Source organism: Canis lupus, chromosome 18 (genome assembly GCF_003254725.2).
Source record: "Canis lupus dingo isolate Sandy chromosome 18, ASM325472v2, whole genome shotgun sequence".
Lineage (NCBI taxonomy): Eukaryota > Metazoa > Chordata > Mammalia > Carnivora > Canidae > Canis > Canis lupus.
The window spans coordinates 37,728,163-37,872,341 of record NC_064260.1 but is presented as its reverse complement, the minus strand read 5'-3'; the positions used below and the strand labels follow the sequence as shown (position 1 = coordinate 37,872,341).

Genomic DNA, 144,179 nt, shown 5'->3' with positions numbered 1-144,179 from the left:
CTTTTGTAGGAGTTGAGGGCTTAGATGACAATCCTCAGCTTTGTGATGGATGACACTAAATAATAGTAATGAGATTAGTCCTATGGGTCTTGAAGTAAGGGAGGGATTGGGAAGGCAATTTAGGCAGGCCAGAGTCATGACAGGCAGAGTTCACTGCTGCTACTACTAGAGGTAGGAGGGCTGCTTATACAGAACAGGGTGATGAGGAAACCCTCTTGGTTCCTTAAAAAAACTGCTCACTTGAATTGATAGCATAAATACAAACTTCCCGAATTGTGGGAAAACAACAGGGTTCTAGGAATCACTGCAAAACTTCTTACCAACTTTCTTGTCCACATCAGAAATCTTAGGTTTTAATCCAACATCTTCCTGGAGGAAAAAGAAAGTTAAAACTCGTTTTAGTCTACTGGAAAGAAATTAGGAATTACAATGGTTCTATGAGGCATGTGTTGACCTGTTACCATTCTTTGCTCCACAGATGGAAACTTCTGATGGAATGGACTGCCAGATAGTTGGTGCTCCATACAAATTAAAAACTACAATCTTCTTGACAAAATGTTCTCTGCCCTTGATATAAAATCTCATGTATTCTTCAAAGAATCACACACGTTCCAAAGCTTCCCTGAAGTCTTCCCCAGAACCTTCCTCTTCAGACACAACTATGTCATTATAATCAGTCAAATCCATCACTTTGTTACTCAAAATTACTTAATCATAATTTATCATTTTGTATAAGTGGAAGTCATGATTTATAATGACTTAAGCTGTTAGAGAGATGATTTATTGAGCATTTGTTATGTTCCCATCACTAAGTTAGAGCTGTGCTACTTAACCTCACTTAATCCTCATACATCATGTGAGATATTATCCCCACTTACAGGTATGGAAGCTGAAGATTTCTGACATTTAGTTACTTGCTTGTGGCTGAAGAAAGTAGCAGAGCTGGTATTTGAAGCTCAGTTATTCTGAATCGAATTTAGTTCCTTATCATGATGAAATATTCTTTTAATTTTTTTATCATTTAACCTAACTGGGCAAACAAAGTAATGGATTTGGTTGACTGGATGATGACTGATTAAGGATTAAATCTATTGTCTTAAATCAATGGGGAGAATTCAAAAGCACAAACTTGGGAATCAAATATATTTAACAGTTTGTGTATTGTGTGCAAATAACCTACCTTTCTGGATCGTAGCTGAATAACAAGAAATGGATCTACAAATGTTTCCAACCTACTTCAACTCCTCAAAAACCCCTCACAGAGTTAAAAAGAAACATGACTCATTATTAACACCAACCAATGAGCCATATAAAGTGCTGGATGTTGTTCACGCTTTCATTCCCTGTATAAGCACAAATAAGTCTATGTGGTACACCAGGGTGTGTGCTAATTTTCAGGCTTACAATGATGAACAAGAATCATTCCCTGACCTCAGGATACCTAGTGCTCTGAGACACATATATTAACTGATGAGTACTGTTCTCATTCTCCACCCAAGAGAAAGCATTGTTTTCTCATTTGCTTGGAACTGTGTGATGGTAGCTGATCTCATTTACACTATAGTCATCAGGCAGTTCATGTAACAGTTAATAAATTGAGGGCCCAACTAATAAATAAGTCTCTAGTGGCAGAATTAGAATTTGAGTTTAGATCTATTCATTTCTATAATATGTCTTGTGTGTCTTTTCACATTTCCTTTTTGGTGGATTTTATAGCCAATTACCAACCCTGATTTTTCTCTCATTATTACTCTCCATTCATTCTTTCTCTCTTCTTAGATATTATATGAGCTCCCAGAATACAGTAACATTTTATATTGATAACCATTTGATCCTCTTAACAGCACTGAAATTAGTCAAAACAACTAACATTGTCATATTCCCTGAAAGGGAAAACAGATTGAAATACTTAAATAATTTGCTTAAAGTTGAAAAAGCCTGTAATTATAGAGACTCAAGGTCTTCTTGTGCTTTTCATCTATCTTATATGATTTACATGTTCTAAAAGGATCTCTAAAGTGTTGAACATATAATCCCCGATTGTGCAAAACAGATGCAAAAAATTCAAAATGTTCAAGCCCAAGCTTTGAATAAATCAAAGGAGAAATCACTTCCTTGATGCATTTTTCTGATTACCTCTATCCAGGCAAATTTATGCAGACAGTAGGTTTGATCAAGTAGATTTATAGGTTTACCTTATTCCCTGGACAATACAACACGGAAGTCCTGCACCTTCATATGTAAGTGGATCTCAAATTAGAAACTCAGGCTGTGAAAGAAACTAAACACCTTATTGCAATGTTCTTTTTTAATGTTTGGCCAAACTGTTTGAAGTTGTCTAGAGGTAGGAAGAAACTGAAGAAAACAACAATGCTTTTGACCTTGGAATCAGCTTCTAAGAATTCTAGTCCTGGATCTGCTTCTCATGCTTCTTAGATACATCACTTAACCTCTTTGAGCTTTGATATTTTTCATTTATAAAATGAGAATGATAAGAAGTTAGCTCTGAAGTTAGCTTCCCTGATGACTTCTGCTGTGATGAGAAAATAAGAACATCTTTAAAATGCCTTACACTTGTAAGGGGTGATGGTCATAATCATAGTCAACATCGTTATTACTTGGAATTGTTTTCCCTGGACCTTGTTGCATGCTGTTAGTAAGATCAATTTGGGAGAAGGTAGCAACAAGTTGCTACTAGACAACTATTAACAAATCACATGAATAATAAATGGCCAAAGTGAGTCTGGTTCTTGGGCTGCTCCCTCTAAAATGAAGCCAAATGGAGTCATGTGGGAACTTGAAAAGTTAAGTAATGAGAACCAGAAAGGAGTTATATAATCATGGAATTCTCAGGGAACAAATACCCTATGAGGGCTACAAAAGTCTTTACCTCACCTAATTAGGGATAAGTAATGAAAGTGTCTATGGGGATCCAGCTCTGTTTGTTGAGAGAGACCATCATATATTCACATTATTTGTAGTAATTCTCTGTGCTCGCTTCGGCAGCACATATACTAAAATTGTAGTAATTCTCTTTGATAATCTGGGAATCAAGCCATACCACGAACTCCAGGGCTGCAATTTGTGTAAATATTGAAGGATGGTGATAATGGGCTCTGTCATTAGACAAGAAAAGCAGACCCCAGAAATTCACTCACTCACCTTAAATGTTTGACCATTGAGAAGAAATGTCAATTTATTCAACTGTTTATTGATCCCAAATCTGTTTGTCATAATAAGGAGACATGGGAATAGAAACTCATGCAAAATAAGCACCATTCTTGCATTCATGGTGCTTAAGTCTAATGAAGAAGACAGACACTAAATGAGTGAACACTATAAGAAGTATAGAACCACATGTAGAACGCAATACCACATATATGTAATTATGTGTAGAATAAGCATGTAGTTATAAATAGCGTTTATTTAATTGGAAGAAGAATGATGGAATCAAGGAGAATTTTGATATCAATGCACTATTTTGTTCCTATTTCTGGGAGTTCACTATATATAATGTATATTCATGCAGAGTATATATATATATATATATATATATACACACACACAGACACACATATATATAGACTATATATACACATATAGAGAGACTATATATACTTGTGAATTTATAAATAAGTGGTTTTGTATATATACAAATATATACATATATACACAGAGAGATAATATATGTACACTTATAAATTTATGTATATATTATTTATATATAACCTTATGTGATATATAAAGTTCATAAAATGTGTATGTTGCATGAACATCTTTTGTATCTCTGACTTAAAGTTTTAATAGATTTTATTTTTTTAGAGCAGTTTAGGTTCACAGCAATATTGAGAAGAAGGTACAGAGATTTCCCATATATCCCCTGCCTCACACCTGCACAGCCTCCCCCATCATCAATGCCCCTCACCAGAATAGTACATTTGTTACAAATGATGAACCTACACTGTCACAGCATAATCACCCAAATCCCATAGTTTACATTAGGATTCACTAATGGTGTTGCAAATTCTGTGGGTTTGGATGTATGTATAATGTATAATGTATAATGTATAATGTATAATGTTATGTATCCGTCATTATAAATCATATAATGTATTTTCATTGCCTTAAAATTCCTTTGTGCTCCATTTACTCATCCCTCCCTCCATCCAACTCCCAGAAAATACAGTCACCTCCATAGTTTGTCTCTTCTGGAAGATCATACAGCTGGACTCAGACAGTCTGTAGCTTTTTCCAATTGGCTTCTTTCACTTAGTGATATGCATTCCTCCATGTGTTTTCATGGCTTGCTAGGTTTGAGGCTGGAAACCAAGAAGGAGTTCCTCATGGAACCCCAGGGGACAACACCTCAGAGAGAGCAACAATGACTTACCCCACACAACCAGCAATTAAATTCCTTAAATTTACAGAATGTAACATGTCAAACTTATCAAATAAAAAACACTTAAAAATAAAATGTCTATGGGGACACAGATCTGCCAGTTGAGAGAGATTATGAGTATATTTACATTACTTGTACTAATTCTCTTTGATAATGCAAAAGTCAACTTAGGTCATTACCCCTCAGCCACCAGTTGGATATAAATATGGAAGGATGAGGACACAGGCTGTGCCATTAAACAAGCCAAGTGGATTCAGGAAATTATTGCATCATCTCATTCGCCTTAAATATTTGCAGCATTGGTAAGAATTATCTATTCATTCAACTGCGTATGGAGCCCAAATGAGAGTCGGCCCCCATTGTGGCCCCTGGGTATATATATCCATGCAAAACGAACATGGTTCTTAGTCTCATATTCTTCAACCAAATAGAGAAGACAAACATGAAACAAACCCACAAATAAGCATATAGTTATAAACAGATCAAAATGCCAATATGAGAGAGAACAGTAAAAATCTAGATTGAGTAGGTCAGAATGTTTTCTCAAGAGAATCTACATTTCGACTAATACCTCTAATACCTAAAGGATGGCAAGAGGCAGCTTGAAAAAGATTGCCCCCAAGTGAAACTAGTGGTAAAGGCCTTGGTTATCAAAGAAGTTGGCAGACTACAAAGATGCTGGAGTGACTCCAGCATGGTTAGCAAGACCTCTTCCTTGGCACTTTGTTTTCCGTGTCCTTTCAGAGATAAAATCTGTAAACAAACCAAAACAAAACAAAAATGCTCATCCCAAACACCAAAACTCTCTGCAGGGAAACTGGTATGGACCATAGAACCAGAAAGAACAGATTGAAAGATTAACTCATCTATAAAGAAAACGAAAAAAAGAAACATTCTTCTCTATATAACACCATTAATTGGAATAGGTCAGATTTCTTTTATGTCAAAAGGAAATTAACTTCTGTCTTATTTAAATCATCATTTTTTGGTTTCTGTTACCAAAACCCAATAGTAGCTGACAAATTATAAAACAGGATTACTGAGTTAATGAAAACAATGTGGGAAGTGAAGCCAGAAAAATCTCGTTTTAAGACAGCTCCACTGCTATCTGAATAATTAAAAAACTTGTAACCTCAAATTTCCTTGTTTTATGTATTTTTTAACGATAACACATTTTTCCAAATGAGTTAAAATGCCAGCAATTATACCCATTGTGAAAAAATGTTTACATTTAAGTATAGTTGGCACACAATGCTACATTAGTTTCAGGAGTACAGCAGACTGATTCAACTTCTCTGAACATTATGCTATGCTCACCACAAGTGTAGCTAATTGCCCCGTTTTAAAACATTAATAACATCTGAAATAATGTTTTGGGAAAAGATTTTAAAAATCAAAGTTCTGGGGCACCTGGATGGCTCAGTAGGTTAACTATCTACCTTCAACTCAGGTCATGATCCCAGGGTCCTGGGATGGAGCCCAGACAGCTCCCTGCTCAGTAGGGCATCTGCTTGAGATCCTCTCCCTCTACCACTCCCCCCACTAGCATGCTCTCTCCCTCACTTTCTCAATTTCTCTGATGATAGATAATAGATGATAGATGATAGATAGATAGGTAGATTGATAGATAGATAGATGATAGATAGATAGATAGATAGATAGATAGATAGATAGATAGATGATAGATAGATAGATAAGCAACTAAATATCAAAGTTCTGAAAGTCCAGTGGTAAAGAGAAGAACTTTACCCTCTGTGCCATGAAGTGTCAGACTACATGTGAGTAAAGGAATGAGACATATCACCCTGGTTCTAAAGAAGTGAAGGCACTAGAAACCGGCTTCCTGATCATACCTCAGAACTTTAAATTGCTACTCATTTTTGTGCCCTAGAAAAACTATGCCAAATATCTATTTAAGCAAAATCCATGTTTACAATTTGAGGACAGAAGAAAATGTCCCCAGGATTTTGCACGCAGACTAGGGTAGCGTGGAGAAAGTGCATTCACTACTCCATATACAAACTTTTTAGAAATGGCCTTTTTGAACCCCAGATCTAACTTCACACAGTTTTTACAAATCCGGAGGCTCTAATGATCACGGCTCTTTATTCCTCTGCCTTGTCCATGATATCACTGTTAATGTTCTAGTTCTTCAGGTTGATTCATGAGTGTTATTTTGTTATTCTTCAAAACTTAATATACATTACATATATTCCTTTTAGGTATCAACTATTTGATCATATAAAACACTTGTGTTCTAATTTTTAAAAAAAGATTCCATGGCTTCTGCTCTATCTTAAGCTATGCTAATTAAGCTTCAACTTTCCCTAGTGCTACCTTAAGAAGATGCAATACCAATTCCTTTCTACCAGTTTTTCTTCCTCCAGTCAGAGCACCAAAACCATCAACATCCTTATAAGGTGAGGTTGCATGACTTAGCAGGAGATGCAGGCTATGGCTCCCTCTTTGTGCTGCGTCCAGAATTATCTTTTTATTATTATTATTATTTAGGTATAACTGACATATAACGTTATATTAATTTCAGGTGAGCACCATAATGACTCAATATTTGTATATATTGCAAAATTATCACCACAAAGAGTCTAGTAAACATCTATCCCCAGTTACAAAATTTTTTTCTTGTGATGAAGACTCTTAGGATCTACTTTCTTTTTTTTTAAGATTATGTTTATTTACTTATTCATGAGAGACACACACAGAGAGAGAGAGAGAGAGAGAGAGAGAGAGGCAGAGACACAGGCAGAAGGAGAAACAGGCTCCATGCAGGGAGCCTGATGTGGGACCTGATCCCGGGTCTCCAGGATCACACCCTGGGCTGAAGGCAGCACTAAACCACTGAGCCACCAGGGCTGCCCAGGATCTACTTTCTTAGTGACTTCCAAATGTGCAATACAGTGTTAACTATAGTCACCATGCTGGACATTACATCTCCAGGACTTACATGCTGTATAACTGGAAGTTTGTACTTTCTGAATTATGTTAACTTTTTGAATATATCTTTCTGGCTGTAAGTGGATTATTTGGCACTATGTATCAAGCCACAAAAGTCCTAAATTGCAGATTTCATGTTCTAGATAGGAAAAAATGAAGTCCTTTCTTCATCTCACTCCACCTCACTTTCTATATCTTTTAATGGAATTAGTAATACCCACCCTTGATGTTCTACAGAATGGTTTGGGGATGAAATAAGACAGAGGGTGTGAAATGTTTAGTAAATCACTCAACCTGTATAAAAGCTGACTCGTTATCAAAGAGTCCTATCCCAGGTTGTTCTATTACCTCACAACAGTATCACCGGGACAGGTTCCAGGAGTGAGACTCAGAAGACCTTCTTTAAAATAAATAAAATAAAATAAAATAATTAAAAATAATTAAAAATAAAGTAAAATAAAAGAAGTTGCTCAGAGTACCAGGTTGTCCCTGCTATAGTAAACTTGAATAAAGCCAGATTGGGACTTAAGGGTCTACTGACTGATGTCTTGAAGGGAATTACACTGTCGTGGAGCTCTTAGGTAACAAGTTTCCCTGTGAGTACATCCACAGCTCCATGCCTCGTGGACTGAATATTTTAATTAAAATCTTGCATGTAGGGACCAAGATCTGAGGGAACCTGCTAAGGAAAGTCATGGGTATGTGAGCTGTTACTTCTTCTCTAGTATACTGTCTGTTCTCAAAAATAAAGAAAACGAGGCTACCAACATTCTTGGCAGCAGCTGATATGGACATCAGAGCAGGAACAGAAACACAGGCAGGGGGCATTCAACTAGTCACAGAGACTTCTGAAATACTACTCTCATTAAGTCATGCAGAGATTTTTTTTTTCTGTCTTTCCCTTTGGCAGTAAATGTCCTTGTGTCTATTGTGCTCCTTGACTTCTGAAGCCCCTCACCTGACTGGGCCTGAGATCTGGCAAGGGGCTAGTACTCCAACTTTATTCTCTTCAAACACTAATCTTGTTTTTCCTTTAATGCATATGGCACAACTTTAAATGAAATTTTATTTCTTGGTCTTCTCACAATTACATGTAGGCATGTGGTTTTTCAAGTGGCTCATTTCTAAATAGTAAAAAGAGACCTGGCCTTCTTACACCTGGTGACTCCAAAGGTTTCTGTGGGTGAGAAGACAGAGTGTGGATAAAAATGCATGGGCTACATATGCCATTAGCTGGGACCAATCCATACATCCTAGCATACTTGCAAGGGAATTTCTCTATGCCTAGAAAGAAAAATTATATAGCAAGCATGCACTTGTCTCCAGTATGTCTCTGTCACAATCCAAAAGTAAGCATCAATTAGAACCTTATCAGTCTGGTTGTAAGGGAGGCTGAAATATCACAAAGGTGACCAAACAGGTGGTGAGAAGTACAATAATCCAATCCCAGTCAATTGCAAAGTCATCTTCTCCTTCTTTCTCCTCCTTCTCCTTCTCCATCTTCTTCTGATACTGTATTATAAACATCAAAGTTGCCAAGAGACTAAATCTAACTTGTTTTCATCACAAAAAGGAAGTGATAATTATGTGATGTGATAGATTATGTCATGTAATAGCTAACATGACAGCTGTGATCATATTGCAATAAATAAATATATCAAATCAGCACTTTGCATACCTTGAGCATACACAATGCTGTATGTCAAATGATCTCAATTTTTAAAACTATGAAAAAATGGGATCTATAGCATATATTTAAAGCATACAGATGCAATAACACCAAGTTATTTTCAAGAAAAGGCATATATCTAAATATATTAAAATTAGTGTCTTTGCAGTAAAGATAATAAGGGAGGGAGTGGTTGGAATTAAGGAGGAAAGTGATGAAATAGTAGGATAGAGGGGCTTGCAAAGACCAATTAAAACCAATTGCGATGAACTGAGGAGGATGATTAATTCAAATTTATGAACCTACATTCCCCATCCCCACAAAAGAGGATTCCTTTGTTGAACAGTGCTTCAAATCCACAATTTCCTAGATTAGTTTCATCTCTGAATTGTCATTACATTGCCCTGCACATAAGATAAGCAATTGATGGTGATATTTACCATCATGAGTCATACAATGCATACTTTTACACAACCATGTTTGACACTCAATACATGAGCACCCACACAATATAATTCTTCAAGTAAAAAGTATTGCTCTCTTAGGAAAAAAAAAGATGGAATGAACTGCAGCGTGTAGATCAGATGACAGAAAAGGGAAAGGAAGCAACATTTTCCCCCTAATATAGAACTAAGTCAGCCCAACAAAAATCAGAGAGTAGACCCTAAAGAATATCTTAACACAAGATGTAGTCAGGCTGACAGCCATGATATTCCCATGAAGTTTATCCACGATGTCCAGAAGAAGAAAAAGCCAACAGCAAATTCTGGTGGAGTTTCTTTATCTCTCAAGAATTTCCTAAATTGAGGGTTTATTTCTACTATAAAAATATGTCAGCAGAAGCAGCCACAAATACATGTCTTGGAAGACATTTATAGATCAAGACGGTGGGTAGAGGAGATGCTCCACAGCATTTCATCTGAGAACCAATATTGTGCAGCTGTCCAGACTGGCATGTGACTGCACGTGTTCATTCTAGCACTTCCTGACCATCTCCTTCATCCAGGCAAGATGCTAGAATTGGATACATGGATTTAACTGCTCCCTGATGTCAAGAAACATACACCTTCATCTGGCCATGATCATTCAGAAGAGATAAAGAATATGCTTTTTAAAGAACACAAGTAAAAAAAATAAAAAAATAAAGAACACAAGTTTTGAAGTCAGATAGTGAGTTTGAATATTGGCTCTCTCTCTACCAGCAAGCCATTGGTCACCTTTAAATTTTATTTTACACATTCAAATAATAGGAATTATAGCATGGATTTTACAAAGATTTTATGAAAATTGAATAAACGTAAAGCACTAAGAGGGGTGTCTAGTGGAAGGCAATACTTGACAAATGTGAGATTCCTTCTCTGATCTTTTTTGAAAGCTTTATTGAGGTATAGTTCAGATACAAACGTTGTACATGTTTAATGTATACATCCCGATGAGTTTGGACATGGCATACACCCATGATAACACCACCACAACTAAAGGACTAAATATATTCATCACATCCAAAAATGTCCTTGTGGTCTTTTGTGGGGTTTTTTGCTTTGTTTCATTTTAAGAATACATGAGATTTTTTTTTCCTCTTAGATTTTATTTTTTAGTTGGGGGGAAGGGCAGAGGGAAAGGGAGAGAATCTCAAGCAGACTCCACACTGACCCTGACTTCAGCTCGAGCTCACGACCCTGAGCCCAAACTAAGACCTGAGCCCAAACTAAGAATCAGATGCTTCACTGACTGAGCCACACAGGTGCCTCCTCCTCTTACATTTTAAAGCGTACAATACTACACAGCTAACTATAGGTACCATGTTGCATAGCAGATCTCTAGAACTTACTCATCTTGCATAAAAGAAACTTTGCACCTATTGAAAAGCAACTTGTCCAGGTGCCAATTGTTAAAGAGTCTGGTTTAGGCTTAGGTCATGATCCCAGCATCTTGGAATTGAGCCCCACATGGGTCTCCCTACTCAGCAAGGAGTCTGCTTCTCTCCTCTGCCTCTGCATCCCCCTCCCCGCGCTTGTGCTCGTTCTCTCTCTCTCTCAAATAAATACATAAAATCTTTTTTTAAAAAAAGCAACTTGTCATTTCCCCTTCCCCCAATCACTGGCAATCACTATTCTATTCTCTGCTTCTAAATTCCTCAGAGAAAACATAAAGGGAAAACTTCTTGATAGTAGTCTTAGAAACAATCTCTTGGATTTACCAACAAAAGCATAGGCAACTCTGGGCATCTCTAAAATGTAGAGACATGCTCAAGGCGCATCTGATTCAAGGAGAGAATGCACGTAAGTCCAGATAGAATTCATATAGATAAATATGTGATTTGCAAAGATATAAATATGATTCACATAGGTAAGTGGTGATTAGGAAAAAAATAATTTAGAAGAAGCCCAGGTACCTTATTTTGTTTTATTTAAATACTTCTTCTGAGGGGAAAAAAAACATGAGGCCCTGCTTAAAATATGTTTTTAAAAATAGGACCCTGCTTTTCAGTTCCTCCTCGCTAATAAACCACGGTTATCTCAGAGGTGAGTGTGGCTGATGGGATTAATCGCTCTTGTCCTCAGTTGCTTCTTCTGTGAAATAAAGATAATTAATAATAGTATCCGCCTAATAATATTGATAATAATACCTAATGTTTCACTATGAGTAGGAAAAGGCTGCAAGAATTATGTCATGTGACATCCACAGCATCATGTAAAAGATACTGTCATGATTGCCACTTTATAGGTGGAAATTCCAGGGCTAAGAAAGATTCTAAGAATTTCCCCAGGGTTGCATCACTAGCAAATGACAAAAACAACATTCGAAATTGGGAGTCTGATCTCAGAAGCCACAGCCTAAACTACTGTGAGAAATTACCTCCTGATTAAAGTAATGCACATAATTGCAAGCACTCAATATATCAAAGGGATCACGATTATTTTGTGCAACCACTGCTTTTGTGCATCCCCATGATACTTTACGCTACTCTACACCTGAGTATTTCTTTCTTGTGTCAGAATTCATTTCAGTCTTGGTGGATTATGTTCCCCACCCCTGCTGATATGACAGCTCAAAATTCTCTTAGAAAACAATATTTTTCAATTCCTAAGGAGACATAGCATCTCTCTGGTTCTTGCAAAATTTGAGCCTCCAGACTGAGGCCTTTTATCCTCTGTTCATTTATGTGTTCATCAAATTGGTGGCTCATGTACTAAAAAAGAAGGTTAAGAACCACAGCTCAGGGGACACCCTGGGTGGCTCAGTGGTTGAGCGTCTACCTTTAGCTCAGGGCATGATGCAGGGGTCTTGGGATCCAGTCCCACATGGGGCTCCCCGCAAGGAGTCTGCTTCTCCCTGCCTATGTCTCTGCCTCTCTCTCTCTCTCTCTCTCATGAATAAATAATAAAATCCTAAAAAAAAAAAAAAAAAAGAACCACAGCTCAGGCTATCAGGACTAAATATGGCTGCACCATTTATGAGGAGCTGGGGTTTAGGGCGTTTCTCTCTACTCTGACATTTCTATATTCGATGCCAAATGCCATCTAGATTTTCTGTCAAAGCTCTGTGCAACAGTGGTATCATTCCATAAGTCCTAAAAAATATTCTGTGCTGTCACAATTTTTAAAGTTGGAAACAATACTAAAAATACTCCCATCCTAGACAGTCCAATGCTCATTAGCCTATTAAAGACGCTGAGAAGCACTGCAATAGAGAAAGCTGTTTAACTTACTCCTCATAGAAATGTATTTTCCTATGTAAATCTATTAATTCGCAACTATCCATGGTGTTAGAGTTTGGGGGCAAAATCCCTATTAGATAGATATGTGTAACCCATGAAAGTCTTACAAACTGTCCCCCAGGAGCAAGGCATTTCAGAGTCATACTCTGAACATTTCATGTCAGCTTTCAACCATATATAAGATGCCTACTTCCAGGATTCTGTCTCATTTATGTGAGCATCCATCCTGCGAGGACTTATTTTGTCATGTTTCCCTTTCAGATACCATCAAAACATCTGGATGTATTAGCTATCAATACATACTTGATAAGTAAAGGAATAGTTCAGAGACTTTTGTTTGTTTCCTTGATGGGGAACAGAGTAACCGACCCTCCCAATCTGCCCAGGATTGATGGGTTCCCTGGCACTTGGGACTTTCAGTGCTAAATCTAGAAAATCTCAGGCACATTGGAACAAACTGGTCATGCTAGGCAGTGGTGATTTTTTGTGTTGTTGATTTTTGGTTTTAGTTATCTTATTCATGCACTCTCTCCATGTGTTGGAAATTGAGTTAAACACTGGCTGAGAATTAATTTGTTTAATCCTCAAAACAATTCTAGGAAATAGGCATTGTTTTGTCTTCATTTCACTGATGAGGAAACCAAAACAAAGGTTGCATGCCATGCCCAAGATTAGACAGCCTTAACCCCCATCAAGCTCTAGAGCCTGTGCCCTAAACCACTTCTCCCCTCCGTCTTCAGAAGAGAATTCTGCAGGTACAGCAAAGAGAATAAGGTCATGAAATTCATCTTTGAAAATAAGCGCTTAGTAATTCATGTGGAAAATAACATGGACAAGCATAATCCACTCCCTGCTGGATGAGATAGGGGCAGGGAGAGAAAGAAACCTGGAAAGCCATAATCTTGACATTAATCCAGGAGGCGAGTGAATTTGAATATGAGCTTTTAGTATAAACAGGCCAAGCAAGCCGAGAGCTATTTTTAGCTCTGAGTTATGAGATACAATCACATGGGCAGGTGGCCTACATTTTCAGTTTTATATTTGGTGAGGAGCTTTGCGATCTAAGCGACAATGGCATCCGACCGACCATGTTTGGAAAAGGTAGCCACAGTCCTACAGATTCCGAGCATGCTGAGCAGAAGAACTAGTTGGTGTGGTGGAAGGGGAAACAGAAAATCTGAGTTGAGCCTTGACACGGCCACTCTTCCAACATGACTTCGGTAGAGCTACTTAAGGCTTTTGTACCTGATTCCTTATCTGAGAAACAGGAGACAGTGCAGAAGTCCAGGTAGAGTAGAAGGCATGTAGAGGCTTCCAAAATAGAGTGAATTAAATCCTGGTTCTACCACTCAGCACCTGTGTATCTGAGCCTCAGTTTTGCCATCCGTAAAATGGGAAATTTAACTCACCGCTCACGCATTAGTTGTGCATTTTAAGGAGATAATTGTACACTGGGTTATAGAAAACAAAACTGGCATGGTAACAGTGCTTGATAAAATTATAATTCCCTTTCCTTGAGGGTCAAATCATCCGTCCATTCAGTAGGAATCATTGAACAACCGCTATATATCAGGTACTAAGCTCAGTGCTAGGGACACAAAGGTGAAGATGACAGAGTGCCTGTCCTCAAAACACTTAGCATTAAGCGGAATACACTCCTCTAGCTGGATGACCTTTAGTAAGTCACCTCATATCCCCGAGGCTTGGTTTTATCGACCATAAAATTAGGATAATGAATTCAATGCTAACAGAGTCAGCATGAGAAACAAAGGTGACAATGCCCAGCAGAGCTCCTAGCACACAGGAGACCCTCAAAAATACTTGGTGAAGTATTTTTAGCTCCTAGGGCTCTTTAAATCTCTAGGAAATGTGGATGTTATGTGCACCCAATTCAGGGCTATTATCCTCTGCTTATTCAGGAAAAAAAAATCTGGAGATTAGGATTTAGACAGCTCTTAGATTGTGAGCAGCACAAAGCACCATTCCAAAGAAGGTAAAACTATATTATTTGGCCATCAGAAGTTTGCAGAATTAAGAGCTGACATAGATCATATTCTCTGGGAAGCAGGTTCTGAGACTGAGATTTGGGTGCAGGTGGCTCACCAGGGATTGCTCTTGGAAACGGCACCTGTGAGGGAGAGATGGTGACTGGACCAGACACGAGGGCATTAGCCTATTCTTTGGGAAACTGGAGCTGGGATAGCTCTCAGGAACCATCTTGAAAAGACAAGACAATGGGACCAGGCCTTTATGTCCTTCACTGACCAGTCTTGGTTGTAGGTTACCTTGGGAGAGGGGGATCCCTGAAGATAATTCTGGGGAGTTCAGCTATGAGGTCCAGGTGGCATCCATTATGGGAGACACTATGACCAACCTAAGACATACTTGGAATTGAAGAGGGGAAATGTGAAGGGTAACTAATTAAGGACCCAAAGAGAAGGTCTTCTATAATTAATGAGAAAGGAAACATGTTTGCTCTTAGATAGGACATTCCCTCCAGCTGTAGCCAAGTCCACGTGTCACTCAGGTATAAAGGGACCATTATCAGAGGAGAGAACCAGTAAGGTATTCATAAGGACAAAGAGTGATTATGTCAACATCCAGGAAGAAGCAAAAGTGGATGTTCACATGCATAATATGGCTACTGGCCACCGGCCAGGGCAGCTGCGGTGTGTGAGGGTCTGCAGTGGTGGATCATGGCATGAGATCTGGCTCAGCCACTTCTTGGACATAAGACCACTTCCCCTCCTGGGGCCTCAACTTCCTCCCCTGAAGCATGTGATGGTGGTACAAAAATAGCCCTGAGGGCTCTTTCATCTCTATACCAATAATTCTAGATCTTAATCAGCATTGTTAGCCAGAAAACATGATTACAGAATGGATGACTTGGTAATTACTTTCTTTCTGCTAGTAAGATAAATTTTATGGCGATGCCTTCTCTGCATTATTCATTTTCCTACTGACTTGCTAGTTAAAATGCTTACAGACTTCTCTTGTACTATTGAGGGTTTTATTTCTTGTTCTTTTAACATTTTACATTTCTACTCAATTTCTCAATGTTTTGAGGTTGGGATCTTGTCTCGTTCACTATCCAATCCCTGGTGGAGTGTTTCCCACATGCTAGATATATTAGATATGTCTTAGTATGGACCAACTCAGGCTAACATAAAGGGGAAAAGGAGGTAATTAAAAGGCTATCACAAGGGGATTCCCAGGTGGCTCGGTGGTTTAGTGCCTGCCTTCAGCCCAGAGTGTGATCCTGAAGCCCTGGGATCTAGTCCCACATCGGGCTCCCTTCATGGAGCCTGCTTCTCTCTCTCTCTCTCTCTCTCTCTCCTAAATAAATAAGATCTTTAAAAAAAAAAAAAAAGGATATCACGAGGTTCACAGAATTCATGGGCTACTGGCTAAAAAACAGGAACCAGGGGCATTTGCAGGGGACTGTGGAACAGAAGTCAGAGTAAAGAAACTGTCCTGTCTGGACAATGACCTGACCCAAATCCCATCACTGGGGCAAATGAACTTCATGAAAGCAAGCCTTCATGTGGTATATGTACTACTTGCTTCAGGTTCAAAGTTGGGAGAGTGAGAACTTTGTACTGACTGAGCTTAGGACTCACACCTGCCTTCGGTGCACCTCTATGCATTTCCCTGTAGGAATCTCTTTACAGGGGCAGAGAAGGAAAGGTTCCCCTTGCTTTAGCTCCCATAGCCTTGGGAGGACACGGTATTCTCCCATCAACCCAGTGATTATGAGATCATTCTCCAAAAAAGAAAGTCAAAATGTTTTTAAGAAGGAACATGGGGACACCTGGGTGGCTCAGTCAGTTAAGCATCAGACTTTGGCTCAGGTGGTGATCTCAGGGCAGGGAGTCCGCTAAGGATTCTCTCTCCCTCTCCCTCTGCTCCTCTCCCTATTCATTCTCTCTCTCTCTCTCTCTCTCTCTCTCTCTCTCTCTCTCTCGTCTCTCTCTCCTGAAATGAATAAATAAATCTCAGAACAAGAAGGAAAATGGATTCTGGGCATTTCAAAAATGACCAATGTCTGCTACCAGAAGAGCTAAAATAATTTTTTAGGTGGATACGTGCTCACATACAAAGTGCTGAACAATTTTTGCCTGAAGTAAACAAATGCTTTGCCTTAACATAGGTGCGTGAGCAAGACTGTTCTAAATGGTCTACAGTGGTTGGGATTCCACCTCTACTTCTGACCTTTGCAAGATATCTAGACTTTCCATAGTTGAGTTTGAAAAAAGTTTAAATTGGAAAATCTTAACTTTTGAAAGAGAATATTCCTTCAAGTTTTGGGCACCAGCCTACAGCATTCCAAACTTATTTTCCATTACTTCTCTTCATGAATATTACATTCCAGACAAACAGAACACTTTGCTGAATACATCTGCATAGCTTCATTCTCATTTCACTGCATGCGTCTTGTCCAGAACAAACGTTTCATTTTGGTGCCCACCTGCCCCTCCACCAGGAATCTATTCTTTCTGCCTTCTACCACAACAGTTTATATGTATCTCTAATTGTTTTTTATCATTTGCTACATAGAATTAAAGTTATTTATAGGTAAGTGCTGTCTCCACTTTAGTGTATGCTATGAAGTTCTTATATATAGGAACTTGGTTGGATGTATCTTTTTTAACATTTGTATTATGAAATACATCTTATACAGAAAAGTACACAACATGATACATAACCAAAAAGTACATAAAGTTCTGTGATGAAATATAGGAATGAATATAGTAACTATGTTTCATTTTCCTTTTTTAACATTTTCACTGTGATTACATACATATATATGTGTGTGTCTATACATACACACACACGTATATATATACTCCAAAAAGTGCATAAAACATTTAGGTTGAGTTTAATAATAGTTACAAAGCAAACATCAATATAGACCGCATCCAAGTCAGGAATAAAGCAGAAATATTCATTCCATAATTGCATTTGGATCTGTTTGTGATTTGCTTTATTTTTACATAGCAATGGGAAAATGGCCGAAAGGATTGGAGAAAAAAGAACCCACAAAAGTGTGTGTGACTTCATCAGTAATCAAAAAATACAATTAAACCAACAATTAAAAACACCAACCTCTCTTCAAATTGGTGTAATTTAAAAGCCCAGTAACATCAAGTGTTGGCAGTGGGAACTCACACACTTGTTGATACAAATATAAATTGGTACAACTACTTCCAAGACCAGCACCAAATTATTTACCTATGGATCAGCAATTCTTCATCCAAATGCACATACCCTAGAGAACTGACTGCCTATGTGCTTTGGGACACGTGGTGAAAAGTTCACATCAGCATTGCTCATCACTATCCCAAACTAGAGATAAGTAAAATTAACATGAACAATAGAGTGAATAACTCGATTTTATGTTTTTCTATTAGGCTTTTTCTCACTGAATTGTAAGAAGTTTTAATATATATACACATACATATACATACATATATAGACACTAACTTTTTGCTGGTTAAATATACTGCAAAAACTAACCCCCCCTCACCTCACCACATATACACATACCTTATGAAATAATCACAGACCAACAACAGAGAAATCTTTTGTCATGAATAGGAGATGAGGTTCTTGGGCTTGGATCTGAGTAGCTAAGTGGGGAGATCCTATGGAAGTTTTGCAATGAAAGTGATTTTTCTACAGGGACACAATCATTCTCATAGGCCCAGACCCTTCATCCAGCTGGATGGGAACAAGTCCTAGCTGCCTCCAGAAGTAATAGATTGAGGGTTTGGTGGTCCATCTACTTGCTGTCTGAGTGGTCTGCTTTTCCTACAGCCTCTGACAACAGAAAGAAGCTCCTGCCATGTGCAATCCCATCTGCCTTCCCTGGGTTCAGGTGGGTCCCTGTTGGTCAGAAACTCTCCATTCAGCTCTGCTAATGATTTGTCAGTGGCAATACTGACATTAGCGAGAGGATAGCAACTTTAAAAACACTTTCCTGTCCATGATCTCCTTTGACTTTACCACGTCCTTGAGGATGGTGTGGCCTGCTACAATCTCCTCTTTGATGAGGAGGAAGTTGGCTCCATGATTGACTCCTGCCAGTCTCACAGTTAGTAAGTGGTAAGGTTTCAACGAGAAGCTGTCTCCTACGTTGGATGTCTGGGCTCTTTCTACATTATCCCTTCAGAGCTTGGCTCACATTGTACTTCCTCCAAAAAGCTTTCCCTACCCACAGAATTCTGTCTAATTTCTGAAGAGTTCTAATTATTATTTCCTATTCTGCCCAATTGACAATGACCACCAATGACTCGAATTGCCATCTATCTAGAAGCACGTGCCTTGTTTTACTGCACATTTGCAAGCTACTCCCGAAGCAAGAATGGCATTGAACATGGCCTGAGCAGACCTCACGCCATGCCTTTCTTGCAGCTTATGCTCAATGCCCAGTAAACATTGGCTGAGGCTTGCTCTCTCTGTGGGCTGCAGCATTCAAAGAGCCAACTCCAATTCTCAAGGCTGAAAACACATGTGCTCTGATCCATTCATGTTGCATAGAGTATAGGAAGAATTCTTGCCAACAAAGTTATCCAATACTGAGTCATTAATCTCAAAAGTGCATTGCATCGGTCACCATATGTGCAGGAGGATTTGCTTTGTTGGAGCAGGAATTATATCTTATAGTCTTATATTTGTTTGTATTCTCCACAGCGCCTTTCCACACCACAGGGACTTATCATGAAAGACTGTAAATGATTTATACATGAAATAAGTCCTCTGTTGAAACATACTAAAGTATAAGGCTATTTGTTCTTTCTTAGAGAATTGGGCAGGGAAGGAAAAACTAATGTTCAAATCTTGGTTCCTTTTGTTAGTAGTAGGCAGGTAAGCTAACTTTTCAAAGCTCTGGTTTCCTCGATTGCAAAACCGAAGCACAAAAAATCTACCTGGTGGCAAACAATGGAAGTAAAAATGTCTCTTGACACATCAGGAACTTTATAGAATGTAAAGGATGAATAAGAGTCTAATAAGACTTGGTTCTCTGTGAGCTGAAGCAAGCTAAACTGTGGGAATCAGGATTGTCAGCTGTAAAATGAGAGGGTCGGTCGAGATTATTTTTAAAGGCTCTTTGAAGGCTAAAGAAGTCATGGCTCTGTCATGTTAGCTTCAATTGTCAAAGACTCCTAATATTTTAATTTTCCTTTCCCCATACATAAAGCTGAACAAATCATCTAATGCACAAAAGGGAGCCCCGTATTTAGAGTAATTCAATCATGAATCCTTTTTCAAAGGGGCAATTTATCCCGATATAAATAATTGGCCTGATTGATGTGTTTTCACTCTCTTTTTTGGCCATTTCAGGAAGGAAGTCTCCCTGTGCCTTTACTCCTTTACTCCCTTGAGCTACAAGCCTTACTCACTGCCTCCCATTCATCAGACCAGCCCCACAGGGGGAGGGTGGGTGTTGTTAATAACCAAATGGGCATTTAGTCTCCATTTGACAGATTTCCCATGTGGAAGTGCAAAGCTCCCCACAGGAACGTGGATTCCGAAAATTAATGTCTTGCTGGCGACAAGCCGTCTCCTTCTGAGTAGCTTCTGTAAATGAATGCTCGCGTAAAACCAGCTTGAAATGTGTCTGATGTAGAACCGGCAGCTCGGAAGAAAGGAAGTTAAGCAATGGCTAGAAATAAAAAACTTGGACTTGGATGGGGTGGAGAGAGGGCGGGAGCTCAGAAGCTCAAAGTGGAGCGCACAAGGACAGCCAAGTGAGTCTCCGCTGTATTGAATATGCATTCATTATGCTGGGCACATTCAAGTACTTTATTTTGTCATCTTCACAGTTTACCATATGTTGGGGCCAAAGAGATTAAGTGACTCTTGAGGTCACACACTTGATTAAGAAGAGTAAGGATTTTCATCCAGCTCTTGACGCTAGAACTAGTTCTTTTACCCATTTGCAGTCAATTGTTAGACTAGTTGGGGAGGACTTCAGCAGGAAAGAGAGATATATAGGCATCGGGTCTTTAACTCTTAAGAGAGCCACACACTTTTCTGCTTAAACTGAGGTGCTGGATCCAGGAGAAGCTCCCGGTCTTGTTAGGTGGCAATGGCCATGTGCCAGAGGAAGTTTCTCCTATAGATCAGCCTCAGTTCCAAAACTCTCTCTTTGCTCTTCTCTCCACAAGACCCACCATCCATTCTCCTCACACAGAGGCTGCTCTGTGCATAATGAGTTTGATAATCTCAAAACTAATTTGACTTTCTAAGCTCCCTGAGTTTGCCCACCCATATTTCTGGTTTTCACATTTAAAATAATTCTTTTTGTTGTTGTTGTCTTTGAGATCTGGATATCATGAAATATCCTGTGACTTGGACCAATTGTGGCTGCAAACACCATCAAGCCATTGATATGTGAGAAATAAAATTAATCACCACTCCCCTACGCACACACACACACACACACGTTCGCAGATACCATCCAGGACCCAAAATAAGACCTGAAGGTGGACTTGACCTATGTGTCATTGTACTGTTCCTATTTATGAAGTAAATTTCTATGGGCTTTTTTATTCTTGTAGCATCTAATTACAGAACATCGCAATTCAACAGGGATCCAGAGGTGAACTGAATTATTGAAAAAACAGAAGCCAAGAGGGCACAGAAAGCTATTATGTGTACTCATAATAGATTCACCAAACTTAAGGGTGCTGAGAAATGCAGCATTTAATTCAGAAGACAAATCTCCTCTTTCATAGCCCTTGGAAAAAAATGCTTTTTCCTCCAAACCTTCTGTAAGCTTTGGTAATTATGTTAGACAAAGGCCAAAAGCATGGAACAGAGTGCAAGCTTTCTAAAGAAAGATATGTTTATTCAGGTTAAAGTTTAAACAATTTATCTACTGACACTGTTACATACAAAGGTGGCTTATTGTTTTCTACCAAAGTTATCCCAACACATTAACAGAAGGAGTTACGAAAATACAAAAGTGCTCAACCAATGAATAAGCAGGAATGTGGGCGAGAGTTTGGAAGGATTAAAGGCTGGGTCATCCAACTCTGGGTATAGTGTGTCCTGTTCTTTGAGTTAAAACCTTCTAGAGGTGTTATTAAAAATATTTAAATATCTTTTGTCTGCATTAGAAACTTTAACTTTCAAACTCATGGACCAAATATGAAAGCACAATGTTGTACATTTCAACTGATAAGTATTATACAATGATGATGTGATCCTTACACCAAATCTTAATAGTGAGTGAAAATTTCTTCCAATTAAGTGCATTCAATTCACGCTCTGATCTTCTGCTTTGAATCACATCAAGAAACTAGTGCAAGAAGAGTTTAAATGTCCCAAGTTGTTATTCACTAAATACAAGATTATCTTCCTGAGTGAGACATTTCCAAGTGCTGCTTTCATGATTTCTCCAAGTAGCAGAAGTAAGCACTGTTCTTCGAGGAGAAAAGTCTGCAATCTGCCGAAGCTCAGAAGTCACGATGGCATCTAGGTCTGGGGGAAGGTTTATCACTCAGCTACCTGTCTACTTCCCACCTACACTTACAGACTGGGGGTGAAGTTTGTTGAGTACTTTCCGGAGAGCATTTTTTACGTCTTTGTTCCTAAGGCTGTAGATCAAGGGGTTCAACATGGGAATCACCACTGAGTAAAACACAGAATCAATTTTGTCTGTGTCCATGGACTGGCTGGAGCTGGGCTGGAAGTACATGAAGATGATAGTTCCGTAGAAGATGGTTACGGCAGTGAGGTGGGAGGCACAGGTGGAGAAGGCTTTCTTTCGTCCTTCCACAGAACGTATCCTTTGAATGGCGATGTATATGAAGAGGTAAGAGATGAGGATGACCAGGAGGGTGAAAAAGACGTTGAAGCCCACGACACAGAAGACAACCAAGTTGTTGATGCGTGTGTTGGAACATGAGAGAGCCAAGAGTGGAGGAAGATCGCAGAAAAAATGATTAATCTCATGAGAAGCACAGAACGAGAGTCTAAAGGTGTTTCCTGTGTGAATAGAAGCATTGAGGAAGCCACAGACATAGGAGCCAACAGTCAGGAGGGCACATACACCTGCTCTCATGGTGGTGGTGTAATGAAGAGGCCTGCATATGGCTGCATGGCGGTCATAGGCCATGCAGGCCAGGAGGTAGCACTCAGCAGTGGCAAAACCCACAAAGAAAAAGAACTGGGCAGCACATCCACTGTAGGAGATGACTTTGTTCCCTGACTGCAGGGCAGCCACTGCCTTTGGGGCTACAGCTGAGGAGTAACCCAGGTCTACGAAGGAGAGGTTACTGAGAAAGAAATACATGGGAGTGTGGAAGTGGGGGTCTAAGTGGATGATCACCATCATGCCCCCATTCCCAACCAGAGTGATGAGGTAGATGAACAAAAATACCAGGAGGAGGGGGACCTGAAGATTGGGGTCATCTGTTAATCCCAAGAGGATGAACTCTGTGGCTTCTGTGCTATTCTCCATTGATGTCAACTTGAATTTTCACTGGGTGATGAAAAAAGAGGCAATGAAAATGAAAAGAAAGTACAGAAGGGATGATGGGATGGTATAAAAATAGTAAACCAGTACATGTTGACAATATGTAAGGTATAAGCAAGACTCTTCCATTATAGTATAGCATTTAATCTTATGAGGTAGGTGATACTGTACCCACTTTAAAGCTGAGAAAGTTAAGGCTCAGGGAGCTTAATATTGACCAAAATAACCTAATCAGCAGGGTCAGAATCAAAGGCCACATCTTTATATTCCCAAATCCAAAGTCCCATGCACTCAGAGCTTGAATTATCCTACATGTTTATATTATATAATTATGAAAAGTCCAGTAGCATAGTTTTAAATATTTTATTTATTTCATTTTTAAAAGGTAAAAAGAGAAGGGTGCCTGGGTGACTCAGTCGGTTAAGTGTCTGACTCAGTTTTGGCTCAGGTCATGATCTCAGGGTCCTGAGACTGAGCAGAGCCCTGAGTCATTGGGCTCCTGGCTCAGAAAGGAGTCTGCTTCTCCCTCTCCCTCTGCCCCTAGCCCCACTCACGTTTTCTCTAAATAAATAAGCAAGTAAGTAAATAAATAAATAAATAAATAAATATCTTTTAAAAAATCAAAAAAGAATAGTATGAAGTTAAAAGTACAAACCCCTCACTTCTTGTCTTCCTACTCCATTCCTAAGAATATAGCCTCCAAGGAGATCTCCTGATATTTTCTGTGCACCTAAACTAAATGGTAGTAATCACGAAATCATAACAATGGCTCACAACATACTAGGCTTTATTCACAGTTAACTCATTTAACTTTTTGGGTTGGATCCTGTTATTTTCCTTCTTTTACACACGGAGAAACTGCATAGTGATAACACCCCACTCTCTTTGATTCCAGTTTTTCAGCTTTATAAACAGTGTTCCATGATAGAGCATTTTGCTCTCTTCTTAGATTATTTCCAGTTGGCAGTATATTTTATGCGTGGTCTCCCTTTTCTGGCTACCATTTGCTCTTGATATCTAGTGGCTGGGACTGGAAATGAAGAAGACAACAATGACTATTATCCAAAGTCACATAACTAGTAAGTGTTGGAAGTGGAAAAAAACTTGGTCTGCCTGATGTTGAGTCCAGAGGTGTTAATCACAACCCTTAATGTCTGTATGAGTTTATTCTTTAACAGTAATTCCGTTGACAGTATGTATTTATGTGGAGATATAGATGTCCTCACCTCCTATCAGAAATCAGAAATCTTTGTTATTAACTTAGGAAACAACAGATGCTGGCAAGGATGCAGAGAAAGGGGAATCTTCTTACACTGTTGGTGGGAATGTAAACTGGTACAGCCACTCTGGAAAACAGTGTGGAGCTTCCTCAAAAAGTTAAAAATAGATCTGCCCTATGACCCAGCAATTACACTAGTAGCTATTTATCCAAAGGATACAAAAATCGTGATTCAAAAGGGGACATGCACCCCACTGTTTACAGCAGCAATGTCCACAACAGCCAAACTGTGGAAGGAGCCCAAATGTCCATTGACAGATGAATGGATAAAGAAGATGTGAGATATATATATGATGGAATATTGCTTAGCCATCAAAAAGAATGAAAATGTAAATTGCCATTTACAATCACATTGATGGAACTAGAGGGTATTATGCTCAGTGAAATAAGCCAGTCAGAGAAAGACAAATAACATATGATTTCACTCATATGTGGAATTTAAGAAACAAAACAGATGAACATAGGGAAAGGGAAGGAAAAATAAAAAATAAAATAAAATAAAATAAAATAAAATAAAATAAAATAAAATAAAATAAAAAAATAAAATCAGAGAGAGAAAGACAAACCATAAGAGACTCAACTCTAGGGAAAAAACTGAGGGTCGCTGGAGGGGAGGGGAGGAGGTGGTGATGGGCACTAAGGAGGGCACTTTTGATGAGCCCTGGGTGTTTTATGTAAGCAATGAATCACTAAATTCTACTCCTGAAACTAATACTACACTATATTTGAACTAAATTGAATTTAAATAAATAAAAAAAGAAATCTTTGTGATAGATGTTGGTTACTGTTAAGTCCTCTCTTCTCTGCTCTCTCAAAGCAATGGAGTCTGGCTTGATTATAGCACAATTAGTTGGGGAACCTCCCAGCTCCACAACTAGCTCTAAGCCCCTCGGGACCTCTGTTTTCACCGGCTCTGGCCCACCCAGGCTCCTGTGGCCCCTTAGCACACATAAATAAATACTTGATGAATAGATCAGAACATCAACAGCAAAGTGTTTAAACATTTTTCATGCTACCTAACTCCACAACAAACAGTTCATTGTTCTCTCGTCTAGCTGGACCCATGCTTCCTGCCAAAATATTAGCTTAGACTTGTGCTATGAGAATTATTCAGAAACAACAGGGTGAATGGAGCCAGCAGACCTGGTGAAAGGCTTGTGTCCTGATTGGAGCCCATGGTCTCCCTCCCTGTTGGTTTAGAGGCTTTTCCTGTCCTTGGAAGCAGAGCAGGGGAAGGGCTCAGAGCAAGAGAAGGGAGAGAAAAAGTGTGGAGGAAGGACAGGGAAGAGAAGCAGGAAATGCCTCAACTCTGCTTGACCTTGGCTTACCTTGGAAAATACCTGAGGTCATCAGATTGAGGAGGCTTCTTTTTTTTTTTTTTTTTTTTATCTTGAGTCTAGTTAATACACCATGTTATGTTAGTTTCAGGTGTACACCATAGTGATTCAACACTATGCTATGCTCACCTCCAGGAGCCTTGCTTATACTACCAAACAAGGAGACAGCCGAGACCATCTTCTCTGGATGAGGGTTACACACACCAGTGCTGTGCTGGCGTCATAAGAATTGGCTCAGTCAGCCAGTGAAATGCTACTGGATAGGAACCAGCATAATTGCTCCACTCCTTGCTTTCCAGTGTTTCCGCTTTACAATGTTCCAGTGAATACCCGTGCATGTGGCTCCTCCTTCCTTAGGATAAATCCTATAATTGTATATTTCTCCCTCGCTTTTGCTTATTGATGGATTCCCATCCAGTCATGTACCAACTAACTTTCCAAACTGTATAATTTTCCATTACATTGATCCAGTCCTTTGACTTTTTTCCTTTTGACTTTTGGCATCTGCTTGTTCTCTGTAGTTTAGTGGTCACTATGTATATATATATAATACCTATATTCATGTACAGATATATACATGAAGAAACTAAGATGTAGTGAGATAAAGTGGCTAGTTCGGGTTTTGGAGTTCCCGCCAAATATTGCTGCTCATTGGTGGGGGGAAAACCACTCATTAAGTACTGTGAGGGGGGCACTTGACGGGATGAGCACTGGGTGTTATTCTCTACGTTGGCAAATTGAACACCAATAAAAAATAAATTTATTATTAAAAAAAATAAGTACTGTGATCCTTTGACTAATAAGATATTCACCCTCCTATCTCACAAACCAACCTCTTCTCCAACCCAGGACAGGATAAACAACCCGGAAAAACCTCAAAAGTGAAAAGCAGCTGACTTACCGTGGATTCTGAATTCTATTCCAAAGCACCTTCTCAAAACATTTGCTTGATCAATTTTCTTGGTTAGAACTGATCACTCAATTTATTCACCTAGGCTCTAGGTCTGACTTCTACCAGTTATCACACAGTCCCTATACTGAACTGCCCCAGACTGCCATCTTCATATGTTAGCAATTAATATTCAAGGCATTTTCTGTGTTCTCATGATGGACAACCCTTTCCATTATGCATTGCAGTCACTGCTGATAAATGTGTCTGGATCCAGAGCAGCAAGGAGAAATCTGGAGGCTTCTTTTGCCCAGTGCCATCCCTGAAGGGTTGCAAGGCCTGAACCCAAACCCTGCTGCTACTCCTGCCACTGTATTTCTCTAACCCAAGTCCTGAAAAGGCCTAAAATAAATATCAGAAGGAGTCTTGAAAGAATAAAGACAGCTTTAAATATTTGAAGGTGACAGGGATAAACTATTTTATTTAAGAAATAAGAAAGTGTGCTGAAAACTGAAAAACATTAAAACTTAAGGAATTTTAGAAACTTAAACCACTAAGATAGCCTGGAAATAAAAGTTTCATCACAGTGGTTTCTAAAGGGGTTTGAAGACTCACCCCAAGTCATCACATCTCATTTGCAGAGTTCCAAAGAAGGTTCTTTTTTTTAATATTTTATTTATTTATTTGATAGAGAGAGAGAGAGAGAGCATAAACAGGGGGAGGAGCTGGCAGAGGGAGAGGGAGAAACAGGCTGGATGCAAGATTCGATCCTAGGACCCTGGGATCATGAGCTGAAGGCAGACACTTAACCAACTGAGCCACCCAGGTGCCCCCAAAGAAGGTTCTGAACAGAAAATTACTAGACTGAGTTCCATGAAGAAAGAGCCAAGGTCTGTCACTGTTTTGTGCGTCATTCATTATTCACTGTCTAGACTGGCACCAGGCACATGGTACACTCTTACATACTTCTTGAATGAATAAATGGACTAGCATCTCAACAATGGGGTTAGAATAATAGTTTTAATGTTTACTAGCTATGCAACTGTAGACAAATCAATTTCCCTCTCTCAATAGTAGATTAAGAAAGATAAAATATGGAAAAATCCAGCCACTATGTGGTCTGCGGTGAGTGCTCAATACAAACTAATTTATTTTTTTTTCTATTAAACCGTTGGTCAATCATACAAACATGGCTTCTGGGTTTTACTAACACCAATTGGTGTCAGTAGTCTATCTGGCAATGACTATGTCAGTTTCTGTTTAAGAGAAAGTGAGCCAAAATTACCTATGGGAGGCTCACTCTGTCTCCATTTTTTATGAGCTGTGGCAGAGGAGAATAAAGAAAATAGAATCCAGAGTCATTTTTCATACCTACTTCTGAGCCCCTTTCTCCTAGACAAACTCATTATTTTCACCCACAGTGTGAAGAAAGCTGCTTCAGAAAAGGTCAGGGAAAACATACCTGGTTCCTGGGGAATTATGAGATCTCAATTCAGAACTAACTGCCTTCACGTATAGACTTTTTGAATCTGAAAAAGAAAAGCAAAGCTGGTTGGTCTCTGAGAACCTCAGATTTCAAATAGTAAAAAATTTCCTCAGGCTATGTAGTAAAAATGTAAAGGCAATTCAGCTGCTTTTACCATTTATTTCAGAGCCCAAGTGAGTCATATCAAACTGTGAGGGGGCTGGGGCCAACTAGGATCCTCTGGAGGGATGTTCCCCAAGGTCTCAACCCCAACCCCATCCCAGGGCTCAGTGTCAAGCAAACAAGCAATCAAAACACCACTTTCCTAAGGGGACAAAACATTGACGTGATATAGAAGAGGCTTCAGGCCCAGGGGGACCCCTAGTTCTTTGAGCACAGGCAAAAAACATTGATCTCAAGTTCCATCAAAAATGACTTCAAAGGACCTGGATGGTCCAATTGTCCACTCCCTGCCCTCCTCCACCTACAGATTTCTTCTGGGTACTGGGAGTTGGCTCTTTCTCCAAGACTAAATGAGGAGAGCTTTTCAAATGCCAAATACAGATGATAAATATCAGAATCTCCACATTAGGGCAGCCTGGATGGTTCAGCAGTTTAGCACCACCTTCAGCCCTTGGCCTGATCCTGGAGACCCGGGATGGAGTCTCATGTCAGGCTCCTGCATGGAGCCTGCTTCTCCCTCTGCCTGTCTGCCTCTGTGTGTGTGTGCGTGTGTGTGTGTGTGTGTGTGTGTGTGTGATGAATACATAAATAAAATCTTTAAAAAAAAAAAATCTCCACTTTACCTAAACTCAGCTCAAACTGAAGAACTCCAAGTTCCAAGGAGCTTTGTGGTTCAAAACACTTTCAGAATTTTTTTTTCCCACAATCAGTCTGGTTTTCAATGAGATTTAACATGGGGTTCTACTTCAGTCCCTACGGAATTATCAGATAACAGGTGCTTCCTGTGGTTCAGGCCCTTGTTAAGTATGTAATTTCATTTAAAGTTCACAAATCGAAAGGGAATAGAAGGGAAGGGAGAAGAAGTGGGTAGGAAATATCAGAAAGGGAGACAGAACATAAAGACTCCTAACTCTGGGAAACAAATTAGGGGTGGTGGAAGGGGAGGAGGGCGGGGGTGGGGGTGAATGGGTGACGTGCACTGAGGGGGGCACTTGATGGGATGAGCACTGGGTGTTATTCTGTATGTTGGCAAATTGAACACCAATAAAAAATAAATTTATTATTAATAAAATAAAGTTCACACAATCCTACAAGAAATGTATTTCCTTTCCAATTTTACAGATATGAAAACTTTGATATATACCTGGTGCCCAGGTCTTGTTTTCTAATGATATTTTCCAATAGAAGGAACCAGGGCTCCTTGAAGAAATGACTGGTGTTAGAACTGGAATATACCAGACAAACTAGAAAACTGTAGTTCCATGTAGGACATGCTCAAGCCAGTGTGACTCAAAGTCTTTGTACTTTTACACCATGTTGTACTGCTCCTTTGGGAGTCAATGTGGAAGAGCCAAGATGCTCTCAGAATCGTAGAGAAGGGGCCTAGTTCTCATAGGGTTTCTCAAATGCATGTTCCAGTAAATTCAGCTACACAAGTGAAGCTTATTTACTTATTTTTTTTTTCGTGAAAATATTTTCATGGAAAATGTCCTGTTAGAGCAAATTAAAGAAAAAAATTCTTGATAAAAAAAAAGAAATAACAAGTGGCCAAGTAGGTGTCAAGTTAGGTCAAACAAGACCAAGGAGTTTTTCCACCATGCTTGGCATTTTGTAGCAAGTAACCTCCTGACCCACACATCCAACTCTGAAGAGGAGATGTCTTCCTTATTATTTTATTGGATCAATAGGGCAACCGAGGGGGAAAATAGAGGAAGAGAGATGAAAGAAGAGAGAAGAGCAAGAAGGAGGATGGGGAGAAGGAGGACAAGAGGGGGGAGAAGGAGAAGAAAGGGAGGAAGAGGAGGAGGAGGGGGAAGAGCTGGAAGGAGGGGAAGGAGAGGAAGAAGGAGGAGGAGGAGGGAAGGAGGGGGAGAGGGAGGAGGGGAAGAAGAGGAGGGAGGAAGAGGAAGAAGAGGAGGAAGAGAAAGAGGAGGAAGAGGAGGAGGAAGAAGAGAAGGAAGAGAAGAGGAAGGAGAAAAAGATGAAAAGGAAGAGAAGGGAAGAGAAGACAGAGCGGGTGGGGGGGGGGGGCAGGAAAGCAGAGAAAAACTTCTCTACGACCAACCCTAACAATCTAGCCCGGACACCGGCTCTCCTTTATCAGTGTTTACTATCTTTTTTGCAGAAAAGCACACGGCCGGCCCGAAATGAAGACTCTGATCCCGGTGGAGTGGCGTGGCCCTGGGGGGTGAGTGACAGCCAGCGGGGGCCGCCCAGGGGCAGCCCAGGTCAAGGGTTCCCCTCCGCGAGCCTCAGCAGCTTTGGGGGGCGCGCAAGGTGGGGCCCTGGCTGTCGCCCCGGGAGGCCCGGAGGCCCCGGGACACTCCGCTTCGCCCCCCCCCCCCCACCGCCCCCCGAGATCACACGGCGGCTCCGGGGAAACCAGGGGCAGGAAGGGGGGCGGTCAGGCCCGGCGGCGTCCCGCATCCATCCCTGGGGTCGGGCTGCCACCTGGCGGCCGCGAGAGGGCGGAGCGGGCCGTGGTCCCCGGGCGGGCGGCGCGGTCGGGAGCTGCCAGCCTGTCCACAAGCTTCATTTGGCGGCGCAGCGGGGTCCTCCCGGGTGACATCGGCCCCCTCTTTGCTGAGAGCAAGGTCTGCACCTTCACGACCTAAGCGACCTGCGGGGAGCAACGACGCCCGGAGGAGCCCAGCGCGGGCCCCAGAGCCGCTGCGTGGGTTCAAAGCCCGGCTCGCGCTCTCTCTCTCTCTTTTTTCTTAATATATATTTTTATTGGAGTTCGATTTGCCAACATATAGCATAACACCCAGTGCTCATCCCATCAAGTGCCCCCCTCCGTGCCCATCACCCAGTCACCCCCACCCCCCGCCCATCTCCCCTTCCACCACCCCTTGTTGGTTCCCAGAGTTAGGAGTCTCTCATGTCCTGTCTCCCTCTCTGGGTTTTCCCACTCATTTTCTCTCCTTTCCCCTTATTCCCTTTCACTATTTTTTATATTCCCCGTATAAGTGAAACTAAACTTAAATTCCATATAACTTGGGCAGATTACTTCACCAATTATAGGCCTCAGTTTCTTGGCCTGTAAATTGGCATACTACTGGCTAACGTCCAAGCACTCGCGAAGTCCGGCAGCCTCTCCAGGCCTCGCTTTCTTTTTTATATTTATTTATTTATTTATTTATTTATTTATTTATTTATTTATTTATTAATAAATTGATTTTTTATTGGTGTTCAATTTACCAACATACAGAATAACACCCAGTGCTCATCCCGTCAAGTGCCCCCCTCAGTGCCCGTCACCCATTCACCCCCACCCCCCGCCCTCCTCCCCTTCCACCTCCCCTAGTTCGTTTCCCAGAGTTAGGAGTCTTTATGTTCTGTCTCCCTTTCTGAAGAAATGTGTGGGAAATATCAGGCCTCGCTTTCTCACAACAGGGCTGTTGGTAGACTTCATGAAGGTGATGGATGCAAAGTCCTTAGAAATTGAACACAAATAAAAAATAAATTTATAATAAATAAACAAATAAATAAATAAATTTAGAAAAAGGAGTACACAAAAGCAAAAAAAAAAAAAAAAAAGAATAGGAAGCACCGTGTAAATGTGAGGTATTATGTAAATATCTCATTTTCTCAAGGATTAAGCAGACTCCTAGAGGTGAAGTGAGCTGCCCCAAGCCGGGCAGCTCATTAGCCGCATTATGGAAACCCAGGCTCTAAGACTCCCAGCTTGTGTCTCTCCATGGATGTCCCCAGAATTTCATGAGCTTCTGTTGACTTCTTTTTTTAAATGTTTTATTTTTTATTTTTTATATGTATATATTTTTTATTGGAGTTCGATTTGCCAACCAACAGTATAACACCCAGTGTTCTGTTGACTCCTGAGCCCCGAGCAGACACCTGCTTCCTCCCAGGGTGACATCTCCCTCCCCTTTGCTGAGAGCAAGGCCAGCTGATGTGAGCTGCGCCTCCCCCACACCCTAAATCCATCCTGTTTCCTTCTGCCTTCCTATCTTAGAGCTTCTCTCCTCTCTTCTCAGGTGTTCCCCTCCATTCACCTAGTGGTGATCCTGCCTCAACTTACTTTTGTGAGATCTTACCATGGCAATTACTGCCCATTCTCTACACCCTCCCTTACTCGCTCCTGCCCCATCTGTCCCTGAACTTGCACGTGTGTAAGTCATCCACCCTTCCCTCCCAAAATTCTCAAAAGGTTTTATCCTACCCTAACACAGCCTAGTGCTATCCCAGGGCCTCCACCATCAAAATTATCAAAGGCCGTCTACCTGACCTTCCGTTCTATCCTCCTTCCACTGTAGCCTCAACTATTCCCCCGACCGCCCTTCCACTGAAACTATATTCTTTTTTTTTTTTTAAGATTTTATTCATTTATTCATGAGAGACACACAGAGATAGAGGCAGAGACACAGGCAGAGGGAGAAGCAGGCTCCCCACAGGTAACTGGATGTGGGACTCGATCCGAGGTCCCCGGATCACAACCTGAGCCAAAGGCAGACGTTCAACCGCTGAGCCATCCAGGTACCCTTGAAACTATATTCTTAAAAGCCACCCCAGAGCTGGCTTTACAGACATGCATCCAGTGTAGCCACGCAGGGCCCTGTTCTTGGGGTTTAATGCTCTGCAGTTCACATCTTCAAATTATTTATAATTTCATCCTCAAATCTGTGCTTCGTAACTAAAATCCAGTGGGACAATGGAGCGAGCATGGGTTTCTTGGAACCTCAGGTCAAGCGTGGCCACCCCTCACTGCCCCACCACTGCCTCCCATTCTCTCTTCAATCCACCATGTTCAAAACCATGATAGCTCACTTGCTGCCTGCAGGGTAATGTGCAGCCTCTGCTACCTGACATTCAAAGCAAACGAGACCCAACCAACCTTTCTGGCTTTATTTCTTTTCATAACCACTGTGTATACTACCTTTTATCTCACAAACCCCAAAACAGCTACCACAGTGTGTGGCCCAACAGAGATCTTCAATAGACCAGTTCCTTTCTCCACCTCCCACACACCATGCACATTTCCTTCTTTGCCTTACTTCATGCTTCTCCCTCTGGTTGGAACACTCAGTTTTATCTCTTTCACTTGTAGGTTCAAATTAAAGCCATCTCCACCATGAAGTTTTTCTCTGGGGTTATGTAAAACCTTTGTGTCCTCCTATTTATAACACTTTCCCAAAGTGCCTTATAATATTCAGTTCTGTACATATTCGCTCTCCTTCTGTTTCCTTTCTCAGAAGTTAAAGCAGACAGTTCCCAGCTTATGATGGCTCCATTTATGACTTTTTGACTTTATGATGGTGCAAAAGAGATATGCGTTCAGTAGAAAACATACTTTGAATTTTATTTTATTTTTTTATTTTTGTTAAACATTTTATTTATTTATTCATGAGAGACATAGAGAGAGGCAGAGACATAGGCAGAGGGAGAAACAGGCTCCCTGCAGGGAGACTGATGTGGGACTGGATCCCAGGATCTTGACCTGAGCTGAAGGCAGATGCTCAACTGCTGAGCTACCCAGGTGTCCCATGTACTCAAATTTTAAATGTTAATCTTTTCCTGGGGGCAGTGATATGCAGGACAATCCTCTCTCATGATGCAGGGCTGGGGCAGTGAGCCAGCTCCCAGTCAGCCCTACCATCACACAGGTCAATCACCGATACACCCACCACCATTCCCTACGCAACCATTCTCTCAGTACAGAATTCCATAAATTACATGAGACAGACAACACTTTATTATAAGGTAGGCATTGTGTGAGATGATTGTGCCCGACTGGGAGCTAATGTCAGTGTCTGAGCACATCTAAGTTAGGTGAGGCTAAGTGGTGATCTTTGGTAGGTTAGGTGTACTAAATTTACAATATTTTTCAAGTCAAGAAGGGTTTATCCAGAAGTAACCCCATTGTAGGTTAAGGAAGATCTCTACTTTCACTTCCCCCACCCCATGTCCCCATGTTTTTCACTACCTTATTGTCAGGGAAGAAATCATCCTGTGTGGACAAACTCATATTACAATTGAATGTGTGACTCTTCCCAGACTATAAACTGCTTGAGGAGAGACACTGTGTCTTACTCCCCTTAGGCTACCTCCTGGAGCCCAGAACATGGCCTGTAGACAGTGTGGACCTACTGAATTATGTAAATTCCATCTGATTCTCTACTAAATTGGATGAGCACAGAGATCTAGGCACAGAAATGTCACTCGAGGAGCTCAGTTATGAAAAATGTATTTGTCCTTAATTTATCAGACGTAGTAGTATTAAAAAAGCACTGCATGCTTCTCATTAGGTATAAGAATGGAAAGGGGCACCTGGCTGGCTCAGTCAGTAGTGTGCGACTCCTGATCTCAGGGTCAAGAGTTCAAGCCCCATGTTGGGCATGGAACCTTCTTTAAAAAAGGAATAAAAATGGAAAATTATCTATTTGTAAGTTTGTAAATGTTGAGGTCTTATTTGTTATGAAAAATTAAAAGGTACAATTTAAATCAGTGCCTTGAAATATATCTCCCACTTTGAAAAGAAAGCCAACATCCATCCTCTCTGCATCACAGCACATTTTATAAACACAGAGATGATGAACCCTCCTCATTCCTAAGGATAACACTCTCATATGGGCTCTTACCTCCACCTCATCTGTCTCCTTCAGAACCTGGTTTAATCAAACTTTCATTTTAAATCTTCATAATCATCTTAATCTTCACCTTAAGCTCCAGCATCGCCATCGCTGTGACCTTCACCCTCCCAGCACACACACATCCAGAAAATACTTCTTCACTCAGGTTACCCTTAGAGCCACCTTTTTTTTTTTTTTAAGATTTTTAAAATTTATTTGTTCATGAGAGACAGAGAGAGAGAGAGAGAGAGAGAGAGAGGCAGAGACACAGGCAGAGGGAGAAGCAGGCTCCATGCAGGGAGACCAATGTGGGACTTGATCCCAGGTCTCCAGGATCATGCCCTGGCTGAAGGCAGGCTCTAAACTGCCGAGCCACCCAGGCATGCCTAGAGAAACCTCTCTAATTCAGCTTTCCTTTCCATTAAACATCTCAAAAGAGACATCCATATTTATGGAATGAATGAACAAAGATCAAACCTCAAGTGATGCTGCACGAGGTAACAGAACAAGCGAGCACTAGAGCTATAGATGGAGACACACACCCGAAGTCAAGAGCTGTATCATAAAGTCTTCCCCTCCTCTTGGCTACAAGTCAAAATTGTCAGTCCCAAGCGAACCATGACTTCATGTGTTAATTCAAAGAAAATGGAATTACCACACAAGAAGCAGAAATCATTATATACTATATATACAGGAATACGATTTCAAAGATTGGTCACCAAGATGCAGCCGAGATCACTCTTCAGCAAATAACATCTCAGGTCGCTAATGTGGAAAAAGGAATAGTTGTTTTGGAGAAGAAATGAATTTTTGTCCCTCAGAGCAGAAAGTGAGAAAATAAAACTGGAACTGCTTCTGTTAAAAGAATAAGTAGTGCATGAAGCAATGAAAATCTGAACAGATAGCAAGTTTGACTTCAATCTAGAAAGAAGCAGAGTAAAAGAATTGTGTTCATTGAATGAAAGGAAGCTTCTGGAAGTGAAAACAGAAATGGTGGCTTTTCCTGCCAAGCAAGATCCCACCTTCGTCCAGACAGTCAGGAAGATAGACCCTGTGGTCGCTGGCCTCAGAATCATGCTCCAGTCACACAAGCTTGATAATATTAAATGCTTAGCAGATCTGTATTTACCCTGGCATTGATTTTATCACCTGTGGATATAATAAGGTGTCTATTAAAAAAAAAGACCAAAATTTGCCCATTGGTGAGTTTGGGATTAGGTAACAGAGTGACACCACCTATCTGTCATCAGATAGCATGTAGAGTTGTATCTTTGCCACTGTATTTTTTTAAGTAATATTTTGGACTGAGTTATGTCTCTATAAATGTGTATGTTAAAGCCCTAATTCCCAATGTGTCTGTGTTTGGAGGAGTCTTTAAAGAGGTAATTAAGGTTAAATGAGGCCAGGAGGTAGGGGCCCAATCCAATAGGACTGGTGTCCTTACAAGAAGAAGAGATACAGAGGCGTGCAGAAAAAAGGCCATGCGAGGACACTGAGAAAGTGGCCATCTGAAAGCCAAAGAGATAGGGGCCCGGGAGAAACCAAACCTACTGACCCCTTGATCTTGGACTTCCAGCATCCAGAACTGTGATAAAATACATTTCTATTGTTTAAGTCACCTAGTCTGCTATTTTGTTATGGTGGCCCCAGCAGACTGATACGAGTAATGATGATGATAAGGATTTTCCTGGTTATTTCCCTTGAACGATGATTAGGCCACTGACAGGCAATGAAAATCATAACATTGGAAGGTTCCCAAACTTCCTCCCTGTGGCTCTGCTTCCTTAACCCAGGTTAGCTGTTTTCTATCTGTAGCAAGCAGCTAACTGGATGGATTTCCTGTGCCAGGGAAATTACTCACTCGTGAGCCTTGCTTTGTCAATATGTTGCTGCAAAGGAAGATTATGGGCTCAAATTCAAGCTCTCCTAATCTCCTAGCATTTTCAATTCCATCAGCTTTCATCCTGAGCCTTAAAAAAGATTTCTAAAATCATACAAAACAACTAAAAGCCTGCTATGGTTTCACAGTCTCCATGGCAATGCCAGAGATGGAAGCAATATTGACTTCATGTAGTTCTTGGACTATTTTGTCAATGCCTTTTCTGTATGGTTTTGGGTGGTTTACAAAGCCCTTTTTTCACTTATTATCTTGGTTAATCCTCATGGCAAACCCATGTGGGAGGTATTATCACCAACATTTAGCCTATTATGAAACTGGTTTGGAGAAGATAAGTGGCTTAACCAGGGTTTACACAGTTTGTAAGTGGAAGAATCAACATTTGAATTTTGATTTGTCTGGTGCCAAAGCTACTGTTCTTGATAGCATAACCAGAAACAGCCCAAGCTATGGCAGTGGATCACTTTCCTGCTCCAGTGCTCTCACTTGGCTCTTGAAAATTTACTGCTTAGGCCATATTTCTGAGATGGGCTTTACATTGTGGATGTAGAGCCTAAGCCTAAGAGGCAGTGTCTCAGGCAAAGGCTAGGCAAGCTTTGGTCTGGTTCTAGTGTTATCACTAAAATTGAGTAATCTTGACCTATTCATGTAATTGATCATTTTTTTCCATAGGTAATTTGGAAATAATCATCCTTGTCCCCTCTTGTCTTCAATCCTCTCTACCATTTACTACGGTAGATAAGGTTCATTAAGTTTACCAGAGCTGGGACTATTTTAAAGCTTTGCAAACAAATGTATTTTTCCAAGTATTACAATTATCAGTGATTGGAAGAACTTTCTAAGGAATATTTGCTTATGTGCTTACCCCTTCATAACTTCCCCAACAGATGCCGTGAGTTCCCCACACTTATCTGTTGGCATTGGCTGCTAGTTGCACACTGATGCTCTTTGAATGCTTTCAAGCACCTGTGATTTAGATGAAAGGCTTTCTTTGGTCACAGAAACATGTCCAACTTGCAAAGTGGGACAGGCTAGAAAAGGCAGAGATGGGGTAGGGGCATTGGTTGACATCTCATGTGTCCTACAATAGATTCTAGAAATCAAGAACACTGAGCTCCATCTTCCTGCATGCACCAGTAATCTGTTCATCAGGGCTCACCTAATTGGCCTGCTTCCCTTTGCTGTCTCACTTTTCCCTCTCTCCTACTTATATACCCAGAGATCTCCTCCTAAATAGACTATTACCCACAAATCCCTAGTCTTAGTGTCCACGTAGGAAAACCCAAACCTAGAGACACTCCAGAATAAGCAATAGCTTCCCCTGGCAGTTGTATAAGAGGATTAAGTGAGTGAGAGACAACACTCACCTCCCATCCCTATGGCCTTTCTTCTCCTCATGGAGAGTGTGTTGTAGGTCACCTTCTCCTTATCCAAATTCCTACCTTCTCTGGAAGCTCTGGAAATTTCATCTTGCAACTCACAAGTTCTCTTACATATCCTATCATGTTCTTCCCTCCCACTTCCCCTGCCTTTCAAATTTTTCAGATTATTTTAGGAAAATGTCTCTCCTTCCAAGCCCCTAACTTTATTTTTGAGCCTCTAATATTTCTTAAGTCATGTCTGAAGATGCAAGAGCACCTGGAGAGGGAAAGTCATATTTTCCAAGTGTCATTGGACATAATGAAAATCATCACCCTCAATCTCCAAAGCACTGCAAGGTGTCCCTAAGCTCTCCTCTCAGAATCACTATACATGACTTCTTTCTCTTCCTCACCCTCTTGTAAACCCAATTTTTGTCAAGTGCCAACTTTTGGGATAAAGGTAAATCCAATTCTCTTAAAACTTTCTACATCTTCTTTTGTTTGTTTGCAAGTAAAATTTCAAGATTTTTCTAAAACTATTTTCCTTACAAATACACAGCATTATGGTAACATTAAAGCTATAAGAGTTTTCTATGGATGAGCACTAGATAAAGCAGCACATTTAACATGATTTCCAACACGTTTTTGCATAGAGAATGACAGCACCCTCTCCCCCCTCCTCCTCCATAGAGATATTGATGCACATGACTCAGCTCTACTAACAACTTGGACAGGAATAAGAAGTTTGTATTTTAAGTATACAGCTATCCACCGGATGCCTCTGACTTAAAATACAGTATTTCCTTGGGCTCTAATGTAAAAAGCATTGGGAGGATCAGATGTTTGTCTAGTAGTTTTGTATGGTGACACCCAATGTACATACAGTACCACTGGTGGGTTTGTTCATTCATCTACCCGTTCGTTCATGAGACTTTAAGCTTATAAAGGAGAGAATATGTCTTTTCTGCTCATGCAATTCTTTGGTGACAGTACTCCAACTCAAATGAGTTTGAGCAAAAAAGAGGATTTATTTGCTCACAAGATTTATTTATTTAGCAGAGAAAAAGAGAGAATGGGGGAGGGGCAGGAGGATAGAGGGAGAGGGAGAGAATCCCACGCACACTCCACATCGAGCATGGAGCATGATGCGGGGCTTGATCTTACAACCCTGAGATCATGACCTGAGCCCAGGTTAAGAGTCCAATGTTCAACCGACTGAGCTACCCAGGCGCCCCAAGACATGGTCTCTTCATGAGATTCTTTCCTCTGTGTTGGCTTCTTTCTCTCAGGCAGGCTCCCCAAAGTGACCATAAAGATATTTCTCAGCAGCAATGGGTTTTTATTATGGTCACAGCTAGAATCTCAACAAAATGAGAATATCTTTTTCCCAATAAACCTAGCAAAGGTCCTGGGAAGAAATCTAGTTGGTTTTGTTTGGGGTCACATGACTATTCTTGATCCAATCGCTTTGGTCCAGAAGAACAAAGCACACTTACTCGTCAGGCCTGAGATGTGTGTCCATTCCGGGAGCTAAGGGATGGACAGCCCCACCTATCCACCTGAGCCAAAGATGGCAGCAGGGTGGTACTTCCATTCTATTTCACATCTCTGATTATGACCAATCGTAGCACATAACTTGGGGTTAACTAAGTTGACATACTCTAAGTCAAGTTCAGAGGAAGTATAGTCCTCTTTGATTTCTTGGTCTGCTCATACTGAACTCCAGGAGTTCTTCCGTCAACACCTGTGACTTGAGATATCTTCTCAGTGCAATTGGAGTTGTCATCCCAGGCCAAAATGTTACTGCTGGAATGCAGTATTTGTTGAGATGCGGTGACATTCAAAACAAGAGGGGGAAGAAGGATCACTTAGGGGATGCCAGCAAATCTGTGCAATTGTCCAGAATCCATGATCTGTGAACCTAAATGCAGTTAGGACATATCTTCCCACAGGAAATTAATTTGGGTACCATGCGTTTACCACATCTAGGAAGGAGAAAGCTCTTACATAAACTGTCTCATTTCCTACAGAATAAATTTGAGATGTTGCTGCCTCCTGGCAAAGCTATAAATTTGCAACAAGCACAACTCAAGCCCCAGTTTTTATCTGAGATTTCTGTCTTTCTCACCCAGCGGGTCCCAGTACATTTCCATTTCTCCTTTGAGTTCTGGGTTCTCAGCACTTATATGCTGCCCTGATGGCAAATTCTACCTAGTAACAGACTCCACAGTATTTAGAGGGTAGGTGGTCACTTTCTCAGCCACCACTGCCTTTAGTGGGGACCTGCTCATGCCCAAGACATTGCCTCTAAATAAAGGCATCACTCCTTTCCATCTTTATTTCAGCCGGAAGAGCTTCCTCTTCATATTCCCAGACTGGAGCTGCTTTTTATGCTTCTTAATGCTGTGTCTCTAGGGGCCCAGCAAAGACCAGTACCTCTGCCCCCTGTTCCTCATGACACCATTGCTCCTGACTCTCCTCTGCTTTGGATTTCTGTTAAGTGCTGTTACATGCTCTCTTGGGGCACTAGAAATATCTGCTTGCTTACCTTCTGTATTACCTTGAAACTCAGAAACGCTTTAATATTTTTGCTTTTGAATATACAGTCAAACAAATTTGAGGTTCGTTACCCCCTTCTTACCATTACCCAGATTTTTAAAGTATTCACATCTCCTCCACACAGCTCTTGTGTTTTCAGGAACTTGGCCCTGAGCCTAACTCTAGAAATGGTCTGGTTTGTCTTAAGCTGGATAATCCATTCTCCCAGTAAAATGACCTAAGCTACTCCAAGTGAGGATGAATCTCAGGACTTTCACTTGCAAAGCTGGAGAAAAGAGCTCTTACTCCCTCTACTGGTTGTGAAAGAGACAGCATGAGGCTGGTAGCCATCCTACTGCCATAGAAGTACTTGCTAGAACTTGTATGGAAAAATAATTGGAGGACGCTCTATGTATTCCAAAGAATAACTGGCCAAATGAATTGAGAAATTTCTCTTTGAGAAATATATGTATGTATATGTATATGTGTATGTGTATGTATATGTGTGTATGCGTATAGTGCTCACAGGTGTGTGTGTGTGTGTGTGTGTGTGTGTGTATTGCTCACTGGTGGAAAAGCCTCATTCCTTCAAGGTAGATTTTATTTTTTCAAATAAAAATAGAAGTTACTCAGAGTAAATAGGTAGATGATCGGTTTGAGTAATAGTATTTCTCTGTGTTTCATTTCATTTTGTTTTGTTTTAAAGAAAACTCGTGAATGGCTTCCTTGCCTCTAAAACAGTGGTCCTGAATGCAGCATCTCTTCTTGAATAAATATTACCACTTACATTCACTGTAAGGAGAAAAAGTCTTCATCTCTTAATTGCATCTGATGAACACTGGCTTTTCTCTGACTTTTTAAATATATAGATTCTACTGATATCTCAAAATAGCCAATCTAAACGAGAGCATATTATAGCACTTGAACATTCTTTCTTAAGGGCTAATGCCTCAAGTATACTTTGTCAAATCACCAAGGCAGCCAGGAACAGTATTATATTGGCACCTGCATATGACATCATAGAGTGCAGCTAATGTTAAGGAGGATGTTTTAACAGAAGAACGAATACTTTGCTTAGTCTGGTCTCAACCAAACAGGGCAAGAAGCCTGATGGCTCCCTGTGTGGAACTCCCACGTAGCTTGGATATGCTGAAGATCTTGTCAACTGTTACCACTTCCTTGTAATTCTCAAAACCCCCTTATAATCCATTCCCGTGAAGGAGACATATGTGATCAAGTTTAACAAGAATCATTCTTTAAGAAGTCTAAAGATATTAAGTTGATCCTATTTTTAAAAATACCTCCAGTAAAGTAATTTTCCTCAGTAACTTAAACTCTAATTTTTTAAAATAAATAATCATGCACTTATTTTAAGACTATGGTAAGAAAGACATAGTGTAGATCTTGCCAATATTTCTTTTGAGAAAGCAGGACTCTTTCTGAAGCTTACTTGAGGTAGGACATGGGAAAGTCTGATTCATTAATAACTGAAAAACTTTTCTACAAATATACTTATGATGCTTTGAAGAGGAACAGATAATTAAATGGAGATTTTCTTTGGGGCTTGGCTTTCCTAATAGAAGCTAGAAATGATCAAATTATCCCTTATAGCAGCTTTCTTGAGAGATAAAATGGCCATCTTGTTTGCCTTTTTGAGATAATTGTGAATTTGAGAAAAGTGTGTGTTTCATTTAAAAAAAACAGCTTTATTGAGATATAATTGATATACAAAAGACCTGGACTTACTTAATATACACAATTTTATGAGTTTGTAGAAATGCATACATATGCAAAAGGAATTTTCAAGCGTCTAGAGGAGATCTGGTTTTTCACTTTGGGTAAACAGAGTGATGAAAACAATTTGAAGACATTTTGCCACCTTTTAAGATGATTCAATTATCTCAGTGCAAAAAAATAACATAAAATGAATGTTATGGGTGCAAATTAAGAGAAAAGTTAGTGAACAGGAGTCCCTCCTTTCAATTTCTTTTGATTAAAAAAAAGTGCCTACTGTATGGAAGTAAACAGGAGACTGGTTATGGATTTAATTGCAAACAGTGCCTAGTACATACCACAGGAAACAAAAGTTTGTCTCCAAACATGTCAGTAAGACATTAAAACTGAAAGCCATTTTATTTATCAATGATGTCAGTACTCAAAGTAGTGCACTTAACATCTACTTCCTCTTGAAAAAGAAGCACATGAAGAGAGATGCAGAGAGTTTAGGAGGGGCATTGGGATTCCTGACAGCGAGGATAATGCATTGGTATGGGAAAGTGAGTCACGGGGAAATGAGGAAGGCATGGAAAGGCCAAGTTATGAGGTGATGGGAGAGAAGACATGTGCAGGGCCATCACAAGAGTGAAAATGGGAGAAATTTGAGAAAACTGGCAATGAACTGAATGTGTGCATGTAGAAGATGCATCTGCAGAGGCACAAGTGGCCGGACACAACTCTAAATTTAAGTACCTGATTTTTAAAAAATAAGTACCTGATTTTTTAAAAATAAATCTACAAACTAAGAAATCTACAACCTAAGACTCCAAGCCTAGCCATGTAACGTCTAGAGGTTCATTCTCTTTACCTTCTCTATGTGCCTACTGAGCAGCAAAGCAGTAACAACACAGCACTCCTTCCTCTCCTGGTTTAAATTTTGCAGGGGATCTGCGGAGACTGCAGGCTCAGCTGGGATTACAGAGGGAAGAGTTTAGTGAAGCAGGGCTGACAATAGGTCTTGTCATCCTGCTCCCTGAAGATGCCCTTTGACAACTGTGTCAGGCAGAAAGCACAGACGAAGTGCTCAGGATGGAACTTGTGGCCCATGGCACTGATGCAGCGGCCGGTGATGGGCTGCCCACAGCCGTGGCAGAGTGTTCCTCGGCGCTGGTGGTAATGGAGCTCGCAGTACGGACGTCCATCCAGTTCAAAGAAGGAGCCAGAAGAAAAACTGCTGAAGCAGTCCTGGGGGAATGAGGCAAAGAAAAAGAAAAGGAATGCAGATGTCAAGTAGTAGAACGTCAGCAAAGTAAAACTTTCAGCCTTGAAATTCCCACCAGTTATGTGACAAACTAAGGTGAGAATATTACCTGCTTGCCAAAGAGAAGAGCAAATGCCCACAGTAGGTGCTGTTTTGTGCCTCCTCTAGCGAGCCCATGTTAATCCCTCACCCCAAGCTGTGAACCCTCTTCCCAGTTGCTGTTCTGCCCCTCAGAAAGGAAGACCCTTGACTCTTCCTAAATCCAAGAGATAAGCGAGTATACAGACCCCACACACAAAGCATTCTGGGTGCCAGACGGTGTCCATGGCCGAGAGGTAGTTTTCCAACACTGGGCGGTTGCAGCCACCACACTTGGGTGAGAACATGGCTAAGAAATCCTTCCGGCAGTATGGCTTTTTGTCCTTCTCATGAAAGCCTGGAGAGGTACAATCAACAGTTCATTGTGGGGTGACACCTTCCACCAAGTTGGAGGCTGAGAAGAGGCCAATGATTTCAACTCTCCCAAACTCAGCATCCTCATATTCAATACCAACCTCAACAGCTCATCATAAGAAACACAAGGAAGGAAGGAAGGAAGGAAGGAACGAACGAACGAACGAACGAACGAATGGACAGGAGGCAATGGGAGACAGGTGCATTAGTGCTGGGCCTGGTGTCTATTCCTGCTTGACGCCTTTGCCCTGCACAGCTCTGGCCCAGGCCTTGGCGTGGCCAGTCTCACCTTATGATTCAGAAATCAGCTCAGAGGTGCCTCTTACCAGCCCATATCTATCAGTTCATCTTTTTAAAGAATCATCTTTCTAGCATTTACCATGATCTAAAACCATCTCTGTGGTCTGTATTCCCACACTGGAGGAGCATTAGCTCTGAAGCTAGATACTGTTGGTCTTGCCATATTATAACTCTAGAACCTAAAACAGCACCTGGAGAAAAGGGCTTAATCTTTAAAAAGAAAGGGCTACAAAATAATAATTTACAAATGGATGTAAGATTCTAAATGTAACGACTGAAACCATGCAAAGACTTGAGTCAAAACTGAATGGGTTCCTCTTTAACCTGGCAATGAGAACACTGTGGCTCAAAATTTAAAAGCAAGTTAAAAGTCAATAAATTTAGCTCCATTAAAAATATATATGAATGACTTTGTACATGACCAAAAAGCAGCATAAGCAAAGCCAAGACAAGGCACACACTGAAGAAAAAATTTGCCAATTATATCTCAGAAAAGGGGGTGGGTTAATAAAGTAAATAAGTTAAAATACATCATGAGGAAATCGAAACAGCCAGCCAAATCAAGGATATGGAACATCTTACAGGACACAGGTTCCGGTTTCTTGGCAAATTATTGGTATCAAAAAATAGGAAAGAGAGGATCATTACAGGACTTTTAAATTTTGAGAGGTAAAATGGTCAAATGCAAGGCATATGCTTTGCTTGGATGAAACTGATTCAAACAGACTGATTCAAATGACATGATTTACAAATTTGAGAAGTTTTTTTATATGGGTTTTATATGATAATGAGGAATTAATAATTTCATTAGGTGTGAAGGGAGTTATGTTAAAAAAAAAAAAAAGTCCTGACTAATCAGTTAAAGATGGTGCATGTTGAAGTATTCAATGGTGGCATAAGATTTCTATGACTTGCTTTTAAATATTCCAGCAAGAAAAAGGGATAGAAAGGGAGGTGGAGGTTAGAGGAAATTAGTTTGGCAAAATTAGTTTGGATAATTGGCAAAGCCAGGCAGGAAGCAATTTCCATAAATAAAATAGTAGTCAATTTGTTAATGTGTGAAGGCTTTCTCTTTAATACTGGACATCTTTACAGTTGGGCTCATGTTAGAAAACCCCTGACTGGAGCCTTACACATCCTATGTCCAGATAAAAGAGGATGAGAAACCCAAGGTGACTATTTTTTAAACTCTTTAAAATAAGTCATCCTCACAACAGAGACAAATAGCATAAGACAAAATACTTTTGGTAGTCATATGTTCAACATGAGTAAATCATGAAACTCAAAAGAAAAAAGTAAAGTTCTAATTTTTGTTAACTTGTAGTTTAATTTCTAATTTTAGCTAACTAGTAAAAACAGTGTTAAATAAGTCTACCCAATACTGGAAAATCCATGGAATGATTCACATATTTATATATTCCCAGGGGATAAAGTTAAATGTTAGTATTGTTTTGGAAAATCATCTGGTAATATGTATCAAAATTTTTTTAAAAGATACAGATATCTTTCTCCTGGGAATGAATCAAAATAATCAAAAGAAAATGTTGCATTTACAGATATTCACTGGGGGGATTCCTGGTTGGCTCAGTGGTTGAGTGTCTGTCTTTGGCTCAGGGCATGATCCCGGGGTCCTGGGATCGAGTCCCACATCAGGCTCCCCAGAGGGACCCTGTTTCTCCTTCTTCCTATGTCTCTGCCTCTATCTCTGTGTCTCTTATGAATAAATAAAAATCTTTTAAAAAACGAAAAACAAAAGGATATTCACTGCAGTGCTATTAACATACAAGAAGTAATCTAAATATACTGTTATGAACACAGTTTTACAATATTTGGAACTGTAAATAAAGCCTCAATGAATATACTTAAACACATAATTTTTAATAATTTGTCTAGATAAAGGAATAATGGAATGATTGATATTAATGGAATAATAATGGAATAATTGATATTATTAAAATTATTATTATAAAATTATGAAGCCACATGAGGAAATGCTTAAGTGATAAAAAGGAATTTTAGGTACACCTAAGTTATGTATGCATAAATATTAACAAATGGAGAAAAATATGAACAGGGAATTTTTTAATTTTTATTTTTTTTAAAGATTTTATTTATTTCTTCATGAGAGACACAGAGAGTAGTGAGAGACACACACAGGCAGAGGGAGAAGCAGGCTCTATGCAGGGAGCCTGATGTGGGACTCGATCCCGGGTCTCCAAGATCACACCCTGGGCTGAAGGCGGCACTAAACTGCTGAGCCACCCGGGCTGCCCAGGGAAATTTTTTTATGTTGCATTAGGTTAACAAGTTAATAAGTTAAAAGTGAAGATTTCTGCAAGATTTTTTAAATTGTCTTTACATTTAAAAAAGAAAAATATAATAAACCAATTCATCTTCAAACATTTAAGTAATGTATGCCCTTAGCTTTGAAAATCACTTCTCCCAGATTCCCAGATGGTTTGGTCCTACATGTACCTGAAAGTCCCGCAAGAACAACTGACCCAATCACCCTATCTCAAACAGCACCCTGTCTACCACCCCCTCTCCTGCATATAGAGTAAATTATGAGTGGCTTATAAGTATAGAGTAAGTTGGTTAATTAATTGACTAGTTTTGATCATTATCTGTCCTCTCACTAGAATATATGCACCATGAGGGTGGGAAGTTTGGGTTTTTTCACTACATCCCTAGTACCTAGAGCAGGTACCTGACACATAGGTGGTAGTTGCTCAATAAATATTTACTGAATGAGGAGACATATGAACAATGATACAACAGCACAATCGAGACCATCAGCTCCACAAGTAATGTAATTTAGAGTCTCTCTAGGCCTAACAACAATATGTGTAAATAGGTGAACTTTTCTGTAAGGGACTCTCCTTAGCACTTATCAGGAGAGCCTGCCTAACATGAAGATGGCTATTAGAAATCTCATTTATGCAGCATTTGCTTTGTACTGGTTCCAACTGACGGCTCTACCTGCAGTATAAATTGAAATTAAATCCTCTACCGCAATGCTCCCATCTTACAAATGAGAAAAGGGAGGCTTAGAGAAATTACATATAACAAACTAGTCAGCAAGGGATCTGATGTTCATACCTGGGCCTAACTGCAAAGCCTAACTTCAATGTCATGCCCCTAATTTAAGTGCATCCTGGTGTTGACCTCTCTGTGGGGACTGAGCATCAGTTGAGCCCAAGTATCATAACCCAGAAGCTTTGTCAATATGAGAGCTCCACCTGCACCCCCCACTTAAAGAGAATGTAAATAAAGCATGCACAGTGGATTGAAAAGCGACCCACCCCAGAAACATTATTTCTAGGAACCCATCTTGATAGTAGCAGCCAGATCTAAAAAGGCAATAGGAGCAGCCAGAGATTGGGACCCAAGTCATGTAACTACAGTTTTTCTGTTATCTGATCACTTTTTGATATCCCTTGCTTTGTTCAACTATGCTGTCTTTGAAGAGCAGACAATTGAATCAGCTTCTGAGGCCTATAGATCTAAGAATCTAAACTAATAATTCTATAAGCTTTCCTATGTTCTTCTAAAGCCCTGAGACACAGAAGAACTCACTTTACTTTTTCTACCTTATCAAAGAATGTCTAGAGTCCAATCAAGTACAACTGAATGCAGGAAGGCCTGCCACTTCAGAAAAACAAGCCAGCACCCACAACCATACTCCTTGCTTTTGTGTAGCACGGTATTTCTCAAACTTTAGCATGCATCCAGCATCTGGAGAGCTTGTCAATATGCAGATTGTTTGGCCCCAGCCCCAGCGTTTCTGATTCAGTAGATCTGGGGTGGGGCTCAAGAATTTGCATTTATGCTCTATAAAGCAAGTGACATCAAACTGAACTTGCCTTTAAGTAGGTGTTACTTGAGAAAATTGTAAGACATGGCAACTGACCTAGGAATGACCCTCATCTAGGCATTTGCAGGGTAGCTGGTCTCCAGAATGACACAGCAGGGAAGGAACAGCCTCTGCCGCCACTAGGGTGAGTCTCAGGAGAGGAATCAAAAGCAATCAGCCAAACTTGCTGTGATGCCCTTGCATTTAGTGATCCAATAAACTGAGAAAGTTTCAGCAGTTACTTTCCTGGAGGCTCTCTTTGGGGCCAATTACCCCTGGAGGACGGATGAGAAACACTAACAATTAAAAGTGCCACAGGGAGAGAGAGAGGTATTTATACTCTGGTGAGGCTCTTAGCCACAGGGGAAATTAGGGAGCACCTGCACGTCCTGGATAATGAACAATTTAAAAAGAAAGACGCAAGCACTGAGGACCTGGTCCCTAGGGGAGGATGCGAAGGCCTGAAATGCTTAGAAACTTGAGCCTTAAAGAGGAATTTTCTTATCTGAAACAAAAATGCAGATGAATTTAATTTCCCAGAAGGCTCAGTGGTTAAGCTCTCATTATAGAAACTCTGTGTATGACTATGTGATTTGGGGTGAGGCCAGGTGCCACCTAATTAAAGGACCAACCATATGGCAGGAGACCCATTTACAGAAAGCAAAGGATAAAAAACAAAAATATAATCTAGGAAGAGCTTTTGCTTAATAAACGGCATTCTTTTGTCAGGTGTCTCAATAAATGTTTTAAGCATGGCCTGATGAGGACATGAAGTCATAAATGACCTAATCTGCCCTATTTCAAGGGGGGCTGAAGTCATCAATAATGAGTATTAGCTACCTTCATGGGGCTTTCTGGTCATCCTATGGATAGGATAACTTCTTTTGTATCTAACTTACATGCCTTCTGGAAATATGTCTGTATTCTATTGCTCTGGTCTCAGGCAACTTCCACATCATAATCATCTGTGGGCAGTATTCACTAGCTGACTGTTCTACTCAACTAACTCTCATGCTTCTTTGGCTACCAGTACTATATACATTTACTGTGACACACTTTAATATGATTTAGATTAAATCTCAATAAAAAATCCTGCTTAACTAAAGTACAATCTAGAAATGAAATACCTAATGATTTGTGAAAAGCACTGACCAAGCTTCACTGAACAAGCAAATCACTACAAAGTACTTTGCTGGTGGATTATGTCAGTGCTACTATATCTGGGTCTATTGTCAATAAAGTGTACCCTGTGGGTGCCAAGAAAGTAAAGCAGAAGAACTGAGTCTCTGTCAGGGGGCAGTGGTGATGATGTAGAAACAACCTACAGAACTTGCAGAAATGGGACCTGAATTTCAGTTCCAACTCTGACTTTCTAGCCATGTAACTTTAAGAAAATTATGTTACCTCCCTGAGGCTCAGTGTTTCCATCTATAACCAAGAAAATGTGGGATAAAAATACCCTCACAAGACTGTGGTGGGGATTAAGGGAATAATAGCTAGGAATATGCATAATAACATGCCTGACATTTAGATGAGTCTCTGTGCTGGTGAAGGGCAGGATACATGGGATTATTTCCACTCCCTCTTGAAATACCGCCAACACGACAGTTAAAGAATTATTTAAAATAGAAGCACCCATAAGGAATAAAAGAAAAGGAGAGGAGATGCCATAGATGAGATATCAATAAAATCTTCCAAAATTGTAAGTAGGTCTAAGAGTGGTGACTAGCTTGGCAAACAAGAAAACCAAAGCCTGCATTTCTCCAGAAGGGAGGTGCAAGACAACTCAAGCAGGGGAGAACCATAGCATCAGAGGGGCTCAGAAAGTGAATGTACAAGATGGTCTTCAAGGTTGGAAACAAGATTGGCTGAAAGTCTGGAGAGCCGTTAAGATGATCAGACCCCCTCCTGCCATAAGATGCAGTGATTAATTCTAGAAATATCAAACCAGAGAGTCTCAGGCACTAAAAGACCTAAAATATTAATAGTCGGGGGTCTCCCAGCAAAATGGCTAGAGCATGCTACTTGAGTACCATACAGTTGAGTCCACCAGTCGACAAGTTCTGCTTATACCTGCAACACTTTTAGCGTTTCATTCTTAAATAGGAAAACAGGCAAACAAAGATTGGCAGCAGCTGGCAAAGACTAACGTAACAAGGTGTAAGGAACAGGATGTAACATGTCAAATTTCAAACTGAGCTTTAGGACACCCCTCAAAGTAGATAGCCACGAACTGTTTACATGATTAATGAACTCCTCACTCAGTCTAAGGAAATAAAACAGGAAGAGAGAAAGGAATATTGAGAGAGAGATTTCTTTGGAGAAAGCTCTGGGTGCTTCACTCCCAAGAGGGATGAGGTATGGTATGGTTCCAGCTAATCTCAAGTCAAGAGAGGGATTCACTGGGGCCACTCAGAGTGCTGGATATGTGTCCCTAGCCATCAGTGGGATATAGTTGATGGTATTTGACTCACCCCTGGAGAAAGTCCCTGTGTGAGTCTGGCTGAACAGAGAGACACAGCTGTTAAGTGACTACAATCCCACTGAGTACAAGAAAAAAGTGCCACTTTCCCATGGTCTGTAAATGAAGCCGTGAGCGAGAGAGATACCCCAAAACACTGTAATCACTTCTGAGAGATCACCGGAGGGAACAACGAAAACTCCGCAAAACTGATCTGTGTGGAATGTATCCTTAAACGTGCCCAGCAGAAAATAGCTATAGCTAAGACAAGTGAAGGGTAATTGAGACTTTGAAGTTGGACCTGTACTGAATCCACAAAAGCATCCAAGAAGAAAAAAAAAAAGTTAAACATCTGCCAGGTCCAGAGAGCAAGACACAAATTTATGACGGTACTAGGCAGGTCAGGACCTTCGTGCCCTCCAGGCTCACCTCCCCCCCCCCCCGTCTCAAGGGGTCAAATATCAAGATGAGCAACAAGGTGAGGGTGGTGGATGCTAAAGGCAGGAAAGGACATATAGATGGTCTCCAGCTACATAAAAGGCCCAACCAGCGGAGCATGGTAGTCACTTCATCTTTTATTTATTTATCTATTTGTTAAGTGGTGGTCACTTTAAATAAGTTGGATACTTTAGCTATTACACAGACGGAATTACCCAAGGACTTAGTTTTGTGTTTTGTGTCTGAAACTGATTTAGGATTGTTTATTGAGAGTCATCGGAAAAGACATGGGACTGCCCAAGTTTTTATTTAGGAGAGAGGTAAATAGTTTCCCAACTGGGTTAATTCAAAAAGGACAGGAAAAAAACAAACAAAATGAAGAAGCTTTCTGATTCCAGGCGTGAGTCATACTTGTTCTGAACAAACATAAAAAGAAGTCAGAAAAAAAAAAAATCAAGGTAATTAAGAAGAAAGAAGGGGGGAAAAAAAACTTCCAAAGAGAGAAAAACAGATTGCACAGAAAGGATCAGGAATAAGAACAAAATCCTAAAACCTTCTCAAGCATAGAAGCTGAAAGACAGTGAAGCAATGTCTTCAGAATTACAGGAGAAAATAGTTTCTTTTGCCTAGCATTCTATGGCCAGGCAACTTAAGGTAGACAACAGAATAACAATATTTTCAGATATTCAAGGTCTCAAAAGTATTACCTCCTATTCATTCTTTCCTAGGAGCTGTTCCATCCAAATAAAGGTAGTACCATGTATTAAAAAACTCGGGCATCCAGGAAACAAGGGTCCAAAGGAAAAAGGCAATCAAGCAGTAAAAGGAATTCCCATGAGAATGGCCCAGAATAAATGCTTCACAGCAGTCCTGAGGAGAAACCATTTCGGGCCGGGGCAGGAGGATGGAAGTCTCCTGGACGGATGTCTCCAAGACAAAACAAGTGGGACTGACCTACTACCAGATGTGGCTGACCTTTTGAGAATGATTTCACAGTTCTGTCAAATAAATTATAGCTAGGTACGATGAAAATTAAGCTAGTGAAAAAAGAAATCTAAATACTAACTTCAGGACAAAATTTATATGAAAAGAATACCATGAGAGGAATACTAATTTTTACTGGTCTCCATGTGCCAGGCACTGTTCTAGATACTGTACTGCTGCTGTACCCTAAAATCCTCATAATTACCCTGTAAGGTAACATTACAGGGTAGGAATTATTACTGCACCCATTTCACCCATGAGGAAAGCAATGTACGGAGGGGTTAAATGATTTGAATGATATCAGATAGCTAATAAATACCTCAGCCCAGACTTGAACCATGTAGCCTAAACTCTAAAATCTGTGCTCTGTTGTAACCAGTAGTTTGCCACAAGGCTCAACAATGAACAATATTTTCATGGTTGTCAATCTTTACACATTGAACACTAGTCTGACCTATAATTATGAGCTGATTATATATATATATTGAGAGAATAGGGGGGAGGAAGTATGTTGGGGTAAGGTGGGGTAGTAAATCCTCATCTTTTCTGATAGAAAGTTAATACATGAATGAAAAAAAAAAGAAAGTTAATACATAATGGTTAAAATTAGAAGAAAAAAAAGGTCAATCTATAGTAATATAAGTATATTCCTTAAAATACACAATAGCAGAAGGAAAAGCTGAAAACATTTGGAGAGGATAACTGGATTTGGGGGTAGAGAAAGGAAAAGCAAAGGACTGACCCTTTTCAGTATTACCCTTAACATAATATTTGACCTTTTAAACTATGCAATTATATTTCCTTAAGAAACCAATTTAAACAAAATTTATAAATATTAGGGAAAGGTAAGGAGAGATGGCATCTAGTACTGAAATGGGCACTTGGCTGCTAGTGGCAGGAGCCAGGGGGATCCCTAGGTGGCTCAATGGTTTAGTGCCTGCCTTCGGCCCAGGGCATGGTCCTAGAGTCTTGGGATCCAGTCCCACATCAGGGATCCCTGCATGGAGCCTGCTTCTCTCTCTGCCTCTCTCTCCCTCTGTGTCTCTCATGAATAAATACATTAAAAGAAAAGAAAGAAGAAAAAAAAAAAAAAAAGGAGCCAGGAACACCACAGCAGACTGAGGAAAAGTGCTGCTGGTCCTCTTCTAATGACCCGGGACATACCTTCTGCACCAAACACCTCTCCGCAGTGAGAGCAGAAGAAGTGCTCTGGGTGCCAGGTTTGGTTCATTGCCTGTCAGCACTCTCTGGAAAAGGAACACACATGAAGATATTAGGAAACCGCCGAACTATCCACCAGGACCACCATGCTAAAGCAGGGAGGGGGGTACTTACATCCAGGATGGGGGCAGCGCAGTAAGCACAGCGTGGGGAAAAGAGATGGTGGTAGTCCTTGGAGCAGTAGGCCAAGCCACTCCGCTCAAAGAAGGGACTGGAGCCAATCTCCTCTTTGCAGTGAGTGCACACAAAGTGCTCTGGATGCCAGGCTTGCCCTAGAGCATGGATCACCTGCGGAGGAAACAAAGTATGGCCTGCCACTGCGGTTGGCTGCTGGAGGGCCTATAGGTTGCACAGTTCCGGGCAGCATTTTGCACACTACATTCCATGTGAGCGGTTCCCCCTGGAGTTACACAACTCAGAGGCCTGGCCCCAGGTCCCACCTAGGTGGTCTGTCGTATGCGCTCTGCGGATAGTGAAAGGGTGCCCCGTTTCCTGACGAATCGTACTGATGAAGTCTGTAAATGTTCATCAGCAAGATACTGCTCTGGAGAGTGGAGAACCAAAATGGAACCCAGTCGTGACAGACAGGGATAACTAGAGTCTGGCCTGGAAGGGATCCCTGGAAGATGAAAAGGCATAAATGACAGTTTGTATTCCTCTGGTCTCAACACCTCATCTCATGCCCCATGCAGGGCCAGAGCTAGGGGCCTTTTCTTGTGGTTTTGGTGAAGGATGATGCAGAGCAGGAGTTGTGGCCATGATTTGGAGCCAAGTCAGCGGACCGGGAATATTGGGATAGAGGGGGCAATGGCAAAGCACCCACTCCCAGGTCCGGCAGTCCAGAAAAGTGGTTAAGAGTCATATTCGGGTGTCAGGCTCTCCCAGGCTCAAATCTTCCCTCTACCTCTTTCTAGACCTGGGACATGGCAGTTAACAACCCAGAGCCCTTGGTTCCCTGGTCTTTACCAAGGAACAATAACAGAGTCTCCCTTGAAAAGATCATGAGACCATTAAATGAGGGAATACTTGCAAGCCCTCAGCTTGGTACTAGGGCCTAGAGCATGGTAAGGGATGAGTGATCATTAACTATTACTAAAACATCTTAGGAGAGAAGGCCATAGAGTAATCCTTGGTGGGACAGAGACAGACATACACACAGACAGTTGGCTACAGGACCAACATCTCGGCCCTTCCCACCTTTCCAGCAATTGGTTTCTGACAGGAAGCACAGTGGCCCTTGGGCACTGCAGCAACTCCGAGGTCCTGCAGATCCTGCTCCAAACCCCCCAGCATTGAGTCCAGGGAGGTCTTGGGATCCTGCTTGTTTGCTATGTGTTTCTTGCTGGCATCTTCTTTCATTGCAACCTGGCACCAGGGAAAGAACCATGAAAAAAATCAGTCTTGTGTATATTTCCCCTCACTGTCATCTTCTACACAACCTCACAAGCTCACCTTGACTGACCAGTGCTTTCTTCTGTACCTGACCTCTCTCCAAGGCACTGGAAGAGTCCAACGTTGGAACACCAATAAAAATGCTTTCATCTCCCTTTTATCCTAAATTCCTCAGGCCAGATATGAGTAATCTTCCTCCATTTGTAAATCTTTTCTGACCATGAGAAATTGAGTGTATGAGGATAATACCTTTCTCACTTCTACAATGACCACAAGTCAACAATGAACCCTATCTTCTTTTTACCCATTTATTTTGCAATGTTTATTGAGCACCTAATTTGTGCCAGTCACAGCTCCAGGGTCTTGGTACAGAGCAATGTACGTGATGACCAAGAGTCTGCTGTCTTGGAGTTTACTTTCTCTGGATGACAGACAATGAAGGATTAAATAAATATATGATGTAATGTCAGGTAGAGATAAGACATAAGTTACATATCAAGATAGAAGTGACAGAGGGTGGGGCAGTGAGAGAGAACTGATTTGGATGAGGGTGATCAGAGAAGGCCCTCTAAGGAAGGGGCATTTGCACAGATATTTCATGATGGGTCCAGGAATACTGGGAAAAGCATTCCCAGTGGGAATGAAGGCCCAGAGGAAGGGAACAGTTTGTTATGGTAGGAGAAAAGTCAGAAAGGTTGGGAGTGAGGGGGGTATTGCAGGAGCAGAGGGAGTGAGAGTAAACGTGGTAGGAGAACACTATGGAGAGAGAGGCAATGATCCCAGGGGGCCCTCATGGTAAAGTCAGATTTTATTCCAAGGGTTATGGAGATTCTGGAGGAGTTTAAGGATGGGAGCGAAAGAATCTGATCCATTAGACGCCTGTGGTAGCTGAGTGAGGAACTGAGTGTAGGCAAGCAAGAGTGGCATCAAAGGCACTAGTTAGGAGGGAGGTCATTGTTAACAGTTCAAACCAGAAATAATAACTTGGTCCAGTGTTAGGGGAGAAGGCGGTGAGAAGCTGTCAGATAATACTTGCTGATGGATTGGATTTATTTAAGTAAACCCCCAAAACAGTTATCATAATCCATTCAAAGGAAAAGCCTCAAATTACAAAAAAAGATGCCCTGCTTGTCCTTCATCACGTCATGTCCTGATTCTGTCTCTCTCAACTCCTTTCTGACTGGGCTACTACTATCGACCTAATACTTCCTGATCAGGAAACAGGTGCTCACGATGTCCTCCACGGCATCATATTTGCACGCACTAGACAGACATTCAAAGTCTCCCCTCCGCTGCCCTCACTTTACCTTTCCAATCTCATCTTTCATTCCTCTCTAAAAGCCTCCATTGTTTGAGGCCAGCCAGGCTCCCTGCAGTCTCCAGAATGTGATTTGTTACTGTCTGCCTTCAGGCCTCTACGTATCCTATTTTTACTGCCGGGAACAACCTCACATTATCTCACTCATCCAAAAATGCTCATTTCCCTTCAAGAAACTTATCAACTGACAGATTTCCTTCCTCCTCTATTATATAACATTACTTAATGTTGAAGAGATTAGTGTTCAAAAGGTTAATGTCTGGAAAGCCCAAAAGGGTTGTCAATATTAAGGAGGTAAAAACAGTTTTATGTGTATACACACATCTACCTATACACCACTATATCTATCTATATCTACATCTATTTACTTATATACTCCAGCATATTTCTGAATGAATATGTAAGAAATGGGTAGAACTGGATGGCTGGGCACAGGGTTGACAGGGAAATAGCTCACTGCAAACTTTTGTACTTTTGATTTTTGCACAATGTGAACGTATGGCCCATTCAAAAAATAAACAGATATTTTTGAAAATGTAAATAAACCATGACATATGCTAAGTCAGGAAACACAATTAAAACTCCTAATATAGATTTTTTCCCCAGTATTTTCAGATAGACATTACAAGGAGAAATGCACCCAGTTTTATTGCACGCATTAAAGAAAAATTTGAAAAAAATAAAAAATAATAATAATAAAAAAAAATAAAGAAAAATTTGTTTCTGAGGTTCATTCATTTGTTCCCCTGATGAGTCAGGAACTGTGCAGGCATTAGGAGTCCAAAGGTGAGCCACAAAGATAAGGTCCCTGACCTCCCCAGTCACACACCTTTTTATAGACTGCCTTGTAATGATTTCAGAGCCACTCATGTGTGCATATCAAATCCTCCAATCAATTTACAGTGGTTGAAGTCTCCACCTTAAGAATTCTAGACTAGTCCCCTTAATAAATTATTAAGCCCACTTCTCTGATTTCCATCCCCTGCCAGGCCACGTGAGCTCACCACCCATGCTCTCGAGGCTAGAACAAGGAGGCGGGTCTTATCTCAGTATGGGGCTCAGGACTCCCCATCCTCCCTACTTTCAACGCCATGCTCTGATCGTCCTGGCTCTGCCTCACTTTGCCTTCTTCTGCCTGACTCAGGCAGGTCTCTAACGGTCCTGCCACATTTCATCGCACGTTAGATGCCTGTGCCCTCACAGCTCATGCCAACTGGAATGGCCTCTGCTCTTATCTCTTTATGTCCAAACCCTTTCCATTCTTCAGAGTCCATCCCACATCCCATCTCCACATTCCTAATGTTTGCTGCACATATTTTGATAAACCATCTGTGTTTTAGTCTCTGGATGTTACACAGGCTTCTGCTTCATTTTACCAAGCACATTCTATACTCCTTGAGATCAGAGCCTGCATCGTATTATCTCTTGTGTCCAGATAACACATAACACAAAGTTGAGCTCACCCACTGAATTAAATTTAGTCTGGGAAAAACGAATGACAACCAAGAGTTCTAAAAGCAGATGGCATAGCTGAGCTCCAAGGAGACACACCCAGGAACTGTGCTCACCTGGGTCTGCATCTCACACAGGTGGGCCATGAGCTCATCCAGCTGAGCAGCTGCTGATGTTTTAGGAGGATGTGGTGTTTTCTTTGGCTCTTGGACTTCACTACAGGGAGAAAAAGAATCCTAACACATCAAAACTCAGATAAATATTCAGTCACACATAAAATACCAGAAAAAGCAGTTTTGACTATTAACCCCTTAGATGTGAGTAAAAACTAGAGAAAGAGAGTATTTAAAAATCGGTAGTGGACTAAAAATCTGAACAAGGTCTTTCAGTCTTTTGTCTCTATGACTTGGTTCTGGTCATCTCAAAAACTGACCATTGTTCTCAAGTGCATGAAGAAAGGTGCTGGGGACCCCTGGGTGGCGCAGCGGTTTGGCGCCTGCCTTTGGCCCAGGGCGCGATCCTGGAGACCCGGGATCGAATCCCACGTCGGGCTGCCGGTGCATGGAGCCTGCTTCTCCCTCTGCCTATGTCTCTGCCTCTCTCTCTCTCTCTCTCTCTCTGTGACTATCATAAATAAATAAATAAAAAATTAAAAAAAAAAAAAAGAAAGAAAGGTGCTGGATGGGTAGCTGGCAAGACCGTCTCCCCCAACAGCCAGGTGCAAAGCAGGTTCTAAAAAAGCCTTTGAGGGGCACCTGGGTGGTTCAGTTGGTTGAGTGTCTGCCTTCAGCTTAGGTCATGATCCCATGATCCATGGGATCAAGCCCCACATCAGGGTCCCTGCTCCTCCCTCTCTCTGCTTGCCCCTCCCCCTGCTTGTGCTAGCTCTCTCTCTCTCTCTCTGTCAAATAAACAAAATCTTAATAAAAAAAAGACCTTAAGACAATGGCCAAATATACATTTTTTTTATTTTCAAAGCGTTCTGTTTAAATTATAAAGTATTACACCTTCTTTCACTATCAGGCGAAAGAAAGATAAAAACCAAGTAAGAATAAAGAGCAAGCATCAGCAAACTAAGGTCCACAGGCCAAATGTGGCCATGGCCATTCACTGACATACTGCTGCTTTCTTACAGAGTTGGATGGTTTCAGCAGAGACCCTGTGGTCTGCAAAGCCTAAAATATTTACTGTCTGTTCTTTATAGGAAAAGACCACTGACAGAGTTTAGACAATGTACATGGTGTCGGTTTTACATTCACATAATTGTGAATACACTGATGAATAAAAGTTGGGCCCAAGAAACAGAATACAGAGTCTATTCAAACACTTGCCCAATTATTAGTAAATAAACTGCAAGAGAGCACAGGATAAAGCTCAATAAATTCTAAGAAGTAAATCCTACAGATCATATTCTTCTATTGCTTTAATGAAAGTGCAAATTGATCATAAGAAATTTACCTGCTGAAGAAAAAATAAAGCACTTCCAAATAATTCTTGTGATGGAGAAAAAATATAAACTGAATTTTCAACCATTTAGAAATAGCAATGAAAGCACATATACACACACATACCCTTCAGAGTGAAAAGCAGTAGGTTATTAAAGGGAGAAAATAATAAATGGACTCAAGTGCGTATTGAAAAATAAGATACTAGACACAAATAAACAAAACAGCCAACTTAAAAATCTCAAAAAAAAATACACTAAAGTAATTAAACAGAAGGACTAAAAGCATAAATTATTGAACAGAAAACAAATAGAAACTGATTTTTTGGGATGCATTGTGTAAATTTCAAGGATATAGAAAATATGGAAAATCACCAAATAAGTTCTATAAATATCACAGAAACACAATACTATAATCAGACAAAGAGAGAACAGTGCATGTGTGTACGTGTGTGGGTGTGAAGGGGGAAGAAGGAAGTATAATAAAAACAGCAAAAATATGTTTTAAAAACATCCTGGCTACATAGTGTTATGCCAGTCTTTAAAGCACGGTTCAGCATTAGGAAAAGGATTACTATAAATCATTATACTGAAGAATAGAGAAAAGCTTTAAAAACATATTGATAGGTCCTAAAAAGCAGTAGGAAACAAACTTCACCACCATTCCTGTTATTGAAGATCGAGGAAAAGAAGTTTCATAACCTGATAAAATATAAGAAACCTATAATGAACCTCATATTTAATGGTCAAGTACTAAACACATTTCTAATTAAAAGAAAAGCTCTGTGCTCAGCAGGAAGTCTGCTTAAGCTTCTCTCCTTATCCCTTTGCCCCTCCCCTCCATCTAAAATAAAATAAATACAATCTTAAAAAAAAGAGAGCAGAGGAGGACAAGGATCCTACCTACTATCATTGCTGGTCTGCAATATTACTGCAGACTGCATTATCGAATGCATTTAAAAATAAAAATAAGAGATTTATATATTAGAAAAAGACAAAGCATTCTCATTTCTATTTTCTCTTTTAAATAGATGGTATGATCACTTACCTGGAAAATGTAAGATAAATGATTGGATAATTATTAGAAGGTATAGAAAATATCAGGATGGCTATTAGATACAAGAATAAAACACAGGGTTGCCTGGCTGTTTCAGTGGGTAGAGCAAGACACTCTTCTCATTTTTATTTATTATTTATTTATTTATTTATTTATTTATCTATCTATTTATTTATTTTTAAGAAAGAGCATGTGCAGGAGCATGAGCTCGGGCAGGCGTATGGGGGGAGCAGGGGTGGGAAGAGAGCAGGAGGCACAGAGGGAGAGAGAATCTTAAGCAGGCTCCACACTCAGCCTGGAGCCATATGAGGTCTGAGATCATGACCTGAGCCAAATCCAGAGCCAGACACTTAACCAACTGAGCCACCCAGGGGCCCCTGAGCATGTGACTCTTGATCTTGGGATTGTGAGTTCAAGCCCCACACTGAGCACAGAGCCTACTTAAAATTTTAGAATTAATTCATTAATTTTTAAAAATTTAAAAAGAATAAAATGAAATAATATCTTTCCTATATACCAGTAATAGCCAATTCAAAAATCCACTGGGAAAAAGGAACATATTCAAACTACCAACCAAAAAATGATAAAATATTAAAGAATAATTCTAACAAGAAATGTTAAGACTTCTATGAAGAAAAACCCACCGGCAGACATACAAGACACACATAAATGATGATGCATAATATGGTATCTATCAGTTTCTCTCATTAAACCATAAATTCAATATAATTCATATAGAAATACTAATAGAATTATTCAAGTTTATTAATAAGCTGATGCTAAAATTCATGGGCTAGAACACTCAAGGTAATTTGGGTGGGGAAAAAAAGAGATGAAGAGGGAAGACCTGTCTCAATGGATGTGCTCTCGTATAAAGTGACAATAAAATTTGTGTGATGTTGGTAAAGAAACAGACAAATAGATCAAAGGAATGGAACAGAGAGAAAGCCTAGAAACAGACTCCTGAACCATGAGAATTTTGCATATGCTAAATGTAGCATTTCAAATCATCAGAAACAGACTATTAGACACAAAATGCATCACAACCCATTTGAAACACAATAAATTTAGATCTTTAACAAACTCTACACATGAATAAGTTTTAAATGAATCAAAGAAATATGTTTAAGCATAGAAGTACTAGAAGAAAATGGAGGACATTTTTTTATAATTTGGGGTGATGAAGACTTTCCTAGGAAAGGCATAAAACTAACGTGAAGGCAAAAAAGAAAATGTATCAATAATCTCAAAAAAATTTAAACATACATAAATATTTAAAACATAAATAACATTCAAATATTAAAGTCTACAAATCAATAAAGCAAGCTAATAGAAACATGCTCTAAGGATTAAAAGAAAAAAAGTAAAAAAAAGTAAGTTTCAAAAAAAGAAATTTGAGTGTTTATCACTATATAAAATAGGTTTAAGCTCAATCTTTAATATGCAAATTAAATAGTGAGATACCAATTTTTACCCATTATTCAAAAATCTGAAAGACTGATAACAGGCAATGTTGGCAACAAAAGTCAGGATTATCATACACACATACATTTACACATTTACATACATCATAGATAGCTATGTAAATTTATTAAATCCTTTGCAAGGCAGTATCTATCAATATTTCAAATGCATATATCTTTGGATTCAGCAATTTCATTTCCAGTTTCTATCCTACAAAAAAACTGGAGATACATATACAAAGGTATATATACAAGTATATTCCCTAAAACATAAAAAAGTACAGCCTTTATGAACAAATTAAAAATAAAATAAATGGACATATAATTAAATAAGTTGCAGATATATGCTACAGCATGCCATGCAGTTGCTAAAAAGAATGCAGACATAGATTTATGATGTACAAAGATTTCTAAGATACATTGTTAACTTAAAAAAGCAAAGCCCACAACAATATGAAAACTATCCTTCCATTCACCTAAATTTGCAAGCACAGATACATAAGTGTGAATTTGCACACACAAAAGTCTATAAGGAGACACATCTGACAGCAGTTAACCTACGGGGCTAGCGATTAGGAGATAGGAGGTGGTCTAACTAAGGGAGGTGGTCTAACTTTTTACTCTGTATATTTCTGAATTATTAAAGCTATTTTTACTATTAAAAGGGTAAATATAAAATTAATATAAGTAAAGAAAAATTTTAACTGCATAGAAATACAAAGAAAAAATTAAAATCACACACATGCTTCCTTTTAAGAAGCAATTAATCACTCTGGACCTGTTGGCTTGCTTATAACATTAGGCCCTTCTGATTGTGCCTAATTCCTAATTCTGGAAAATTAGAATGACTTTTTTTTCATGTTTTAAAGTGAACATTTTCCCATATATTTATCTATTTTCTTATTCAGCTTTGTCTTCATAGCTAGCGCTTGTTGCCCACCCTATGCCAGACTCTCCATAAAGAGTTTTACACATGTTCTCTTTAAGTCCTTATAACAACCTTAAGGGCTAGGTATTGTCATCCCTCAAAAGAAAAAACTGAGACTTATAAAGTAAAAAGCTTTGCTCTATGTAATATAACCAGTAAATAAGAGAGTTTGGGCCTACAGACTGCAAAGCCTATGTTCTCCAGTACCACACTAAACTATACTCCAAAATGACGTTTAAAGACTATACAGCTTTCAAATGTAGAATGTACCATAATTAAACCATTCATCATTAGTCACATAGATTGTTCTGAATTTCATTGTTATAATACAGTAAACAAATATTTTCACCCATATTTGATTGATTAACTCCATAGAGTAAATTTTAAGAAGGATCACTGAATAATATGGTAGCTGACTCTGAAGTAATATTTGTAATCAACACTAAGCTTAGCTAACAACCCATCAAACTGACTCTGACACACCCTCTCTTATGCACACACACACAAAGCCATAAATAAAATCAAATATTTTAAGTCTTCCACTAAATATATATTCAAAAAGGAAAACACAGATGTACTACTTTACTTACTTTTGTGTATTTACCAACCAGCAAAAAAGTAAAAGGAAGATCCCTTCCTCTCTTAAGGATAAAAAGACTGTCATTTGGGTATAATATGTCCCACTACCAACTTACTTATGTTTGAGTATTTAACTATAAGAACAATATAGGAGGAAGTGGACACCTTCCCCTCTGAAGAAAAAAAAAATTTTTGTCTTTTAGGTACAACATGGCCTCCTGCCAGGCATATATATATATATACTATATATATATATATATTTTTTTTTTATCATTGTTTAATCTAGGAACAAAAATGGTCAGGTATGCAAGTGTTTGATTTGGTCCTTAGAGGCTTCCAAGAAAGTGCAGGGAAGCTCTTCACAACACTTTTGGGTTTTGTTTTTTTTTTTCCTAAGATTTTATTTGTTTATCCATAGAGACAGAGACACAGACAGAGGGAGGAGAGCCTGACATGGGACTTGATCCCAGGATCACACCCTGGGCTGCAGGCAGCGCTAAACACACTGGGCCACCGGGACTGCCCACTCATAACACATTTGGATCACAATCCCTTAGTCATTGCTGCCACAGGTGTGTGTCTTTAAAAGTACAAAAGGCAACAGGACTGTCAGCACATTCTCTGCTCTGTTTCCCAGTGTAAAATAAATGTAGCTTCTTATATGGTTCTGTATAATTCTAGAAACCTGTCCATCTCACTGTTGGGGCATCCTTGTGCTTATTCAAAAAGATTCTTACTGATTTTTAGCACGACTCCTAGAGCAGTATGGAAAGAGAAACATTATTTTTGTGATACCCTAATAGTAACTGAGCCAATAATATAATATTCTAAATAAGAATGGAAAGGCCTTGAAGAGTTGGTGATTACATCACTACAGGAAGTGTTCCTATAAAGAGAGGAACCTCAAAACCAGAGCCTCTTTGATTTGTCCCCTCACCTCTTGAAGATGGTCAAAGTGCTTTGCTATGTCACAAGCAACAGTTTAATTCATGTGTCAGAGACCTTAATAACATACAAATACAAGAGATGTGTTTAAGAGAATACAGACTCTCACAGGAGGGACTTCATGGTGCTGCAGTTTTCCCCTGTTCATTCTTCGGCAATGTTTTTATGAATTTTTTCTCCTTGTTCTTACCAAAATTATTTTTGTTCATACATACATTTCTAAATTATTGTTCATATTGCTATCGATATATAACTACATTAGAAATGTTATCACTATACTCACTAGTACTGAACACAGTTTCAAGGTTGAGAGCAATGTTCAGTTCATTGAAGCAAGCCAGAGGAAATGGGGGAGCAGAATATAGGAATCTCGTTTCTGAGTCTCAGGCTCTATCTATATCTACGAGCCTTATCAGCTCTGAGTTACACCAGCCACAGGGATTTGTATCAGTCTATTACATATTTACCAGGCCACCTGGATTTCCTATCAATGTCCCACACAGATTGGCATGGCAAGTAGCATTCAGTACTTGGGGAGGTGTATCAGTCAAGGCCCACTCAGGAAAATGCAAATATGCTGGGAGTAAGCAGAAGGAATTTAATCCAGAAATTTGATTACACAGGTGATGGCAGAACTAAAGAAACAAACAGAAGGTATTGAGGTAATTCAGAGATTAGCCACAGTAGGTAGGCATTAGGCCAAAGGGACAAAAAGAAAAGAAAAGGGGAGGGGAGGGGAAGGGAGGAGAGGAAAAGAAAAAAGAAAAGAAAGAAAAGGAAGGGGAGGAGAAGAAAAGAAAAGAGAAAAAAGAAAAAAGACAAGAAAGGAAAAGAAAGAAAAGGCAAAGTTCTGAAAAGGCAGGGGCCAAAGTGGATAGGCACAAGCTGGAACCACAGCAGACCGGCCCTGCTCCAGCTGAAGCCATAAAGGAGGTGTGTGACTGCTGACCGGATGAGACTCTATGGAGAGAGACTAGGGCAGGAAATGTCCTGACTTGCCCTGCTTTCGCCCTCCAGGCTCTGCCTGCATAGTACCTCCCATTGGTCAAAGCCAGCAAAAGCCAACTCATCCTGAGCCTGGAAAACCCAACTGACAGGGGTCAGCTCCCCTGGAACACAGAGCAGAGCAAGAAAAGAGAAAGAAATGGGTCTGATGGGAAAAAGATCAAAGACTGGCATGCCACACTGGCATGCCATCAGTTGATCACAATGCCAGATATACAGGAAAATCGCTGTTGGTCATGCCGGTTTTTTATGTTCTAGGTTCCTGTATTCACTAATATTTCTCTTGAAGTCTTGGTTTCCTAGCTTTTAAAAACCAATATTTACTGAAAGCCTATGTGCACCAGGCACTGTTTTGTGGGTTTGCTTGTGGTTTTTGTTTGTTTTTTGTTTTTTTGCACAAGAAGGATAGACAGCATGGTCTAGGGGACATCCCCCCAGGCACTCTGCTGGAACTGGAATAAACTGGCAATGATATTAATAAATTGGCCTTGCTCCCATCAAAGCAGAAAGTGTCATCAGGTGGGAAGTTATAAAAAGACTTCGTGATAACACACGTCCTTCACTTATTTGGTGTCATGTGTGAGCACTATTGGCTGCAATTCTAGAACCAAATAAGGTATGGTGTGGTACTCTTTACCAAGCATGAGCCTTCACTATCCTGTTTCCCTTTTAATATGTTAAGCCCTTCAATTTGTTCCCCAGAAAGCTGTCTGGTTTTTTAAAAATTACCTGAAGAGAGAACAAGAAAAGCAGCCTTGGCCAGCAGAAATGCTTTTGTAAGTGGATCTGTTTCAATATGCAATGTTTTTAAAAGGAAATTCCCCACCAGCTAAATTAATCTTGAGCAGATATAGAAAGAAGAAGTACAGATTCATTAGAAGTATATATTTGTTAGTCTTCTGCAGATTCTCTCTTGTCTTGGTTTGACCCTGATCCTAGCTCTGGTTTTGTTGGCATCTTGCTGAAATTTCACTAGGTGTTTCCTCTTCCACGAACTGGAGCATGCTATTTAGAGTAGCCTGGACAAAACACGTGTGGTGACTCAAACTATTTACACTTTTTTTTCGGGTGCTGAAGGAAAGAACAGAGCCCACCAGCCTGGATAACCCATCTAGAAGCTACACATACCCCAAGAAACTGCCAAGTGAGTTCAGCAGAATTCCACCTCTGTTCAGACACTTATGGAAACAGGAGGAGGAAAAAAAAAAAAAAGGAAACAGGAGGAGGAAGAGTTCTAATAATGAATATATGCAAAAGCAACTTGTTGTCCAAACATGGACTGATAACAATCATTTAATAACTTCAATTTTTAAAAAGTATTTAATGAAAGACATACCTGTAGATATTGCACTCCTGGATATGTGTAGTATATACAAGCTGCACCTAAAATATGTGAGAGAAAAGAATGAATCCTGTTAGTAGAATGTCGGCACTAATCTACACCCAGAATTAGAGGATGTTTTTAGTTTCTAAATGGGACTGATAACTAGCATATCTCTGAGATCTTCTTGCACAAGATAGAGGAATACCAGCCATGCCACAGCAAAAGGCCACATTCTAAGTAGAGCAGTCGGCAATGTGAACAAATAATAGTGTCCCTCTCCCTGCCCTAAGAGCACTGACACAAAGAAGTTGAACGTACTCACATAGGAACCATAAAACAAACAAAATGAATCAGAACAAAGCCCGTTAGCTAGATAGGATGGTGTCTAGGGAAAGACTATAACATGACTAAATTTAACATACAAAATTAATAATAATAATAATAATAATAATAATAATAATAATAATAATGAGTGTCTCCAAAGGGTAGTTGTTGACCAGCAACTGATTCAGTTATTGAACCAATATTTATTGACTGCCTGTCTGTGCCAGGGCCAGGGGAATGCAGCAGTCAAAAAACAAAACTAAATGAACATACAAAAATCGTCTACCCTGGTCTTTATATTGTGGTGGTAAGAAATAGGTGTAAACAAATTAAGAAGAACTCATCGGGGATGGGGGTGGGGGTGGGAGATAGGAAATGGGGTAGAGATGGCAATTAAAAATATATGGGTCCGGGAAGGACTCACTGAGAAGGGGGCACTTGAGTGAGGACTCCTAGAAGGTGAGGGAAGTAGCCAGATTATCAGGGGGACCATGGTCCAGGTAGCCAGCACCCTGTGGAACAGAAAGGAGACCAGGGTAGCCTGCACAGTGGATTGGTAAGACTGGGATGGGAGTAACAGGGACCAGAGCAAGTGGGTAGAGTGAACATAAAATTCATTGTTCAAAATGGGATGTTCTTGAAAGTGAACGAGGAAGGGTACCAAAAATAATGAATACTATATAATTTTTTTAAATATGTATTTATTTATTTTTTTAAAGATTTTATTTTATTTTTATTTATTCATAGAGACAGAGAGAGAGAGAGAGAGAGAGAGAGAGAGTGAGGCAGAGACACAGGCAGAGGGAGAAGCAGGCACCACACAGAAAGCCTGACGTGGGACTCGATCCCGGGTCTCCAGGATCACGCCCTGGGCTGCAGGCGGTGCTAAACCGCTGCGCCACCGGGGCTGCCCTAAATATGTATTTATTGACCAAAAATTTGACTTTCTTATACTAATGGACCTATAAGATAATTCTGTTGAAAACTTATTTTCAAAATAAAATTTTCTAGAATATATTTAAATGACATGCAGCTATAAACATTAATTTTTAAAGATTTATTTACTTATTTTAGAAACAGTGCACGCAGGGGAGGTGCAGAGGAAGGAGGAGAGAAAATCTCAAGCTGACTCCCCACTGAGCATAGAGTTTCTAATGTGGGGCCTGACCTCATGACCCTGAGATCATGACCTGAGCCAAAATCAAGAATCGGATGCTTAATCTACTAAGCCACCAGGTGCCCCTAAACATTAATTTAAAAAAAAAAAAAAACCTTTTTATATTAATTATTTGAACATTTTTAAACAGCACAGTAAATAACTGCTCTTGATATAGATTCATATACTTTAATTGGTTACTTAGCCATTGTCTCATGCTGTAATATGGAAATTTTTCAGAAAAATGTCTTTTTTAATATGATTTTATTATTTCCATATTTTTAAATAAAATTGCAAACTTCCACAGCGCTGCATTTTATGGTTAATATATTTTGAAGTTGTTGACACTTTTAACTGATGCTTCTCTGTAACCCATAATTTTTTTAATTGAGAAAATACTCCTACTCCTGCTACTGCTGATCCTCTAAATTTAGGGCAAATTCTACTAAGTGGAGGATATTCTCAATTGTTTCTCATATTAAAACCTATAAATATTTCTGCCCCAATATTTTCACAGGTGCTGTATTTCTGCTCCATCTAGAGCACCTTTCTTCAACAATATTTTTACAAGATTCGCTCTTAAATTGTCTCTATTCGTGATTCTTTTTTAACATTTTGCCAAATGTAGATACTGCAAAATCATAGGCCTTCACAATTTCATCCTATTCTGGTGGAGAATATAAATTTATCCAATTAAAATTAGAAACTCCATCAAAGGCAAGATTTTTCCAAAGCACAATTTTCAAATTAGGTAATTAAGCCATTTGAGCTCTCATCTTTTAACTTGTTCAATTCCTCCCCAGCTTTTGTCAAGAGACATTTGAGCTCCTTCCTTTTTGCAAGCTTTGTTTTACATAATTGAAACTTGCTAAAAGCTTCAAAAGCCCAATTTTCATGCTACATTCATTGAATAATTTGATTAAATATTTCTGACTGATTTTGCACATAATGCAACCTATATTTAAGTTGCTTTACAAAGTGATTTTTTCAAAGGCTTGGGCATTTCTAAAATCTGATGGCTGACAGGCAAAACAGAGAAAAAGCAGATGCAACCATGCTGAAATGTTTCTGTATTCAACACCAGCTTCGGTCACAAGAGCTTTGTAGATGAGTTATATATATGTACTCTGATTATGTAAGAATATATTTGTAAATTTTGACATTTGCAGTTTCTATTTTGATTGGTGAAATCCTGGAGCTTGTTTAGATGCAGTCATGAATTTTGTGGACATCACAACCAATTCGAAGCACGTTTCTGCTTCCTAGATTTTTAAGTCTGTAAAGAACATTTTTTTGGCCATACATAATTCTGTGCCCAAACAAAATCTGTATTCCTATTATCACCCCAAAACCCCCAAAACCTCCCCAAAAACCCTCACTTCGTCTTCAATGTTGAACTTTTTCAACTAAATTTACAATGACATTAATAATACCCAATGTTTCATTTTTGACAGAATGAATTTCCAAATGCTTTATTTCGATCCTTTCAGTTGGATGAAAAAAATGAAAGCTTTTGGAATTAACAAGTTTTCTAACTCAGGTGGCACAGGTGTAAAACTGACATTATCTGCTGGTTTGCCAAAGGAGTCAATTCAATCGTCAAGTTTACTTTAGTTAAAAGTACAAGATACCTTGAAGCTGAAAATGAACAAAAACCAATGTAGGGGTGTCACTTGTTCCAGATGGAAAGGTGTGCTTCACCATGACATGTGAACACACCTCCTGTACATGCTAAATCATTGGGCACACACTTCTTAAACTATTAACTTATGAAGGGGAGGCTGATGCTTCTTAACCATAGTTGTGTCTTCCTGTCTTCTGAGGGGCAGTAACATCTCCACTTGCCTCCATGGTTGCCAGGAAATGTTGGCAGGTATTTTGTGCAAATAATACATTCGTCATCAATTTCTTGAGAAAATTAAACATGTAATTTTGGATTTTGGATGTGGTTTTGTTTTGAGCCAATGTTGCTAAAAGCATCTACTACAAAAACAAAAGCATTGCCAAATAATAAAATAAATAGCAATGGCTTTACATATATAGTTAAGGACAAAACTGCTTTACCAAGAGCATTTAGATTATACTACACTCAATGGCCACAATGCTTAGCCTCTTTTTCCTAAACATAATTTGTGGGACATCAAGCCAGAGTTTCCCATATTTTTTTCTGACTCTGAGGAGGCTCCATGCACCTCTTGAGCACGAGTGGTGGTATACCTAGTGGCCAGCTATGCGAAAAGCCTCAAAAATTTTCCTGCTGGGATCCCTGGGTGGCTCAGTGGTTTGGCGCCTGCCTTTGGCCCAGGGCATGATCCTGGAGTCCCAGGATTGAGTCCCTCATCGGGCTCCCTTCATGGAGCCTGCTTTTCCCTCTGCCTGTGTCTCTGCCTGTGTGTGTGTGTATGTGTGATGAATAAATAAAATATTTTAAAAAAACAATTTTTTTCCTGCTACCACCCAAGATCAGAGGAGTTGACTGTCCTTGACTGTGCTTAAGCTCTTAGTTTTAACAACCAGCAACCTGCATATTATCCCTGAAAGGGTGCTTGCCAGTTAGAATCTGTCTGAACAGGATCAGGGATAAAAGAAATGAGTTATCATTAGCCACCTTTTGGATTTAGCCATAATAAAGTTAGAATCTGTTCAGTGAATATATTTCACATGCTACTAGATGAGATGTTGGAAAAAAGCAAAAGAACCAAATGGAGGTCTATCAATTCATGGGGGTGTAAGTACTAACAAGAAAACTTCACAAAATATGGAAAATTTAGGGTAAATGGCAAATCCAATAATAGGATATTGAGAAAACAAGCAAAAACCCAGGACTCTTCCAAGTGAACCAAGATGTAGAGTCACCCCACTAAGGTCAGTGTAAAGAACGCGGCTTTTACTTCAATTGAAGATGGAAATTCACAGAGAGGGTTCTCAGCAGAGGAATAACATGATCCAAGTTTTACAGGATCACTCTGGCTGCTACTCTGAAAATAAAAGGCAGGGGAGAAGGGTAGCAAACCAACTTGGAGCCTTTGGCTATGATCTTGCATTGAAGAGAAAAGACAATAGCGTCCTATGAGAGAAATAAACGTGCATCCTTAAAAACCATTTATATATAGTTGGAGGAAAGAACAGTCAAATATGAAATGAACCATAGGCTCAAACTTTCAGGTCCATGCAACCTGTGATTTCACACCAAGTATACAAGCAGGAATCACAATATCAGAGATCAAAACACTGTATACAAAGAGTATGTACTTAATTCCTCTTACATTAATTCCATTCTCATCAAGCAACTGCCCAATTATAAAGTAGATTCATGTAGACCTACCAACAGGAAGGGAATATACGTATCAGCAAATACTATTCTCTGTTCTACTTGAATGGTTTTGGCTCTAACCAGAAAATAATAAACTGGATTTCTGTTTTTTTTTTATATACAATCTCTTATGAGTTTAGTTTGTTTGTGTTGGTTTTCTAGAGCTTCATCATCTGTAGGTACACTAATAATTGAGTTTTCTAACACATTCAACAGAGATCTAGAAAGTTGTGACCTTAAGAAGTCACCCTGAAAAGACTTGTCTGAGCTGTCACTTGGCCTTGTCCAGGTGCCCCTCGGTCTTGGTGAGTGCCATTCCAGTTAAACTGCAACATGCAACTCTGATACCCAGAGAGTCATATCAAAATATTCCAAGTAAATTAGGGAATACTATATTACCATGCCTTCATTAGAAAAAGTTCAGTTCTCAAAGGCTTATTCTTCTATGATGATTTTCTCAATTCTCCTTTCCAAAAACCCCACCTTCAAGTTATCACAAAGGGATTTTTCTTTCTCTTTCCAGGATACATGATTCTCCTTTCACATCATTTTACGTAAGATACAATTAATTCTCAGAAAGGCACTCAAACATGTATGTTCAAGGTACTCCAATAAATGAAAAGTTACCGGCAAGGGACTTGGATCATTCTGAACTGAAACAGTCTCTGAAGTCTCAGCAAGGTTACTCTCCTTTCTGGAGTGCTGATCCAGGGGAAGAGGATCTGGGTTGGAGGATTCATCACTGTCCTGGAGGGTGGATCGCTCCAATTCCTCCAATAAGGCATCTGTATTATAAGACACAAGAGAATCATAATATGGAACATGGAAATATTCTTCCTCTAGGATGATTTCCCCCTAAATGTCCCCCCTGTGCCTCCATTTACCTCCTTCTTTTTTGGGTGAAGGCTACCTTCAAATATCTTCCCTTACTCCTTACTTTTCTTCAAGAATGTGGTCTATTCTCCCAAAAGATGTATAGTGCCTCCACATACTGTGACCTATTTCCTATGGTTGCATCCAATTTCACAGCATCACTCAAGCATTTGACTTCTTATATTGCAGGGTATTAATTTTTATCATTTGTTTAGGGTGGGTTGCCCACAAAGATCTCCAATACGAAATAAGTAATTACAACTTTTCTAAATGCACCAGGACAGTAATGTTTATTCTTAACCCTGATTATGTTTTCTTGTGTCCCAAGCATGTATCAAAAATTTTAAAACAAAGTATATGTATTCTGTTTTTTAGGATATATAGGGGAGAAAAAGGGATCAGGGAAAAAACAGATATTGCAAAATCAAACAAGAGGATGTTGCAATCCAAATACTTGAGACTTGTTTCTCCTGTGGTTTTCTTAGGAAAAACCTATGCACTCGACAAGTATCACACTATCACTTTTCTGTTGTGATGAAATTAATAATAAAAATGTACACATTACAGGCACTATGCTCAGGAGGTTATATATTTCATTTAGTCATCCTAATACTTTAAGGCAGGTGATATTATTATCCTTATTTTGTAGATCAAGAAAGAGACAGGGGTTCTTGGGTGGCCCAGTCAGTTAAGCGTCTCATTCTTGATTTTAGCTCAGGTCATGATTTCAGGGTTGTGAGATTGAGCCCTGTGAAGCCTGCCTAAGAGTCTCTTTCTCCCTCTACCTACCCTCTCTCTCTGAAAGAAAAGAAAAAGAAAGAAAGGAAAAGAAAGGAAAAGAAAAGAAAAGAAAAGAAAAGAAAAGACAAATACATAGTTTAAGGCACACTGCTACTGATGCAGACTTTGTCTGACCCTTGGCTATCTGATCCCAGCCCCTACACTAGCTTCACGTCAAAAATGCCAGTCTCCATCTTCATGTGGATTTTCAGGACCATCTTGGCACGATCTGCTCTTCTCTGAAGTTGTTTTTTCATCTACATAACGAGGAGATTCTATTACATTTTTTTTCTAATTGTGGGTTGATGCCCACTAGTGGATCTCTACTGGAATTTTTGCCACAGGTGATGGTTTTTAAGAGTTTGCAAAACAGTGGATTATATTATTTGACATTATTTGATTTCTGCAGATGAAGGGCTATGGGGAAATGCTTACCAATGAACATGATATAATATCTGATACTGCATTAAGATAATACAGGAGTGAAAGATATAAGTGGGTGTATAATGAGGTAAGATTGGTCAAGAGAGTGGCTGTATGAGCGGGCTCAGTCGAGAATTATCAATGACAACCTAAGTAAATTTCACCCTAGATGATTCCAATAAGGTCAGAGACCAAAAATGAAAACAAAGATCAGAACAAAATAAAACAAAAGGACCACTAAAGTGAAAAACAAATTTTAAAACAAAGTAATAAAAAATAAAAGGCCAAGAATCCCAAAGAAGAAGAAGAAAAAGGAAAAAAGAGAAAAAAGCAAAAATAAAGAGGAAAAGAAAGAAAAAAGAAAAAGAAAAGAGAAGAAAAAAAAGGGCGGGATTGGGAGATGGTGGTGGTGATGAAGTTATAGTGGAGGGAGAATGTAGTCTACCTGAGGGGTCTTAGAGGGTGATCCTCTTGGTTCTGAGTGTATTGTTCTGTATGTTAGAAGATGCTCAGTCCCAAATTTATATAAAACAAAAATACTTGTAGAGGGCCACAAAAACATAAATGACCACAAAAACATAAATGAGATAAAAGAGGGGGGCATGAAGGAATGTGGGAATGAAGAGAGAATATAATCTCACAGAATGAACCAGCACGGTATACCACTTGGTTCTAGGCGCATGCTGGTCATGTTTTAGAAGGTATTAATTTCCGCCCTTGTAAAACAAAATGAGGCAGAGAAAACAAAAAACACAAAACAAAAAAACATATCTTGTATATCTCCAAAATTAAATTGAGTATGTTGAAGGGAATCTAGAAGTGGAAAATATATCTAGACCTGTAGTGAAAGGGATCATAGGGGAAAGGAGAGAAAATGAGTGGGAAAAATCAGAGACGGTGACAAAATGTGAGAGACTCTGGAAACTCTGGGAAATGAACAAGGGGAGGTGGGCAGGGGGATGGGGTGACTGGGTAATGAGCACTGGGTGTTACATGTTGGCAAATTGAACTCCATTAAAAATATACAAAAAATATTATGAATATTTTATATTTATATTTTCATTGATTTGAGGGTGCATATATATACTTACATATTTTTTCACAAAACAATTACAACTTTGTTGCAAGATATTTTCTCACTTCATGTATCTTGGACATATTATTATCACTACAAAGAAAGCTTCTTTACTTCTCTTTAGATCTGTGAGATATTTCATTGTTTCAAAGTACCCTCTACTCAAATATAGATACCTTGAGGATGCCTGGGTGGCTCAGTGGTTGAGTCTGCCTTCAGCTCAGGGTGTGATCCCGGAGCCCCGGGATAGAGTCCCGCATCGGGCTCTCTGCATGGGGCCTATTTCTCCCTCTGCCTATGTCTCTGCTTCCCAGTCTCTCTGTGTGTCTCTCATGAATAAATAAAATCTTTAAAAAATATATATATTTTTATATATAGCTATCTTTTCTTCCGTTGGTAGAGATGTGGTCATTTTCAGGTTTCCAATATTTTTGGTGTTTCACTTTTGTAATTTTTCAGTGTTACAAGTATTGCCACAATTAATTTTTAAGCATACATGTTTATATATTTAGAAGAGGATTTTTGTAGGATAAATTCCTAAAAGTGGATTTTCTTTTTTTTCTTTTATTTATTTATTTTTTTTTAAAGTGTATTTTCTGAACCAAATGATATGAATACATTTTATTGTAGCAGAAAATGCCACATGATCTTCTCAAAAATCCAGCAATTTACATGCCTTCCACATAGAATGAAAATACCGGTTTTGCCACCAAAAAAAAAAAAAAAAAGAGTTGACTGCTGAAGCTGATTGATGACTATAGATTTCATTAAACTATTTACTTTTACATATTTTTAAATTCCTCATAATTAAAGGTCCTTAAAAAGAAGAAAAAAAAAGAGGAAACTAATGTAGAAAGAGAAAGAAAAACTTGTTTTCCCTTAGCGTTACTAGCCAGATTGAATGCCAATTTCTGGGTTCCAAATTTTTATTCTGTATCCCTCTATTAAGATACAGCCCTTTTCAGTTGTCTAAGCTTTGCTCTAACAAGAAGTCATGGATCTTCTTGGACTCAAAATAAAAAGACACTGACAGTAAAGATTAGGGGAGAGGGGAGACCCTCTCTAAGAGAAGCAGACCATATCTCTAAGAGTAGAAGGTTACTAATCAGTGAACCAAATTTAGTGAAACTCTCCCCCCTGGGTCATGAGTTAACAGGCCTTTCTCTTCCTGTTTCCTAGAGGCGCACATAACACCAACACCCCAGATTATCTTGCTTTCTGCCAGATTCCGTAATTTGCAGATGACTAATTTCAGTATGACAAATGTGGGATTATGAGGGGTGGGGGCGGGGGCAATATTAGATGGAAAACTCTGTAGTCCTTCCCTATAGCCCTTCATCTGCAGAAATCAAATCACGTCGACACGAAAGGAAGAAAGTGTGGCCTTGGGATAGCTCAAAGGATTGGGGTGATTTCAATCAGAGCCAGAGTCTGCCTCAGGTTCCCCTTTATCTAGCATCTCCGAGTAATGAAGGTTTAGGTAAAACTTCTGGGTAGAAACAAACCACCAATGTTAGAGGAAGTACTGCAAAAAGGAAATATCCGCTTGCCTTTGCTGACCTGTCTTCCACCATATTCCTCTGCAGCAGAGAAGAAAGACCCACTCTAAGTCTTTTGGGTAATTACTGAGCTGTTGACAATCTAAAGAAACAGTTGAGGTTCAGCTGCCCAGATATATTATATGAATGTTACCTTCCAGGCAACTTGGTACTTTCCACATCTCTGGACCAGATTTATCTACTGTTCATCCTATGCAAGCAGTGCAAAACTCTGCAAATCTAATTTTTAATTTTCTAATTATCTGGGTTGTTCTATGGGTTGGAACACCTGAGCCAACGCACTAAAATGGGAGAATGCCTTGTAGCTTAATCAGTTCTGGTGTCAGGGGCTCCTGCGAGTGATACTGAACACAGTTATTGTTTTTCTCAGTTTTTTCATTGAAAAAAAAATGGATAATACCCATTTCAAAGAGTTGTTTCAGACACTAACATGATTAATATATGTAAAAATGTCAAGTTTTAGTTTAAGTCACTAAATAAGTATTACTTTCCTTCTGAATTAGCTGCATGAAAACCATTAGGTATCGCTAAAATAAGAAAGAAGGGCTAGATTCTAGTGAGCTGGATTAGAACTCAGGCAGAAAGGTGAACGTCCTCGACTCTCACGCAGGCTAAGAATCTGGATTCTACTCCAAATCCAAAACATGTTCGACCCCATGCATCAAAATAGACTTTACCTTTAAAACAATTCAGTATTTATTTATTTATATTTAATAAATCTTCATTAACATCTCTTCCCTCCTGTAATTTGCCTATCTTCCTTTCTCTGCTCCTCTAGCTCTCAAATTACCCTCTAAACAACTAACAACAAAAAAAGACAATACACAAGATGTGCTTATAGTTGTTCCCACTTTCGACATACCCCAAACATACAAAAACCCAGGACACTCTGGAATTAATACAGCTTGGAAATTGAGTAAAATGTTAGTGACTCAGTATTAGTAAGGATGCCAGCAACAAACGTCAGCAAAGGAAAAGGAATGAATCCCAAGAATGACAAACCTTCCATTACTCCAAAGACTGGGAATCAGAGATCTCTCCGAGCAATGTGGCCAATTGTTTCACTGCTGGTTTTAATTGTTTGAAATGGAAAGAGTATCATATTTGTAGGCCATAGTAATCTGTTCCTTCAGAATTCCTCTGACTAAAAAGCTTAGCAACAGAATCACTGGAGTTTTAAGCACTAATTCTCCTTGATTTAACACTAAACCATGGAACAAATGAAACCACCCTGGCCTTTCTCCAACATTTACAGATGCCTCATTCTCGTTCTTCTGGTCCATTTCTTCTCCTCGTAATACCCCCTTTATCCCTCTCCTTTTTTTCTTTTTTTTCTTCCTAAATCACAAATCTGCAGGTGCCAACTATGCGACCACCCTATGACCAGCAACAGCCCCCGAGGGGCAAATACTCATAATAAAATGACGATCTCAATCATAAGTCAATCCAAAAATATGTGTGCAAAGTTTCCCCTGGTGAGCACCAATCTCTCCGCCTATTTGTGCCGCTGCAGAGTGAACCCAGAGTTCCCCAAAACAATCATAGTTCCTCCTGCTTCACTCTTGGTTGGGCTGAGGTCAGGAGAGAAGTGGAAACAAAATCTTCCAGCACCACCCTCCCTCTGGCTTGAAGTACACCCCACCACACAGAGATGGCAGCCAAGTCTTCATTCCCTCGGGAGTTTCTCCTCCAAGATGGCCCTCACTCACCCAACTCTTCCATCGTCACACACCCAAGATGCTCTGGTCCCACAGGTTGTGAGGAACTGCTTTGGCATGTGCTGAACAAGAGGACCACAAAGGAACTGAATGAGACAGCGTGAAGCTGCCTCTATAACCCTTTTTGGTTCCTGTATTTGCCTAGCACTTCCTCTCTTTTGATTCGGTGAGTTTCTTTTCCTTTTTTTTTTCTTTCTTGCTTTTTTTTTTTTTTTTTTTTTTTTTGGTAAGTTAGGGTTTTGAAAATGGGACATATAAAGTGCATAGAAGGATTTGAGTTCTGTTAGTGCATTGGCCAGGGTGATAAAGATTCGAAATTAACTTCGAAAAAAATTGAGCACCTACTATGCGTCAGGATTCATCTTGAATTCATGGGACCACAGATTTGCACTTGCGTTGTTCCCCAATGTGGGTCTATGGCACTGTGACTGTGCATCAGAAAACCTGCTATCTGGGTGTGAATGTGTGTGTGAAGCCATGACTGTGGAAGCAAGTTTCCTTCATAAAATTTCTATCAGAGTTAACCAGCACCCAATTCATTTTGCTATCTTTGTTTATTTACTGATTCAGAAATTATGCTTACCAGCTTCCTTGAATAGAGTGCAAATCCATTAAAAGTAGGGCAGAGTAGCAGTCACATTGGGATTTTTTCAGGACTTGGTTATTTCTGGGGTCTAAAACACAACTATAGTGATCATGAAGAATAAAACCGGAAGACCAGACACAAGGTGTCAAGCTGCAGATGTCTCAGGAAGCACAATTTCTGCCTAGTAATGTTGCCTAATAGCAGTTTCTCTGAAAAGGGATCCTGAGATTGACTTTCACCTTTTTTATTGCTGTGATTTTTAATCCACGTCAAATGAAATAAAGCATTTACAATAGGCTTATTATGAGAAAGCAGTATGTAAAGAACTATAATTATGGCCCTCTGAAACATAATATTACTTCCATTTTTACCAGTGGTGAAATATATTCAAGGGATAGTAAGTTGCTAAAGATAACAGAATTACAGATAGCTTTGCTATTTATTATAATCCAGATTTAGTTTCAGTGCCTGTGATCTTTCCTCTCCAACACCGAGGTCTTTTTTTACGTTGATGTAAAGGAATCATTCATTCTCCCATTCCCCTGTGATGTTAAGATTTTTTTTTTTTTTAATCAAAAGGAGATTCCCACTCTGCATTACTTTGAGCAGCCATTGGATGTCAGTGCTGTTCCAAAAGTCCAAATGGATTTGAAACAAATTCCCATCCACACCAATCCATACAGCTTTACAACTGAAATGCCACTAGTCCCGTTGAAAGTGCAAAATGCTCGATGGCGAATATAAGACATTTGCCGAATCTTAAGTGGTAACTGAGCCAAAACACTGAAAGGAAAAATGCACTTCAGCACTTGGCTTGCAAATATTAGACTCCATCTGCAGCTTAAAATGAATGATTAATGTGAAATTTAGAATTGGATCCCCAGGTCTTGTTTTCATCCGCTTGGGGGGCGAGGGCTGTGTGTGTGTGTAAGCCCCAGATGCTTCATTTTTCCAGGGGTAAGAACCACTCTTTGATTTTAGTGCATGAAAGGAAGAAATGAAGGCATGCTGGAGGCCCACTGCTGTCGTGGAATGCAACCTGGAAAACAAATGGAAAACTCCCATTTGACGCATTAGGATAATTTAGCTGCACGCGCTGGTGGACATAAAAGTAATTTCTGACAAAGCTGCTGTTCTGACTGTGCTTCCTGTGCAGCAGAAACATTTAAAACCACAGAAGCCGAGTGGTTTCGAGGCAAGAGGCACGAAGGAGGCCTTTGGTTTCTGAGTAGGTCGCAGAATCACGCTAACAGGACCCCCCCCCGCCCAGCCGCAGCCCTGGGACCGCAGCCAGGTCAAAGCACCCTACGCCAGCTACTGGGCACCGACATCTAGTAGAACAGTAGCTCTACAATTCTTTCCAGGCTTTTATTAAGAACCCAGTGACTGATTGGTGGGAACTGCGCTACGCCCCGAGCACCCGACGGATCCAGATTCGGTCCCTGACCTCCAGGAGCTCACAGGGTAGTGAGTTACAGGATGACGAGGCGAACACTGCAGGCGTGAACCCTAGGAGGTGCGAAGTAACCAATCCAGACAAAGCGCTACTAACGCGGCCACCCAAGAAATGTCCCGTCAACGCCAACTTAGAAAGTCGACATAAACCGTCCCAAGCTATCCCGACCAGCAATCCACTCGCCACTTCTGCCAGGATCTGTGCGGTCGTCGCGGCCTAACCCGGAAACACTACCTCCCTGAAAGAGCACACAGCCACTGCAGAAAGAGCGAACTACCTTTCCCAGCGTGCATCAGTCAAAACCTTCCCGGCATCCTCTCCGCCTCCGGTTTCTAATCTTTCCCCCCCGCCCAAGCTTAGGCTCTTTAAGACTCCATCTCCCAGGATGCCTTTTAACAAGTTAACCGAGCGCATGCGCCAAGAGGCGGACCCTCCTTGCCCTCACGACCCCGCCTCTGTTCTACCGCCGCCATTTTTTCAGAGACTTTCATCCGGCTGCCGACGGGGTTTTTTTTCTTAAAGGAGAAGCGACAACTCAAAAAATTTCCCCCTTCGTTCCCGCAAGACCTGGCGGCGCTGGGGACAGAAAGGCCACAGACAGGAAAGTGGGATCGGGGTGGAGGCAGAAGAACGCCGAGGCTACTTCCGCGGCTTAAGGAAGAAGGATAGAAAGAGCCTTGTGGCATTAGCGGCTCCTTAGGGAGGCAGGTGCGCGCGCAGCCAGTCCGGGGTGCGCGCGAGGCGGGGAAAAAGGTGCGTTTTCCTCCCACCAATCTCCTCGCGGGACCTGCTCCTCCCACTGCCCCTAGCGCGCGCTGAGCTCGTGGCGCGTGGAGGGGGGGGGTGGAGGAGGAGGAAGGTCACTTTAGGATTGTCGCGAGACGCAGCCGTTTAACGGTGAGAACGGGCGCGCGGGGAAGGAAACCTCGCGCGCTCCCTCAGAGCCGTTTCCTGATTGGCTAAGGAAGGGGTGGGGGAGGGAACGCGGGACGTCGCTACGTGAGAGACGACGAGGGGCGGGGCGAGGAAGCCGTCCCTCCTCTCCCATTGGTCCGCTGAACGTCTGTGGCGGGCGCGCGCGCGCCGCCGGCGGTAGCGGGCCTTGAGTGGCAGGGGGCGGGGGGGGCGCCCTCGGAGCCGGGCGGAGGGGAGGGGGGGGAAGAGGAGCGCAGAGTGAGATTGAGCCGGACGCTCCGGGAGGCGAAGGGGGCGGGGGGAGCAGCGCCGCGGCCGCCGCCGCCTCCGCCTCCGCCGCCTGGGACGAGGGGGTGGGGGACGGACGAGCCCCGATGCCGGGGGAGACGGAAGAGCCGAGACCCCCGGAGCAGCAGGACCAGGAAGGGGGAGAGGCGGCGGCGGCCAAGGCGGCTCCCGAGGAGCCCCAACAGCAGCCCCCTGAGGCGGCGGCGGCCGCGGCGCCTGCGGGGACCACGAGCAGCCGCGTGCTGAGGGGAGGTCGGGACCGGGGCCGGGCCGCTGCGGCCGCCGCCGCCGCCGCTGTGTCTCGCCGGAGGAAGGCCGAGTATCCCCGCCGGCGGAGGAGCAGCCCCAGCGCCAGGCCTCCCGACGCCCCAGGGCAGCAGTCCCAGGCCGCGAAGCCCCCGTCTCCAGCTCAGGGCAAGAAGAGTCCGCGACTCCTGTGAGTAACGCAGTGTTTCAGGCGGTGGGAAAGACCCCCCTGTGTCCGCACGCAGCCCTCCCGGCTCCCGTAGCGCCCGCTCCACGTGACATCCTGCCTGCTCTGCCCCCTGCCGGCTCGCACGCCAGATGTCACGCCGCTCCCCGCTCGCGGTCCGACGGCTCCTCTGGGGCCCTCCCCGGGCCCCCGCCTGTGGGCCGCTGCCCCCCTCCCCGAGGTCGCCCTTGCTGCGGGCACCTCTCCTGCCCCGCGGTGACCCTCCCCTTCCCTGCCGCCGCCGGCTTCGCCCGCACTCGGGCATCTGCGCTCCCTTTGTCAGCCTGCCCCTGCCCCTCGGACGGCGGCTCTCCACTATTACATCACATCCCCATTAGGAAATCAGCAGCTCGATCTTAGCCTTGGAAAGTGTGTGCGCCCTCCCGCCCCCCCCCCCAAACACACACTAATTAGCTCCAGAACCCGGTGGTACTAGTAGCTTCACCGAGCTTTTACCGCTCTCCTGAATCTGCACCTCACGTTCACTTGTTTTAGAAATCTGGTACTTAGGGTAAAAACGGGGCTCTGCCGATTTTAAGTGCAGTCTTTCATACAAAATTAGCTAGGTGAGTTTTAGTGGTTTTGTCTGTCTTTTTAGGTTTTTCTTGTGCTTATGTTTAAATGTTGGAACTTGATCCTTAAAAATGAGGCTGCGAAAGCTCTCAAAGGAATTGTTTTATTCTCTAGAGACCATGGAGGGACCAGGAACATATATATTTTAAATCGTTAGTATTAAAATGTCCCTGTGTTGAAGATCCCGCAGTGTGTGCGTTTGTAAATTGTAGAAATTAATCATATTAGCCATTGAGCTCGTCACTGAAAACGTCATTTGTGTCTTTGGGCTTACTTTGAAGTGAAAAAATATTGGTGAAGGGGGAAATTGGAGCGGAGGGAATCCTAACTTTAAGTGCCCCCTCCCGTAGAGATTATGCCAAGATTTGACTTAAATCACATTTAGGACTTGAAACACACCTGTTCCAAAATTAAGAATTAAGTCTGTGACTCGCATGCTTGCCTTAGAAGCTTCTCAGAGAGTGAAAATTCAAAGGTATATTGCAGTATTACGTGTGCTTCAAATTTTGGAATGTTATTCAAATGACTTATAAGTACAGGTTTTTGTTGTCCATAGAACTGTAGTTTACACAATAAATTCTCTAAATTATGTTAACTTAAATAACATTCCTAAACGATTTTTTTCATTTCTGTTGCTAAACCTGGGAAGGTTAATAACTTAATATATTTTTAAATCCCCTTCCATCCTTACCTGCTCATTCTACCAGTTTTTTACTTTCAGAAATGATATCTTAAGATAATGACACCTAGTGCAGTAGTTTTTTCACCTTGTAGTTTTTTTTCCACTAACTCTTGACAAAAAAAGTACTTATGAGCCTTTTTACATCCACAATATTAAAACCGTTGGACTTGGATGAAGATGACTTAATGAAATTCCTTCCGTTTTTTTCTCCATATTATTCCCTGTGGGGAGAGGGATACAGTCTTAATTCTTAATGTCCCTCCCTTTTGCATCCAGTATCATAAAAGATAGTAGTGTTCTTTTACCTTCTTCTTAGCCTCAGAGCTATCTATTATTGATTGCGTATCTTAAGTTCCGTAGTTTTGATCGGATTGTTAAAATTTTCATAGTGATAATTTATTTGTTACGTGTTTTCGATTTACTCCGTGCCCTGGAAATAAAAGGAGTTCTAAAGCTTTTCAGCTGGGTAAATTATGATTGAGCAGTAACTGGGCCTGGTACTCTGCTAGGCTAGGCTTTATAAAGGTAAATGAGACGTGGTCCTTGTCTTCAAGGACCTTGCAGTATGAGGGGAAGAGGAATTGATTATAGTGGAGGTTTGTCAAACATGTGTGCATGATTTACAGGTTTTCAGAGCGATAAGCTTTAATTACGAAATTTAATCCTTTATGACATTTCATCAGATTTTGAGTATCAGTTTACTGAATCCTGGTCAACTACCTTCTGACATCCTTCATTTTCATAATAACAGGCAGTTTTTAAAAAGGAAGTAGAAGATTTATCTCTAATTACTTGTTCTATCAAGTTCTTCTACCATATCCCATTTCTTCTATAGATTCTCAGTAATAACTGTTTCACCTACATTTGTTTCTCTTGATTTAAGTGACAGCAAAATTTACAGTAGAAAGTTCAATGAGTACAGAGATTTGGATTGATTGAAACCTCTTTTTCTACTAGAAGGCAAAATAGTGCAGTGGAAAAAGCATTGGACTATATAGTCAGAAAGTTTGTGGTCCCAGCTTTCACTAAGTGACCATCGGGCAAGTCACTTAAGCTCTTTAAATCTGTGTCTTCATCTGTAACTGGTAATTTATAATTGGTTGCAAGCATAGATGTGTATGATAATTAGGTTACAGTTTTTGTATACATCTATGCCTGTTAATAGCGTTTTCCTTTGCATTGAAACTTTGAAAAGTTAATGAAAAGAATAGGAAATCTTTGTGAAATAATTTTTTAGTGAATTTGCTCCAGAGAAAGGCATAAAGTTAATGCTAAGATCATTTTAAAGTAAAACTTACCAGGCTCATAGTAAGGAAAGATAGACCAAATTTGAAGAAAGGTTATATATCAGTATTACTTAAGAATTGGGCTCATCATTTCCTGTATTTTGGCCAATAAATTCTAGAGTTCTGATTCTTAAATTTTAAATGCAGATGTTTATATACATATTTAATTTTAAATACATATTGTACCAATTTTTTCTGATTCATAAAGTTAAAACATTTAATATGGGAACTATATGGTAAACTAAGACTAAGTTAAATTGCAAAAAGGCTTCTTTTTTCATTCTACCATGATAATAAGTCCTTTGCATTTCATATCCAATGAATTTCTTATAAAACCTTATAAATACACGTTTAAACTTCCAATTTATCTATTGAGTAACCCCTTATTGGCTAAAACTGAATATTCTTAGAGGTACTCCTACAGGTTCAAGTGGGTTACAAATGAAACAAATAGTGCTCTATTTCCTGGGATGTGAAATTCCGTTTTTTGCTTTATTTTCTTGTTTAAGGTAAAATGATAGTAAACCTTTGGGTAACACTTCCTATATCCTTTTATAAGGAAAAGGTGAGTGTCATGGATAGTGAGAATGAAAAGGCAGTAATGTTCTGAATTGAAACAACCTTTATGGCTCTTTGGAGAAAATTCCAGTTGTATAACTTTAAAATTCTGAGTTTTCCTCCCAGGGCAGTCCATATGGTAATAGAAACATCTGTTCATTCCAAAAGGTTTTTGGAGAAAGGTTTATTGTGTAATGTTTCAAAATTAGTATTACATCTGTACTTCTCTTTAGAGCTAGGATGATTGGCAGTTATCTTGTGTTACTTATTAATTGGGACATTGGTGACATAATTTAAAATGATAATACCAAGCTTTAAAAAAAATGGAATGAGAAAACAGCTGTTCTTTCTAAAGAGAACAAAATTTGTATTATGTTGTAGGTTCTCTATTTGCTTGGATATTCTTTTGTAACGTAACAGTCCTCATTTAAATCAGGTTTGCTTTCAAAAAACAAAAAAAAACACCTTTATACTGGCTCAGAGATACTGTGTGACGTCTTTATTGTAAAGATCCAAGACCTGTGGACTTTTGAATTTGGGTAATGGCTCCAGGGTAGAGGTTCTTTATACTGTGCTTAACAGTTATGCATGATAGAAATGTTACCAGATTTAAAACATAACAAAAACATTTTTTAAATCATTTTATAACACCTTAGACTCTTTACTGTTGCTAATTTGTAAAATACATGTTACGTTTCTTTCTGAGGTCCAGTCTGTTTCCTTTGTAGAAATAAATTTTGACTTGGGTATAACAAATGAATAATTTGGGGTTTTCTGTTAGGTTCATTAACGTTTTGTTATGAAAATTGTCCAGTATACACAAAGAAAAAAATAGTACAATGAAATGCCCAGTATTTACCACAAGATTTAGTAGTTATCAAGATTTTGCCATGCTTGCTACCTCTTTTTTTTTTTTTTTTTAATTTTTATTTATTTATGATAGTCACAGAGAGAGAGAGGCACAGAGACACAGGCAGAGGGAGAAGCAGGCTCCATGCACCGGGAGCCCGACGTGGGATTCGATCCCGGGTCTCCAGGATCGTGCCCTGGGCCAAAGGCAGGCGCCAAACCGCTGCGCCACCCAGGGAATCCCTACCTCTTTCTTTTTTTTTTCTTTTTTGGCAAAAGTATTTTACAGGAAATCTCCATTATTTCACCCCTTCGTATTGCATTTGGTAAAAGAAGGACATTTTCTTATATGACCACTTAATATAACAAAATCAGAGATATTTTCTTTGTATTGATTTTTTTACAGTTAAAACCTGTTTTTCAATGATACTCTAGCTGTATGCTGACAGATATGATAGCAACATATCTCTTTAAATTTACATTAATTAAAATTAAAAATTCACTTCCTCAATTACAAAGAAGCTGTTTCAAGTACTCAGTAGCCACAAGTGACTATCCTTGTACACTGCAGATATGGAATATTTTCATCACTGCAGAAAGGTCTATTGATCACACTAGATGCTTTCTGTATCATTCTGGAGATGAACCTGAAAGAGATAAATATCTGTGTTTTAAGAAAGTATGCAAGATTGTTAATTTAATATTTGGTTCTCATTTCTTTCAGATGTGTAGACAAAGTAACAACTGACAAAGGTAAGACTTGGTCATTCTTAATCTGTTGTGTATATTATGCTGATTATTTTTCTGATCTGATAGAGTAAGCTTCATCCTGATAGTTCAAATCGTTCCCATTTAAAACTAATCTTTATTTAGTAAAATAATTGGAGAAGTTAGAACTTGTTTAAACAGCTAAGAGGTTTGGGCTGGTGGAACACTTAGGCATTATTTGGAAACCTAATGATGGGGAGTCAGATTATTTAATGTCAATTTATTGCAATTTGTTTTAAGCTATATGCTTTTTAGTAAAGTAACGAGAGGAATGGTACACAGCATAGAGAGTAAAGCATAGACAAAAATCTTGGTGCTGGTAGAGACTCAAATTATAAATGCAGTTTGAAGAATGAGGAAAGAAAAGCGTTCTAAGATTTCAGCCTGGTGAATAATTAAATGGGATCATTAAGTTGTTTACCTTTAAAGAGTTTTACCAAACCAAATATGTGTATTAAATGTAGTCTTCTGCTTATTTGGAATACGAAGGAAAGCTAACGTCCACCTTTTTCTTTTTAAACATGTTTTTAAAAAGATTTCATTCTGACTTTGCAGATTGGGTTATTAAAATTGCCCCTAACATGCTGTGCCAGTTGCTTTTCATTATTCATATAAAATATATTCATGTAAAAAATACTATAATTTTTCTAGTTATTGGCTGCATTTCTTGATGCTAAATTCAAATATCCAGCATCCTTCTTAAAACTGGAACAGATACACTTCTAAGCATTTTTCATTATGTCTGTCAGAAAGCTTAATAACTGAGGGTTGGCCCATGTATTGTATATGTACGTGTGTTTGTTTATGAAAAGTTAAAAGATTTTTCTTCTCATAAAGAATACTTTGAGAATGTATAACGTATGTAACATGTATAAGGCAAGTTTAAAATCAGGATTTTATGCTGCTTAGAAGAATGATACTATGGTTAAGAACCAGCAACTTGAATTGGTGGCTGATTTGGAAATAATTAGATATCCGTGATTAGGTTTCTTTTTTTCTCTGAATTTTAGAGTCTGAGGCTAGTATTTCATAGTTTACCGGGCAGAAGGATTTGTTCTAGACAGATTTTTTTTGTGTAGAAAACTTTGCAGACTAATTTGTCTAGCAAATTTTGGGGTTTTTTGCTGCTGTTACTGGAAAAATAGGGTATGTCTGCCAAGAATGGAAGGTCTTTTTATTCAGAGGTCATTTTGAAATGTTATAATGTGATGAAAATGTAGAGACAGGTGACAGTCAAGTACCAGAGCAGTTTTTATTTTATAAAACCCCAACCTGCCTTTATCAGAGGTAAAATTACTTCATGTGTCTATAAAGGGTATGTATAAAGAAATTATTTGGGGTTGCCTTGAGAACTTGGAGGGTGTGGTGGAAATTTTGAATCCCTGTTGGAGATAAATTAATTGCTCTTTGTGTAGATGTCTTAAACCAGAAGAGTTGGCTTGTTACGTAGTTGTGCAGCTGTGGCTAGAATAAAACTGCATTCTGGGTAACTCAGTCTAAAAATCAGTCTCTCTCTAATTCACTTATTAAGTGCCCTGGAACTAGTATTAGAGCTCAGATTTTGAATTCAAGTTCTGCCTTTTATTGCAAATAATACCTGGAATCCAATGAATGCTCAGTAAAAGTTAGATGTTTATAAAATTTTGAAGAAATACTCTCCAACTCCCATCTTCATCTCTTGGTTTATCTATTATGGTGGCTGCTCAACTTTGAATGGTATATAGGTACATAACCGATTCTTACATGAATTTAAACAACTAGATGAGGGAATAAAGGCTGTGGTGGTCACTTTTCGCTTGCTTTATAGTATTAGAATTTACCTCAATTCTTTCCCTTTTTCTTGTCACTTCTCAGAAAGTTGTTCTGTTACTCTGGAATAGTTTTCACGTTGAGTCTGTTGAATTTTAACTAAAGTAAGTCATACTTATTTCAGAGACTGAGGTTTTTTTCAAAACTTTGAACAGGTTTTGATATTTTATAGAGGTACTGCTAGCTGTTTTATTAATATTGACAAGATATTTTCAAGATTGTTTTTACTCTTATTTACTTCAAATGACTAGAAATTATATACTTTCCTTCAAAAATAACCATGGCCATGTTTGAACAAATAATATTGCTCACACACAAAAAACAACTTGGCTGCTGTTTTTAAATTATATCAAGTTGCAGAGTGCCATGTTCATTCTTCACACTGAAGTAAATAGTGGTCCCTGTTCATTTATTTAATCCTGATGGGTATGTATAAAACAAATGGAAATTGAATATACATAAAAACAAATGAAAATTTACAAAAATAGTGTTTATTCATTGAACAAGTAATTATTGAGCATCCTGCCATATGCCCAGCCCCATTTTAGGTACTAGGTTGTGCTGGTAATCAAATCATTACAATGAAACACTTACTTGATTAAAATAATGTGATAGTGTTTGATGAAATTAAGATTTCAAGGGAAGACCTCTTTTGAGAAGGTGACATTTGAGTTGAGACCAGAATATGCAAATAGCCAGATGAAGAGCATCCCACACAGAAGAAGCTAAAAGGGGAAAACTTGAAATGTGAAAGCTATTAGTTTACCACTGCCAGAGGATTATCATCATCACAGTGGAGCTTCCAAGAGGTTTAGTAGAAATTTTGAGGGATGGAGCCTGGCAGGGTCCTTTCTTTAACCTGGCTTTGTTTTCCTTCTGTTTTCTATTTTAAACTAATAACTATTCTTATGATAATGAAGTATAGGGATAGTTTGCCTCAGTGTAGTTATTTAGTAATTCTAGTGTTACTTTAGCCACTAATTTTCTTTTTCTTTTAAACCTCCAACTAAAACTGTACAAGATAAAACCTTATTTAAAAAAAAAAGACTATCTTAATGTTTACTAAAGGGAGTTTCATGTGGTTTCGTGGAATAATGAGTATTAGAGTCAAATGTAGTAGGTACTTGAGTCATCAGCGTGCTAGCTTATTGCAGGACCTCTCAGATTTTGATTGTGAGTAATAAACAATATAAATACCAAAATATTCAGTAACTACTTAATTTAGTTGACTATAAGATAGCCCCCCTCCCCTTTTTAAGGGATAGGTTATATAGTTAGAATTTGTAGAAAACATATTTTGAAGCACTAGATGCATGAAAATTTGAAAGTATTAAACTCTGGGTCTCACCTTTTATTCAAAATCATTTAACTGTTTCAGTTTCTCATATTATTTCAAACATTCAGTAATGTTTTTACAAAGGATTGTCTAGATAGTCATCAAATAAGTTCATTACAAACCTGGGGAGTTACTTATGTTTAGAGCTTTGACTGTCGTATCTAGTTTATAATCAGCATAATACCTGAAATTACTACTAAAATATTAGCTTGTTTTAATTTTCTTTCCTGGATCACATCCTCAGTTTTTGTTTTAATCTAATTTATAGATAATAGTTTTGTGGGGTTTTTTTTTTAAGATTTTATTTGAGAGAGAGCACGAGCAGGGGGAGGGGCAGGAGAGGGAGAGACACATGTGCCGCCCCCCTCCCCTCCCCCCCCAGCAGGGAACCTGCCATGGGGCTTGATCCCAGGACCCTAAGATCATGACCTGAGCTGAAGGCAGACACCCAACCAACTGAGCCACAAGTTGCCTCTCTTTAAAAAATTAGAATTTATTTACTTTGAACAATTTTATAGTTTTGATTTCATCAGTATTTCATTTTTCCTCTGTTGGAATACCTTGTATTTTTTATCCTGTCATTTCCAGTACCCTTAAACAATATTTGTGTTACTCTTAAATATATAAACAGGTATTCCCACCTGTTTTTCCCACTCCATTGAGAAAAATCCGACTTTAATTTTTACCACTTAAGGCAGCCCGGGTGGCTCAGCAGTTTAACGCCGCCTTCAGCCCAGGGCCTGATCCCAGAGGCCTCGGATCAAGTCCCACGTTAGGCTCCTTGCATGGAGCCTGCTTCTCCCCTTCTGCCTGCCTCTCTCTCTCTCTGTCTCTCATGAATAAATAAATAAAATCTTTAAAAAAAAATTTTACCACTTGAGTTGTACAAAAGGATGATGTGAGAAGTTACTCAGGGCATCAGCTTCACAATTCTTAATTGAAAGCTTTTGAGTCTTCTTGCCAGTAACCTGGTTTCCCTAGTTAAAATCTTACTGGTTTTGAATAGAAGAGTGTTCTGGAAGGAGAATCACTAGGTTAAAAAGGCATACACTTAGTTTCAGACCTAACAATCAAGATACGATCACTTTTAACTGAAGTATTCTTCACATATTAAATGATACTTTTCTAAAGTTGGCTTTAGTAGAAATTTTTAAAAGAGAAAGCCTCACTTTCCTTGATTTCTCTTTATACTGCTGATGTTGGAATATTTCAAAGTGGACTTTACTGATTATTTATGGGAAACAAAGCAGAGCTAATTATAGAAATACACCTGATCAGGTTTCAGAAACTCAAGTTTCTGACTGTTATAATAATGTTCATGTCTCAAATGACTGACAGTACATGAGCATTTTCTTAGTCCTACTTTCGTCGAGGCCTTTATCTTAAGGTAGCAGGTATATTATTTCTCTCAGTATGAGAAAGATCTACTCACATCTGTTTCCTTGTTGGGAATGCCCCACACCCTTTAAACCGTTTTCTAGTTCAAATGATCTAGACCTCCTGTGGTTCTTCCTCTCTGTTCTAGTTTTCTAGAAGTACTGACATACCTTACATATGTGGATTGTGACATGGGCTTAGAAAGCGTCTGGGGTTTATCAGCGCATTTCAGTTACGGGATGTTTTATCATTCAGATAAGCGAGTCTTTCTGTCCCTGACATAGAAAGAAATAACTTTGTAACAGTTTGCCTGTAATGATTCAGCTTTTATATAAACCATTTTAGACAACAGTTATAAGTTTATTTTGTAATATATAGTAATTCTTTTATATTGAGATCCAATTCCTTCCAGAATCACTTAGATGCAGCAAAATGCCCTAGTGGAAGCAAACTGAAGCAGGAGTGGACAAGCTCTGATATAAAGGAATTAGCTCTGATTTCATGTTCTGACCTTTGAAGTCCAAGAAGGATCAAGCTCCTCTGAATTAAAACTAGCTAGATTGACCTAACTACATCAAGGCAAAGACCCTGTTAGCTTCAGTGCAAGTAATTGTCTTAGAGGTGACTGTGATTGTGTCTTCTGCCTGTCTACCTCATTGCTGCTTTGATCCTAGTTAAGCTCTCAGCTTATATCTTAGCTTCTTATTGGCTGATTCTGTTTGTAACTTGGCCTCTTTGATAATTTCAAACCCTATTTTCTTTACTGTGACACTCCCTAAACTCTTTTATCAGGTATTTGTTGCTAACAAACCATCCAAAAACTCAATGGTTTAAAATATAAAAATTCGTTATTTCTCAGTTGGGCTATCCCTCTCCTCATTGGTCTTTCAGTCTAGACATTTTCATGTCATGGTGGTCTCAAAGCAGTGTTTTCAAGAAAGGTTAAAGGCAAAAGCTGCAAGGGATCTTGATGCCACCTCACATGATACAGGATGTGAGGATTGTATTTTTGTATGTTAGGAACAAAAACATTGAAATTATAAAATGAAAAATTATACCATTTACAGTAGCATCAAAAAATAGGAACTACTGGGGCACCTGGGTGGCTCAGTTAATTAAGTGTCTGCCTTTGGCTCAGGTCACGATCCTACGATCCTCTGGGATTGAGACCCAAGTGAGTGGGGATCCCTACTCAGTGGAGAGCCTGCTCCTTCCTCTCATTTGTGCTCTCTCTTGCTATCTCTCTCTCTTAAATAAATAAAATATTTTTTTAAAAAAATAAACTACTAAGGGCTTCTTAGACATGAACATACGAAACATTGTTGAGTAAAATTAAAGATGAATAAATGGAACAAATGATGTACCTTGTTCATGGTTTGAAGGCTCAGTATTGTTAAGATGTCATTTCTCCCCATTGTAATACACAAATGAAATTTAATTCAAATCAAAATTTCAGTACAGGGTTTTTTTTTTGTTTTTGTTTTTGTTTTGGAGAGTTTTGACGTTGTACACTTCTCAAAAGGTGTTAGTTAACATCTAGGAGTTCACAAACTATACTTTGAAAGCCTTTAGCTTGCACTGATCAGGAACTCCACCATTTTCTAGGAGTGGGATTGACTCTTTAAGGAAAGAGGAAGGGGTAAATAGATACTTGGCAGGCATCCAACCATAGCTACTACAAATAAATTATGTCCTATAACTTATTTAATCCTTACCTGACTGAAGGACATTTGATAATTCTGTTTTTTCCCTAGGTTTACAGGTGATCTTTTTGGAAGTCTGTTAAGATACAATACATATGCAGAAGTGCTTTTATCATAAATGTACAGCTTTGTGAATATTCACAAGGCAAGCCCTGTCGTATAATCATCACCCAGCTCAAGATAGAGAACCTGATCAGCTACCCCCAAGTATAGCCACTGTTCTGACTTTGAACAGCACAAATCCGTTTTGCTATTTGTTTGATTCTATATTAATGGAATGATACAGTATATACTCTTGGGTAGGACTTCTTTGCCCACCATTATATGAGATTTCTTTAGGTTGTGTTTGGGAGAGATTGTTCATTTTCATTGTATAGTATTCCATTGTGGAAGAAGTATTTATTCATTTTACTGTCGATTGGTATTTGGGTAGCTTTTAGTTATTGGCCTTTATAACTAGTGCTGTTGATGCATATATTATTAATTAGTATGATTTTATTGAGACATAATTCACATGTCATGAAGTACCTTCAGTTATGTAATTCTGTCCCTGTAGGTTTTCCTTTTCTGGGCATTTTTATAAACAGACTTATACATAGAATATATGTTTTGGTTTTGTGTCTGGCTTCTTTCACTTTGCAGAATTCTGAGGTTAATTCATGTTGTGGAATGTATCAATATTTTCATTCCTTTGTGTGATATTTCTTCTTACAGAAATACTCCCATTTGATTTATCCATTTATCAGTTGATCTACTTTTTAGCTATCATGAATAATAGTATGGATGAATATTTTAATTCTTTTGGGTAGATAGCTATAAGTGGAATTTCTAGATTGTATATGGTAATTGTATGTTTAAGAGCCTGGCAAAGAGATTTCCATAGTAGCTGTGACATTTACGTTCCCTAGTGATAGATGAGGATTTCTGTTTCTTCTGTTACTGTTATTTGTTACTGTCATTCCACTATTCTGTCAAGCCAGCTGCTTTAGGTTGGTGGGGTACATGGTAAGACCAGTGAATCCCATGAGCATGGGTCCATCCCTGGATTTCATTTGCTGAGAAGTGAGTTCCTTGTTCGAAGAAATGCTGTGTGGAAAACCGTGACTGGGATAAGGCATTCTTTAAGTCCATAAATTGTATTTTTTTTTACAGAAACAATGTATGCAGGGAAGGCAGATCCATATCCAGAGTGTTCTGAGACCAAAACATTGCTGCTTCCATGATGGAAGTGATCCGTTTTTTTGTTTTTTGTTTTTTTTTAATTAATTTATTTATTTATGATAGTCACACAGAGAGAGAGAGAGAGAGGCAGAGACATGGGCAGAGGGAGAAGCAGGCTCCATGCACCGGAGCCTGACGTGGGACTCGATCCCGGGTCTCCAGGATCGTGCCCTGGGCCAAAGGCGCTAAACCGCTGCGCCATCCAGGGATCCTGAAGTGATCCGTTTTAATGAACCTGGCATTAGGTAGCTGGCTGATAGCCCTGGGAATGGTACCATATCAGGGACCCAGTGTTGGTCTCTGGTGCTAAGCAGATGGCATTTAGCAATCCCTATACCTACAATGGCCTTGGTGAGGCTCTGGGTTTGGTTTCCAGCAGTCTCAGCTCTGCCGCTATAGGAGATCGGGATTTCTTTCAGGGTAGGCATAGAAACGTTCAGGTCATTTATTTGGTGCTTGAGCTTGGAATTTGAATCCCTAAGCACATCCCTGTTTCTCAACTTCGTCAAGTGCATTTAGAAGCAGCTAGCCGATTTCATGCTCATTAGCTTGAAATATTCTAAGGAATCAAATATGTTATAACCAGAACCTTGTTTCTTATTAAATAAGTATTTGATCAGGAGTATGCATTGGTGATTTGGGGGGAAAACAATGAAAGAGTAGAACTAAAAACCGACACCAAAGAAATACAAAGGAGTGGGGCATCTGGGTGGCTCAGTTGGTTACACATCTGACTCTTAATCTCAGGTCAAGTCTTGATCTCAGGGTCGTGGCCCCATATTGGGCTCCACACTGGGTGTGGAGCCTACTTAAAAACAAAAGATTTATAAGAGAGTATTATGAAAAATTATCTGCCAAAAAATTGGACAACCTGTAAGAAATGGATAAATTCCTAGAAATATAAACCTCCCAAAACTGAATCAGGAAGAAATAGAAAATTTGAACAGACTAATTATCAGCAGTAAAATTGAATCAGTAATCAAAAAACTCCCAATAAGCAAAAGTCCAGGACCAGATGGCCTCACAGGTGAGTTCTACCAAACATTCAAAGAAGAGTTAATACCTATTTTTCTCAAATTATTCCAGAAACTAGAAGAGGAGGGAAAGCTTCCAAATTCATTCTGTGAGGCCAGCGTTACCTTGATACCAGTGAATACCAGATAAAGACATAGTACCAAAAAAAGAACTACAGGCCAATATATCTGGTGAACACAGATGTAAAATTCCTCAACAAAATATTAGCAAACTGATTTCAACCATACTTTAAAAAAAATCATTCACTGCAATCAAGTGGGATTTTTTTCTTGGGACACAAGGGTGGCTCAGCATTTACAAAGCAATCTGTGTGATACATCAATAAGAGAAAGGATAAAAACATGATCATTTCAATAGATGCAGGGAAAACATGTGAAAAAATATATCTGTGCATGAGAAAAACCCTCAACAAAGTAAGTTTAGAGGGAACAGACCTCAACAGAATAAAGGCCATATTTGAAAAACCCACGGCTAATGTACTCAATTATGAAAAATTTTTGTCCTAAGATCCAGAACAACACAAGGATGTCTACTCGTACCACTTTTATTCAACATAGTACTGGAAGTCCTAGCCACAGCACTCAGACAAGAAAAAGAAAGGGCATCCACGTTGGTAAGGAAGAAGTGTAACTTTTACTATTTGCAGATACAGAAAGCTCTAAAGTCTCAACCAAAAAGCTACTAGAACTGATAAATGAATTCAGTAAGGTTGCATGATTCAAAACCAATATAGAGAAATCCATTGCATTTCTGTACACTAATAATGATGTAGTAGAGAAATTAAGGAAACAGTCCCATTTACAATTGCACCAAAAAAAAAAAAAAAAAAAAATACCAGGAATAAACTTAACTAAAGAGGTGAAAGATCTGTACTCTGAAAACTATAATACACTGATGAAATAAAATGAGATGACTTAAATGGAAAGTTCTTTCATGCTCATGGATTGGGAGAACAGATACTGTTAAAATGTCTCATATGGCTCAAAGCAATCTACAGATTTAATGAAGTTCCCTATCAATACCAACAAATTTTTTTACAAAACTAGAACAAATAACCCAAAAATTTATGGGGAATCACAAAAGACTCTGAGGGGCCAAAGAAATCTTGAAAAAGAAGAACAAAACTGGAGGTATCATAATACCTGATTTCAAGCTATACAATAAAGCTGTAATAGAGCAGTGTGGTACTGGCACAAAAATAGACACATATATCAATGGAACAGAATAGAGAGCCCAAAAATAAACCCATGATTTTCTAGCCAGTTTGTCTTTAATAAAGAAGGCAAGAATACACAATGGGAAAAAGTCTCTTCAATAAATGATGGGAAAACTGGATAGCTACATGCAAAAGAATGAAACTGGGCCATTTTATTATATTATATACAAAAATAAACTCGAATTAAAGACCTGAAACCATAAAAATCCTAGAAGAGAGCATAGGAAGTAATTTCTCTGATATTATGGCCGTAGCAACTTTTGTCTAGATACATCTCCTGAGTTAGGGGAAACAAAAGCAAAAATAAACTCTTGGGACCATGTCAAAATTAAATACTTCTGTGAAGCAAAGAAAATAATCAGTAAACAAAAAACTCTATTGAATGGGAAGAGATACTTGCAAATGACATGTGCAATAAAGGGTTAGTATCCAAAATATATAAAGAAGTTCTACAACTCAACACCAAAAAATCCAGTTTTAAAAAAGGGAAGGCAAGAACAGACATTTTTCCAAAGACGACCTCCAGATGACTAACAGACATATGAGAAAACGCTTAGCATCACTGATCATCAGGAAAATGGAAGTCAAAACCCAATGGGGGGAGCGGGAATCCCTGGGGGGGCTCAGGGGTTTAGCGCCTGCCTTTGGCCCAGGGCGCGATCCTGGAATCCCGGGATCGAGTCCCATGTTGGGCTTCTTGAATGGAGCCTGCTTCTCCCTCTTCCTGTGTCTCTGCCTCTCTCTCTCTCTCTACACATCTATCATAAATCAATCAATCTTTAAAATAAAAGCCCAATGGGGGGAAAAACATGCGTTGAGATACCTCACACCTGTCGGAATGACTAAAATCAAAAACACAAGAAACCAGTATTGGTGAGGATGTGGAGGAAAAAACTGGTTGGCAAGGAATGCAAACTGATGCAGCCATTGTGGAAAAGATTATGGAGATTGCTTAAAAAATTAAAAGCAGAACTACTATATAATACAGTAATTCTATTAGGTATTTACCCAAAGAATATGAAAACACTAAATGGAAAAAATACATGCATCTCTTTATTGCAACAATATTAACAAGAACCACATAATGGAAGTGTCAGTTGATAGATGAATGGATAAAGAAGTGACTATATATACACATATATATATAGTCTATATATACATATATATTTACATATATAGTGGGATATTACTCAGCCATAAAAAAAAGAAACTTCACATTTGCAACAATGTGAATGGAACTAGAAGGCATAATGCTAAGTGAAATAAATGATAGAAAGACAGCTTTCCTATGATTTCACACATATGTAGAAACAACCAAAAAAAAAAAAAACCCAGATCCTTAAATAGAAAAAACTGATGGTTACCAGAGGTGAGGTGTGTGTGTGTGTGTGTGTGTGTGTGTGTGTGTGAAATAGGTGAAGGGGATTAAGATACACTCACTATGAGCAGCACTGAGTAATGTATAGAATTGCTATATTGTATATCTGAAACTAACATAACACTGTATGTCAATTATATTGAATTTAAAATTTTTAAAATGTATATGAAACTTAAAGTTTCTCTTTACTGGAGTATTAGGATCCTTGATTAAGCAGAACCAATAGGATATATACAGAGAGGTTTATTTTAAGGAATTAGGTTATGTGATTGTGGTGTCTATCAAAATCCACAGGGCATATCTACAGACTGGAAATTCAAATAAGAGGTGGTATTGCAACCTTGAAGCCAGACTCCATAAAATCTGTCTTTGCTCTTAGGCCTTCAACTGATTGGATGAGATGTACCCAGATTATAGAGGGAGGTTTACTCAAGGTCTACTGATTTAAATGTTAATCTTAGCTAAAAAGGACCCTTACAGCAATATTTAGGCTGGTGTTTGACGAAACAGCTAAGCACCATTATGGAGTTGGGGAAGAGAGGGTTTTCCACACAGCAATCAAGCAATTCTCAGATATCAGCAGGATATCCAGGAATTCAACCCAACTCTGACACTGTCTGTGAGGAAATAACATCAGATTCCATAGGTTAAGGGCTCAGTCCTATAAGACTGCTTCCCTACCCTTTTTTTCAGATGCCAGTAGCAGGTCCAGATTGTTACCTGTTCTGAACAACTGGCTATAAATCACAAGTACCCATGACCCCCCTCCTTTTGTTAATTTGCTAGAGCTACTCTCAGAACTCAGACACATTTTACTTACTGGATCACTGGTTTATTATAAAAGGATATAACTCAGTAACAGCCAGATGAAAGAGATGTAAAGGGCAAGGTATGGGAGAAAGGGTGAGAAGTTTCTGTAACCAAACCAACATGAGTTTGCTCCTTGGTGAGTCACAGATAGAAATTATAGTGGTTAAGTCGTTGGACAAAGGAAACCTTACTTGCAAAAAATAAGGTGATGGCAGAGAATAACTTCCAAAGCTGTGACTTTCCAAGTAAGGGTGAATTGGTTCCTTTTATTTAGGGTGAGGAATCTTTAGATAGAGAAGCCTTATCTTATGTAGAGGCTGGTATAAGGCCATATATGCATGCGCCTTAAGGAAACACACCTGTATATAGGTATTGTATGTTATGTGAATGAGGTTTGTTCTCCTTGGGCAGAGTTTAGTATTATAATGAGGTAACAGTAATTGGTCATTCTAGAGGTTACTCCATGGTCCATGCAGGCAAGTGCAAGTCAGGGTTTGGGTGGTCTGGGCTGGCTGGAAGTCTTGTCAGGACAGTCACTATTACTTGAGGGATGGTTTTGTTTCCATTTGCCTGAGTGAAAAGCTACAAAGAAGAGTTTAAGGAAAAATGTAAGACAGAGTTTGGTGAGTACAAGCAGGTGGGCAGTAAAGGTCAGGTCTAGAGGTCTAGCTGGTGTCATTTTCCCTTCTCTTTCTTGTTAGAGCATGCCATTCTCCCCAAATATCCAAGTGTTTACCAACCTGGAAGCTCTTTGAACCCTGACTTGGGTTTTTATAGAGGCTTCATTGTGGCCATGATTAAGTCCGTTCAACCACCAGGCCTTCCTTTCTCCAGGAGTTGGGGAGCAGGGGAATAAAAGTTCAACCTTTTGGCAATCAGCTGCCTTCCTTAGGTGGGGTCCAAAGTCAATGTTACTAACATGACAAGAAACACCTTTGTCACTCTTAACGCTTAGGGAGCTGTGAGTTAGGAACTTGTGGGTGAAGACCTAATAAGTATTTTTCTTACAAATTACAACATCACGTTAGCCGAGTTGACACATAAATGACATTAAATTAAAATTCATGTCTTTATTTTGTAGCAGATTTTATGTTCTTATTTCTTTGTTAAGCATCACTATTGTTCTTGCTTTCTCTCTTTAATTTTATCTTTAATTCCATTTTGTAACCCTTTCTACTTCTGTTCTATTTTCTCAGCTTAATTTAGCACCTTTTCTTCAAGGTTAGAGAGTAAATCTGAGTGGGGGGAGGGGGAAGAGAAAGAATCTCAAGCAGACACCCTGCTGAGCATGGAGAGCCTTCTACAAGATGTGATTTCATGACCCCGAGATCACCCCCTGAGCTGAAATCAAGAGTCAGATGCTTAACTGACTGAGCCACCCTGGTGCCCTGTATTCTTATCTAATGATGTATTTGCCTTTCATTCTAGGATATATTTGTGGGGGGGGAGGGGGAATTCCTTTTTTTTTCCTGTCCCCTGAATTGCCCATTTCTTTCAGGTTGTTTTTCCCATTTGTTTCTTTAGCCTCTCAAATTTTCATCAAGTTTTTGGAGTTCAGTAATTTTCTTCTGATTTTTAGAGTAAAATACTAAAATTATGATTGGGGAGGTATGTGTGTACAGATTAGATTTCTCTCCCCTGTGAAGGGATGATGTGGGCATAGTCTCTCTATGGGCCATTTCTGTTTCTTCAGAGAGAAATTCTGGTATCTCTGGTTACATGAGGTGGGTGGGAGATCAGTAAGAAGGGTCCTCAGCATTTATTATTTTTGCTTCTATTTAATTCCCCCTAGTCTCTGATAATATTTTACCTCTGCCCTAACCTGAAACTGTTTATGCCAGAACCTGTCTAGTTCAGCCTTTCTTAAATGGTAAACCCAAGGGTAGGAAGGGTAGTTGCTTACAGCATGGGATAATAGTCTGGGTGTTCAAACTACTTTTAAAACATTTACCTGCTCTTTTTCCAGTGTTACGCTGTGTAACCCCCTTTCCAAGGCACTTTGTGACTTTGATTCCTATTCCTTTTTGAAGTGGCTGAAAGAGTGTGTGTGCGCGCGTGCATGTGCATGCTTGCTTGTTACTTGTTTATTTCCCCACCTCCTTAAGTTTAAACCCTATTTGATATATAAAGTCTTTATCAATATCCTGGTTTTGATTTTCTAAAGTTTTGTTGAAATGAAATCATGGCACTGTTTTCTCCTTTTGGGTTCCTTTGGCTCTGGGTATTAGTCATTTTTATTCTTTCCTGTCATTTTAGTAGGAAATAGACAAAAAATATATTTCAATCTGCTGTGTTTAAGTCACCTGCACACTATTTAAAACTTAAAACCTTGAATTAATTCTAATATCCCTCTTATTTATTCTAATCTATGTAACATTCATCCCACCAAATCTATTTTTATTGTTTAGTTTCTTATATCTGAGAATGTGAAGAGTGTGAATCACAATGTTTATGTTGGAGACATCTCAGAGATCGTCTGTAATCCTTCATTTTATAGATGAGAAAATTGAGACTTTCCGTTAATGTCTTTTACTTTAGAACACATCACCCGAATTAGTGTCTTAAAACAGTTTATTATTTCTCTTTGTTCTTTGGTTGGCTGGATGGTTCTCCTGCTGTTCTCTTGGGCTCATTGGGCAGCTGCAGTCATATAACAGCTGAAAGGGCTTGATGGGGCAAGATGGCTATGCCGGCATGTGTAGCAGTTGGTGCTGGCTGTGGGCCAGCACCATGGTTTTCCTCCTCATGGCCTCTCATCCTCCACTGGCTAGTCCAGCTTCTTAATAACATGGAAGCCTGGGCAGCTTTCCAAAGAGCAAGCTTTGCTTGCAAAAGTGCTTCTCTCAAACCTCTGCTTGTGTCACATTTACATTTTATATTCTATCAACAGAACTCTTTATATTCCATTGCTTTGGACCTTTCTGTATCATTAAAAATCTTGGGCTTTGCCCTAAAACCAAAGGATTAGAAAGTAGCTTGGTGGACATTGTATTAGAAAAAAGATTCTAGAAGAAGGAGAATTATGTGATTCCAGCATTTCCTAGCATCAAGTTACTTGGTCGCTCATGCATTCTTTTCTGAAGTTGTTGCCAGAACCACAGTGTTTGACCACTGGATTAGTTTTCTGTTGCTGTGTAACAAATTACCACAAGCTGAAAACAACACTCATTTATCATCTCTCAGTTTCCCTGGGTCAGGAGTCTGGACACAGCTTAGATCTGTCCTCCACTTCAGGCCTTACAGGCCTCAAAATTAAAAAGGAAATGACTGGTAGATAGTTGGTTATAAAAGTTTAGGCTTTTAGGATAGTACTTGAACTCTGGGAGTGGATGAGATCATGTAGGTGTTTTCAGTGAGAAGAGAAGAAGCAGGCCTGTAAACACCAACATTTCAAGTAGAATATGGAGAGCCCAAATGAGACCAAGAAGGATGAAAGGTCCAGGAAGAACAAATGGTAGAAGTAAAGGAAAAAGTATTTTAATTTTTAGGAGGGGGTAGCTGGGACAGTAGTGGCAGATGCTACTGAAAGATTGTGCATAATTAAGAACAAAAATGCATCAGACCCTTTAGTTTAAGGAATCTGTGGATTAACTATTATATTCCATTATAGTTTTCTTTGTAAATCTTCTTTTCAAATCCTACTTTATTTTATACACTCAAAAATAAGAATCCTGAGGAGTATATAAGCTTTATTACATCTCAGAGGATCCCATATTCCATTATAGTTTTCTTTGTAAATCTTCTTTTCAAATCCTACTTTATTTTATACACTCAAAAATAAGAATCCTGAGGAGTATATAAGCTTTATTACATCTCAGAGGATCCCATAAGAGCCCTTGCTCAGCATTGGTCAAACCCTTGCTTGACCTTGCCAAAGCAGTTTTTTTTGTTTTTTAAGATTTTGTTTATCATTTGAGACAGAACGAGCAAAGGGAGGGGCAGAGGAAGAGGCGGACTCTGCTGAGCAGGGAGCCCAACGTGGGGCTCCGTCCCAGGACCCTGGGATCATGACCTGAGCCGAAGGGAGAGGTAGATGTCAAACCTGCTGAGCCACCCAGGCACCCCCACAAAAGCAGTTTTAAAGGAAGAGTAGCATCACAATCAAAATGCAAGATCTAGAGATGATACATAATGCAGAGATAGCGATAGTTCATTTAGAGGACAGGGGAGTTCAAGGTTTCTTTAGTGTAAGAGTATTGTGATTAAAGAGCATGGTCTTCAAAAATCAGACAACCTGGATTTGAACTCTGCTTTGTCCTGAGCTTCCTACGTGTCCTTGGCAAGTTTCTTCATTTTCCCATGTCATTTGCCTGTCTGTAAGATTAGGGAAGTATGTAGTAAGTACCATTTTAATGGGAATATTTCAAGAATTCATTGTAAGATGATAGACAACTACTTAGAACAGTGGCAGTCACATAATAATATTCCTTATTAATGGTCATTAATTAGGTTAGCCCAAGTGCTAGCTCCATTTTTTAGGTGACTTTGTATGTGTGCTGTTATGTTCATTTTGTATTTACTTGTAGTTTAACTATTACAAGGCAACAAACTCTTTCATAGCACATGGCAAGTGCTTCCCTATTAAAGCACCGCCATGGTCTGTCGCTTACTATACTGAATGAGTACATCTGGAAACCCTGAAGTAGGTGGTTATTCTGATGGATACTATTTAACAGGCAAAAGTAGATTACACAGAGAGAATGATACAGAGTGAGAGGAGACTCTAGCACTGAGCTGTGGCATTTAAATCTAAAGGACAGTCAGAGGAAGACTACATGGAAGACATTCGGAACTTTATCAACAGCTGTTTTAGTGGAATAGCAGAGGCAGAGGCCAAATAGCCGAATGCCTCTTTCTTCCTTATCTTCACTGTGGTCAAGGTCTGCTCCTTTTGCAACCTCCCCCCCCAAACCTGACCTCAGTCTATCAACCTTTTATCCATTAGAATTTTTAAGTAAGGTCCTTAGTAAAATTAGATATACTACAGTTGCATCCCCTGATCTTAAGTTACAATTCTCAAACCATCTCTTTATTATAAATTCACTGTGTGCTAGACTGATCTCCATTCAAGTCCTGTAACTCTTACCTTGTAACCTTCAGATTCTCTACTATCTTTGTAACTTCAAATTTCTTAGGCTTGGATCCAAAACCTCTACAGTGTAGATAAATTATATTTCCTCAAGGTCTTATTGCTCACAGTTCTCTTTAGGTGGACTCCCAAATTTCACCCTGTAGTATTTCTGTACCCCTGTTATCTCTGAGCTTTTCTGTTTTTGTAGCATTGTTGTGTTTTCCCTTTTCTTAAACTTACCCTCAATGTCAGTGTCACACCCATACTTGAGTACAACTGTCTTTATGTGCCCAGATACTCTGCACACTACATTTTACCATCAAAATATGACAGTGCACTTAGGAGAGAATGGATTGAAAGACCTGAACAAAAGCAAAACTGTACTATGGTTAATTTTTTAAAATAGATTTTACAATACAAAACTACTTCTGGAATAAAGGAACCAGTGAATAAGCCAAATCCAGTGAATAAGCCAAAAGTTGGGAATAGCTTAAAAATAACCTATTTCATGAAAGTTGAAAATGATCATTTTATGTGGACTATGCTAAATCTAGATCATAACACTATAATCAGACATGATAATGGTAATTCCCAATTGTAGGTAGGTAGCCCAGATCCCTTCCTCAACTAGACCCACTGATGTTTTTTTCTCAGCAGACATCTGTTCTGAACTTGTCCAGAACAGAATTCATATTTTTGCTAATGTTTTCCTCAAAACAACAAAAGACACCTGATCTTCTTTTTTCTCTCTCTTGTTTTCATATTGATTTTCTGCTTAAATGATCTATCCATTGTTGTGTGGGGTGTTAAGGTATCCTACTATTGTATTATTATTGATGAGTTTCCTTGAACTTGTTATTAGTTGATTTATATATTTAGCTGCTCCCAAGTTAGGGGCATAAATATTTACAATTAGATCTTGTTGGATAGACCCTTTGTACTTTGACCATCTATCCAGTTGCTCAGGTCATAAATCTAGAAACTAAATCCATGAGACCTCTTTCTCTTCGCCCTCTATTCTAAGAAGTCATTCTTTAGTCCTATCTGGTCTGTCTCCTTAAGTATTTTACAAATCTCCACTATTTTCCATCCCCAATGCTTGTACTCTTTTTCAGGCTATTATTTGTTGCCTGTTCTATTGCAGTAGACTTTCAGAATCCACTCCTGCACCTCTGGAGGTCATTCTCTAGCTTGCAACCAGAGTGAATGTTAAAAATCTGCAAATCTCATCATGCCACATTCCAACTTAAATTCTTCCTCTGGCTTTCTGTGGCCATTAGAATAAAAAGTCAAAATCCTTCAAGGATCTTTTTTAGATTTTATGTATTTATTTTAGAGCATGCACTTTAGTAGGGGGGTGAGGGGAGCAGAGGGAGAGTGAGAATCTCAAGCAGACTCCATGCTGAGCACGGAGCCCCATGCAGGGCTCCATCTCGCAATCCTGAGATCCTTACCTGAGCCATAATCAAGAGTTGGACACTTAAGGGATGCCTGGGTGGCTCAGGGAGTGATCCCAGGGTACTGGGATCAAGTTCTGCATTGGGCTCCCTGCGGTGAGCCTGCTTCTCCCTCTGCCTATGTCTCTGCCTCTCTCTGTGTGTCTCATGAATAAATAAATAAAATTATTTAAAAATAATAAAAAATAATTGGACACTTAAACCAACTGTGAGCCACCCAGGTACTCCAAGGACCTTCTTTATTAGACATTTTCCTGCCTCTTCAGCAGCAGTATAGATGGTGACAGTTTCTTTCCTGTTCTTTCTGCTCCAGTCATATTGGTCTTCTTTCAGTCCCCATCTCATGACATTTGCACATGCCCTTCCTTCCTATTTCCCTCTATCACCAAGCTAGCACTTTACTTAGCCTTCAGAATCCAACCATATCTATTCAAACTTTTAAATGTTAAATTTTGAGCTGTAGAGATCTTTCAGTTAATGAACACTAATTTTCAAAATGTCAAGGGGAACACATCCTTTCACTCTCTTAAAACTAAGTGAAGTCTTAATGTTTCCAAGAGACAACTAATTCAACTAATGCTTATACTTTGAAAATTAATAGTTTAGTTTGTGCTTCTAATTTTTTGACCTAAAATTTTAATAGCCATAGAAATTTTATAAATGCTCATTAGTATTTTTTATCCTTTATTTTGTCTTAGTGCCACAGTGGCTGATATCTACCCTGGAATAGGTAAGAAAGAAAATAAAAGCATAGATACAATAAGTAGTGGAGAAAATGACTGGAACAAGAAAGAAAAATCTAATTTAAGTATTTAAGCACATATTTACGTACAAGCAGCCTTGTTAGTTTAAAAATGAGTAAACCAGAGAAATGTACTAAGTTAATTTCTTAATTGAAGTTTGAAAATCTCTCAGCTTTGTTCTGTTTTTTGTTTGTTTTGTTTTGTTTTTAAGATTTTATTTATTCATGAGAAACACACAGAAGAGGGGCAGAGACACAGGCAGAGGGAGAAGCAGGCTCCATGCAGGGAGCCTGACATGGGACTCGATCCCGGGTCTCCAGGATCAGGCCCTGGGCTGAAGGCAGCGCTAAACTGCGGAGCCACCTGGGCTGCCCTGTTCTGGTTTTTAATCATAAAATATTCCTTCCATTTATCTGTTTTAAAACAAATACCATGTACAGTTTTAGAAAAAAAATTCACTTTCATGGAATAATTTTCGTGATCTTTAAGTCAGTATATTGCATAAATGAGATCCTCTCTTGGCACCTTGAACCTTAGGCTGAGTGGAAATGACCCAAATCTGAATTAAGCTCTTCACTGGGCACTTTTCCCATTTCTTTTTTATATGGTTATAGGAGTGGTATAATGGAAAGAATACAGACTTTGGACTTAGATATACCTGGGTTCAAATCCCAGCTCCACAGCTTAATTTGTGAGGCTGGGAAAGTTAGTTACTTGCTTTCCTCATCTATATAAACAAGAATAAAAATTACTTGACAAAGTGAGGACTAAATTTGAAAGAAAAAAAATCATCATACTGTTAGGCACTTAATACTTGTCAAATATTTAATTTGTTACTTTTCCAGGAAAAAAAAAGTAAATACTTAAATAGAAATGAAAAGACTTTTACTGTGGTTTCTTCCCAGCTTACCAACCAGTCATTCCCTGTTTCATCCGACAGTGTTAGCTTTTGTAATCTTGAACAAGTTATTTAATTTCTCTAAACTTCAGTTAGAAAACTAGGGCAACCTGAAGGAGGACCAGATCATACTAGGATGGCCCTTCTGACTTGAAGTGTTTTATCATGATGAAGTGGCTCTGATCTTTTAGAATTTGATGAGGTTGTTTTGAAAGAATTATCTGTTCTAGGGGTACCTGGGTAGCTCAGTCAGTTAAGCATCTGTTTTCAGCTCTGGTCATGATCCTCTAAGTCCTGGGATGGAGCCCTGCATCAGGTTCTTTGCTCAGTGAGGGGGTCTTGCTTCTCCCTCTTCCTCTGTTCCTCCCCCCAGCCCCCTGCTCGAGCTCACTCTCAAATAAATAAAATCTTTTTTAAAATGTAAGAAGAAAAAAAATTATTTGTTGCTGTAAGATTAAGATAAATTACTGTTAAATTTCATTTTTTGCTACCTAAAAAAATTAGGATTAACTTCCTGCCAGTAGTGCCAGTATCTTTTTGTCTGAATTATAGTAGCAACCATTCTTTCTTTGTCCCTTCTTCCTCTTTCAAGGTTGTGGTTGTATTCTCTGTGCCTACATGTTATGTTGCTCAGGCAGTAGTTTGCCTGATGTCTTCCTTCACTTAAACTTTGTGAGGGGAATTTTCTTCATTCTTATTATATATCAAGGGGCCTTTTCTTTTTTTTTTTTTTTTTTAATTTTTTATTTTTTATTTATGATAGGCACACAGTGAGAGAGAGAGAGGCAGAGACACAGGCAGAGGGAGAAGCAGGCTCCATGCACCGGGAGCCCGACGTGGGATTCGATCCCGGGTCTCCAGGATCGCGCCCTGGGCCAAAGGCAGGCGCTAAACCCCTGCGCCACCCAGGGATCCCTCAAGGGGCCTTTTCAAAGTCAACTGCTTTTATAAGAAACAGCTAGAAATTGTCTTTGAAGTACCACACAAAAGAAACTTGGTTCTTTTCTATCTGGTCATGATTGTTTATCCTAACGTGTGCGTTATCCTTTGGTTGTCAATTTCTGCTCTGGAAACCTGACAGTGCCTTTTGTTTTGTTTTGTTTTGTTTTGTTTTGTTTTGTTTTGTTTTGTTTTGTTTTGTTTTAGGAAAATTCACCCAACAAAATTAACCATTTTATTTTATTTTACAGAGGGAGAAAACGTTGGGGAGAATCTCAAGCAGACTCTACACCCAGTGCAGGCAGAGTCTGTCACCAGGCTTGGTCTTACAACACTAAGATCATGAGCTGAAATCAAGAGTTGGATGCTTAACTGACTTTGCCACCCATGCGCCCCCAAATTAACTATTTTAAAGCATACGGTTTAGTGACATTTAGTACCTTTATAATTTATGCAACATCATCTTTGTCTAGTTCCAAACATTTTAATCCTCATCAGACAAGACCCCATGCTCGTTAAAAATAGTCATCCCCCGGGATGCCTGAGTGGCTCAGCGGTTGAGCATCTGCCTTCAGCTCTCAGGGTGAGATCCTAGTCCTGGGATTCAGTGCAGGGTTTCACTGCAGGGAGCTAGTCTCTAACAAAGATTAATCTCTGCTTTTACTTTGCTTATTTTAAAACATTAATTTGAGTTTACCTATTCTATATATTTTATATAAGTAGAATCCTACAATATGTGACTTTCATGTGTTCTGTTGTATAGCATAATAGTTTCGAAGTTCATCCATGTTGTGGCATGTGTTAATACATTTTAGTATTTCTTTCCTTTTTGTGAGTAATATGCTACTGCATTAATATACTTCATTTTGTTTATCTGTTCAGTGTTTGATGGACATTTGAATTGTTTCCACATTTTGGCTGTTGTGTATTGTACAGAAATGAACATTCACGTACAAGAATTTGGATACCTGTTTTCAATGTGGGAGGACTGTACCTATGAGTGCAATTGCTGGGTTATATGGCAACTTAATGTTTGTTTTTGAGGAACTACCTGTTTTCCATAATGGCTGCACCCTTTTACATTCCCAGCAGCAATGTGCAAAAGAGTTGCAGTTTCTCCACATCTCTCCACATTTGTTATTTCTGGTTTCTTTTAAGTTATTATTAGAGCTATCCTAGTGAGTGTGAAATGGTAATCTCATTGTGGTTTTTATTTGCATCTCATAAATGATTTATATTGGGGTACCTGGGTGGTCAGTCAGTTAAGCGTCTGTCTTTGGCTCAGGTCTCAGGTCCTGATCTCAGGGTCCTGGGATGGAGTTCTGCATCCAGGCCCCCTGCTTTCCCTCCCTTTACCTCTGCAGCTCCCCCTACTTGTGTTGTCTCACTCTTACACTTTCTCTCTCTAATAAATCTTTAAAAAGGAATAAAAAATAAATGATTTATATTGAGCATTTTTGTGTGTTTTTTGCCATTTGTATTATCTTCTTTACAGAAGTGTCTTAAAGTTCTTTGCTCATTTTTTAGTTGGTGATTTGTTTTTTTGTTGAACTGAGACTTCTTTATATATTCTGAGTATTAGACTTATTAAATATAATTCTCCCATTTTGTAGGTTTTCTTTTAAGAGTTTTTTGGTGTTAGCCCTTATATTTAGGTCTTTGATCCATTTTGAGTTAATTTTTATATATGGCCTAAAGTAAGGGTTTCAACTTCATTCTTTGTATGGATCCTTTCCCCATTAATAGTCTCAGCAAACTTGTTTAAAATCAGTTGACTATAGATGTATGGGTTTATATGGAGACTCTCAGTTCACTTCTGTTGGTCATTCTGTCTGTCCTTATGCCAGTACCACACGGTGATAGTGATACTGATTGATTACTGCAGCTTTATTGTGAGTTGTAAGTTGTGAGACTGGAGAGAACAAAGTGAGTCTTTTTCAGGATTGTTTTGGATAATCTAGGTCCCTTATATTTTCACATGAATTTTAGGATCAGGTTGTTAATTTCTGCAAAAAACGGAAGCTGGGATTTTGATAGGGACTGTATTTAATCTGTAGATCAATTTGGGGACTATTGACATCTTACCTGTATTCAAGTATTTTATTGTTTTTAATTGAATTGTTAATGGAATTGTTTTCTTATTTCCCTTTTTGGGTTACTCATTGCTAGTGTATTTAAAACAAAATGTTTTTGTGTGTTGGTCTTGTATCCTTCAACTTTGCTAAATTTGTTACCTTTGGTAGTAGTTTTGCAGAATCTTTAGAATTTCCTTTAGAAATAAGATCATTTCATCTGCAAATAGAGATAGTTTTACTTCATTCTTTCCAATTTGAGTGGCTTCTCCTCCCTCCCCTGGGCTAATTGCTCTGGCTAGAACTTCCAGTACAACTTTGAAAAGAAATGAAGAAAGAGAGAGCATCCTTGTCTTGTTCTTGATCTTGGGAAGAGAGTTTTCAGTCTTTTGCCATTGAGTGTATTGTATTAGCTCTGGGGTTTTGATAAATTCCCTCTATCAGGTTGAGGAAGTTTCATTCTGTTCCCAGTTTGCTGTGTGTTCTTACCACGAAAGTTTGCTAAATTTTGTCAGATGCTTCTACATCATTTGAGATGATTGTTTTTTTCCCCTTCATTCTAGTAATGTATATTTTACCAATTGATTTTTGTATATTGAACCACCCTCATAATCTTAGGATACATCACATTTGATCTTAATGTTAAAATGCTGCATAGTTTTAATGTGCCTGCTGACTTTGGTTTGCAAGGAAATTGGTCTGTAGTCTTCTTGTGGTGTCTTTGTCTTTGGTATCAGAGTAAGGATGGCCTTAAAGAATGAATTGAGGAAAAAAAAAAAAAAAGAATGAATTGAGGTGTTCCCTTCTATTTTTTTGGAAGAGTTTGAGAAGTGTTCGTATTCTTTAAATGATTAGTAGAATTCACCAGTGAAACCATCTGCTCCTGGGCTTTTTTTTTCCCCCCCGTGGGAGGTGTGTATTGGTTTTGGAAGTGATCATTTTATTTATTTTTTTGTTTCAAATTTTTATTTAAATTCTAGTTAACATATAGTATAATATTGGTTTCAGGTGTAGAGTTCAGCAATTTCATCACTTAACAACACCAACACCCAGTGCTCATTACATCAAGTTCCCTCCTTGGAACTCATCACCCATTTAGCACATCCCCACCCACCTCCTTCCATCAACCCTCAGTTTTTTCCTCTGTAGTTAAGAGTCTCTTATACTTTTTTTTTACCCCTTTCCATGTGTACATCTGTTAATGTTTCTTAAATTCCACACATGAGTGAAATCATGGTATTTGTCTTTCTCTGACTTACTTTGCATAGTATAATACTTTCTCGCTCCATCCATGTCATTGCAAATGGCAGAGTTTCTTTTTATGGCTAATATGTATATGTATGTATATACACACCACATCTTTTATCCACTCATCAGTTGATGGACATTTGGGCTCTTTCATAGTTTGGCTCTTGTTGATAATGTTCATTGGGAGGTTTTGATGACTGATTGTCTTCACTGTGTGTTCAGGTTTCTGTTTCCTCTTGAGTTTTAGTGTGTGTGTAGGTGTTTATTTCATGTAGGCTGTCCAATTTGTTTGCATACAGTTGTTAATTGTGTTCTCATCCTTTTTTTTTCCTTCACTTTAATTTCTAATTTTAGTAACAAGTTTTTTTATTTTAGTTTAGCTAAAGATTTGTCAATTCCGTTAATCTTTTCAAAAAAATTTTTTTCTCTGTTTTCTATTATCTTATTTATCTCTGCTCTAATCTTTATTTCCTTCTTCTAGCTTTGGCTTCCTTTTTTCCCCTTTCCCTTTAAGGTGTAGATTATTGATTAGACATGCGGGTTTTTTTGTTTGTTTTTTTGTTTTTGTTTTTGTTTTTTTTTTAGGCATTTATATCTATAAATTTCCCTCCAAGGACTGCTTTTGTTACAGCCCTTAAGTTATGCTGTCTTGTGTTTTTCTTTTCACTCACCTTTAAGTGTTTTCTAATTTCCCTTGTGATTTATTTAACATCTTTATTGAAGAGTGTGTTGTTTTAATTTCTACATACTTGTGAATCTTCTGGTTTTCTTTCTGATACTGATTTCTAGTTTCATTCTGTGGTGATTAGAGAACATTCTTTATATGATCTCAGTCTTTTTAAATTTCTTAAGACTTGTTGTGAGGCTTAACATATGGTCTTCCCTGGAGAATCTCCTGTGTGCACTTGAGAAGACTGTGTATTCTGGTATTCTGGTTTTATGTGAAGTATTTTTTATATATCTGTTAGGTCTGATTTTTTTTTTCCATAGAGTTACTCAAGTCTTCTATTTCCTAATTAGACTTCTGACTACTGTATCCATTACTGAAATTAAGGTACTAAAGTCTCTTTTTTTAGTACTGGCTATTTCTCCCTTTAATTGTCATTTTTTTGCTTCATATATTAGGTGTGTATGTGTTTATAATCCTTGTATCCTCTTGATTGACCCTTTTATCAATATACAGTGTCCTTTTTTGGTCTCTCGTAACAGTTTTTGACTTGAAGTCTAGTTTGTCTTTTATTAGTAGAGCCTCTTGCTGTGGGTTGAATTGTTTCCCCCAAAAAAAGATGTTGAGATCCTGTTAATGTAATGTATTTGGAAATAGGATCTTTGCACATAAATAGGTCTTTGTGGTAATTTCTTATGGAACCCTAGTAAACAAATACAGAGTTTGATACTGGAAGTCGTGTTTTGCTGCAACAAAATATACCTGAATATATGGAAATGGTTTTGGTTAATGGCTAGTAGGTAGGGGAATTCTGAAGCAGTTAATCAGAAAGCAGCCTGGATTGCCTTAAAGAAGGCTGGCAGAAATACAGACATTAAAGGTAATCTGGAAAGGCCTTAGAAGGAAATGATGAAGATGTTGATGGAAAGTGGAAAAAAGGTAACCCTTGTTATAAAGTGGCAGATAACTTAGCTTGAGTTATGTTCTCTTGAGTGGAAAGTAGAATTTCTAAGTGAGGAACTTGTATATTTAGCTGAAAAGATTTCCAAGCAAAGTGTGGAAAGTGCAGTCTGGTTTCTTCTTACCACTCCATACTAAAAGTGAGAGGAAAGAGATAAATTAAGGAATGAATTGTTAAGCAAGAAAGATGCCAGTACTTGGAATCGTTCTATATCATGTGCTCATTAACATAGGTGTTTAATTACTGTTTTATATACTTTTAAGTCATGTTGGGAAAATGAGTTACAGACCAAAAACACAGTGATACTATTTTATATTTATTTATGTAATTATGGTGTTTTTATTTCCTCATAATGGCTTTGAGTTAATTCCTAGTGTCCTTTCAGCCTGGAGGACTCCCTCTAGTGTTTCTTGTAGGATAGGTCTACTAGCAACAAATTCTGCTCTTGTTTCCGAGAATGTCTCCCTTTTGAAAGGGCATTTTACCAGACAGAGAGTTCTTGCTTGACATTGCCACTTTATATATGGCGTCTCTCTACCTTCTGGTCTCCCTAGTTTCGGATGAGAAATAGATTATTAATGATACTAAGCATTTCTTATACCTGATGAGTCACTTCTCTTATGCTGTTTTCAAGATTCTGTCTTTGGCTTTTGACTGTTTGATGGTAATGTGTCTTGATGTGGGTCTCTTGAGTCATTGACCTTAAAAGTAAAGCAGCCAGTTATTTTACGAGCAAAGTGGATTTATTCAGGAATAGCAGAGGAATTACAATTCTGGACAGGCAAGCAATAACAAAAGCTACAGGCGAGTCCCACAAACAAAGGAAAGGAACTTCTGGGGGGGTATGAGATGGGGGTTGCTGTTATGAACCCAAAGTCCATTGGTTCATTGGAGTAAACTAGGAGTTCGAAATATAATAGATTTTCATTGGCCGAGCCGTGACGATGACTCATTGACTGGGCTGTTGCCGGGCAAGAAGAAAAATCTTCCTTCTTCCCGCTGGGTTAGTAGATGGGGCTTCTTTGTCTTGAGTCTGCAAAGGATTGCAGCAAGTGGTATGGCCTGAGAGCTCCCCTTTCTAGCCAGCCAACTCCATTGTAAATATGTTTCCTTTATTCAGTTTCCCAGAATTTGTCTTATTGGAGTTCGTGGAGCTTATGGAACTTTTTGTGTAGATACATGTCTTACTAATTTTGAGAAACTTTTGGCCTTTATTTTTTCAAATATTCTATCTGCTCCATTCTCTGCCCTTCTTAAGTGTTCTCTTGGTTGCTGTAAACCTATGAGTATCTTCCTTTTTTTTTTTTTTTTTTACAAAGTTGATTTTGGCACACGTGTGTGTGTGCATGTGAATGTGATTGCTTGTGTTTTTCTGTTGGAGGGACATTTTGCTGACATCACTCTGATAATGCCTTTTTTTAATGAGTTTTTGTGGGGATGGGGTGGATAAAATAGGTTATTATGCTTTATTTATATGAATAAGCAATTCTTATCAAATTGCCATCATTTGATTAACAGCATGAAAAGGTGTGGCTGAATAATCCTTTCATCATGAAGAAAAAACCTTTAACAGGAAGTTATGGAGTGGGTTTAAAGTCCAAATTAGTATAGTTGGGTTGAGTAACAAGGAAGACTCTCTCTACGTTATTTATTCTTCTTTATAGAGGATGTCGAATTGCTCCCTTTTAAGAGATTATCTTAAAAGCAGCCATGACCTAGATGGAGAAGTTCTTGATTACTAGTCTCAAGATATGATTTTTATATCTGGGTCTGTTTAGCTAGCTTTATGATCTTGAACAGGTTTCTTTGACCTTCCAGTTATTTTCTGGGTAAACTTGTTGGATTGTAGATAGTTGAAGATATTGTCAATTCTATCCTTTTTTTTTATTATTATTGCATTATTTTGATACATAAAGTAGCTCAGATATGAGAAGAGTGAGACAGGCACTGAGTGGGAAAGAAAACTGAAAGGAAATGCATATCTGATTTAATAATTGTCAGGTTTTTAGGAGTTCCCACTGCTATTCTCCGCATTTCAAACTAATTATATTACCTTAAAATATTCTCATAAAACTTTCAGAATACGGTTAAAGCTAAAATAGCCCCCCACCCCCCATTTACTACCTTGTTCCACAGTGGAGGAAATTGTATTTTTCAGATCTTAAAAAAAACAATGTTTTATGTAGGTTTGTGTCTTATTTTTTGCTTAATTTCTGTTTAACAATATTTTTGCCAGTAATTCCATGTCATTTTTTACAGATGCTTCTATATAATATTCCATCTCAGTAATACACCATAGTTTATTTGAACATTTTCCTATTGAGGGGGGGAATAGTTCGTTTCCATTCTTTAACTGTTATGAACATGCTACAGTGAACCTCCATGTGCCAGTTTATTTTCCTAGGGTGGATACTGAGGAAATCACTGGGCATATTTTTGGACCTCTGGAAGTGACCAAAACTTATCTTACCAATTTCTTCTCTATCCTTTCAGAAGTATAATTGTCATGTATAAGATATATAACTTACATATATATATATATCATTTATTTCTATATCTATATATAAAACACCTATATAATATTTGGATTTTATATGGATATGGGGTTTTTTGCATGATAAAGTGTCATAGAATTATTTCCATGCAGTTGCCTACTGACTAGATGTATCAATTCATGTAACCAGGCCCTTCCTGATGTTTAGTTTTCTTCTCTTTCATACTAAAAACAGTGCTATAATGACTACCTCTATACCTAAGTGTGATTGTAATTCTGTAGGGTAACTTCTTACTAGTTGAAATTAATGTGAAAGGATACACATTTATAATTTTGATAGATACTGTCAGAGTGCCCTTCAAAGAGGTTTTACCAGTGCACATGCTATCATCTGTATTACTCTTTCCTCCAACCTGGACAATACACAGTTGCCAAACATTTGGATCATCAGTACGATAGGGGAACAGTGGTGTCTCACTAATCGTTTGCATTTGAGTTTATCCTGTCATGAGAGGATTGACCTTTTTTCTGTTTGCGTGTGAGAGCCACACGTTTTTACCAAAAAGCTCTTTTTCTGTTGGACTGTTAAATTTCGCTTATTAGTGGAATTTGCAATGCAGAAGGTTGTTTTTGTGTTTATATAATCATAGGTATCAGTTTTAAGAACTAAAATTTTGTGTTACTCTTAGGCCTTTTCTAAGATTATTGAAAGAATTGTCTGTAGTCAAAATAGACTCATTTTTAGTGTACCAACATACTTATGTATCTATATATATCTATATGTAAAAAATTACGCTGGGAATGAAACCCAGTTTCTTATACTAAAGCTTATTTATTGCTCAGAAGGGGGAAATAGCCCCCACCTCACTTCATTCACCCTTCAAAGCATGAAGAACATATAGGATAACGGACAGATTGTGTCTGTGCTTGTGCACAGCATCTTATAGGATAACTGAAGCAGAGCAGCATGGAGCTGCGCTTGATCATGATTGGCCCTATAGGTCAATTCAAATTCATGATGTGGTTCTAAGAACTATTGACTAGAGTCAAGGGAAAGCATTTTTAGTGTGCAGTTCCTCTTTGGCAATTTCTTTCAGCGTTGTTCGATTATTAAAACATCTGGACCTGTGATTTTATTCTTTGTGTTTCTTTTTTTTTTTTTTTTTAAGATTTTATTTATTTATTAGCATGAGCGAGGGGAGGCGCAGAGGGGCAAGCAGACTCCCCACTGAGCAGGAAGCCCTACATAGGGCTCAGTCCTAGGACCCTGAGATCATGACCTGAGCTGAACGTAGCTGCTTAATGACTGAGCCAGCCAGGCACCCCATCTTCTTTGTGTTTCTGTAAGAAGTTCTGGCCGTCTTTTGGGGACAACTCACTTAATTTAGTTGCCTTTGTCCCAAATGAAAAGGTTAGAATCCTATGAATAGAATTTGGTATATTTTGCATACTTCTATTAGCAGTCCATTATTTAGTAGATAAGACCATATAAAACTGCTTGACAACATGGAAGTTTTTAGAATGATGGACAATAAGGATAAGTTTTCTGTCACCTTGTTTCTGTTATCTCAGTAAATATCTGAGGGGCTTTTCTCCTGAAAAAATATACTTTGTTTTTTTATTAATTTTTTGGTTACAATAGTAGATCTACCGAGATGGTTATAAGCAATGATACATGTTTTCATCCAGATCCTAAGGAAGAGAAAGAGGAAGAAGACGATTCTACCCTCCCTCAGGAAGTTTCCATTGCTGCAACTAGGCCTAGCCGGGGCTGGCGCAGCAGTAGCAGGACGTCTGTTTCTCGGCATCATGACACAGAGAACACCCGCAGCTCTAGGTCAAAGACCGGTTCATTGCAGCTCATCTGCAAATCAGAACCAAATACAGATCAGCTTGATTATGGTACAGTACAAGTGAAGTATGGTTATTTAATAACCCAGTTGCATGTTGATTTTAAATGTAATGTTGAACAGCTTACCTTTCAGGGGTAGGTGTGATGATACAGGGTTCCTTTCAGAAAATTTGCAGATAAACTCCTTTTGTATGGTTATCCCAGGCAGTAATTTGGTTTGAGTGTCTTGGCTGCAGAGACAAAATATCTGTATCTGTAAAGATAAAGTTTTGTTCTGCTTTCTTTTGCCAGATGGGACAGAAGAACATCAGTCTCCAGGTGGCATTAGGTAAGAAACTTCATATTTAAACCTTTGGGGATATTAGACCGCACACAAAAGTTGTTTTCTGCTTGAAAGAGTGTTGAGCTGTTAAAAAAAAAAAAAAATTTCAGTTTTGGTATTTAGTTTAGGTGCTACTTTGTTCTTGATTAGCGCTTTAACCATGTAATCTTTAGTTAATTTAGTTCAAAAAGCAGGTCTTGAGTACTTTCTATATTCTGGCTTATTCCATGTTAGCAACTAATGGGAAATGGAGGTTTTGACTAGGGTTTTTGGTATTTGCTTTGGCGGGGGGGCGGGGGGGGGGGCTTTCTGATCTTTTTGGTAAAGCAGATCATTGGATTACTAGACATAGGATTATAGACTGTTGTTTTTGTTGGTTTTTTAAAAGAAGGGGTTGAGAGGCAGAGAGAGAACCTTGAAATCTTAAGGTGGAGCTCTGTCTCAGGACCCTGAGGTCATGACCTGAGCTGAAATCAAGTGTTGGACACTTAACAAACTGAAACACGGAAGCACTGCCTAAAAGTTTGTCTGTTGTTTTTTTTTTTTTTTTTTTTTTTAGCTCTTAGTGCCATTGAGCAGTCCTCACCTTACCTTTATTTAATGAAGCGTAATAGCCTTCTTAGGATTTATAGATTTTTAGTTATAATTATTATGATAATAAACAGCTAAGATTGCTAGTCCAGTTAGACCATAAGGATAAAACTTCTAGATAATTTCTTGTGAATCTTTGGCTACTTTTAAATAAATGAGCAAATAAAATCTAGTCAGATATATAATCCTTAGAAGTAGAATTTCTAATCTCTATTTATTCCTTTTTAGTAGCGATGAGGAGGAGGAAGAGGAAGAAGAGATGTTAATCAGTGAAGAGGAGATACCATTCAAAGATGACCCAAGAGATGAGACCTACAAACCCCACTTAGAGAGGCACGTCTCAGATTTTATTTCAGACGTGTCAGTGAAGAATAAGGAAAGCACTGTTGCATGCTTTTATTTCACCATGTTGTTAATAGACTTAATTTTAAATGAGTAATTAATTATGCACTTGTTTTGCCAATTTAACATCTTATAACTCTTTCACACAGCTCTCTCTTCTAGTTATAGAACTTTATTTTGATCATATTCAAAATACTGAATGTCTGCATGTTTATCTTAAGATACCATCAATTGCCTGAATACTTACAATTTTTTACTCTTTCTCTTTACGACTATAGTGAATTTTGATTCTTGATTATTTTTAGCCTGAGTGGCTTTTAATGTGCATGTAAGGAACAGTTGATGTAAATTACATTTCATGAGCTAAGGATCATAATTTTTCAATAAATCAATGATAACCACGGGTTTTACCCTGTTGTCACAGTTCCCCCTCGCAAAGATACCTTACTGGATACCAATGTTAAATTTGTTTGTGTTTTCAGGGAAACCCCAAAACCACGGAGAAAATCAGGGAAGGTGAAAGAAGAGAAGGAGAAGAAAGAAATAAAAGTGGAAGTAGAGGTAGAGGTGAAAGAAGAAGAGAATGAAATTAGGGAGGATGAGGAACCTCCTAGGAAGTGAGTAGGCAATTACTACTAAAAATGGAAACCTAACAGATTTTAAAGCCATTGGTGGGAAAAAAGAGTGGGAGTGAGGAGAGGGGTATTGACAGGTGCATATTGCTGCCTCAGGCAGCTGACAGTTTCATTGCAGAGGCGCTCTCAAAAGCTTGAAAAGTTTAAATTTAATCCAAAGCAATACTTAAAGATGTTTAAATGAGTGGGCAAGACAGGAGCTAATGGGATACAGAGGGTGTAGAGATAGCAAGGAAAATTGCGACAAATGTGGATCCTCAAAAGAAGGGCAAATAGGGCAAATGATTGAAGAATCTTGACTTCTTGTCCAGCAGTCATTGCCTGTTGCAGAAATAAGATTTGTTTTAAGTGTTTAGGCTTTTTGGTTCTATTATAGGAGAGTATAGTTTATATTCTTTGGGTGTTTATACAATAGACTATTCTCCTTTTCAAATTGATTGAATTTAAGTGATAGACTCTTCAAGGTAACCTTGAGGTTTATCCAGATCATCCATAGTAATGTATATAGTTTATGACAGGTATGTATTTAACTTGTAATACAGATTTATTTAAGTGAAATTACTTCAGAATGACATCTTTGGTTTGTCAGATATGTCTTTGTATACTGTGTATATTGTAATTATCCTTTGTTTCTGCCATCTGCTCTTCAGTCTACAGTATGGGTCTCTAGCCATTCTTGGCTTTGTAAGCTTCAGTCTGGAATATGTGGACAATTACTCTGTTTTCTAATTCTAGGAGAGGAAGAAGGCGAAAAGATGACAAAAGTCCACGATTACCCAAAAGGAGGTAATTTATACAAATCTTACTCACATAATTACTCATCATTACCTTGCAGGAATGGTTATTTAAAAATATCTCCAATGCAACTTTACTAATATATCCTTGATGCAGAGTTACTGTGTTTTTAATTCTATCACAGGGTCTTAAAGTTTCTAAAAATCTTAACACTACTTTACCTTTTGGGTAGAGGTTACTAGTTTATTTTGTGCTTTTTAAAAAAAAACTCTTATCAAACATTTGTCAGTTTCTGGTTATTTCTAACATTCTGTGCAAGCTATAAACTAGTAAAGAGATTTTAATTCTTCATACTATAAAATTGCTGTTCCCTATTGTACATTGAGTTAAGCCACTGCAGAATGCCTCTTCTGTTCGCTAACTTTTCTCCCACATATTGATAATAGAAAAAAGCCTCCAATCCAATATGTCCGTTGTGAAATGGAAGGATGTGGAACTGTTCTTGCTCACCCCCGCTATTTGCAGGTCAGTAAATTGTTACATAAGGCAGCCTTTCAGGTTAAGTTCCATTACTGGTTCTTGTATTTCATGAGATGCTAAAATTTGTGAACTTGTGTAGGCTTTATCATTGACATACAGGGTCAAAAAAAAAAAAACATTTTATTTTAAAAAGGCATAAAAGTGGGCGCCGGGGGGGCTCAGTTAAGTATCTACCTTCAGCTCAGGACATGATCCCCGGGTGCTGGGATCGAGTGCAGCACCAGGTTCCCTGCTCAGCGGGGAGTCTGCCTCTCCCTCACCCTCTACACCTCCCCCACCTCCCCACTGCTAGTGCTCTTTCTCAAGCGCACACACTTTCTGAGTCAAATAAATAAATAAAATCTTTTTAAAAATAAACAATAAGGCATAAGATTACTTTAGTCATTGTGTTAAAAGAAAAACGTCTAAGAACATGAGATCAAATAAAGAATTTCCTTGGAATCTTGGAATAGCCCAGTCTTTCTCATCGTGCTATAAATACTTTTGATATAAGAGATGATTGTACCAACACACCAAAGACACCGATGAATAGACTTTATTTTATATTTTTTAAAAATAGCAACTCTGACCTGTGATTTCTTAAATAATGTTTAAAATAAAAAAAACTTCAGGTTTTTGGTTTTTTTGTTCTGGTTTGTTCTTAGTAGATTTTTTTTTTAAATGAATTAAGATATAGCTTATACTTGGGCCTGGCAGAAAACATGAAAGTGAAATGCTTATTACAAAAGCTTAAGAAATGCCTATTTGATTTTTAGTTTAGCAGCAAGGATAAAATGAGACTAAGGCCTTAACTCTCTGATTCTGGCTCTGTGATAATAGTGGTTGCTTCTGTTCTTTCACTGTATGCATTGTGCTGCACTAAGCACCATACAACACATGTCTGTATCCTCACAGTTATGCTGAAAGACACTTACAGTTATGTCCATTTTACAAATGAGAACTATAGCTCACAGTATTTAAGCACATTTCCTATCATGAATGATATACTCAGATTAGAATCCAGCTCTCTGTATTTCCATAGCCTGTGTTCTTAACTGTTGTACTGCACACACACACCCTCCATATGCAGAGTATTTGATTTCCCTTTAGCACTTTTGACGGGGAGGGAGGGAGAGAGAGAGAGAATCTCAAGCAGACTTCACCCAGCCAAAGAGCCTGATGCCATGCTCCATCTCAAAACCCTGAGATCATGACCTGAGCTGAAAACAAGAGTTGGACGATTAACTGACTGAGCCACCCTGGTGCCCCTCCTTTAGCACTTTTGACTTAGCAAAGGAACAAGCTTTCAGAAAGCCTAATTTTTAACGCTCTTTATTTTCTCTTACTGTTTTAGCACCACATTAAGTATCAGCATTTGCTGAAGAAGAAATACGTATGTCCTCATCCCTCCTGTGGGCGACTCTTCAGGCTCCAGAAGCAACTTCTACGACATGCCAAGCATCATACAGGTACTCCTTTTTTTTTTTTTTTTTTTTTTAAGGATTTTTATTTATTTATTCATGAGAGACACACACAGAGAAAGAGAGAGAGAGGCAGAGACACAGGCAGAGGGAGAAGCAGGCTCCATGCAGGAAGCCTGACATGGGACTCGATCCCGGGTCTCCAGGATCAGGTCCTGAGCTGAAGGTGGCACTAAACCGTGGAGCCACCCGGGCTGCCCATACAGGTACTGTTTTAAATAAAATGTTTTAGCAAGTTTTAAATGCGTTCTACTTTTAAGTATGTAGATTGGTAATGATCTTTTTTTTAATGTAAATTTTGAGAGTCTATAGTCAGGTGTGAGAGAAAGGTATGAACATAAAATATAATAAAACATTTTATAAGGGATGAACAAACTAGGGGTTTTTACTTTTATCCTTTGACTTTTATGAACAGATTAATTTTTTATTGAGCACATATCCTCTATCAACTGTTACTGGTTATCCATCCATTCAGCATCACCAAGTTTGCTTGTATTACCCTTGTCTTAAAGCTAAGAAACAAGAGGCTTTATACATTACGTAACTTGCCCTTGGTAACACCGATGGTATTTATCAGAATCAGGATTTTCTAATTCCATTTCCAGTAGATACTTTTAGTAGCTCTTATGGACTAGAATTGAGTATGAAGAGAGAGCCTATAGTTCTGTGGTAACTATTAAGTAGCTTCTGACACTTCTACTGCTACTGCGGTCAGGAAGGCTAGCTACTGAATTATATGTAATCTCCTGTAGGAGCTATTGACTCAAAAAGAGAAACCGAATGTGTCTTCATTATACATACTCTAGAATGATTCCAAATTCCATTCATTTTATCCACTGACAATCTCCATGCAGTTCAGCTAATGGGAACAAATGAGCCTGGGTGTTAGAGCTAATTGAATAGGTGCCAGACACTGGATTATTACATGCTATCTTCTCAACAGTCATAGAGGTAAGACTAGGAATTTCAGTTGTCTCCTACCCAGGGTTATACTGATACATGTACCCTCTCCATCTTTTATTGTATGTGTGACTTAGACAAGTTATTTCTTCTCACTTTCCCTCATCTAAAAAAAAGGGGGGGGGGCAGATAATGTCACTGACATCATGGAGTTAGTTTAAGGATGAAATGAGAGCACATGTAAATGCTGTTTACTGCGTGAAGCCTGGCACACAGTGGACATTTCAGAGCACCACGATTTGAGCTCAGGCCTGAATCATAGCAAAGTCTACAGTCTTCTCATTGTATGGTGCCACCGCTTCATGGAGAGGACTGTCTCCACTCTGTTCCTTGCTAGGTGCTGCCTTTTCTCCACTCCTCCCTGTTAATTCTGTTTTATTCTCTACAAAAGTAATTTCTGACAATTAGTTTAGACTACGTTAGCTAAATACCATAGGCCTGCTATGACAAACTGTTTTAGAAGTTCATTCCATTCCAAATATTTACATCTGGTTAATACACTTTTATGATGTTATTGTAGTTCTCCTTTTCCAAATTAGTGCAAACAGACTCCCTTTGAACATGTGATTGATTTAAGCAAGTGGATGCCCCACCCAAGTTTGCCATGCAATAATGAAGCTGGAACAGGGGACAAGATTTGGGAGACACTAAGAATTGTCCTTGGTTTAAAAGTCCATTTTTAGACCTTGCCTATTTAGCATGTAGAAGATAGCCCAACAGGCATTGGCATCACTTGAGCCACTATTAGAGATGCAGTATCTCAGACTGCCTCAGACCTGCTCAACTACCAACTGCATTTACTGAGATCCCGCAGTTGATTCCTAAGTGTATTCAAGCTTGAGACAAACTTGACTATTCTCCTACACTTGGCTTTAGAACTGTTGGGATAGAGTATAGAATTAAATTGGATATTGTTTGCCTTTTAACTTATCCTCATGTTTTCACTGTGACTATTTGTAGCAATTTTAAGGGAAAGACCTAGAAAACATAGTGGTCGTTTATTCAAGAGATATAGAGCATCCCCTTACCCGCTTCTCTCCCAAACCAAGTGATAAAGAAATAATTTAGTGCAATGCTCCTTTGGCCCATAGAGTCTACACTATGTTACCAAATTCATCAAAAATCCTGTGAAAATTATGGGTATTTTGAAATGACAGAGGGGAGGTGGTTGAATGTTGCAGAAGATACGGGGTAGGAGAGAATAAGGTAAAAAATACAGAAACTGTTTGATGTATTTGATAGCAGCCACTTGAACCTTTTGAGAGAAATTGTTTATTCTGGGTAACAATTTTAAAACCAAAACAGAAGATATGATTACCACTTTAATCATGGATCACTTTTCTTCTAGGGAATGCCAAATGTGGTGGTGATGGTAGTGGTTTGAGTGCCAAATTCTTTATATGTAAGCATTCAGCTTTCACAATCTGAAAAAACTTTTAAAGAATAAAATCCAAGGAAAATATCATTATTTACTTATTACTAAGCAGTTTATCCAAGAATTAGATTACTGACAAGATTGAGATTAGGGTTCCAGTTCTCATATATCCATTAAGTTGTTTCTGGTTTTGCTTTGTTTAGTTTTTTAAAACTAGTCCTTATGCTACTGAATATATGGACTTTTTAAACAAAAATTGAAAGTGGTATATTTCTTCTTAAAATTTTATTTATCCATTGTTTTATAGATTGAAAACAGTACTACTTTTACTGTAAATGACCTGACTGATCATCTGCTTGCTTACTGTGAACTGGGAAAATTACTTACAGGGATTCTAAGTGGAACACTAACCACATTATTTTTCTTCTTAGATCAAAGGGATTATATCTGTGAATATTGTGCTAGGGCCTTCAAGAGTTCTCACAATCTGGCAGTGCACCGGATGATTCACACTGGCGAGAAGCCATTACAGTGAGTGTTTATTTATTGGTGAACATGTGGGTGAGAAGTGCATATCTGCCCTACTTGTGGGTTAGCCCCTATGCAAACAATTTCAGTTGCCACTTCTATTCACTTTTACCAAATTAGAGTGAGTATTGGTTTGGGATGCTATTTAGTGAACTTTTTGTTTCCTTTGTTTTTTAAACAAAAGAAACATTAATTTTCCATCTGGTTAACTTTTCGTAATTTTTCCCAAGAAATGTTACTGACTATTGGCCTATATATGTGACCTCTAAAGTCCTACCCTGACCCTGAAGAAGAGGCCTCTTCATTTCTGTTTGATCAGCTATTTCCTTTTCCATCTTCCTAGATGCGAGATCTGTGGATTTACGTGTCGGCAGAAGGCATCCCTTAATTGGCACATGAAGAAGCATGATGCAGATTCCTTCTACCAGTTCTCTTGTAATATCTGTGGCAAAAAATTTGAGAAGAAGGACAGCGTAGTGGCACACAAAGCAAAAAGCCACCCTGAGGTGCTGATTGCCGAAGCTCTGGCTGCCAATGCAGGCGCCCTCATCACCAGCACAGATATCTTGGGCACTAACCCAGAATCCCTGACACAACCTGCAGATGGGCAGGGTCTTCCTCTTCTTCCTGAGCCATTGGGAAACTCCACCTCTGGAGAGTGCCTCCTGCTAGAAGCTGAAGGGATGTCAAAGTCATACTGTAGTGGGACGGAACGGGTGAGCCTGATGGCTGATGGGAAGATCTTTGTGGGAAGTAGCAGCAGTGGGGGCACTGAAGGGCTGGTCATGAACTCGGATATACTCGGTGCTACCACAGAGGTTCTGATTGAAGATTCAGACTCTACTGGACCTTAGTGGAAGGGAAGACTTTGGGCACTGGGACAGCTCAGACTTTGTATTTAAAAGATAAAAAGGACAAAAAAAAAAAAATTTAAAGCATTTAAAATCTAGTAAAATAACTGAAGGGCCTGCTCTTTCCATTGTGGATCACAGCACACACACCTACACCCACCCTCTTCTCCCTCTATTGTCCCCTTTATAAAATTGATGTTGCCTTTACCAAAAAGGTAGGCAAAAAAGAAGAAGCTCTTAAAAGTGAGGGTTATCCTCCTCCTCAGTTCCAGTCAGGCAGACTTCCTGCTCACCGGCAGATCCCTTCTTAAACCTGTAACTCTGATGTGCTCTGGATCAGCTTTTAACTCTTGATAGTATATTACTGTCCTCTAAACCCCTTCTCCTTCACTGCTGCCCTATGGTTCTGGCTTCTACCCACTGCAGCACACTTATTCCCAAAGTATCATACACTTCTAATCTCTGGAGGCTGGCAGCTTGACTTGGCACTTTAGGCCCCTTAAGGTGAGCTGTTAAAACAGCACACCTCTCTCACTCACCCCCATTTCCTCCATTCCCTGCTGGGTTTCAGAAAGGAAGGATTCACGGGGACCACCTCCCTCCTTTGTGATCCCAGCACTTCAGTCCCCTTCCAACACCTCCCTCTGGTTCTCAGTGGTGCTCACTAGCATGGAAGCAGGCTCCCAACAGGGAGGGGGCTGCCCTCTACATGGTTTCTCTGGCCATAAGACAGGGCTCTGTATCAGTGAGAAAAGTCCCAGACTAATGGCAGAAATTTGCACTTTGAACATGTGTGTTTTTGTGTTGTGGAACCTGAGATTCCTTATTTATTAACGGAAAGTCTGATTTTTTTTTGGGGGGGGGTCGTCGTTGCTAGATTTTTGGGGGCTGGGAGAGATTAGGTTATTCTGACATGGGGTCCTTTCTATAAGAGGTACTTTTGAAGGCAAGATACAGGATTGAAGAAGCACAGCCAGCCTCTAAAATATAGCTCTCCAGTGGCCTTTAAAGAAAGCTGGTCCTCAGCACTAACAAAATCACTACAGTAGCCTAGTGCTTTTTTGGAAGCCTTTTTAGGGAAGGAAGTTAGGTTTTTGGTAATTAGTGCTCTTTGAGTTTTTAGAGCATTGAGATTTAGGACTTTTGAGGGGATGAGAAGAAGGGTTGTTCAGGGTCTGAATTACAGATAAAAGATTTTCTCTTGTAAATTTATTTTCTTTTTTTGTCCCCATCATTTCTTTCTACACACCTTCCTGTTGGCCCAATTCTGGCCCCTCGCTTTGTTTTTGGTTTTGCTTTGCTTTATCATTGTTTCATTCCAGGTCCCAGTTATTGAAGGACACTGCCATTAGTGAAGAGATAGTCTATGACTCGTACAATTTGAAGTCAAAGAAAATGGCTGTTTTGTTTCCTTTTTATAAAAATAATACTTCAGAAGAGGAAAGGCTTCCATAGACAAAGTTAATAATCTGTGGAATAATGGCTTTGGCTTTCACCTAAAATTCTGGGAATTACCACATCCATTGAGATAGGGATTTTCTTGGGGGTGGATTGCTTATTACTGGCCATGGGAGAGGCAGGTGGTGTTTTTGTACAAGTTTATAACTCCCAGAAGACTAAAAACTTATTTTGGCAATTTTTAGAGAATTAGAAGGGCAATTTCTATCCTTCTGTGTACCTCACAAGCTGGAGTTAAAGGCTTGCCCTATTCATTGTTTGTCAGAAATGTTGTGATGGCTGTTGGAAAGAATGAAGTTTTGCCGAGAGCAAAATAAGGAACAACTTGTTTTTCACAAACACTAAAACTACAAAGTTTATCAATTTTCTCTTTTATTTTTTCCCAAAAAGAGGGGTAACAAAATGTCATCTCTGAAAGAGGCTTACTTTACACCCACTAGTGTCAGTGGTTGGGATGCCAGGGAATAGGGAGTCAGACACCTACAGTGAATAGACTTAAATGCACTATTGTTTCTTTACAGAGTGTTGCAGATTTGCCATCCCTCCAGTGTGGGGGTAGAAAATGGAATAAGGATAGAAGGGATGTAGAATATGCTTTCCTGCCCACAGTCAGGATTTGGAATTGACTTGGTATGTTGAGTACATTTGAAAAAACTGTCAGATTGATTGGGTTTACAACAAAGTTGTTCCACTCTCGTTATAAGTCCATTTTGTACTGTTTGACTAGCTCTCATCTGTACCGCACACGTACCTTTTTTCTTTGTCACATTTATCTTCTCTGTCTCTGTAAGTTGTATTTGCAGTGATGAGTCATCAGATATTTTAACCACCTACACAAAAGCAAACTGCATTAAAAAAATTAACGAGATTGAAGGAAAATATGTTCTTCCCATATCACACTCCTCCCCACAAAAAGCAACAAGTTCTAATAACTAGAAACTTTCTGTTCTTCCTTTTTTTGACCCCTTTATAGGTACCATTTGCCTATAGTTTGCTTCAATAAATTATTATAGCAGTTTGCAGTCAATCTTAAAATATTCTCCATGGACTTCTATCTTCTTTTTTTCCTTTTGAAAAGATACTAGCACAGTAAAGAGTGGTATAAGTAAGCTGTCTTGTACTAAGTCCTCTCCCCTTTCCTTGTCTGCTTCTCATGTGTCCTTCCAAGGAGCCCTCTTAAAATTCTGCATTTCCTACCCTTAGTCAAATTGTGTTACCTTTTTAATAACTCTCCCCACTGCATATTCTCCATCTTGTGAATTGGCAGTTCAAAATCCTGAAAATGTAATTGACATGCAAGTATTATTTCTGGGAGATGTGCTTCCCCCTAGTCTCTGGTTGCCCAGGGTTATTCTGCATAATTGAGACTTACTATGCTTCAGAGAGTTTGAATAAACACTGGCCAGGATTACTGGGAGTTAAAGAATTCAGGTATGGGAAAGCATCTGCATAGAGCACTTGAACCTCCTGTGTACCTGTTGGAAAAAATATATAAAGAGTGTATTAAACCCAGCCAAGGTTATTAGTCTGATTGTTTGAAGTACCATTTTTCCCTCCTTCTTTTTCCACTTTCCAATGTACTCAAGAAAACTGAAAAATTGTAATGGATCAATTTAAAATATTTTATTTCTTGAAAGCCTTTTTTGCCTGTTGTAATGTGCAGGACCCTTCTCCTTTGATGGGAGAGACAGGTAGTTACCTGAATCTAGGTTGAAAAGGTTATGTAAAAAGAAATTATAATAAAAGGGATACTCTGCTTTTCAAATCCTTGTTTTCTCTTAATCTAGGTAAGGCATATCCAAAATAAATATGTAAAGAAGAAAAATAAAAGTTGTCTTCATGGAAGCAACTTGTCTTCCTTGATTGTACTAAGTTAACAGTTATCCTAAGGGTAAAAAGTTGATGCTGCTGAGAACCCAGTGCCCCCAGCACAGGGTTTATGTGGCAGGTGCTGTTACTTCTCTTGGGCAGAATCAGAGGTAACTTCTGACTCATTTTCATTCTTGATCTCTAATGCTGAGTTGCTATAGGATTCTGTGATCATCTAGCCAACTTGGAAACCCCTCCTGTGTTGTGACAGACTTCTAGAAGAGATGGCCTCATTAGTCTAGTAGAGAGAATGTTAAGGATGCTGTGAGGGTTATGTTAGTCTCATAATGACAAAAACCTTGTTAGCATTTGATGTCAGTGCTTTTTCACAAAACTCAATGTCCACAACAAGTATTAACTTTCAAAAAAAAAATCGTTTTACCTTCTTTAAAGGCCTCCTGTGAGCCACTCACTCCCACTTTTCTCCCCTCCACCCCTTGTTTATTGTTTATGGAAGTTTGCACCTGAGAAGGCATGTGTTTCAACTTAGAGGCAATGTCTATGGCATGAAATAGTGAAGGCTTATTGATTGAGTAGGACACTTGAAGCTCTTCCCCAAGAAGCATCATATTTTAATCTACAGGGTTAAGTTGGATGCAACAGAAGAACAATTCTGCACGTGCTCTTAAACTCTTTTGCCCTCATTTCAAAGCCCAGGTCATTCTTGTATGTTGTTAAGGAGCAGTGTGGTATGACTGGGATGAGGAAGAGAAAGAAAAGCATGTTGTCATTTGAGACTGCCTTGAAAATGTTACCCAGTCAGGGTTGGGTGTTTCCTGTCCTTTGGAAGAGAACAGGCCTAAACAGTACCTTCCCCATCCTGTAGCTATGAGGAAGGCACCATGATTGAGGTTAGAGATACTTACTTAGCTGATTTTTAATTGAGTATAAATGAAACTACATGACGAAATGATAGAAGTGAAAAGATGCTGTATTTTCAGAGGACCTATTTAGCATAAACTTTGTTTCTTGAACAAAATGTGAAAAACCTAAAGGATGAAATTTCAATGTCAATGGGAGAATCAGAGACCTATGTTTTGTGCCTGCTTCCTGGATTTTGTGCATATTAGTTAATTTCTTTAAGCCTCAATTTCGTTATGGAAAATATTTATCTCATAGAATTATTCTAAAGATCAAATAAAGGCTTTAAAGCCTTTAGCACAGTGTCTGGCCCAGAGTAGTTGCTTAATCAATGGCAGCTATATTGTTAGTAATAACAATATTATTGAATACTAGGCCAAGAAGGGAAAAAGAAAAGGAAGAAGAAGACATGACGAATGCAAGGGAGAGTGATAAAATAAACTGATTATGTGTATATGAAGTAGATCACATTAGGCAGGGGTGTCATGAGGATTAGTGTGATAGTGACCTTGTTGCTAAGTGCAAAAGCAAAACAATGACATAAAAACAAGTAGGCTAGGCACTGAGTGGAGGAGAGAGATGGAGGCAGACGCTGCAGGAAAAAAAAGCTGATTAAAAAGGGGCCTTTGATTCCACAGGCACAAAAATCCACAGCCAGGAATTTGCTGCCACCTCTGAGTCAGGCAGGGGGATGGGGGTGGGGTGCACAATCCCATTAGGAGAGAATGCCCAGTGGATTTAGTCTGAGAGTCACATTTCTTATTTGGACCAGTGTAGACAGAAGCAAACCCAGCTCACTTGTTTCCTGGGACAGTTGAGTTAGGAGATGGCCTTTGCAGAGCACTCACCGCTGACCCCTCATCGCCGGGACCTCTGTAGCCGCTCTATCTGGCTAGCAAGGAAGATTCGTTCAGACCTGACTGCTCTTTTGGAATCTTATGTAAGTTGCCTATTTTGCTGTTGTCTGTTTTCACTTGATCTCTTCTGATTAGCCCCTTAACATCATGTTCCAGCCCCCATTACCAATCATCAAGGCCCTAATCATACAGTCATTCATAGATTGGGCACCTATCATCCGACATGGTTCTTTCCCATAAAGAAACTCCTGTGACCCTGTTTTCTTCTCTAGCCTGTTGAGGAGACATGTTCTTTGAGAAAATAGACATGGTCTTCTGGGTAGGATTGGCTCTATGTCATGGAGGCTATTCCTAATATGATTGCCTACAGTCTGGATTCTACCAGAATAGATTAACTATGGGCCCTGTAAGTGTGGGTTCTTCATACACATTGTTCTGAATTTTTGAGCTATGTAAATGAAAGAATGAGGTTTATAGAATTGGGAGAAGAACAGCACAAACCCAAAGAATTTCTCCTCTATAGTATTGGCCACCCAATTTTTCATTACATATATCAAGTCTCTGTGTATCAAAAGAGAATGGTGACCCATACTATCAAAAAAGGATCCCCTAGAAGATTCACTGGAAACTTAGGGACGTATCAAATTGATGAGCTAACCATGGAGTTCCAGATTGGTTTTCTGATGGAGATCCCCATCAGTCTCCACCTAAGGCCTACTATAGAAACACTGAAAAAGAGTTCTAAATTTAGGTTGTCTGGGAATTGGTTTAGCTTTGTATAGCCTCACCAATTAGAAATCTAACTCTTTGAAGTACCTTTTTTTATTTTTATCTTTTTTATCTCATTACCACTGAATTCTCTAAAGTATTGTCTTCCCAATGAGAGTGGATAATGGAGGAGAGGGGGGTTAGAAAAATTCTGCAGTGGGTTAATTCTTGGGATTCCTAATAGGCCTGGCCAGTGTCTTCAAGTATGTTTAAAATTCTTAAAACTCGAGTACGATTCAAGTACTTGTTTCCAGGAGGGAGTTCAAAGTGGGAAGGAGAAGTTGTAGACCAGTGGTTTTCAACCTTTAAAATCTAACGAAACCTGCATATTCTCCCACAAAAAGGAAATAGGTAAAGCAGAATGTATAATTTTAGAATAAAGCCTTCCTAAAATCCAGTCATTGGATCCCAAATGAGTTCCTTTTGGAGATTTTAAAAATTTTTCCAATTTGGATCTCTGACCAGGAAAGTGAATAAGGTCTTACATGAGATTTAGGGATTAAATGAGAATGTTGGGATAATTACAGAAGATGTGATGTTTTTATGTATCCTTGGCCAGATGAAGCATCAGGGCCTGAACGAGAACCTAAACCTGGACTCTGTGGATGGTGTGCCAATGGCAAGCACTGATCGGTGGAGTGAACTGTCTGAGGTGGAGCGACTCCAAGAGAACCTCCAAGCTTACCGCGCTTTCCATGTTATGTTGGCCAGGCTTTTAGAAGACCAGCGGGTTCATTTTACTCCAACTGAAGGGGATTTCCATCAAGCAATACACACCCTTCTACTCCAGGTTGCTGCCTTTGCTTACCAGCTGGAGGAATTAATGATGCTCCTGGAACACAAAATCCCCCCCAATGAGGCTGATGGGATATCTGTCTTTGGAGATGGTGGCCTCTTTGAGAAGAAGCTGTGGGGCCTGAAGGTGTTGCGAGAGCTTTCACAGTGGACAGTGAGGTCCATCCATGACCTTCGACTCATTTCTTCTTATCAGACTGGGATTCCAGCACGTGGGAGCCATTATATTGCTAATGACAAGAAAATATAGCAGTTATCCCTCTTCTCTCTCCTTCGTTATATTTCTAATGGAGTATGCACAGTTCCTGAGGCCTCACTTTCCCATTCTTAAGTTTTGAAAGGTCGACCGTTTTCTGACCCATGAGACCATAGATATTTTCATCAAGCAGGGGTGGAGCCCTGGACAAATGGGCATCCAGGTTTAATCTGGTGTGTGTGTGTGTGGTGTGTTGGGGCCCTGTGGGTGTGGGGGCAAGGGCTGTGTCCTTCCATTTTAGTGTTCTAACCTTTCTACTCACTAAATCAACTCTACAAGTATTTAACAGCCTTACAGGATAAACCTAAGTTTAACTTTAGTCCTAGATGGCTTTTCTGGGAAAATTGAGACAATGAATTAAAAATCCTGGACTCTAGCCAATTCAAACCCTTGGATAATAAAAAGAAGTAACTAACGTTTATTGAGTGTCTGCTATATGTAGCGATATGCCAGGGGCTTTGTGTATGTTATTTCACAACAACCCTATTGAGGGAAGTAGTGTTATTCCCATCTGGCAGATGAGAAAACAGGCTCACAGAAATGATAACTTGGTCAAGGTTACCCTACTAGCAAATGGCACACTTAAGTTTGAACCCAGATACTTCTCATCCCAAAAAGCTATGTGCCCTTCAGTTCAGAGGCCTGATCATGACCCTCTGTCATTGCACCTCTTTCCCACAGAGGGTTGGAAAATAGATCCATGTAATCGGTCCCTGACGCTGAAAAAACAATCCCCGTTATATATCCTGATAGATCAGTGGCACAGTAAAGGCACAATTTTTTGCCCACATTTGGCAAAGATGAGAGTAGTGGAGATCTTAACATTCTGTTTGCGGAAAAGAGTAGACCCACCATTTCTGAAATTGGGAAACTGAGGATGTGCAGTAACACAGCCTGCTTTAAAGCATCCACAAATGTTTTGGGTTGGGCACAGCTCATACCAGCTTACCTCACATTTATTGTGATCAGCAGTGTAGCGATACAGGCACTGTAAGCAAGCATTCATGGACAATGGTTGGAATAGTACTCAGGTTAAAATGTCACAAAACTCCTTTACCACACATTCTTTGGACTTAGTCATGAGGATAGGGTGAGGCCCACTCTGTTCCCAGTGGGAATGCCAGCGATTTTAAAACAATATACAGCACAGCCTCCATGTTTCACAACAAAGGGGCAAGACTCTGTTTAATGTTCTTGAGAGAGACGCAGTGTGAAAGACACCAACTGGTAAATGTGGGCATTAATGGAAAAGGTCATTTATGGTCAGGCCTGTGAACTAGTGGTGTAGTATAAATCCCAAAGTTCTCAGGTATGAAATTTGACACTCCCAGTTAAAGTCACCATCTTGGATGGAGCACCCAAATCAATTTAGTTTACTTATTTGAAGCTCCCATGCTCATAAGTAAACCATGAATCAGAAAGGGCTAGCACCCATAGGTTGCATGAGATGGACTGGGGTGACCTAGCTAGTGTCTATTTCCCACAAGGTTTTGTGTCCAAAACTCTACGAGGTCAGTGTTAGGAGGACTCTGGGTTGGGTATTGTGGCAATACAGGGGACAGAAGGCAGTATGCACTTGTGGAAATGAGCTTGTATGCATAGAAGACGTCAATACTGGGTGGAATTGTGAGGCACAGGTTTAAGTGTTAGGGAGTTAAAGGAAGGAGCCCACTGAGAGCCTGACATCCCTTTCTGGAGGAGGAGGAGTTCAAAGGTTGGCTGAGTACCAAATGAAGAGAAATGAGAGAGACGGAAGAGTTGCCTTGGTTAGAAGAATGAGAGGTGACAAACATTTGGGTCCCGCTACCACTACAGGTTTATTGTTTGGTTTTATTTCATTTGTAATTTTGGTAGATAGCTAGATGCCTTGTCAGTAAATGCATAGAGGCTTATTCCATTCATGCTTTTTCTTAGACTGATTCTTCTGCTTCGAGACCAGTATTTTTCCTTGATAAAGTACCTGCTTATTAGTGTGAAGCTCTCAGATTTAATAATCTAAATACGTGTGAAATATTTTAGGCTCTTTCTGTTTTAATGGTTAAAGATGTGACTACATTTCTTAGTGGGGAATACCTGATTACAGACTTGCTGAATCTGGAAGGAGCGACCCTTCCCCGAGTGTGTTTTCATATTCAGCAGATGGGCCAAAGTGGATGTCGGCAGAAGTCTCAAAAGTCAATGGGGGTACAGTTTAAGCTCTACTGAATTACATGTGAAGGAATATTTATATAGAAGAGGCACATTCGAAGCAGCAGAGTCCAGAAAAGATACAACTTTACCATTGAACTAGGAGGAAATAGGAAGCTACATAAGTCTCGATGAGGTCACAAGCAGCAAGTCACAAGCAATGAAACTCCCAGCATTGTGCTAAGAGTTGTGTCAGTTTCTTCTTCCAAAAGTTTGCAGTCTGCCTCAGAAGAAGAATGGGGAAAATACTTAGAAAAGTATAGATGAAATAAGGGAGAAATGAGCACTTAGCTTTGAAAACAAAGTCACAGACATGTATGGATCTGAGCGTGTAGACTGCATCACGCTTATCTGAAATGGACAGGACATTGGAGAAGGGACCAACAGTAGGTCCATGTTCTAGGTATGTTCTTAAAATACAGATAGCAATAATGGCAACACTGGAAGTGTGTTTTGTTCTGTTTTTAAGGATCCAGAACCCAAAAGATTTTTTGTCTTTAGATTTTGTTCCCTTGTTTCTTAGGTCTATATATAGATAGGATCTCTGGGGAATCATTTTTATATACATGTAAACTATAGTTATATAATATACAACCATAAAATTTATATATAATATATAACCTATAACTATATAGTGCTATATATACATATATATTTGTGTGTGTATATATATACATATGCATATATACATACATGGCATGTATATATATGGCATATATACATATAAAAGGCATGGATGTAGTTCCTAACTCGTATTTTGTCAGTTATTTCTTCTATCCCACAGCCTGTAGAAAAATCCTCTGTGGGAGAGAGATTCTGTTTTCCTGAATCTGTTAAGGAATTGCATATATGAGAGTTGATAAACTCTTTTTACATTGATTTAAGAAGATTATTTGGAAAAAAACTTGCAAACTGGCACAAATTCACAGGCCAAGCATCCAATAAAATAAGCTTTGAAATAGGTTTGAGGGAAGTGAGAGTTTATTTAATAAAGTCATAGCCTTGGTATTGCTGTTATTTCAGCCTGCTGTGGATTTAGGCCCAATGGATGACTCACTGTTGTGACCACTGGTCAAACAGGCAGAGGACAAGTAAATATTTTAGGGAAATGTATCTCTGAAGTGGTTTAGAATGACTTTATGAATCCTCAGCTCCTAAGTAGCTGAGCACCTTATCTCTCTTAATACTAAAGAGTAAAATAGAACTGCAGGATGCAAAAGGGCTTCCACCAGGGTGAGAAAGTGATTGGTGAAGAGGAAAAGGGAAAAAAGTTTGGATATCCCTTCAGTTGGTTTACAGTGTGTGCACGTGTGTTGGTCACTAGACAATGTTTAGGCCACGGCATTTAAAAAGAATGGTTTGGCCTCCTGCCTCATCCCACCTCTGAATGTTGGTACATTGAAAAAGTGAAAGTGATAAAAAATTTCATCTTTTCACTCAAAAGCCTCTATAGAGCTCTAAAGGCTACAGATACAATAAAAGTATAATTTTATATTTTGGTGAAATATTTGTAGGGTGTGTGGTAACATCCTTGTGCATGTGATTCGTATATTACTTGGATCCATCTGTTTTTTGGCAGATAGAAAATAAAAGATGCAAGAATGGCTAACAATAAAGATCTCGCCTCAGCAGGATCGTGAGTTGCTTCTTTTATTTCTGCATCTTTGGATAAGCAAGAGGAATTTCAAGTGATTTCAACATTGGATGAAACGTAATCCTCCCAGCCAGGGCCAGGCTCAGTAGAGCGTGCCGGGTGAATCACCATGATGCCAGGCCACCGGGAAAATCTCCCAAGGCCAGTCAGCCTAGAAAAGGTAGATTGCCCCGTACCTACCAGCTAGCCTGCAGATGAGACAGATTTCCTTTTGCATGGTTTTATTTCAAGTATTTGAACCCTAGTCAAACTTTTGGAGGACAGCGAAGAACCCCAATTAGCCCATTTCCAGTCTAGTTTGAAGGTAGAATCCAAGTTGGGGAAGATATGAAAAATGAGGAAGAGATGCTGTATTTTTATCCACAGGTTCAAGGTTGTATGAATACTGCAGTTACTTACGGCAGGTAGTCTAATTTATCCTCTGAAATACTACCTCACAAATGAGGGAAGTGAGGACGAGCCAGGAACTCCGCCAAGTCCCTCCCCCAGCACCTGACAGGTTGGAGTGTTAGTTCTGGCTCCAAGACCAACTGACTACACTCCACTGCCATGAGCCACCTAGCAATTGAGGTCATTTTATGCTGAAATCTGTTCTCCGTCTCCATAATTCACTTTCCCTGGATAAAGCCAGTACAAATTTCTGCCAAATCCTGCTTGGTGACAAACTCTGGTAAGTTTCCAAATTTTGAGACAAGTGACCTTTTCCTGAGCTTCCTCATTTATGAAATGGAAATGACAACTAACTTCACAGGTTGACTGATGCTTTAGACAAATGAGTATCTGAAAGTACATGTGAAGGACATGCAAGCATCAAGTATATAATGTCTCAGGCTGGATTCGGGTAAGACCTTCAGCTGAGGGGCGAGCTCTGTTGAGCATCTCGGAGAAATGCCAGTTGCCCCCAGAGTCCCGCCTGGTCACAGCCTAGACATCACCCTGTTGTTCCTGTGAGCCTTTGGCCACTAGAGGCCAACCCAATCTCACCAGCAGCTGCCAGGAATCCCGCCCCTCCCTGAGCTGAGACAGGGCTGTTCTCTACAGCCAGAAGGTGGCGTTCACCATAGGCGGGCTCAGACAAGCTCTGGAGCCGCAGGTAGACTGCCCAGGGTGTGTGAAAGCTCGCATTTGGTCTTGGAATCACCTGCCATCTGCCCACACCCTCCTTTTACACAGAAAGGAACTCAGACTAAACCATGAAACAGCACTCCAGGGCTCAAGACATTCTATTATCTGTCCCCATGTCCCAGCAAGAAAGTAGAATTAGAACTACAATGTGGTCTTCCTGCTTCTCCGTCGGACCAACTTCAGGAGACTTCTGGTGTCCCTGCATCCTTCTCCCTGCACTCTCCTACCAGCACTCTGGCAAACCTTCCTCTGACAAGCCTTCAGAAACTTGGAACAGCAACTCATAACCCAGACTTCTCTTGCCAGCCCAGCCGCCACCTCTGCTATCATTTGGTGGTCCTGTATGTCATCCCTCCCCTGATATGGGAAAAGTGGGACCCAGTTTGAGGTAATGGTTAAATATGCTATTCCTTCCAGGATCTCTGTCATTTGAACAAGGGACCCAGGGAAGCTTTTTAAAAATACATTTCTGAGGCAGGTGTCTGTCTTGAGGTCAGACCAGCCCTATGCCACACCATTAGATAAAGGTTTAGAACTACTTTCTCCACCCAATGATCCCTGACTCTTACCCCAAAGCGTGGGGTTGGGGGACAGTTGGAGGTCACACAGAGAACTTAGAAGGCTGCTGAAAAAAAAAATGACCAACCTGGTTCTAAGCTCCAAAGCTCAGGCTTTGAGCAGTTTCCTGCCCTGCTCCAGCCAAATTCAACAGCGGAACATATTGATGCCTACTTTGGGCCAGTAATAAGGATACAGAAGGGAATGTTAATGATAGTAGCAAACATGTATTCACTGTTTTACTCGGTGCCAGTAACCGTTCTAACTGCTTTACTTCATTAACTCATTTATTCCTCACAAAAACTCTATGAGGTAGGTACTGATGGGGTTCAGGGCAGGCTGCCCCAAAATGGGTTGCTTTGGCATCTTATTTTAAACCAGTGCAAGAAGGGCTCTCTGGCCCCTTCTTTGTCCCCTGAAAGCAAGAAATACATCTCCATGGGGAAGTACCCTCCCTGTCCCAGGAGAGAGACCTCCTCATCACCAGAGGGAATTAAGGGCCGAGAAAGCTGTTTAAACAAACCTTGTTATTTCTTCACCCATCTTCTACTCCAAGAGCCCAAACCCCTTGGTCTTGTCAATTCTTCACAGATGTGTTTGTCTAAAAGGTGTTAAAGCTGCCTGCTCTGGTCATTTCTTTAAGCCTCATAAATTTTTATACGAGTCTGTATGAAATTAAATTTGTTTTTCTCCTCTTAATCTGCCTCATGCCAATTTAATAATTAGACCAGCCAACGAACCCTGAGGGGAAGAAAGGAGTATAAAGTACAAAGATTCTTAGTGTACAACTGAGAAAACAGGCACAGACAGCAGACAGTTCCCTCTTGTGGTGGGGACAGCTCTGAGAAAGACAACAGGTATACAGCCAGTGGGGACAGAAGTCAGGGTAAAAACAGAGGGGCAGGAGCCCCAAGGGAGGGAGGAATGGAAGAGAAGGTCTCCAGACAGACACTTTGGGAGCTGGGCTTTGAAAAATGACTAAAATTTGGGCCTTGGGAAAATATAACAAGTGGGCAAGAACATTTTGGAGAGAAGGAGCAGCACTAGTCAAGGCTTGGCTGCTGGGAGGCAGGTGGCATGTTTGCAAGTGTTCACCAGGCCTGAGTGTGGGGTTCTCCACCAGCCACAGTAGGAGTGAGGTGCCGGCACCTTCACAAGAGACTGGAAGGTATTTTTCAAGAAGGAATCCTGTGGTTCTGTAAAAGCTGTACTGGACGTGGATGTGGCCTTGGGTAGAGGGATCCTTTAGGAAGATGCTGTCATTCTCAAGGTAGGACATGTTCCAGCAGTTGGTGGAAATGTTAGAGGCACTAGGATATAGGCGTGAACACAACATAATTCCTGATCTTTTAAAATTTGAATTCTGGTAGGGGAAGATAGGCAACACATAATACAATTTAGAAAGGGATAAGAATTATATAGGAAATCAAAAAAGTGCTATTAAAGAATTACCAAGAGACAGGGTCATGATGGGCTTTCTCAAGTGGTTATTTTCTCCCAAAATCTGAATGATGAGGAGCTTGCCCCCAAACGACCTGAGAGTCAGCACTGTGGGCACAGAGAACTATCTAGTGCTTAGCCCTGAGGCAGGACCGAGCTTCCCATTCACTTGGAACTGAAAGGAGGCCAACACGGCTGAAACCAGGAGGGACAAGGGAGTGATGCCAGTGCCAAGGCCCTCAGCCAAAGACCAGGAGAAGCACACCTGTGGTTAAACAGGTGGCCTCATTACCTGTTACGGCAAGGAAGAACGAGCACCATGGGAAGCTGTGGGGTATCTCAGTAGGAAAGTGTTAGAACATACTGTAGAGTGAGGCTTCAGCTGGGTGACTCAGGGGAGGGCCTGGGAAAGCAGAGGCTCACTCTCACTTGGATGCTATCAAAAAATGAGTGCAATTCCATGGTTGGGCATTTGGCAGGTGGCACAGGGACCTTGCTTTTGTCGGTGATTAGACAAAATTAGGAAGTGGTGCTGTTTTGTTTCACTTACCATGGTATCAGGGTAGCTTTGTGTGAGGCTATTATCCTATGAGATCGTTTAGATTGGTCATGAGCCTCACTGGCCAAGAGCCTCAGACCAGCTTGTAATACTACTGCAGTCCAGCTGTGGACGTCAGTCAATGCCGCGCATCACAGGCTTCATGTTTTCTCTCTCACTGGCAATAAGAGTGTGTGGAAAGGGACCTGGATTTTGTTTTCACTGCTGAACACAGACAACAAGTACACAACCAACTCTGACAGAAGTCAATGAAGGGTTAATATTTCTACATAGACAACAAAAAGCATCTCATCCTAGATTAAAATGAACCCAGTCATAAGGCTGCCCCTGATTTCTGACAGCACCCAATTCAGAGCAAAACTATACCTCGCTGTATCCTTCCCTAAACTAACCCAAATCCAAAGCCTATAATGAGTCCCTGCTAACACTTCCTTATTGAGGTGCCTCAAAGTTCCCCATGATAAGGCTGCTCTCTCCCTCACTGCGACAAGCCAATAAGCCCAACTTTGACTGCAGATGTTGTCCTAGGAGTCTGGCTAAAGAGAAATGCAAAGAGAAATCACTGGAAATTTTAAAGCAGGAAAGTGACATGACATGACTCACATTTTTTAAATGAGCACTCAAGGCCCTGTGAGCAGATGGGTTTATGAGGGTAAGAGAAGAAGCAATCCAGATGATGGCGAACCTGAATTAAAAGTGACAGTGGATGAAGAAAGGGGACAGCTCTGATCATCACGGTCGAGGAGTTAGTGTGGGAAGCTGGGCAGAAGGGCACGGAGCTTCAGGAAGAGGGAAGAAGAAAAGAGTGTCTTCTCCCAACTAGGAGGAGAATGAGCAAATTAGGCAAGAAACATGGACGGGGGAACAGGTATTGAGGGTAGCACAGGAGAGCACAAGTCTGGTTTTTCCAGATGTTGAGTTGAATGTGGAGCACAGCAATCATGGAAGAAGGACTGGGGGAAATACCGAGGAATGAAGCTGGATACGAAGGTTAGGGCTCAACCACAGGGGCCTTGGGCATCATGCTAAGGAATTTAGATTCATTGCATAGGGCAGTGAGGACACATTCAAGGTTTTTATTAGATCAGTGACCCTCTTAAAGTCAGCATTAAAAAGACCAAGACCAGAAGGACGGAAAGATAAGGAAAAATCACCAGGGGTCACGTCAGTTCTTCTGCCTTAGTTCTATAGGGAGTTGCAAGGGTCCCCCTGTCCAAATCCAAGTGCAGAGCCCCCTGTGATTCTGACGGTCACCAGAGCTTTCGTCGTCCTGAGGCCTATCAGGAAATCCCCCTACTCTTCACCTCTCACAGTGGGCAGATTTGCATCTCCCAAGAAGGTTTTCATCATAGTCAGGTTGGAACTAAGATCGAATTTAGCAACATAAAATGTATAGAAAGGGCCAGATTTTGGTTCTAAGCTTTCAGAAGTCAAAATAAGGACACCGACCTCTTTATTTTACGTGACGTGCAGCGTCCATAAGACAGCAACGAGCCAGTTGTCCCAGCCCTCCGGGAGAAGACCTTGTGTGGTGTCCAAGGAACAACTCCCTGACAGTAGCCCAGCCGTCTCCATCCTGTCAGTGGCTGGGATAGGACTATAGCGCTCTCTCCACCATTACCCGGAGTCTGGAAAGGGATGTGGAGCCCGGATGGTTGTACCATGCTCCCACGTCTCCTTTGCCCATTCCTTTTTAAACATTTTTTTTTGAATTTTTATTTTATGATAGTCACAGAGAGAGAGAGAGAGAGAGAGAGAGAGAGAGAGAGAGAGGCAGAGACATAGGCAGAGGGAGAAGCAGGCTCCATGCACCGGGAGCCCGATGTGGGATTCGATCCCGGGTCTCCAGGATCGCGCCCTGGGCCAAAGGCAGGCGCGCTAAACCGCTGCGCCACCCAGGGATCCCTGCCCATTCCTTTTATTTTTATTTTTTGTGTAACTTGCCTAGAATACTTTGAGACAGCAAAAACTTCAGGTTTATTCACATTTGTATTTATTCAAGCACTTATAATAGGCAAAATGGGGCTTAAAGCTGGGTTATTAATGAAGTAATACATTTAAGAATCCAAGCGGGGCAGGTCTCCTAAAAGGATTTGACAACTGGCTCTCATTGCTCAGGGTCTCACAAGACCACTTCTGTTTTCTTTCATTCCGCAAACTTGAAGAGTCCCTACTACGTGTGCTGCTTGATGCTGAGCTCTGAACGTAGCTACAGTGAGCACGCTATCCCTACCCCCTTCCACAGAGCTCGCAGTTTGGGTGAAGAACTCATGCAATGTGACCGACTCACAGTGACATGCAGCTGAAGAGGCTGAGAAGAGTTTACGAGATGTTTCTTCCTGGGAGACTGAAGGAGCGTGTGAGGTAGCGGGAGAAGGGGCAAACAGAAATGTATTGTCCCGGGAGAACTGAAACCATCAGGAAGGAAAGAGTGTGTTGAAAGAATCCTTGCCGGCCAGCAGAACTGAACACATCTGAAAACGTGCCTGCCTGAGACCAAGAGTCCTGTCCCATCCAGGAAGCCTTTCCAGCCCCTTCCCACTTAGAATTTGTGTCCCGCATTCCCTTTCTCATATGTCTTGTTCGAAGCTCTATGACATTTCCACAACGAGTAGTTTTTATTTTGTGAATGTCTGACCCACTCAACGGTGAGTCTTGATAATACATCTTTGTGTATCCAGGGCACCACGGCTCACCTCCACACATCCCCATCAGGATTATCTGCACATTGTAGGGCGTCTGGGTGGCTGAGTCTGTTAAGCCTCTGCCTTTGGCTCAGGTTGTAATCTTGGGATCCTGGGATGGAGCTCCACATAGAGTCATAGAGTTGTCCTCCCTGCTCAGTGGAGAGTCTGATTCTCCTCCTCCCTCTGCCCCTCCCCCTGCTCATGCTCTCTCTCTCTCTCTCTCAAATAAATAAAATCCTAAAAAAAAAAAAAAAAAAATTATCTGCACATTGTGACAGCTCAGGGTGACATGCCAGACACTGCACTAGGGGATTTTCTGGCATTATCTTGTTTAATCCTTATAACAATTTATGACACCAGTCTCATGATTATCTCCATTTTACAGATGAGATTAGTTCTCAGAGAGGTGAGACGATTTGCCTCTGTACACAAGCAGGTGCACTGGGATGTAAACTTAGTTCTGTCTGATTTGGTTCTGGGATCCTACTCTGAAAGTTGGTGGCAAATCAGACCTTATAGATTTAAATTTCAATCTAGAAAAGTAGATTTAAATTTTAAAAGTCTGGGCTGTTCCAAAATGCTTTGTATCCTAGCTCATTTAAGTCTTCTCAAGTAACGAAGGAATTTAACATAGTAACGCCATTTTATGGAGGCCCAAACTGAGGCTCAAGGACTCACCAGAGGCTGATATTTGACTCAGACCAGGGCCGTACCTTTACTGCTATGCTCCACTGCAGTCTCCTGTAAAAGCTATTTAACTTCTCTGAGCTTCAGTTTCCTCTCTGGTAAAATCAGGATATGCTCAGTATCTAACTAAAATCACTTTTCCAAAAGTGATGAAACAACGTAAATGAAACAACTTGGGGTACCAGGGTGGTTTAATCAGTTAAATGTCTGACTCTTGATCTCAGCTCAGGTCTTGGTCTCGGGGTCTGAGTTCAAGCCCCACTCTGGGTGTGGAGCCTACTTACAAATCAATCAATTAATTGATAAACCAACCTTTGCAAAGGGCAGAGTCTAAAAGCAGGTTCCAGGCACTCGTATTTGTAGTATCAGAGGCATGTGACTTTGGGCAAGTCACTTAACCACTTTGAGCCCCGGTCTCTTCATATGAGAAATTACTTTCCGAACTTAGCTACTTAGTGTTTGCGAAGATAAAGTGCGACGCTGTCAGAAAGGTACTTCTCACCCAGAGAAGGTCTCTACCGATGGTAAGTGATCGCAAGTCCGAAGAAGGCTCAGAAGAGGCAACAGTCACTCAGTCAGCTGACTATCAGCTCCAATGTGCACCCATTAGACCAGTGGAAGAGAGTGGATCTCAAATAACCCAGCGTTACGGGGTTGTCAACTGCCTCTTCCTCTCAGGATTTGGAATTTGCACCAATACTATCTCTTCGGGTTCCGGCTATCTTCCCATTTGTAGCTTGAGCAGTTGAAATGCCAAGAAGTAAAACTCAGGTTAGGGAAGTGGGGTCTTGTCAGCTCCGTGAGGTCATGCTTCCTGACCAGCAGCATCTGGAGTCTCCATGTGCCTTCGGAATTGACTCTAAAAATTCATACCCCAAGAGGCCATTTGAACTAGGTTCTGCATGCCTCGCGGTTTGGGGTTCAATGGGACACCTTCAGTTTGCTCTCGTGACAACCAGAGACCCACTCTGAGGTTAAGTTGTGATGAAGCCTGTATTTTGAGAACATTATAAAATTGAGCTGTGTCCCCCAAAAGATTGCGGTCTGAGGTTAGGGAATGGTAATTCCCTCTGGCATACCCGAGCCAAACAGCACCTCCACAGGAGAGGCTTTTCTTTTTTTCTTTTTTTTTTTTTTTAAAGATTTTATTTATTTATTCATGAAGGACAGAAAGAGAGGCAGAGACACAGGCAGAGGGAGAAGCAGGCTCCATGCAGGGAGCCTGACGTGGGACTCGATCCCAGGTCTCCAGGATCACGCCCTGGGCTGAAGGCGGCACTAAACAGCTGAACAACCTGGGCTGCCCAGGAGAGGCTTTTCAATAAGGGTGGTTGGGAGCGAGGTAGATTCTGGGAATGCATGTAGTTTTCCAAAGCTTCATGGAACATCTATCCAAAACAGTGACTTTCCACTGTTTTGACTGTGATCTCAGTTTGAAATGCATTTCACATTGTGACTTAATCTATTGATACACACATTGTGGTTTAAATCATAGAAAAAAAAATGCCTTTTTTTTTTTTTTTTTTGTGAATCCAAACAATTGGATAAGGGCAATTTTATATGGTCAACTTAATAACTAAGACAAAATTTCCCGAAACAATTCCTGTATGCACTCTAGTTTTGACTCTATCTCATTAAAAAAAAAAATGCTGATCGTAACCTAATTTGTTTCATGATCTGCAAACAGGTCAGACCTTATTGGGGAAAAAAAACTCTTAGATCCACCATGAAAGAGAACTTTTGGGGTCCTTGGGTACGAGACAATACTTCTGAGAAAA

General features: G+C 39.7%; 4 protein-coding genes across 10 annotated transcripts; 2 read left to right on the top strand and 2 right to left on the bottom strand.

Annotated features, from left to right (window-relative positions):
• Window positions 1-21,654: 21,654 nt before the first annotated feature.
• On the bottom strand, window positions 21,655-23,231 carry LOC112663720 (olfactory receptor 5B21). The gene has a single exon (XM_025452788.3). It carries the CDS (start codon window positions 23,210-23,212, stop codon window positions 22,262-22,264), a length of 951 nt encoding a protein of 316 aa, XP_025308573.1. The 5' UTR covers window positions 23,213-23,231; the 3' UTR covers window positions 21,655-22,261.
• A 19,225-nt stretch (window positions 23,232-42,456) lies between these two features.
• On the bottom strand, window positions 42,457-78,152 carry LPXN (leupaxin). Its single transcript, XM_049096804.1, is given in 9 exon segments — window positions 42,457-43,727; window positions 44,031-44,179; window positions 53,397-53,477; window positions 53,564-53,741; window positions 54,651-54,818; window positions 57,732-57,831; window positions 66,373-66,419; window positions 71,781-71,938; window positions 77,573-78,152. Coding segments are annotated over 9 exon segments (1,164 nt in total). The 5' UTR covers window positions 77,586-78,152; the 3' UTR covers window positions 42,457-43,457.
• A 2,662-nt stretch (window positions 78,153-80,814) lies between these two features.
• Window positions 80,815-127,863, top strand: ZFP91 (ZFP91 zinc finger protein, atypical E3 ubiquitin ligase). 2 transcript variants are annotated; one of them, XM_025452288.3, is made up of 11 exons: window positions 80,815-81,262; window positions 85,971-85,999; window positions 116,139-116,351; window positions 116,593-116,629; window positions 117,446-117,547; window positions 118,039-118,173; window positions 118,927-118,977; window positions 119,373-119,451; window positions 120,800-120,914; window positions 123,693-123,792; window positions 124,133-127,863. In XM_025452288.3, the coding sequence occupies exons 1-11, from the start codon at window positions 80,913-80,915 to the stop codon at window positions 124,641-124,643; spliced, it is 1,722 nt and encodes a 573-aa protein (XP_025308073.3). In that variant the 5' UTR covers window positions 80,815-80,912; the 3' UTR covers window positions 124,644-127,863. The 2 variants fall into 2 exon arrangements, with proteins under 2 accessions (XP_025308073.3, XP_025308071.3); XM_025452286.3 differs by having other exon boundaries at window positions 80,817-81,262; window positions 117,443-117,547.
• CNTF (ciliary neurotrophic factor) lies at window positions 124,365-131,925 on the top strand. Of its 6 annotated transcripts, none has more exons than XM_049096801.1 (3): window positions 124,365-124,505; window positions 129,601-129,768; window positions 131,013-131,925. In XM_049096801.1, exons 2-3 carry the CDS (start codon window positions 129,655-129,657, stop codon window positions 131,496-131,498), a joined length of 600 nt encoding a protein of 199 aa, XP_048952758.1. In that variant the 5' UTR covers window positions 124,365-124,505; window positions 129,601-129,654; the 3' UTR covers window positions 131,499-131,925. The 6 variants fall into 6 exon arrangements, with proteins under 6 accessions (XP_048952758.1, XP_048952759.1, XP_048952755.1 ...); XM_049096802.1 differs by having other exon boundaries at window positions 124,367-124,505; window positions 129,606-129,768; XM_049096798.1 differs by lacking the exon at window positions 124,365-124,505 and adding an exon at window positions 126,600-126,728 and having other exon boundaries at window positions 129,606-129,768.
• The last annotated feature ends 12,254 nt before the right edge of the window (window positions 131,926-144,179 follow it).

Excerpts from the sequence above, each read along its gene's own strand:
- LOC112663720 (XM_025452788.3), bottom strand. The coding sequence starts at position 23,212 with ATGGAGAATAGCACAGAAGCCACAGAGTTCATCCTCTTGGGATTAACA.
- ZFP91 (XM_025452286.3), top strand. The coding sequence starts at position 80,913 with ATGCCGGGGGAGACGGAAGAGCCGAGACCCCCGGAGCAGCAGGACCAG. Across the intron at positions 116,352-116,592 it reads TACAGATCAGCTTGATTATG|ATGGGACAGAAGAACATCAG; the intron begins GTACAGTACAAG and ends TTCTTTTGCCAG. Across the intron at positions 120,915-123,692 it reads ACATGCCAAGCATCATACAG|ATCAAAGGGATTATATCTGT; the intron begins GTACTCCTTTTT and ends TTTTCTTCTTAG.
- CNTF (XM_049096801.1), top strand. The coding sequence starts at position 129,655 with ATGGCCTTTGCAGAGCACTCACCGCTGACCCCTCATCGCCGGGACCTC. Across the intron at positions 129,769-131,012 it reads CTGCTCTTTTGGAATCTTAT|ATGAAGCATCAGGGCCTGAA; the intron begins GTAAGTTGCCTA and ends ATCCTTGGCCAG.